The 121,161-nt window shown below is 38.8% G+C and overlaps 3 protein-coding genes and 1 non-coding gene across 11 annotated transcripts; 2 read left to right on the plus strand and 2 right to left on the minus strand.

Annotated features, from left to right (window-relative positions):
- Positions 1-7,023: 7,023 nt before the first annotated feature.
- Positions 7,024-7,130, minus strand: LOC129642460 (U6 spliceosomal RNA). The gene has a single exon (XR_008709730.1). It is a non-coding gene; the product is annotated as a U6 spliceosomal RNA (small nuclear RNA).
- Positions 7,131-37,382: 30,252 nt separating this feature from the next.
- PYROXD1 (pyridine nucleotide-disulphide oxidoreductase domain 1) lies at positions 37,383-64,867 on the plus strand. Of its 4 annotated transcripts, XM_055571644.1 has the most exons (13): positions 37,387-37,616; positions 40,326-40,406; positions 42,788-42,894; positions 44,960-45,079; positions 47,562-47,690; positions 51,364-51,437; positions 54,780-54,940; positions 55,652-55,764; positions 57,028-57,163; positions 58,038-58,150; positions 59,019-59,141; positions 61,047-61,184; positions 62,895-64,867. In XM_055571644.1, the coding sequence occupies exons 4-13, from the start codon at positions 45,008-45,010 to the stop codon at positions 63,141-63,143; spliced, it is 1,308 nt and encodes a 435-aa protein (XP_055427619.1). In that variant the 5' UTR covers positions 37,387-37,616; positions 40,326-40,406; positions 42,788-42,894; positions 44,960-45,007; the 3' UTR covers positions 63,144-64,867. The 4 variants fall into 4 exon arrangements, with proteins under 4 accessions (XP_055427610.1, XP_055427619.1, XP_055427594.1 ...); XM_055571619.1 differs by lacking the exon at positions 42,788-42,894; XM_055571629.1 differs by lacking the exon at positions 42,788-42,894 and having other exon boundaries at positions 37,388-37,616; positions 55,652-55,752.
- RECQL (RecQ like helicase) lies at positions 63,620-96,176 on the minus strand. Of its 5 annotated transcripts, XM_055571609.1 has the most exons (17): positions 96,043-96,143; positions 92,450-92,497; positions 92,082-92,219; positions 84,179-84,219; positions 83,606-83,803; positions 82,586-82,765; positions 79,598-79,704; positions 75,444-75,642; positions 73,429-73,595; positions 72,175-72,256; positions 70,952-71,100; positions 70,747-70,864; positions 70,088-70,226; positions 66,360-66,451; positions 65,035-65,254; positions 64,587-64,716; positions 63,620-63,988 (listed from the first exon to the last, which is right to left on the minus strand). In XM_055571609.1, the coding sequence occupies exons 6-17, from the start codon at positions 82,668-82,670 to the stop codon at positions 63,836-63,838; spliced, it is 1,641 nt and encodes a 546-aa protein (XP_055427584.1). In that variant the 5' UTR covers positions 82,671-82,765; positions 83,606-83,803; positions 84,179-84,219; positions 92,082-92,219; positions 92,450-92,497; positions 96,043-96,143; the 3' UTR covers positions 63,620-63,835. The 5 variants fall into 5 exon arrangements, with proteins under 5 accessions (XP_055427584.1, XP_055427576.1, XP_055427569.1 ...); XM_055571601.1 differs by lacking the exon at positions 84,179-84,219; XM_055571594.1 differs by lacking the exons at positions 84,179-84,219; positions 92,082-92,219 and having other exon boundaries at positions 96,043-96,176.
- Positions 96,177-96,245: 69 nt separating this feature from the next.
- Positions 96,246-111,585, plus strand: GOLT1B (golgi transport 1B). Its single transcript, XM_055571652.1, has 5 exons — positions 96,246-96,426; positions 106,257-106,348; positions 107,935-108,113; positions 108,834-108,915; positions 111,059-111,585. The coding sequence occupies exons 1-5, from the start codon at positions 96,402-96,404 to the stop codon at positions 111,095-111,097; spliced, it is 417 nt and encodes a 138-aa protein (XP_055427627.1). The 5' UTR covers positions 96,246-96,401; the 3' UTR covers positions 111,098-111,585.
- The last annotated feature ends 9,576 nt before the right edge of the window (positions 111,586-121,161 follow it).

The raw sequence follows: 121,161 nt of genomic DNA on the forward strand, positions 1-121,161 counted from the left end.
AATGTGTAATAGATACTGTTAGTGTTCACCAACATCCTCTTCTTCCTGAGCATACAAGGGCATATAGTTCTCAGCTCCCTCATATTCCGGTGGTGCCATGAGGTTCATTCTGGCCAACCAAATATTAGCAGAAATGATGTGTTTCACATCTAGGCTGACAATATGTTAAAAAATCTATGGGAAAATTTTCAGTCTTTCTCTTTCCTTTGCTACTGCAGTTCCTGATGAGGTGTCCCTCTAGCTGGGACTCTGAATGGCTTCATGGAGAAAAAGATTCCCTCTCATCTGTCTTGGACATGGAGTGCGACCAAGAAATAAACTTCTGTGACATTATCTACAGCCTACCAAAACACACACACACAATAACCAAAATCAATCAGTTAGGTAACCATCATGATACCTAACTACCCTGTTAATACTTCTCTCCTGACTCCACGATATCTAATAGTAGCAGAACCATTCTTCCACTGTAATTCAGCCTTGAATCTTCAAATTATCACCAACTGCTCTAAGTCCTTGTCCCACACATTCAAATTAGTCATCAAGACACAGATACTCTAAAGTACCTTCCTGTTACTAAGATATGTTCCTCCTTTCTTCTCCCAGTGCCAGTAATATAGCTCCAGTCCTCTTTACTGCAAGCCAGGACTCCTGCAACAGGCTGCTAAAATAGTTCTCCAACCTCCAATATTTACTGCTATTCTATACGTTGATACAGAACAAGTTCCAAATGCACATTTCTTACTGAATCAATCTTTCTATACAAAATTTTTCAAAGCCTTGTTATTATCTACAAAAATACATCAATTCCTTTTGCCTGACATTTAAGTCCTTTCACAAAATAACCCCTATCCTCTTTTTCAGCTTCTCCCCACATCATTTCATTTCCTATTCCTACGCTGAACCAAATTCTCTGGTTGCTTTAGTTGTTTCTCTTTAACTGATATCATCACATTTCCTCTTATTTCCCAGGCTCTGGCTCATTCCTCCATTCCCTCCAAATTGAACGACTATCCTGTGGTGCAACCTTTTGAAGTCCTTCAATAACAAGCTCAAGAATCTTTCATCATTACCCTGCTGCTGCTACTGCTGCTAAGTCGCTTCAGTCGTGTCCAACTCTGTGCGACCCCATTGACGGCAGCCCACCAGGCTCCCCCGTCCCTGGGATTCTCCAGGCAAGAACACTGGAGTGGGTTGCCATTTCCTTCTCCAATGCATGAAAGTGAAAAGTGAAAGTCGTGCAGTCATGTCCGACTCTTCGCGACGCCATGGACTGCAGCCTACCAGACTTCTGCGTCCATGGGATTTTCCAGGCAAGAGTACTGGAGTGGGGTGCCTGCCCTACTGAATATGATTTCCCCACTCACTGAGGTCTCCTCACACTGTGAATATTCAAAAGAAGTTTGATATTAGAGTATTATATTATTACTATTTTATTTTCATAAAATACTGTATGATAATTATATTATTGCTGTATTATTTGTGTGAACGACACAGTAATCTTCAATACTGCTAGGTTCCTAAGGACAAGAGACTGGAACTTAGTCATTTTCCATTCCACAAATTACTTCACAATCAAGAAGTTAAGCCTATCTACATAATCTGGAAAATTTGGACTACTTGAGCACTTCCCATATTCTGTTCTTGATATTGTGCTGGCATACAGCTAAACAACCCATCTTCTGAAAATAACTTGATATTTACCACCAACATCTTTTGGTTGACAACAAATCAAGCAACTGTGCTTTCTAAACATATCATAAAGATTATAGAAGAACACATTATATCCCAGTGGTGTTTTACCATGTAACTAAAAGTAATTGATAAATTGCTGTGAAATGTATCTTCATTAACAGGTTTTCTTGATTTGAAATACAAAACCATTTATGAAATGAATACCATCTCCAAATAAACTAAATATTGTACTCTACAATATTTAAATTCTATAGCATAATTATCAAAATAAAGATACTAAATTTTCATAATAAGTAGGATTAAATTCCATAAATAAAAGGTTTTCGGGGGGAATGAGATAGGAGCAAATGGTCATGTTTCTCACTTTATTGGAAGAACAGTGCTCTTGCATTGGAAAAATAATGTACGCTAGCATACATTCCTTCCCCTTGATTGATTTACAACGCAAGTTTAATTCATGAACAAATTTTATAAACAAAATTAAATCTTTGCCTATTGACAAAACTTTGAAAATTAATTTTTGATCTTTTTTGTGAAGACAAAGTGATATACATTGGTCAGTCATCTACATGCTGCTCTTTAATCTATACTTTTTGAGAAAGTTTCTGCTTTGAAACATCTATTAATAGAGCACAATAAGATATCAAAAACACAGTGAGTCACACTTCTGTGAATTTTCAACAGGACAAATAAAGACACAGAACACACCTGAAATTCATTTGCTATACTCAAACATGCCTTAATAATTAAACTTAAGAGTTATGGTCAAACAAGAGAGAAATGGATTAAGCATATTAAGTATATTTATCAATTTAGAAGCCAAACAGAAGCTTAGAGTTTACATATTGACAACCAAATGCTTTTCTGTGAAACAACTTGTGAGTGAGTTAAAATAGCTTTATCATTTGGCTTGCAATTAATATTCTTAAAGTTACAAAGATTTTCACACTCCATATTATCTGGAATTAGGAAAACTCTCAATAATTTCTTAGAAAATTAAATTATGCTGTGAGAGTTATTCACTTAGCAACTAATATTAATAGTTTTCTTTTTATACTTAGGGAGAAATCCTTTATTACACAGTGACTTTTTTCTGCTAAAGAAATCACTGAGTAACAAGATTCAGTGGAAAATTTCATTGTGCATTCAAGGTCTGTTCTACTTCTGGGCATCTTCTAATGGTTTGAGATACAGCTTTGCTGGGATGAAGTAAACAATGGTAGCTTCTTCAAAACTTGCAGTCAAATTCTTCACCTCTTCTTTATTGTATAAGAGGTGTCAATAGCACTCCTGATCATTTCAAATCTGCTGTTTCTTCTTGCGGCTTCCCTAATGGCTCAGGTCGTTAAGAATCTGCCTGTAATGCAGGAGACCCAGGTTCGATCCCTTTGTTGGGAAGAGTCCCTGGAGAAGAAAATTGCTACCCACTCCAGTATTCTTGCCTGGAGAATTCTATGGACAGATCTCCTTCAGAATGGACTGGTTGGATCTCCTTGCAGTCCAAGGGACTCTCAAGAGTCTTCTCCAACACCACAGTTCAAAAGCATCAATTCTTCAGCGCTCAGCCTTCTTCACAGTCCCACTCTCACATCCATACATGACCACGGGAAAAACCATAGCCTTGACTAGACGAACCTTTGTTGGCAAAGTAATGTCTCTGCTTTTGAATATGCTATCTAGGTTGGTCAAAACTTTCCTTCCAAGGAGGAAGTGTCTTTTAATTTCATGGCTGCAATCACCATCTGCAGTGATTTTGGAGCCCAGAAAAATAAAGTCTGACACTGTTTCCACTGTTTCCCCATCTATTTCCCATGAAGTGATGGGACCGGATGCCATGATCTTCGTTTTCTGAATGTTGAGCTTTAATCCAACGTTTCACTCTCCACTTTCACCTTCATCAAGAGGCTTTTTAGTTCCTCTTCACTTTCTGCCATAAAGGTGGTGTCATCTGCATATCTGAGGTGATTGATATTTCTCCCGGCAATCTTGATTGCAGCTTGTCCTTCTTCCAGTCCAGCATTTCTCATGATGTATTCTGCATATAAGTTAAATAAGAAGGGTGATAATATACAGCCTTGATGTACTCCTTTTCCTATTTGGAACCAGTCTGTTGTTCCATGTACAGTTCTAACTGTTGCTTCCTGACCTGCATACAGATTTCTCAAGAGGCAGGTCAGGTGGTCTGGTATTTCCATCTCTTTCAGAATTTTCCACAGTTTATTGTGATCCACACAGTCAAAGGCTTTAGCATAGTCAATAAAGCAGAAAGAGATGTTTTTCTGGAACTTTCTTTCTTTTTCCATGATCCAGCAGATGTTCGCAATTTGATCTCTGGTTCCTCTGCCTTTTCTAAAACCAGCTTGAACATCAGGAAGTTCACGGTTCACATATTGCTGAAGCCTGGCTTGGAGAATTTTGAGCATTACTTTACTAGCATGTGAGATGAGTGCAATTGTGCGGTAGTTTGAGAATTCTTTGGCATTGCCTTTCTTTGGGATTGGAATGAAAACGGACCTTTTCCAGTCCTGTGGCCACTGCTGAGTTTTCCAAATTTGCTGGCATATTGAGTGCAGCACTTTCACAGCATCATCTTTCAGGACCTGAAACAGCTCAACTGGAATTCCATCACCTCCACTAGCTTTGTTCGTAGTGATGCTTTCTAAGGCCCACTTGACTTCACATTCCCGGATGTCTGGCTCTAGGTCAGTGATCACACCATCGTGATTATCTGGGTTGTGAAGATCTTCTTTGTACAGTTCTTCTGTGTATTCTTGCCATCTCTTCTTAATATCTTCTGCTTCTATTAGGTCCATACCATTTCTGTCCTTTATCAAGCCCATCTTTGCATGAAATGTTCCCTTGGTATCTCTAATTTTCTTGAAGAGATCTCTAGTCTTTCCCATTCTGTTGTTTTCCTCTATTTCTTTGCATTGATCACTGAAGAAGGCTTTCTTATCTCTTCTTGCTGTTCTTTGGAACTCTGCATTCAGATGCTTATATCTTTCCTTTTCTCCTTTGCTTTTCACTTCCCTTCTTTCCACAGCTATTTGTAAGGCCTCCCCAGACAGCCATTTTGCTTTTTTGCATGTCTTTTCCATGGGGATGGTCTTGATCCCTGTCTCCTGTACAATGTCACGTACCTCATTCCATAGTTCATCAGGCACTCTATCAGATCTAGGCCCTTAAATCTATTTCTCACTTCCACTGTATAATCATAAGGGATTTGATTTATATGTCTTAGGAAAGATACTATATTTCTCCTGGGATGGGGTAGAAAATCTTTCTCTTTCTCAGAGGAGGGAAACTCCATTTTGCTGTTAGTTACCATGCTTTGGAAGATGAGAGATTTGTGTTTGTTCTATAGCAAAGCGACTTGGGCGAACCAAGCGACAGCCAGTAAGGGTGTATCCTAAATGTGTGTGTAGCCTGGAGTCATATCGACTTGCGTGACTACGATCAAGTTACCCTGGACTTCTGTCTCCTCTTGTGTGATATGAACAGAATAACTCAGAGATTGACTGCTGCTGCTACTTTATTTTTTTTTTTTCATTTTATTTTTTATTTTTTTTAATTTTATTTTATTTTTAAACTGTACAAAATTATATTAGTTTTGCCAAATATCAAAATGAATCTGCCACAGGTATACATGTGTTCCCCATCCTGAACCCTCCTCCCTCCTCCCTCCCCATACCATCCCTCTGGGTCGTCACAGTGCACCAGCCCCAAGCATCCAGTATCGTGCATCAAACCTGGACTGGCAACTTGTTTCATACATGATATTTTACATGTTTCAATGCAATTCTCCCAAATCTTCCCACCCTCTCCCTCTCCAACAGAGTCCATAAGACTGTTCTATACATCAGTGTCTCTTTTGCTGTCTCATACACGGGGTTATTGTTACCATCTTTCTAAATTCCATATATATGCATTAGTATACTGTATTGGTGTTTTTCTTTATGGCTTACTTCACTCTGTAGAATAGGCTCCAGTTTCATCCACCTCATTAGAACTGATTCAAAGGTATTCTTTTTAATGGCTGAGTAATACTCCATTGTGTATATGTACCACAGCTCTCTTATCCATTCATCTGCTGATGGACATCTAGGTTGCTTCCATGCCCTGGCTATTATAAACAGTGCTGCGATGAACATTGGGGTACACGTGTCTCTTTCCCTTCTGGTTTCCTCAGTGTGTATGCCCAGCAGTGGGATTGCTGGATCATAAGGCAGTTCTATTTCCAGTTTTTTAAGGAATCTCCACACTGTTCTCCATAGTGGCTGTACTAGTTTGCATTCCCACCAACAGTGTAAGAGGGTTCCCTTTTCTCCATACCCTCTCCAGCATTTATTGCTTGTAGACTTTTGGATCACAGCCATTCTGACTGGCGCTAAATGGTACCTCATAGTGGCTTTGATTTGCATTTCTCTGATAATGAGTGATGTTGAGCATCTTTTCATGTGTTTGTTAGCCATCTGTATGTCTTCTTTGGAGAGATGTCTATTTAGTTCTTTGGCCCATTTTTTGATTGGGTCATTTATTTTTCTGGAGTTGAGCTGTAGGAGTTGCTTGTATATTCTTGAGATTAGTTGTTTGTCAGTTGCTTCACTTGCTATTATTTTCTCCCATTCTGAAGGCTGCCTTTTCACCTTGCTAATAGTTTCCTTTGTTGTGCAGAAGCTTTTAAGGTTAATTAGGTCCCATTTGTTTATTTTTGCTTTTATTTCCAATTTTCTGGGAGGTGGGTCAGAGAAGATCCTGCTGTGATGTATGTCAGAGAGTGTTTTGCCAATGTTCTCCTCTAGGAGTTTTATACGTTTAGATCTTTAATCCATTTTGAGTTTATTTTTGTGTATGGTGTTAGAAAGTGTTCTAGTTTCATTCTTTTACAAGTGGTTGACCAGTTTTCCCAGTACCACTTGTTAAACAGATTGTCTTTAATCCATTGTATATTCTTGCCTCCTTTGTCAAAGATAAGGTGTCCATATGTGCGTGGATTTATCTCTGGGCTTTCTATTTTGTTCCATTGATCTATATTTCTGTCTTTGTGCCAGTACCATACTGTCTTGATAACTGTGGCTTTGTAGTAGAGCCTGAAGTCAGGTAGGTTGATTCCTCCAGTTCCATTCTTCTTTCTCAAGATAGCTATGGTTATTCGAGGTTTTTTGTATTTCCATACAAATTGTGAAATTATTTGTTCTAGCTCTGTGAAGAATACCATTGGTAGCTTAATAGGGGTTGCATTGAATCTATAGATTGCTTTGAGTAGTATACTCATTTTCACTATATTGATTCTTCCAATCCATGAACATGGTATATTTCTCCATCTAAGAAAATATGGAACGCTTCACAAATTTGCGTGTCATCCTTGAGCAGGGGCCATGCTAATCTTCTCTGTATCGTTCCAATTTTAGTATATGTGCTGCTGAAGCGAGCACTGCTGCTGCTACTTTAGTCTCTCAGTCATGTCCGACTCTTTGCGACCCCATGGACTGTAGCCCACCAGGCTCCTCTGTTCATGGGGATTCTCCAGCAAGAATACTGGAGTGGGTTGCCATGCCCCTCTCAAGGGGATCTTCCCAACCCAGGGATCAAATCCAGGTCTCCCACATTCAGGTGGATTCTTAACCATCTGAGCCACCAAAGAGATTAGCAGTGAGGAAGAAATGAGATTGTCTCAATGATGAGAATAGCAAAGACTTTGGCTGCAAATTTGCCCTATAATAAATGCTGGTTCCCCCTTTCCCCTTGTAAAGGAAGGTCCCTCTTTCTCCCTGTGATGTGTTTCCCACAGGGTCACCTTGCCACAGCACATTGCGTTGGATCACACTTTGGAAGAGGGTGGTATCTGCCCACTGCAGAGCTCAGGAAGGTGTTTGAGGTAGAAGTTAATATATTATCTTAATAATAGAGATTCTACCCTACCTTTGAATTCCCCTTTCTATTTTTTATCTCAGCTTGTACTTGGCAGGGTTCCAATAGTACCTATTAATTTCTGAGCCCCAGTGCCTTCCCATTTAGAGCTTCATTTATGGTAGTCTCACTATGTGCCAGATGCTGTTTTAAACTCATTCAAATTCATATGCATTTACTCCTCATAAAACCCTGTGAAATGAAGTTAGTTCCAATTATAAAATAAGCTGCAATGATGTAATGAACTGCACAGTGACTAAATAATAATATATTGCACATTTGAAAGTTGATAAGAGGGTAGACTTTAAAAGTTCTCATCACAAGAAAATAATGTGTAACCATATTTGGTGATGGATGTCAACTAGACTGATGGTGGTCATCTTTATCAATATCTACACAAATCAAATCATTACATTGTGAAAACCTGAAACCAATTTAATGTTATATGCTGATGATAGTTCAATAAAAATACTATTATTATCACTATCTTACAGATGAAGAAACTGAGGCTTTCTGACCTTGGGTAAATCATTTCACCTTCTTCTGCCTCAGTTTATACCAAATACAAACCAAGTCAACGGTGGAGCCAAGATATTAACCCAATTATTCAACATTCCATATGTTTGCTTAGTACCTCTTATGTGCCAGACACTCTTTGAAGTTTTGGGGATGCCTCAGTAAATCAGACTGACAAAATCCTCTGTCCTCATGGAATTTACTTGCTAATTTTAGGGGATGATAGTGTGTACCAAAAATGTACTCTTAGTCACTATGCTATAACACTTTCCCCAATCACAGGGATTTGTAAAAATCTCTCATCTTCCTTTCACAGCACTTTGAGGAAAATGAGAAATCAGGACAGAATTAGGAGGAAAAATAAGTTGCTGTTTTCTAAGTACCATCTACATGCACTTTATATATATTCTATTGTTAATCCTCATAAAACTCCATCAAGCAGGTATTGTTACACTATTAACTGACATAAACCAAGGAATAAAAAACAGGCTGATATAAAAATTTCATTCTGAATAAATAAGAATGACAAGGATTTCTTTGCCTTCTCATAACAAGCCACGTCTGTCAAAATAAAGGACAGCAGCTATAAAAGAAAATGAGCTGATTTGTCCAAGATCACACAGTTAATAACGGTCATTCTAAGACTGGGACTGAGGTTTATCAGACTCCGAAGCCCGGGCAATTTTGCCATATCATGTCCAAACAGAAATCTTTTTTTTCTTACTTCTACTGTAGTTTATTTTGTGTAGAACCCTGCCAAATCAGTTTGTCTTAGAACTGGACAAACAAGTCAGGCAAAAGAATAATGGGGCAAAAACTGTGTTCAGGATATAAAGATCTTGTTTGCTGTTGAAGATAACAATCTTTACCCAGTATCACATTTTTTCTTGCTTTATTTTGTTTTACAAGGTTTCAACTGAAAGTCTGAAAAATCTAATACACTTATCAAAATTTTTCAATGCTGAAAGATTGATCGAGGCATATCTTTATTCCCCTTCCCAAATCCACTTGAGATTCTCATACTGATCTTTTTTTTACCAAAGTAGAGTTGTGGGCTTCCCTCGTGGACAGTGGTAAAGAATCCACCTACCAGTGCTGGAAACAGGTTCAGGAAAATACCCTGGAAAAGGAAATGGCAACCCACTCCAGTATTCTTGCCTGGAGAATTCCATGGACAAAAGAGCCTGGCAGGCCATAGTCCATGGAGTTGCAAAAGAATCAGACATGAATGAGCAATTAAAACAATAATAGTTGGTGTACAATGTCATGTTAATTTCAGGTATAGAGCAAGTGATTCCGTTATACATAAATATATGTGTGTATATATATATATGTGTGTGTATATATATATATATATATGTATTCTTTTTCAGATTGTTTTTTTTTACAAAATATTGAGTATAGCTCCCTGGGCTATACAGTAGGTTCTTGTTGGTTACCAATTTTACATGTAGTAGTGTGAATATGTCGGAGAAGGCAATGGCACCCCACTCCAGTACTCTTGCCTGGAAAATCCCACGGATGGAGGAGCCTGGTAGGCTGCAATCCATGGGGTCGCTAAGAGTTGGGCATGACTAAGCGACTTCACTTTCACTTTTCACTTTCATGCATTGGAGAAGGAAATGGCAACCCACTCCAGTATTCTTGCCTGGAGAATCCCAGGGACAGAGGAGCCTAGTGGGCTGCCCTCTATGGAGTCGCACAGAGTTGGACACGACTGAAGCGACTTAGCAGCAGCAGCAGCAGTGTGTATATGTAAATCCCAACCTCCTAACATATTGCCTTTTCTATTGAGACTTTCATTTCTTTGTTCTGTATACATTTAAGAAAATTTTCTTTTATGGCTCAATGAAAATTCTACAAAGTGAATAAGCCCACTTCCAGTAGCCAGTCCATGAAGGTCCTTCCCATGGAACTTCAGGCTACATTTCACACCCCTCACTCGCTCACCTCCACACCTCGGCCCATACAGTTTGCTCACCTTGCAATATCCTCCCCTCACCCTGTTGGAGTTTACACCCAGGTTTTACTCAAATGCCACAATCTCCAAGGAACCTCTTTTTAAGTTACATAGACTTTTATCTGTATTACTCTTCTGATATCAGTTGATTGAAACATTCATTAAACACATGTCTATTAAGCTTGCATTGGTATTTGATACTCTTTTAGTGGCTAGAGTTTAGAGAATATCTTGAAGAAGTTTACAGATTTACCCTCTATTTTTGGTTATGCATGCATAGGCATTATTTTCTCATCTAGCCTGTAATATAGGACAAGGATGTGTGAGTTACCTTGGCAATACCCACAATCTTTGAATCCCAACTTTGCACATAACAGGCACTCAATCAGTTTTGGCTGAATCAATATATTCTATGAATAAAGCACAAGAAAATGAATGAGTGAACTTCAATGTAAAGTTCTGATATCACACAGTGATGAAGCTGATAGAGTATAACATCTTATAGTCTCTTTGTAAACTAAGAATAATAATTGTAGGGTTATACTAAAGATTAGGAAAGAAATACACGAAGTGTGGGGCATGTCTCTGGTGTTCAGTCAGTGGTAACTATTCCGGCCATGATAACTCTACACAAACAAAAAATGATATAATATTACATGGGTACTTTTGTTATTAATAACAAACCAGACCAGAGGATTGAAAAAGAGAGAGAAATGGGGGGAGCATAAAGGTGGCTAGCAAAAGTGAGCACAAAACAGTGTGGGAAAATGTTCAAAGAAACAAAAAGAGAACTAGGATAATGACAATAATCTGTCCAAATCCTAAACAGGATTTGTATCACGGGATACCTTTCCTGCTCCAATAACCAATGATGCAAAGGCATTTGTCCCACACCATGGCATCTAGAATTACAAAAACTTTGACAGGACTACACGAGATGCAGGTTCTGAAAATACCCCTCCTTCTTCCCTGTGGGAACATTCCTTGTTATTTAGAACAACAGTTATGCTCAGTAAGAAGTGTCACACAAATCCTATAAAGGAAATCTCAGACAGTGCAGAAACAGCACATCTGGTAGAGGTTGCCTGACTTGTAAGTGGATTAGAAGAGTGAGAGCAAATTCTGAAATGTCTAAAGGAATAGAATTTCAACAACTGGCAATGTTACCTCCTACCTAACAAATCATATATTGATGAATTCAATACTTTTAAAATTGAAATCATGGATAGGCATTATAAGAAGGAAAATTAATTTTATCAAAAACATTGTAGACAAATTTTTAAAAATCTTTCTTAAGCAACAAAAATTTACTGTATAGTACAGGGAACTGTATTCAGCATCTTATAATGACCTATAACGGAAAATTATCTAAAAAAACTACCAAAATATATATTTTCCATACACCTAAAACTAATGCAGTATTGTAAATCAATCACACTTCAATTTAAAAAGCTATCATGACCCTTTTTTTTAAAGCTGTATCTTTATTTTTTGGCCGTGCTTAGAGGCTTGTGGGATTGTATTTCCCCAATCGTATTTAACCCAGGCCCTCTGCAGAGAAAGCACAGAGTCCTAACAACTGGATCACCAAGGAATTCCTGTAACTGTCTTAATTAAAATTTGGAGATTTTTACATTAAAAAAAATCTCTTCTTCATCTTCAAGGGTATAATGCCCTGATTATCGTATAAATGTGTGAATATGGGGCAGAGGGAATAGTGTCAGCTTACATGAAGGCTAGGAAGCTGTGGTCCCAATTATAACTGTGATAATAGTAGATTCTGTGTGTGTGTGTGTGTGTGTGTGTGTGTGTTAATCTCTCAGTCGTGTCCGACTCTGTGACTGTAGCCCGCCAGGCTCCTCTGTCCATGGAATTCTCCAGGCAAGAATACTGGAGTGGGTTGCCATTCCCATTTCCAGGGGATCTTCCCACCCAGGGATCAAACCTGGGTGTCCCGGCAGATTCTTTACCATCTGAGCCACCAGAGAAGCCAAAAAAAAGTAGATTCTGACTTGTGATAATTCAGTGTCTTTATTGAACACATACCTCCACTTTTGAAATATGAATTATCTGAATAACAAGCAGGTTTCAAGAACTCATGTCCCAAATTAATCTCCCAAACTTCCTGCAACTTGAAATTCATTCTTTTGCATTTTAAAAACTTTTTAGTTCAAGAGTCTCTTATTAAAAGACAAATCCCTGTTGACAGGGAAATCTTTATCACTATTACTAATACCCTAGTTGAAGTCACATAACAGGAGCTGAGAGCAAAGGCCGAGAAATATGGAATGCGCTCCTGCAAACACAAAAAAATGATTAGGGAAGAAAGGAGGAGAGCTATAAGGAAAAGAAAAAGAAGGAGCAAGGAGGAAAAAGGCATAAAGGAGCCTTGATTACCAATTAAAATATCTGTGTTCGGGCTTTGGGGCCTACATACATTTGCAAACATTTCCCTGCAAACAGCTATGCCTGAACAATATTGAAAGTACCAGTTTTACTCTGGTTATGAAAATCCTAAATGTTAACCTGGGCCAACAAGGTAGAAAAGGCTAGCAGGACAAGAGAAAAGAACAAGACAATGGAAATCATTTGTTTCTCTGAACCTTCTTGAGACTTCCTCTGACAGGATTGCATCCTTAGGAACTCTCCGCTTCCAGAATCCCTCCTGCAGAAAGGACACTGGAAAATAAAAGAGGCTATGAAACAGAACCAAACCCTTTGAGTCCCAGGACAACTGGAGTTTTACTTGAAAGTTTCTGGAGCTTTATTTGAATTTAAGTTTAGGATTAATAACTGTCTGTACCAGGACAGATTGTCTAAATGTGTTCAAAAGTTATAATATTAAAAGTACAATTAAGCATTTAAAAAATTCCCAGTTGTGCTTTTGAAGAGTAAAATATCAACAAGATGCTGAAAACTACTATGGTAAGACTACCTGTATAGTGGGAAGGGCAGGGTTTTTAAAATCAGGCTGACTGACCTTTGCTAAAATCCTAGTTCCTTTTCAAAACATTATATATATTTCTTAACTTCTTTTAGCCTCAATTGCCTCATTTATATATGAAAATACATATACATGCATGTGTATATATATGTGTGTGTATGTGTGTGTCTTCTTGGCAGAGATATGAAGATAGATGATTCATGAAAAAGGCTCAGAATGTAATTACACCTGTCTCAGCCACATTTAACAAATATTACCTGTGATTATTATTCATTAAATTCTAGGATATGGCATTAACCAAAGCATGAGATATTAAAAAAAAAACAACTATACAACTTCGCTACTGCTACATGTGGCCCCATTTTGATTCTAAGACTTCTGAGTAAAAAGAAGAAAGAAATAAACCCATGTCAAGGCTTTAGGAGCGTCTAATAGCTACAACTGGGAAAATCTGCAAGTGTAGGATTAATTTTCTAGAGTGTATTCAAATATAGAAAAGACCCTTCTGTACTTAATCATTGTAAACACCATAATAGAACAATCTGATGCACAGAGGAGCCTGGTGGGCTACAGTCCATGGGGTCACCAAAGAGTTGGACACAATTTAGCGACTAAACGACAATGTATGCTTAAATGTGGCTGTCTTAAGACATGATGTGCCAAGGCTGTTTAAAATCTTTTAAATCTTATGTGTCTCTAGTACATGTTGTTCTTTTGTTATTTTTGAGTTTTTTAGGAGCTAAATCACCTAAAATGGATAAAGCACTGCTTTACCACCAGGAATGAGCTTGGGCTATGACCAGTAATCTGAGGCAAATTGTCTTCCCATCTGTAATACAGGAAGGCAATAGGATATAATATTTACCTCTCTGAAAATAGTTATAATCATTAGAGTTAATTTTATTATATGTTTCTATCCAGAAATTTGCCCCAGAAAAGCTTACATCTTAGTGTCACCTATACACTTTTCTTTCTAGCCTTTCCTAGGACTATATATTCAAAACTTAATTTACCCTTAAAATTATCCACAAATGTGAACATAATTTCCAGATACATTGAGACATTACTAGGCTAAGGTCCAATTTAGCAACTGATCAGAGTCCCTACCAGAAAACAGAAACTTCAAACAGAGTTTACCCTCTGCCCTCTTCCTTTCACATATAAACAACTTATTCTGCCACATAAATAAACAAAAGATAAAATAGTAGATTCAAAGATAGGTTCACTACTTGTGTATGTTTCTGACATTTCTAAATTTATTTATTCTGAATGAATATCTGAATTCACATCGGTAGTTCAACCAACTAGCCTCATCTAGCATGGGTTTTAACAAGATTTACAGCATAAAGAACAGGAGCTTAGAAACCACCAATGACATAAGCTTGCTGGTAAACACAGAGACAAAAGGAAGAAAGTGGATAGAAAAAGAAACCAGAGCTTTTTCAAAATGAAGTGCCTTGTATGGACTTTTCACAAATTGTTGTATTTCATATGCTGTTGGGCTTCCCTGATAGTTCAGTTAGTAATGAATCTGCCTGCAATGTGGGAAACCTGGGTTTGATCCCTGAGTTGGGAAGATCCCCTGGAGAAGGGAAAGGCTACCCACTCCAGTATTCTGGCTTGGTGAACTCCATGGACTATATAGTACATCGAGTCACAAAGAGTTGGACATGACTGAGCAACTTTCACTTTTCCCATTTTAGAATACAAATAAAAATTATACCATCTCACTAAAATCATTATATTATATTCTCATAAAAGTAGAGGAAATGACAGATTGTTGCTATCAAAAAGTTTCTAATTTGTGAAACCAAGATGTTGGTGAACCAAGCCAATGCAGAATTCAGTCTACGTTTTTTCATACTTGTCCTAATTGTCATTTACATCGTATATTTGGAATACTGAAGCAGCTGCTGTCAGCATTTGAGTTAATTCTAACACTGAAATCCAAGTGACCTGAATTTCTCTGAAGAGTCAGAAACTGCCAAGAAAACATTTTAATAAGTCTTGTTAGGCTTCCTAGATCGACTAAATAGGAGATATGCAAATCTCTTGCTGGGTCCTAAAAAGATTAGACTTCCACCTGGCATGTAACAAAATGATTGATGTAAAGTGCCAGTCTGAGAGCCTGACATGTTTCAGCTGCCTCTATTGCTAACAAAGTAACTGAAAAGTGAAGTTGTCAACCTTGATTTTCATCTTGTCCACATCCTGCCTCTAAGTATCTAGGAGACAAGAGATGCGGGTTTGATCCCTGGGTCCGGAAGATCCTCTGGAGAAGGAAATGGCAACCCATTTCAGTATTCTTACCTGGACCCCATGGACAGAGGAGGGTTCTGTGGGCTCGCAAAGAGTCTGACACAACTGAAGCAACTTGGCATGAGCAAGACATTTTCTACTTTCTATCCTCATTTCAAATACAGGACATGTAATTGTGTTTATTTATTGACTTATGAGAAGTAAATGGCTATTTTGAAGATTTAAAATTCTATACTCATTCCTGAAATCATCATAAACAGGTTGCTTCTGTTTTCTATCAGCTTCTTCCGGCCTCTCCCCATCCCCACACACCCCTCTCTTCCTCCCCAGAAGAACAAGCCTGCCTTTGTCTCCTGCAAAGTTGAAACTTGAAACTTGTAGGAGTTGGTGTTGGGGTGGGGGGGTGGTGGGTAGGGGCGGGTTGGTTAATGAAGCAGGAAATGTCATCCTTGCCTCCTTTGGCCAGGATTGATTTGAAATTGATGGCTCTCTGGTGGCCACTTTCAGAGGTCTTGGGCAATCCCACCCCTCATTCACCGTCTCTCACCTGCAGTGTCCTGGCGGGGTAAATGCACTTCCGCTAATTGATCAGGCACACTTTCTCCTTCAGATTTCGAGGAGCAGCATACACGTTTAGTCTCTTTCTACTGGGATCTCAGCATTGCTCCATATAATCCAGTCCAGATGTAAGACAGCCCCAGACTAGCTCTGGTTGACCCACGATTGACTGGGACGTCGCTCCTTTCTGAACGTAGCCCTCTCTTCTTTCCACCTCCTGGCAGGTGGATCCTCACACAACCTTTTAAACTTCTTCAGCAGGAGTTGGACACCAGTCCCTGTGTCATCCAAATTGCAGAGGACAGATAAACTACTCACAGCGAACTTCTTAAAGTCATGCCTGCTTGACAGGGCTTGAGTTTGAGAGAAAGACCGCCCCCACCATGCCCTGAAATCAAAAAGGATGGTAGGAAACTGCCATGGAGATACTAAAACCTTTGGTAACATTAGTCTGATTAGAACAGCACGTTCTGAGCCAAAAAACAAGCACACAGGTCACTGGTGCAAAACTGAGTTCATTACAACATCCAGTAAAACAGAAGATGTATATATGATAAATACATTAATAATAGTTCATCAGGAAAAAATAGAGCTTATTTAATGAATGATAGTGATACCATAATTGAATTGCTATCTGAAAAGAAAATAGACTGCTGCTGCTGCTGCTCCTAAGTCACTTCAGTTGTGTCCGACTCTGTGCGACCCCACAGACGGCAGCCCATAGACTGCTAGCCCTGTCTAAATATCATGTTTAAAATAAAAAGAGCAAAGGATGAAAGACTTCAATGTAAAAACATATATATAAATTTTTTTTTCAGTAGAAAAGTGCTAGAATTGGAAAAAAATTCTTCAAAAAGACCGAAGAAACTTTAAGAAACCATAATGGGAAAAGTTCTCAAAGTTGAATTCATCATAATACAAAGTAAACAAAGGCAAAAAAAATTACCATAAATAATGTTTGAAAACAGAGATGGAAGAAATGTTTAAAATATATATAAGAAGCAGGAGGTTATATCGCTAATGTGAAAAAAAAGAGCTTCTACAGATTGATTAAAAAATACAAGCATGGATATGGACTGAGGTTCATAAAAGAAGAAATGCAAATAAACAAAAAATGTATTAAAAGCAGTTTATAAAAGATGCTAAGTCTCACTAATAGACAAGGAAACACAATTCAAAACAACACAATACTCTCACTTTTTCATATAATAAGTTAACAAAATTTTAAAGAATTATAATATTCAACATAATGGGGTATAGAAACAGTAGGGTTGTGAATTACAGCACACATTGTTCTGTAATTTCAGTTTTGGAAATCTGTTCTATAGAAATAGACATATTTCAAAGAAAAAAAATAGGCCAAGAATGACTGAGACACATGTGCTGACCTAGAGGAATACCCGGAGTACAGTTTAAATGAATACAGTAGTAAGTCAAGTCATGTATCTAATGATGATCCTATTCCTGTGAATAAAAGTAGGGGAACACATGTATATAAATTCATGCAATTGTATTTGTTCTACATATTTTTGCATATAAAAAGATATTCACCAACTTGACTTTGTCTTTTTATACTTTTTTTGTGCTATTTGGCTTTAAAAAACTAACTTTCTCATTTTTGAATTTTGAAAGAAAATTCCAACAAAGTGTGCATGTGTGTGTGTACATCTGTGTAGTACACTGTAGTACAGACCACTAATACTCTAGGATTTCAGGGGAGGGAGACAGGTATACAGAAAACATATGGCTTGATCGAAACTTGAAGGATGAACTTGGAGGAACTGGATAAACAAAAGGGGGCTTTTCAGATGATAGAAAAAAGCAGGAAGGAAATATTATCTGGATCATTTAGACTCACTTCAAATATTCTAAACCACTAGTAACTATGTATTTGAAAAAAATCAATATAGTTCATGATTAAAAATCAACATCTGTATTTCCAGATTTGTCTGTGAACACGCAACAGTGCTACTATTACATGATCCTGCATTAAATAGAACTGGTGTCACTGTCAGGAAATTAAAGACAAATTAGAAAACCCAAGGAGTCTTATATTTCTCAGTGTTAAATCTACCCTTTATTTTTTGCAACCAGAAGTGATAAACTGCATCCCACAACAGCCCAAATAAATGAATTTCCTTTACCTTAGCATCCACCATCACCTTCATTCATTGCTGCCTCTATACTGTAAGATAATCAGACTTTTTAAAATTATATAATGAGTAACCAATATGAATTAACATCTGAATACATGTAAGCTGGAGCTTCTTGCTCTCCAGAGAATCAGAGCTGGAAATAAATCTCTGTTTACCTAAGTTTTAATCCTTTGGTAAAATTTCTTTTGCTCTGAAGGCTGCATGAAACAGATGAGAGAAAAGATTAGTCAACTGGAACCAGAGGCTCCTCCTTTCTGTTTTGTTTTGTTTTGTCTGAACAGTTAACCCTTACCTGGCCAGAGCTGACTACGACATCGTGTTCAGAGACTATAGAAAAACTCAGTTAAAATGTTCATATTACTTAACTAGCTGAACCTCTTTTCTGAGTTTTTTCTTCTGTGCCTGAAGAAGTTTTTTGTAAATCAAAGAATTACTTACTGATTTACTCATTCAGTAGGACTTCCCTGATAGCTCAGTTGGTAAAGAATCTGCCTGCAATGCAGGAGACCCCAGTTTGATTCCTGGGTTGGGAAGTTCCCCTGGAGAAGGGATAGGCTACCCACTCCAGTATTCTTGGGCTTCCTTGTGGCTCAGCTGGTAAAGAATCCACCTTCAATGCTGGAGGCCTGGGTTCGATCCCTGGGTTGGGAAGATCCCCTGGAGAAGGGAAAGGCTACCCACTCCAGTATTCTGTCCTGGACAATTCCATGGACTGTCCATGGGGTTGCAAAGAGTCAGACTTAACTGAGAAACTTTTGCTTTCACTTACTCATTCAGTAAAGTAAGACGCTAATATGCCAAGCATGAATTCAATTTCTTGTGTGACTGGAAAATGTAAGAAAAGATAATATCACAAACAGAAATAAACTTGAAGAACAGAGTTGTTTTAGGCAGGAACATTCATTTCTACTGGGTGCCACCACTATTTGGGTGGTGTTTTGAACTATTTGAACAGTTGACTGAGGTGAGAAAACCACTATTTACCAATTATTCTCATGATAACTTTCTACCTGGGCTTCCCAGGTGGCTCAGTGGTAAAGAATCCGCCTGCCAACTCAGGAGATGCAAGGGGCGAGTTCAATCCCTGAGTTAGGAAGATCCCCCGGAGAAAGAAATGGCAATCCACTCCAGTATTCTTGCGTAGAGAATCCTATGGACAGAGGAGCCTGGAGGGCTACAGTCCATGAGGTCATAAGAATCGGACACAACTGAGCAACTGAGCACACACACAACTTGCTTGCAGAATTGGATGAGTGAAATATTAGGGACAGTGTCAGGTGCTAAGGTGGTCTTATCCAAATGGAATTTGAGATGAAGTTTGAAGCATATTTGGACTGATATGTTAAAACAGGGAAACATAATACAAATGTATTGTGATGCTTAAAAGTGCCAGCTGGACCCAGCTCCAGCACTGATGAGTTGTGATCTTGAGCAAGTTCATTAGCCTCAGTTTTTTATCTATGCTATGGGATAATTATAGCACTAATCAGAAAGAATTGCTGAGATTATAGTTCTTTCTTTCAACAAACACTTGTTGAGTGCCTATTCTATGCCAAGGGCTTCCCTGGAGGCTCAGCAGTAAAGAATCGGCCTGCAATGCAGGAGACGAGAGTTCAATTCCTGGGTCGGGAACCTCCCCTAGAGGAGGGCATAGCAACCCACTCCAGTATTTTGCCTGGAAAATCCCATGGACAGAGGAGCTAGGGGGGGTACCGTCCATGGTGTTGCAAAGAGTCAGACAAAACTGAAGTGACTTAGCACACATTCTACGCCAAACGCTATTCTAGGTACTAAGGATATAATAATAAGCAAAGTAGTTTAAATTTCTACTTCGTTAATTCTGGCTAAAGGAAGGATGAAAATAAGAGAGTCAACATAGTAAGATTAAGAGGGACTCTTGGAACTTCTCTGGTTGTCTAGTGGTTAAGAATCCACCTTCTAATGCAAAGGATGTGGATTCGATCCCTGGTTGGGGAACTAAGATCCCACATACTGTGGGGAGCCCCTGTGCCAAAAGGAAGATCCCACATGTCACAACTAAGACGCAACGCAGCCAAAAAATATAATAAATGCATTTTTTAGAAAAACTCCACTGAAGGTGAGTTCACAATCCAAAACCGTTTGAAAAAAAACAAGCAGTTCACTGTGAGATTTTTTTTTTAAGACAAAAAAAAAAAAATTTATTCCTTGTAATGAGAACACTTAGGATTTACTCTCAACAACTTTCGTGTAACATCCAGTGTTAATCAGATGAGTCATGTTTAACCTTACCTCCCTAGAACTTATTTATCTTATAACTGGAAGTTTATACCTCGAACCACCTTCATCCAATTCCCCCTCCCCCCGACTCTGAACCATTTTGAGTTGATCGGTAACTCCTGTCAGCTCTGATTGTGCTCTTTAAAGCCACAAAACGACTCCAGTCTCTCTTGCAGCAGCTCTTTAAATATTGAAGAGAGCCATCTTGTCCTGTCGTCCCGTTTTCTCTCATTGTATTAAAACTTTGTACTTCCTTCAGCCCTGCCACAGCAGTGTGTCCGGTCTCTTGGACGTCTGGAGAGAAGCTTCGGTGGGTCAGTGATCACCCCGAGGCTGACCAGAAGGAGCGAGAGTTCCAGGAGTGCTGTGGTCAGAGCCTGGTGAGCCAGGGCTCCATCTCCTCAGGTCAGGAGGTTATAAATCAACATAGGTTCAGCAAACCTTTCTCACAAACCATCAGGTTCTCCGCCTCCTTTCTGGAACTCAGAGACACTCTGAACAGAAACAAACAGCTTTACTGAGATTTGGGGTGACAACTCAACTCTCAAACTGTTGAGCGGAATTGAAGTAAATCCTGTGCGATGACCGCCTCAGGCTGTATCCTCTGCTAAAGGCTCAGGAAGAAGGCAGAGGTAAGTAAGCTCTTACAACTGAGTCAGACAACCTGACCCTGAATATAGGAGCATGGCTTTACTTTCTTTCAAAGCCTGATAACTGGCCTTACTACCTTCAAAAACCTAATGACTTACCATTTTGAAAATAGCAGTCCAACTCTCCTTACTCTTGCCTTCCCCCAAGATTTTATTCTCCTGCTTTTTGTTTTGTTTTACCTCTAAACCCAACTTTTTTCCCCACCTACAACCTTGCATTTCCCAATTGCTTTTTGGCAGCACAAAGAGCAGATGATAGAAGAAATCCACAGATGGGTTAAGTACCTCCAAAAGGATCAAATATCTGAATGTTGAAAGATCTTGAGTTCAATAAGAGGGACTCTTTTCCTTTCACTAGACCTATTTAATAAATACATTTTAAAAGGTAGAAGATGTGTATATGTGTGTGTGTGAATACTCAACAACCAAATCAATTGCAACATTTTTTTTTCTACCCAAATACCATTTAGTAATTCTCAGATATTTCTTGTACTGCTCCTCAACCTCAGAAGGTGATATTTCTGCCACTGTTTCCAACCTGTTTAAGTAGTTTGAGGAAAGACGAACACAAAAATATCTGCCCACCTGCAGCTCTATGGACAAAAATCTGAGAACTGCTTTGAAAGTGAGAGGGGGTGGAGCAGGAAGTGCTCTGATCCTTCTGGTCACCTCCATTTCCAGAGTGTAAATGGAAATTCCAGCCTTTCCTTTCTCTTAAGAAGCCCCAAGTGGCAGGGTTGTTTCCTATTGTCTGATAATGATAGTTAATATTTATCGACTATTCCTTCTGTGCTAGGAGCCATTCCCAGAATAGAAGTGTATTAACTCATTTAGTTCTCTCAACAAATTCATCAGGTCGCTGGGACACATAGGCAAGCTTTAATGTCATCAAGATCAGATGGCTGGGAAACTGAAGAGGAGGGATTTAAAGCTGACTTCTGGCTGCTGAGTTCCAGCACCTCAGCTTCAGAATCACACACTGCACTAACTTTCAAGAGCTGACATTAAGTCAGTAAACAGGTGGGAAAGAGCATTACAATAATTTTGCAGAGATTTGTATATTCTGTTTCCTTCTTACGATGCAATATGTATACACTCTTAGAGTGTTCAAAGCCTTGGAGAACCATACTTCTGAAAACATATGAGTTTTTACATTTTAACTTTTATCCTATGAAAACATAATCCCATTGCCATTATTTACCAGTATCCCAAGACACTCTGCCTGAACCATCCCCTTCTCCAAACCCTTAGCCCATCTCCTATTTCTCCATCTTCTGGCAGGATCATCCAGAGGTTTTATGAAACAATTTAACAAGATAATTTCTACAAGGCATAAATGTCATTGTGCATGAATGCTCAATCATGTCTGACTCTCTGCAGCCCCATGAATTGTAACCCACCTGACTCCTCTATCCATGGGATTTCCCAGGCAACAATACTGGAGTGGGTTTCCATTCCCTCCTCCAGGGGATCTTTCCCACCCAGGGATCTAACCCCCATCTCCTGCATTTCCTGCATTGGGAGGCAGATTCCTTACCACAGAGCCACCTGGGAAGCCCTTTAAAAATAAATGTCATGAAGAGAAGCAAACAGTGTGGTATATATTTGGTGGGATTATCTGGGAAAGCCCTTGAGGAGATAATACTTGAGCTTAAATTCAGAGGTTTGGGGCACAATAAAGGACAGAAATGGTATGGACCTAACAAAAGCAGAAGATAATAAGAAGAGGTGGCAAGAATACAAAGAACTATACAAAAAAGATCTTCATGACCTAGATAATCATGATGGTATGATCACTCGCCTCGAGCCAGACATCCTGGAAAGAGAAGTCAAGTGAGTTTTAGGAAGCATCACTACAAAAAAAGCTAGTGGAGGTGATGGAATTCCAGTTGAGCTATTTCAAATCCTAAAAGATGATGCTGTGAAAGTGCTGCACTCAATATGTCAGCAAATTTGGAAAACTCAGCAGTGGCCACAGGACTGGAAAAGGTCAGTTTTGATTCCAATCCCAAAGAAAGGCAACACCAAAGAATGTTCAAACTACCACATGATTGCAGTCATTGCACACACTAGCAAAGTAATCCTCAAAATTCTCTAAGCCAGGCATCAACAGTATGTGAACTATGAACTTCCAGATGTTCAAGCTGGTTTTAGAAAAGGCAGAAGAACCAGAGATCAAATTACAAACATCCATTGGATCATAGAAAAAGCAAGAGAGTTCCAGAAAAACATCTACTTCTGTTTAATTGATTACACCAAAGCCGTTGACGGTGTGGATCACAATAAACTGTGGAAAATTCTTCAAGAGACAGGAATACCAAAAGACCTTACCTGCCTCCTGAGGAATCTGTATGCAGGTCAAAAAGCAACAGTTAGAACTGTACATGGAACAACAGACTGGTTCCAAACTAGAAAAGTAATATGTCAAGCCTGTATATTGCTACCCTGCTTATTTAACTTATATGCAGAATACATCATGTGAAATGCCAGGCTGGATGAAGCACAAGCTGGAATAAAGATTGCCAGGAGAAATGTCAATAACCTCAGATATGCAGGTGACACCACTCTTTTGGCAGAAAGTGAAGAGAAATTAAAGAGCCTCTTGATGAAAGTGAAAGAGGAGAATGAAAAAGTTAACTCAACACTCAGAAAGCTAAGATCATGGCATCTTGTTCCATCACTCCATGGCAAATAGATGGAGAAACAATGGAAACAGTAACAGACCTTATTTTCTTGGGCTCCAAAATCACTGCAGATGGCAACTGCAGCCTTGAAATTTAAAGACTCTTGCTCCTTGGAAGAAAAGCTATGACCAACCTAGATGCAAATTAAAAAGCAGAGACATTACTTTGCCAACAAAGGTCCATCTAGTCAAAGCTGTGGTTTTTCCAGTAGTCATGTATGAATGTGAGAGTTGAACTATAAAGAAAGCTGAGCGCCGAAGAATTGATGCTTTTGAACTGTGGTGTTGGAGAAGACTCTTGAGAGTCCCTTGGACTGCAAGGAGATCCAACCAGTCCATCCTAAAGGAAATCAGTCCTGAGTATTCATTGGAAGGACTGATGCTGAAGCTGAAACTACAATACTTTGGCCACCTGATGTGAAGAACTGACTTATTGGAAAAGACCCTGATGCTAGGGAAGATTGAAGGCAGGAGGTAGAAGGGGACAACAGAGGACTACGTGGTTGGATGCCATCACTGACTCAATGAACTTAAGTTTGAGCAAGCTCTGGGAGTTGGTGATGGACAGGGAAGTCTGGCATGCTGCAGTGCATGGGGTCTAAAAGAGTCAGACACACATGAGCGACGAAGCAAACTGACTGAAGTGACTTACACTGCCATGAGAGTGACTCATGTGATTCAGGGGCTCTCTCTCTGAGCCTGCTCATGTGTCTATTTACCCATAGTTAATAGATACCCATGCTACTGCTAAGTCACTTCAGTTGTGTCCGACTCTGTGCAACCCCATAGACGGCAGCCCACCAGGCTTCCCCGACCCTGGGATTCTCCAGGCAAGAACACTGGAGTGGGTTGCCATTTCCTTCTCCAATGTATGAAAGTGAAAAGTGAAACTGAAGTCACTCAGTTGTGTCAGACTCTTCGTGACCCCATGGACTGCAGCCTACCAGGCTCCTCCGTCCATGGGATTTTCCAGGCAAGAGTACTGGAGTGGGGTGCCATTATAGTTTCCTCTTAATAAATTACTTGCTTCACTACTTCCCTTCCTTGTGGAAATTCTTTTCTGCAAAGTCAAAGGGCCAGGGCCCTTGTCACTGACTACTGGTCTGAGGTTAGGATCTGGTGCTCTCACCACCAGGACCCAGACTCAATCTCTGAGTGGGAACCCAAGCCCAGCTCTAAGTCATTGCAGGCCAAGGCCATGGGAGATCATATCCATGTGTGGCTGGCATCCTTGGCTTTGCCAATAATTCTGAGATCAAAGTTGTGTCTTTGAGCTGTATGGTACAGAAGCTTCCCTCAGAATCTGTACATGCATCTTATGTCTCTTTAAATATCAAACACACTGTAAGTGTTCTTCTCATGCCATTGCACAAGTTCTTTCCTCACTGTGAGCTATGATGAGTCAGACATGGTCCCTCACAATTGTTTTCTGTGCTCTGTTTTGTTTTTTTTTTTAATGTGGAAAACTATCCTATTAGGGGAAAGGGTTTCTTTTTCTTAATGTGGGAAAAAATTTTTATTTTAGGGACCTCAGAAACAGAGAATTAGATTAATCACACTCATTGTTTCACAATTTGTTCTCATCATTGTCCACACATGGTATTTTCTTATTCATCAGATCATTTCAGATCAGTTGCTCAATCGTGTCCGACTCTTTGAGACCCCATGAATCACAGCACGCCAGGCCTCTCTGTCCATCACCTACTCCCGGAGTTCACTCAGACATGTCCATCGAGTCAGTGATGTTATCCAGCCATCTCATCCTCTGTCGTCCCCTTCTCCTCCTGCCCCCAATCCCTCCCAGCATCAGAGTCTTTGCCAGTGAGTCAACTCTTCCCATGAGGTGGCCAAAGTACTGGAGTTTCAGCTTTAGCATCATTCCTTCCAAAGAAATCCCAGGGCTGATCTCCTTCAGAATGGACTCGTTGGATCTCCTTGCAGTCCAAGGGACTCTCAAGAGTCTTCTCCAACACCACAGTTCAAAAGCATCAATTCTTCGGTGCTCAGCCTTCTTCACAGTCCAACTCTCACATCCATACGTGACCACGGGAAAAACCATAGCCTTGACTAGACGGACCTTTGTTGGCAAAGTAATGTCTCTGCTTTTGAATATGCTATCTAGGTTGCTCATAACTTTCCTTCCAAGGAGTAAGCGTCTTTTAATTTCATGGCTGCAATCACCATCTGCAGTGATTTTGGAGCCCAGAAAAATAAAGTCTGACACTGTTTCCACTGTTTCCCCATCTATTTCCCATGAAGTGGTGGGACCAGATGCCATGATCTTCATTTTCTGAATGTTGAGCTTTAAGCCAACTTTTTCACTCTTCTCTTTCACTTTCATGAAGAGGCTTTTTAGTTCCTCTTCACTTTCTGCCATAAGGGTGGCGTCATCTGCATATCTGAGGTGATTGAGATTTCTCCCAGCAATCTTGATTCCAGCTTGTGTTTCTTCCAGTCCAGCGTTTCTCATGATGTACTCTGCATATAAGTTAAATAAACAGGGTGACAATATACAGCCTTGACGAACTCCTTTTCCTATTTGGAACCAGTCCGTTGTTCCTCGTCCAGTTCTAACTGTTGCTTCCTGACCTGCATACAAATTTCTCAAGAGGCAGATCAGGTGGTCTGGTATTCCCATCTCTTTCAGAATTTTCCACAGTTTATTGTGATCCACACAGTCAAAGGCTTTGGCATAGTCAATAAAGCAGAAATAGATGCTTTTCTGGAACTCTCTTGCTTTTTCCATGATCCAGCAGATGTTGGCAATTTGATCTCTGGTTCCTCTGCCTTTTCTAAAACCAGCTTGAACATCAGGAAGTTCACGGTTCACATATTGCTGAAGCCTGGCTTGGAGAATTTTGAGCATTACTTTACTAGTGTGTGAGATGAGTGCAATTGTGCAGTAGTTTGAGCATTCTTTGGCATTGCCTTTCTTTGGGATTGGAATGAAAACGGACCTTTTCCAGTCCTGTGGCCACTGCTGAGTTTTCCAAATTTGCTGACATATTGAGTGCAGCACTTTCACAGCATCATCTTTTAGGATTTGAAATAGCTCAACTGGAATTCCATCACCTCCACTAGTTTGTTCATAGTGATGCTTTCTAAGGCCCACTTGACTTCACATTCCAGGATATCTGGCTCTAAGTCAGTGATCACACCATCGTGATTATCTGGGTCATGAAGATCTTTTTTGTACAGTTCTTCTGTGTATTCTTGCCATCTCTTCTTAATATCTTCTGCTTCGGATAGGTCCATACCATTTCTGTCCTTTATTGTGCCCATCTTTGCATGAAATGTTCCTTTGGTATCTCTGATTTTCTTGAAGAGATCCCTAGTCTTTCCCATTCTGTTGTTTTCCTCTATTTCTTTGCATTGATCACTGAAGAAGGCTTTCTTATCTCTTCTTGCTATTCTTTGGAACTCTGCATTCAGATGCTTATATCTTTCCTTTTCTCCTTTGCTTTTCGCTTCTCTTCTTTTCACACCTATTTGTAAGGCCTCCCCAGATAGCCATTTTGCTTTTTTGCATGTCTTTTCCATGGGGATGGTCTTGATCCCTGTCTCCTGTACAATGTCATGAACCTCATTCCATAGTTCATCAGGCACTCTATCTATCAGATCTAGTCCCTTAAATCTATTTCTCACTTCCACTATATAATCATAAGGGATTTTATTTAGGTCATACCTGAATGGTCTAGTGGTTTTCCCTACTTTCTTCAATTTAAGTCTGAATTTGGCAATAAGGAGTTTATGGTCTGAGCCACAGTCAGCTCCTGGTCTTGTTTTTGCTTATTCATAAGATCTAAAATAAACTACATCTAAACATGTGGTTTTCCCCCACCAACCTACTTCCTGTTTTATCCAACCCAAGGTAACCACCCACTTGAGTCTTGTTTTCATTGTGAATCTTTTATCATTCTGTTGCTTTCATTTTTGTATAATTTTGCATGTATGTATAATTCTGAAGAGTGTGTGCCTGCATGTACCCATGTAGGTGTTTAATTGTTCTAAACTATAAAGAGCTTCATGCTGTATGTAATTTGAGAGGACTCAAGGTTTTCACTTATTGCTATGATACATCAATTTTATTGCATACCATATGATCCAAGTTAATTTGTGTGTGTGTGTGTGCGCACACATGCGCATGCATGCATATGCTCAGTCATGGCCAATTCTTGCAACGGCATGAACTATAGGCCACCAGGCTCTTCTGTCCATGGAATTTTTCAGGCAAGAATACTGGAGTGGGTTGCCATTTCCTATTCCAGGGAATCTTCCCAATCCAGGTAGGGCAGAAATTTTTGTCTGTTTTATTCACCGATGTATCCAAGTAACTGGAATAATGTCTAACATGAAGGAGGTGTTCAGTAAATATTTGTTGAATGAATAAGTGTAACAAAAACTTTCAAATGACATTAGAATGGCCATACTGATTTGCATTTGCATAACCTAAAAAAGGCAGAGGAACCAGAGATCAAATTGCCAACATCCTCTGGATCATCCAAAAAGCAAGAGAGTTCCAGAAAAACATCTATTTCTGCTTTATTGACTATGCCAAGGCCTTTGACTGTGTGGATCACAATAACTGTGGAAAATTCTTCAAGAGATGGGAATACCAGACCACCTGACCTGCCTCTTGAGAAATCTGTATGCAGGTCAGGAAGCAACAGTTAGAACTGGACATGGAACAACAGAATGGTTCCAAATAGGAAAAGGAGTACGTCAAGGCTGTATATTGTCACCCTGTTTATTTAACTTATATGCAGAGTACATCATGAGAAACGCTGGACTGGAAGAAGCACAAGCTGGAATCAAGATTGCTGGGAGAAATATCAACAACCTCAGATATGCAGATACCACCCTTATGGCAGAAAGGGAAGAGGAACTAAAAAGTCTCTTGATAAAAGTGAAAGAGAAGAGTGAAAAAGTTGGCTTAAAGCTCAACATTCAGAAAACGAAGATGATGGCATCCAGTCCCATCACTTCATGGGAAATAGATGGGGAAACAGTGTCAGACTTTATTTTTCTGGGCTCCAAAATCACTGCAGATGGTGATTGCAGCCATTAAATTAAAAGATGTTTATTCCTTGGAAGGAAAGTTATGGCCAACCTAGATAGCATATTCAAAAGCAGAGACATTACTTTGCCAACAAAGGTCCATCTAGTCAAGGCTATGGTATTTCCAGTGGTCATGTATGGATGTGAGAGTTGGACTGTGAAGAAAGCTGAGCGCCGAAGAATTGATGCTTTTGAACTGTGGTGTTGGAGAAGACTCTTGAGAGTCCCTTGGACTGCAAGGAGATCCAACCAGTCAATCCTAAAGGAGATCAGTCCTGGGTGTTCATTGGAAGGACTGATGCTGAAGCTGAAACTCCAATCCTTGGCCACCTCATGGGAAGAGTTGACTCATTGGAAAAGACCCTGATGCTGGGAGGGATTGGGGGCAGGAGGAGAAGGGGACGACAGAAATGAGATGGCCAGATGGCATCACTAACTCAATGGACATGTATCTGAGTGAACTCCAGGAGTTGGTGATGGATAGGGAGGCCTGGTGTGCTGCAATTCATGGGGTCGCAAAGAGTCGGACATGACCGAGCAACTGAACTGAACTGAACCTATATGTACTTCTCTTAATTCATTTTATTATATTTTTCATTATAAAAGTAAACATGTTTTTTAGAGTACATTTGGGTAATTTTGATTAATACAAACTTCTGAAACTGAAGAAATATATTCAGATTCAGAAATTGACCACATTAAATCATTAAATCGAATCCATGATAATGGGAAGAATACAAAGCCACCACTTGGAAACCAGTTATATTTATATAGCTACCCCAATCAGATCTAGGCATAGAGATAAGCAGATAAACATCTAAAAATCGATATACAGGTATTAGGCTTCCTGTATAGGTGGTTTAGTGGTAAAGAATCTGCCAGCAATGAAGGAGTCAGAGGAGACTCAGGTTTGATCCCTGGGTTGGGAAGATGCCCTGGAAGGGCATGGCAACCCAGTCCAGTATTCTTGCCTGGAGAATCCCATGGACAGAGAAGTCTGGCAGGCTACAGTCCATAGGGTCGCAAAAAGTCAGAACAACTGAAGCAACTTAGCACTCATACAGATATTAGTTATAAGTTAATCTGTTCAGTGGCCTACTTCCTGTTCACTGTTAACCAGCCTCAGTGTGAATAGGATAGCAAATCATAATCTATGTCTGATAAAATATGTCACGCCCTCTCACAAAGTAAATTTATCAAAAAGATTTATTTAGACTCGATTTGCAGGAGTGATTACCAGTGTGGTCAGGAATGGCATATGGAAATCAGGCTGTCAGCAAGGCCCCCAAATTATAAATTACATCATGCCTACAGCAAAATTTTGGGGATAAATCACAGTGAGAAATGTCACAATAAATCAGTGCACTCCTTTGAACTAAAAGTCACTTATTTGATTTTGCAAATGTGAGACTCTGCACTTCCAATACAGTGGGTGTGTGAGTTTGATCCTTGGTTAGGGAACTAAGATCCCACATGCCTTGTGGCAAAAAAAAAAAAAAAAAAAAAAACCCACAAGATAGGATGTAACAGGAGTGAATCAAGTGTTTCTCCCCTAATGTACTTAAATAACAGAGAGCTAGGTTTAGGATTATATTCGGCAATAAGCACGAAAAACCAACAGTGACTTAAACATATAAAGACTTGTTTGTCTCAAGAAACAAGAGAGCTGAAAGTATGCAAGCCAGAGTTTAAAAAGTGGCTCAATAAAGCTTTTAGTGAAAGATATTTCCATCTGTTCCTTCCATATCATTAGCAAATATATCTTCATCTTCATACTTTTGATTTCATGGTTACAAAATGGCTTCTCTACCCCTAATCTCATAATCAGAGTCTGGAGTTTCCCAGATGGCTCAGTAGTAAAGAACTCGCCTGCAGTTCGGGGGACACAGGTGCAATACCTGGTTTGGGAAGATCCCCTAGAGGAGGAAATGGCAACCCGCTCCAGTATTAATGCCTGGAAAATCCCATGGATAGAGGAACCCAGCGGGCTACAGTCCACGGGGTCCCAAAGAGTTGGACATGACTGAGCACACGTGCACATCTTCCTGATGAAAAGCTTTTCCCTCCGTGAGTACCTTTCAAGACACAATGAGAACATTTTTTGGTGTTATACCAAAAAACAAAGTTGTTTTTTTTTTTTTTAATGTGGGTCATTTTTAAAGTCTTTGTTAAATCCGTTACAACATTGTTTCTGTTGTTTTTATGTTTTGGTCTTTTGGCTCCAAAGCATGTAGGATCTTAGCTCCTCAACCAGAATGGAACCTGCATCCCCTGCATTGGAAGGTGAAGTCTCAACCACTGCACTAGGAGGGAAGTCCCATAAAAATGTTTTACTCAGCTGTTCTTTCAACTGTCATCCACAAAAGAGACCTGGTCTGAACCAAAGTAAAAATTGGCTAACTTTCTTCTCCCAAGTCTAGACATGAGAATTTCTTTTTTACTTTTAGCTTGATGCCTTGGATAAGAACATTCAATGTGAATCAGTGCAGTTACAACATATGAATTTTATTAAAGATCATTTCGACAGCTAAAATTCTAAAGTTTCATAAAAACCTTCAAATAAGTTCACGACTAGAGAAATTTACTGAAACTTCATATAAATCTGCCTTCATTTAACGAATGGATAATGCAGTATTTGGAGTATTATTTAAATAACAAAGGTTTGTTTTTCTTTTCAAAACAGATAAAATTAAGAGATACAAACTTATTTCTAATTTCAGTATTTAATATTTACTGAAGTAAATTAGTCATTCACCTGAGAGCATAATTTAATATGTTTCTCTCATTTGGAGGGTAAAATATACTTTGCTTTCTTTATACCTTCATTTATTTTATGGGAAATACTAGTGATTTCAATAAACAAGTATAAATACAAAGCATTGTTTGTTTCTAGTCCCTTAATATAATAATTGGCTATGGAATGTATGTCATTATTTTTGAAAAAACAATCAGAATTTCTCTTATCTTCAATGTAGCTGATGTTAAAATGTTGCATTGCATGCTAAAATGGAAAACAATTAAGTAATAATTCCTTCAAGTGCTGTCCAGTAATTTTATATGTGAAAAGCATAGAAATTAAATAAATTATATGGAACTTAAGTAGAAACATTTTATTTAAAAATAGCATGAAAGCTATAAGGTTGAGTCCTAATAACATTTGTTATTTAGAGTACATGCAAAATATATGCAAATTGTGTTATAATACCATTTCACATTCTGAAAGACATCTTTTAGAAGTTTCAATCATGACTCAAAAAGTTTAAAAGACTAAAGAGAATTCCCAATTTTCTATAGTAGAAAAAAAGATATGGATAATAAGAAGGAATTTATATTTGACTCTGGAATTGCCTTGTGTGCTTATAATTTAAGAGTGTTTTCTAGCGATAAGGATTGAAATTGAAACTGAACCATGAGCTCCATCATATAGCCTGAGAAGAGCTTGGGAATTTTATAAACCAATTACAGAGAGTTGGAAATCAAAAGAGAAAGGCTACCTATTTTAGTAAAGAGCCTGACCTCACTTTCAATGTTGGGCTGTAGACAGCTATCGACAGCCATGCCTTACCTTTTCCCTTTCTGCCCTACAGAGAGGCAAGCTAGGGAAGTTGGGTGTGCACATCTTTGGCAATCGGAAGAATTTTTTATATGTTTTTTTTTTTTAATTGGATTTTTTTTTTAAATGTTATTTTGGTGTTTAGCAGTCCGATGGTTAAGGCTCTATAGCACTTCCACTGCAGAGGGCGATGTTCTACTCCTGGTCAGGGAACAAGATTCACAGCCAAAAAAAAAAGTCAGTTTCACTTGTTTATCTATGACATCAGTAATGTCTTTGCCGAATTGCATAGTAGTTTTTGAACACTGAAATAATATTTCTTCCTATCTTTGTGCTATTCACAATGTGCCACAAATGATCACTCAGAAACAATATTACTAAAATTTTCATTTAATGCATTATTAATACTTTTTCCACCACTTTCTTAAGTCCAAGCAATACAATAAAACAATGCCTGATTTACATCATTTGCCATTTTACAGGGTGTAGATCAACATGATATCACTGAACAAGTCATTGGGAAAAAGTGTGCAGTAGTACAACGTTATATGATATCTTCACCATATAGATAAAATAGAAATAACCTCAAGAGTAGATAATGATAAAATATTGATAATTAGGAAATAATGAGCTTTGAGTATTCATTACCTTTCTTTTCACATAGTTCATTTAATTATACATTTATATAATTTAGTATTTAACAACGGTCATGTTAACAATCAGTTTACACAATTCCTGAATTTTTAACAAGCAGCTCTCACAGGACAATGACCCCAACACACCACTGATTCATAGCTGTTCCAGTGAGATAAGGTCTTTCCTACCCTTCTGTTTGCCAACCTTCCAATTTTAAAGCAGCTTAAACACCACCCACTAAGTGGGAGAAGAGCTGGGTCAAGAAATCAAAAATAAACCCACTTTGACTGCCTGCAGCTAAGTGAAGCTTTAATTGGATGAGAGTCTGGAGTTTTGATGGGGCTGCCCCTATGGCTCAGCGGTAAAGAATCCGCCTGCAATGCAGAAGACACAAGAGATACAGGTTCCATCCCTGGGTTGGGAAGATCCCCTGGAGGAGAAAATGGCAACTCACTTCAGTATTCTTGCCTGGAAAAGCCCATGGACAGAGGAACCCAGCAAGCTACAGCCCATAGGGTCCCAAACAGTCCGACACGACTGAGCACACACGCACTAGAGTTTTGATAATAAGCAGCACTGGACTTCTGGACATTCAAGAATGATCAGAAAAGCTCTGAGGCCAGACAAGGATTTAATCTGAAGGATGAGAAAATATGTTCACAGGAAAAGTGGTGGGAAGACTTTTTCCTTTGCATGTTCTCTTGAAAGTTCAGCTTGTTCAATAAAACAAAAACAAGAGATTCTGAAAGAAAGATGAATCTGGTTTACACTCACCCTGGACTTGAGGACACTGGGGGAACCTCAAGAAGATATCCAAGAGCTTTTACAGATTTCATGTTTGACAATTCAGAGTAATAATATGATAAAAAGACATTTGAGAGTTAAAATATTTAAACTCAATGAAGTTAAGAATGTCAATAAAACTTTTGGTCAGAGATATAGACTGTTCAACCTCCCAAGAGCAGAGAACTTAACCAGTGATCCTACTGTGGTACCTACAGTGCTAGAAAGTTTAATAAGTTATCTCAACTATACTTTAAAACAACTCTGCAAAGTAGATCTTATGCCATACTTTGCCAACAAGTAAACTAAGGCTCAGATTCAAAAGTAACTCACTTAAGATCCCATAGCTAAGGAAATGCTAGATCCATATTTGATCTCAGGTCCTCTGATTCAAAAGCTGCTCATCATTACCTATGGCATGAAATTTCCTTGTTCTTTCCCAACATTCAGTCAGCTCAATAAATTTATCTAAAGCTCAGTCATGTCCGACTCTTTGTGACCCCATAGACTGCAGTCCACCAGACTCCTCTGTCCATGGAATTCTCCAGGCAAGAATACTGGAGTGGGTAGCCATTTTCTTCTCTAGGGGGTATTCCCCACCCAGGGATTGAACCCAGGTCTCCTGCACTGTAGGCAGATTCCTTATCCTTTGAACCACCAGGGAATCCTCTTATTTTAGACTTTTTTTTTTTTAATTAGTGTGGTGAAGAATGAGTAGCTAGGTTTTCACTTCAGTTCAATTCAGTTCAGTTGCTCAGTCGTGTCCAACTCTTTGTGACCCATGGACTGCAGCACACCAGGCCTACCTGTCCATCACCAAATCCCGGAATTTACTCAAACTCATGTCCATAGAGTCGGTGATGCCATCTAACCATCTCATCCTCTGTCATCCCCTTCTCCTCCTGCCTTCAATCTTTCCCAGCATCAGGGTTTTTTCCAATGAGCCAGTTCTTCGCATCAGTTGGCCAAAGCATTGGAGTTTCAGCTTCAGCATCAGTCCTTCCAATGAATATTCAGGACTGATTTCCTTTAGTATGGACTGGTTGGATCTCTTTGCAGTCCAAGGGACTCTCAAGAGTCTTCTCCAACACCACAGTTCAAAAGCATCAATTCTTCGGTGCTCAGCTTTCTTTATAGTCCAACTCTCACATCCATACATGACTACTGGAAAAACCATAGCTTTGACTATATGGACCTTTGTTGGCAAAGTAATGTCTCTGCTTTTTAATATTCTGTCTAGGTTGGTCATAAATTTTCTTCCAGGAAGCAAGTGTCCTTTAATTTCATGGCTGCAGTCACCATCTGCAGTGATTTTGGAGCCCCCAAATATAAAGGTTTTCACTTAATATGCTTTAAAAGTTAGAAATGACCCTTATGAAAATTTAATAAAGTAGTAGTAAGATAAACAGTGTTTTATTTCCTTCAGATTTTCAGATGAATCTTGACCTCCCCAGCTACTTTTTTCCCTTTTTTATCATCTCTTTCATTTCCCATGCTCACTGCTGCCCTGAAACTTTTTGTACTTCAGATATTTCCCACTTAGGTTGCCAGATTGTCCCTTTCAACCTGTTCAAATTCTAGTGGTTTCTTTAAGGTTCAGTATAAATCCTACCTACTCTATGAAGCTGTCCTTGTCTACTCCACAGCCCTCTATTCTTTTCTACCTTTAAGCACACACATTATTTAGCAACAAATTGGTATTTCTTTCTCTCCTCCAAACAGCCACCAAATTGGTGTGCCATTTACTCCTAAGCTTCCCAAAGAGAGCTAAAAAGGAGCTGACTGTCTTCTCGGCTCCTCTCCTACCCCTTGGCATTAAGCTTCCCTAATTTCTAAACCAGCTTTCTCAGCAGTTACCTTTTCCCCAACCTCTACATATTCCTGCTTTCTCTGAGGAATCCATGTTCCAAAGTTATCTATATCTTAATTTAACCCATTCCACACACAGAGAGCATTTTTGCCTTCATCAATCAACAATGACCAGAGACTATATCTATAGCTAGATTAGATCTATAAGGGTTTAAAGTACAATTTCTTCCTTCTTGAAATGCTTTGTTTAGTTGTCTAAGCTAGTAATAGGACTTAGAATCACTGAACTGCCTACAATTTGATTAAATCAAAGCACAATGATTAGAAGAGATACCAGTAAATATCTGTAACCACACACATTAGGTTTTCCTGTTTACATAGGTTGTTTATTTCCAGAGTTTAATGAATTAAAGGAGGATTGATAATTGCCAGTTTTGGAGTGAGCTGTTTAGAGAAATAGTTCTTTCTTAATATTATAATTTAATTCAACCCCCAAGGGAAGAATTATATGAGACAGCAAAGGTAATAGTAAATAGTATAACAATGTAAATAGTGAATACTATAATAATGTGAATATAGTAAAAGTAGTTTTAAAAAATTACATTGTGAATATTTAATTCAGCCTTTACACTTGGTATTTACTGAAAACTTGGGAAGAATGTTATTTTGCCAACATGATGACCAAGTCTATGTGCAAGCGTGCTAAGTCGCTTCAGTCTGCCACCCAGTGGACTGTAGCCCGCCAGTCTTCTCTCCATGGGATTCTCCAGGCAAGAATACTGGAGTGGGTTGCCCTGTCCTCCTCCAGGGGATCTTCCCAGTCTCTTCTGTCCCTGCATTGGCAGGTGGATTCTCTAACACTAGCGCCACCTGGGAAGCCCAGAGCAACTTTCTGCTGCTGCTGCTGCTGCTGCTGCTAAGTCGCTTCAGTCGTGTCCGACTCTGTGAGACCCCATAGACTGCAGCCTACCAGGCTACCCCGTCCCTGGGATTCTCCAGGCAAGAACACTGGAGTGGGTTGCCATTTCCTTCTCCAATACATGAACGTGAAAAGTCAAAGTGAAGTTGCTCAGTCGTGTCCGACCCTCAGCGACCCCATGGACTGCAGCCTTCCAGGCTCCTCCGTCTATGGAATTTTCCAAGCAAGAGTACTGGAGTGGGGTGCCATTGCCTTCTATATTAGGGGAAATACTTTCTGAGGTCAAAATTGTAAATGGAAATGACAACTTCTTAAAGAACAATTCAGTAGTGTTGTTTTTGTCTTAATCAACGTATGTACGAAGAATGTGATTCCAAAGTACACAATCTTAGCCTACTAGGGAAAGGAAAGCACTGTAGGGAAGCACTATATTCCTTTTACCAGGAAGAATTTAAGAACTGAAAAGTGAAAGTGAAGTCGCTCAGTTGTGTCCGACTCTTTGTGACCCGGTGGACTGTAGCCCACCAAGCTCCTCCGTCCATGGGATTCTCCAGGCAAGAATACTGGAGTGGGTTGCCATTTCTTTCTCCAGGGGATCTTCCCGACCCGGGGATCAAACCCAGGTCTCCCGCATTGCAGGAAGACGCTTTAACCTCGGAGCCATCAGAGAAGCCCACTTAAGAACTGAGGGTATACTTAACTTCTGGCAGGAAGGAACAGTGAGAACTTCAGAGCAGTTCATTTATTCGAGGAACGCTCTGACCCTCGAGAACACGGGTTCTCTTGGCAACCCATCTACTTTACTTTGGCTTTTGTTTTATCTTTATAAAATCTACATATAAATGGTACATTCAGCTGTGGTGACAGGAAGGCAAAGCCCTGCAATCGATGAGCTGCCTCTTGGCTTGGGCAAGAAACCACAGCCGATACGCGAAGAGACTAAATATGAGCTCCCCGGGCACCCGTAGCTCGACTTTTCAAAAAGTGCGAAAAAGCTAAGTGTGAATTCCCAGGTATCCGTAGCTCGGCTTCTTAAGAGCGCGGAGGGATTAAGTGTGAGTTCCCAGGCACCCGTAGCTCGGATTCTCAGGAGCATGCGCCGGAAGTGGGCGTCCTGAGCCGCTCCCTCTGCAGGGATGCAAACACTTCCGGCTTCCCATTGTAGTCCTCAAACCACTAAGAGTATGGAGGCTCCGTGCTCGCCCCCGACGGCGGGGAAGTTCGTGGTGGTCGGCGGTGGCATCGCGGGTGTCACCTGTGCGGAGCAGGTAAGGCGGGCGCGCAAGCGATTTCGTCTCTCCGAGACCCTGGAGGCGCTGGCGTTCGAGGCTCCTTCCCGCCCCCTTTCCCTAGTGTTTCTTCCAGGTTGCTTTCACAATTTCCCTTGTCCCTACCCACCCCTTCCGTCTCCTAGGTATTAGAGGCTCTATCTTGGCTCTCAGAGGATGTCCTTAGTACGTCGCAGGCTTCGCCTCCGGTGCAGGGACGAGGAATGGCGAGCAAGTCGTTAGGGGAAACCCAAAGCCGACTGAACCTGGCTGTGGTCCTGGTGATGCTAGAGCAGATGCGAGGAGAAGAGGGATGGGTTATGACTAGGAAGTACTTGGCCAGAAAATTCCCCCTTCCTTCTTAATGACCTGATTGAATCCAGCTTCCTCATATTGGCCCACGTCCTCAGTGCATCGTAACTAGATTATAAAGAAGTCCTTACATAAGTTTTGTATACTTTGGACTCCCAAGATAGAAGAGATGTCATCTCCAGTAATATCTTGTAAAACAGCCGACAAGGGCTTAAGTGAAGCGAGGTGATGCTTTTTTGATTTATAGTCGACAATCAGACAACATATATACCTATGGAATATTTACATGTATTTTACATGAATACATGTATTCCAAAAGGGTCTAGATTATTGTATTGGTAAAACGTAAATATAAGCAATCGTTGAAGTCATTAGAAATTAGGAAGTTTTTTCCCTTAACTTTTAGCCTTTGGATGTGTGTAGATTTCATTCATTCATCAAGTAAACACCTATAATCCAGATACTGTACTAAGGACTGATTAGACTGGTACTATCAGAGCATGGTGCCTCCTTTTTGGAGACTCAAAGCCTAGTGAGTAATGTAAATAAATAAGTAAATCATTTCATCAGTGTGTTCACTACCATAGGGGTGCCTGTGGAGTTGGTGAAGAGTGAATTAGGGAAGAAGTGTCCTTTCTCACAGGAGATGTCCCTTTGTCTTAGTACAGTCATATCTCATTTTATTGCCCTTTGATTTATTGTACTTCACATAAATAACTTGTTTACAAATTGAAGGACTTCAGCAGGCCTGTGGAGCAAGCCTTATTGGCACCCTTTTTCCAACAGCATTTGCTCATTTGTGTCTCTGTCCTATTTTGGTAACTACCACAATATTTCAAACTTCTAAATTATTACTCTATTTTTTATGGTGATCTTCGATCAGCGATTTTTGATGTTACTGTTGCAAAAAAGACTGCAAAAAGATTAACACTCACTGAAGGCTCAGCTGATGATTAGCATTTTTATCAGTAAAGTATTTTTTAATTAAGGTATGTACATTTTTTTACAACACTTTCAGAACACATTTTTATGCACACTTAGTATTGACAACAGTGTGTAGTATAAGCATAACTTTTATATGCACTAGGAAACCAGAATTCTCATGTGATTCGCTTTATTGCAGTCTTCACTTCATTGCAGTGGTCAGGACCCGAGCCCATAGTATCTGTTATGCCTGTATAGAGGAATGAGTAAGAGTTTACCAGGTAGACAAGCAAAGACAGATATTTCAGAGAGAGGTAGCAGTGTAATCTCAGGTGAAAAAGCATAGAACCTTCTGGAAGCAGCAAAACTTAAAGTATATGGTGCTTGGGGAAGATGACCAGAGATGAAGCAAGGAAGACTGGCAGGGACCTGATCATAAAGGATCTTTTAAGTCATGCTAAGAATTTAACAAAAACTTACAAGTAGTCAAATGATTGTGACCAATGGAGTAATATGATCAAATGAAAAAATTTTGAAAGATTATTAATTATAGTGTGTTTGGAGCAGAGGAATCTGGTCAATACGAGACTGGAAGGCCAACTCAGAGGTGATAGTAGTAGTATGATAATGGAAGCAGAAAGTGAGGAAATAAATTACAGAATATACATAGGAAAGCAGAGATTGATAATGTCAGATATAAAAAATTTAAGTAAGGTTGTACAAAAAAGAATAGTGGATGTGTAGGGGAATTGAACATGCTCAGTTGGGTTTTTTTGTTTTTGTTTTTGTTTTTTTTAAGGTTTTTACAATAACATTTATTTCTTAAAAGTTAACATGCATAACAGGAAACCAAAAAGCACAAGCAAAAAAACAAAGTCTTTCCTAATCACAAGCAGAGACAGATCAAGATAGATGGAGTTACAGAGCTGCAGGGGTTAAGAAAATCCTTTCAGGAAATTTAAAGTGAGCAAGAAAGAGGTTGTAGCTAAGGAAGATGATGAAACGTTGGCAGATTAAACCTCCGGATTTGAAAAGACTCTCAGAGTCTAGACTGGTTGGGCATTTGGAAGAGTAGGCATGCCAGAGCACTTGGGAAAGTTGCTTAAGTTTTAAGTGTTTTATTGGAAGTTTGCTGTGATTTCATTCAGCTTAAGTTATTAAATGAAGTTATTTTGCAATGAAGAGAAGTTGGTTTAACTGTTAATTAGGAAGGTGGTTCCTTCTCATCCTTTTCATGGTAATTGTTAAGAGTGTGGTGTAAATGTATGTTTCATTTTAATCAATATCAGAGTTGAACGCTTCTCACCATTACCCCATAAATATAGCCAAGACCCAGGATAATGGAGACCTTTAAAGGGAGAACAGTGAGTTTTTAGTTTCCTAAGTTAAGAACATTTAAATTGCATTATCTGTCTCACCCCTCTATGTACTAATACTTATTTATCATAATTTTCCTTTCTTTTTTTTAATAAGTTGGCAATTAATTTTCCATCAGAAGATATTCTCCTGATAACAGCTTCTCCTGTTATTAAAGCAGTTACAAATTTCAAGCAGGTAAGAACCATCATATAATTTTCTTAGTGTTAATTTTCAAAAACTGCAGTAACTCACACAGCAATTAGTGTAATTGTAGTATTTTAATTGTTTAACAAATACACTTTGGGTACTCATTTTCAAATCATAGCTCAAAGTTTAGAGTTGTTCACATGAAATACCAAAAGCACCTAGAATGCATTAAATTTCTGGTTGTCTCTCATCTTTTCCTCCCCACTCAGAAGTATGTTTCAGAAAGTTTCTCTTTTGAGGAAGGATGTTATGCACATCTACATATAAATGCTATTATACATGTATATCTTTATTATAAGTGTGTGTGTATCTACAGGTCAGAAGAACACTACCTCTGAGCCAGGTTTACACTTGCAGATAAGTAATGCTTCCGATGTGTAGTAAGCATCTCAGAACACTTTGTAGTTCCATGAATTTATTTTACACATAACATTATAATAGCAGTCTAAAGAGCATTTGGGTCATAGTATCATGGAAAAGGAGACGCCAAACATTTTTGATCTTGTACCTCATCTGTTAAAAACTTTTGCACTCATATCTTAATATTATAAACTACATACATGTAATGCCATAGTTCTGTATATTATAGGGCCTATGCAAAAAATAAATGAATAAAAGGTGAAAAACATAAATCTTTTCTTCCCATACTACAATGAAGACTACTCACATAGTCTTTGATTCAGTACAAGTTTTCCCTTATAACACTCTGATGATGGAATATATTTTTTTTTTTCCTTTTGGCATTTTGTATAGATTTAATCTTGAAATAAAAGTTAAATATTTGATCTTAGGGAGAAAAAGCAATCTACCCATCTCCCACAAATACACTTTTCCAATCTGGAAGTGTGTTTTCTAAAAGTTCTTAATAATATTGTCTCTCAGGGAAGAGATCAGTATACAGTTAACCTACCCCATTTTCATACATAAATCCCTAAGATTTACATAATCTCCTAAGACCAAGGGTAATTTAAGACCATATGTTGCACTTTATAACCTCCCTACAGGTAGGTAAGATATCTTAGTACTTAGGTATAGCCAAAAGAACTATGTATGAGATTGGGAGGACCAGAGAACAGATTAAACAGGCTTTTAATTTCTAAAAGAAAAAAGCATAAATTCAGTTATAGGCTACGAGTACATTCTTAGAGATGTATAGCTGAGTCTTCCAAGTACAAGTGTTGTACAGTAGAAAGAGAAAACTTGGGTTCTAGGCCTAGTGATTATTTACTGGCTGTGTGGCCTTGACAAATCTCTGTACCTGAGTTGCATCATTAGGATAATATCTTCCTTGCTTACTCAACAGGGTTGTGAGCTTAAGATGTACTAATATATGTGAAAGTGCATTGAAATAGCAAATGTCCTTTTTTTTTTAAGTGTATAGAAGTCAGAAATTGCATTCCTTTTATCACTTACTGAATACTTAGATTATTTATCATTGTGCTAGGCATCCAGGATATGGAAGTTAAAAGTATAGACCATACATCAATCAAAAAGTCACTAATGGTTATCAGTGTGGTTAGAAGAAAGAGTGGTAAAGAGGGACTTTGATAGTTATTCTATATTATGTATTATTTATTTGTTTAGTGTTAAGAGAACACATATTCATGATTTGTGTAATTTTTAAAGGAGAAGAGGAATTAATAGTAATTCACATTTATGGAGTACTTATTATGCTGTACTTCTAAATGTTTAAGTGTAGTAATGTATTTAATTCTTAACCCTGTGAAGTAGGTTGTTATCCCTGCATTACAGATGAGATAAATGTGTCACAGTGAGGTTTGGTCGGTTTCCAAGTATATTGTCAGGTTTGAATCCAGACACTTTGACTGTAGAGCCCACATGGTCAGTTTCTCAGAATGATTATTTTCTACTGGGGCAACAAATATGCAAGAAATAGTTATCATACAATTTGATCATTATCCTGATAGAGGCAAAAAAATGAGGTCATATACCAATATATTGATATCTATACATACTGAACTTTGTGAAAGAGCATCAAAGCCTACCTTTGGGAGTTAAGGAAGGCTTTACATAGGAAATTGCATTGAAATGAGATTTAAAGAATAAGAAGGTTTTACTGTGTTTGCAAGAGATCAAGTGGAGTTTCAATTAAGAGGAGTAGTCAGTTGTGTCAGATCCTATGGAATGGTCAGGTAAGATGATGGTTGGAAAGTGGTTATTTCTAGTATAGATCATTGGTGACTTTCAAAGAATTTATGCAATTTTGAGAAATTAATGGGAGGTAATTCTAAAATGACAGCATGAACTTTTCTCTACTGAAAAAGTTGGCTATGAAGGTAGAAAAGATTTAGAATGGCACAACAAGAGGACATGAGGTCTAGCATTAAGTTGAATTTTATTCTTTTAAGGTGGGAACTGCTTGAGCATGTTCACTTGTTGAGATTAAAAAACCAGTGGGGAAGCCTGAAGATGAAGGAAAGCAAAGAATATATAACAAGGAAGGAGCCCTGAGGAGGTGAGAGGTGATGGGATCTGGAGCACAGAGGAGTGGATTGACTTTGAAATAGTGGGAGTGGGTCAAGGAAAGTGGACATGAGCAAAGAAACATCTAAATAGTGGGAAAGTAGTCAGAGTTCTTTGTGGTCTCTGTGTGTTAGGTGATTTGCTGAGAATTAAGAGGATAGAGTAAGTTCAGGGAACATTAGAATGATGAGAGTTTGAAAAAGTCACTGAGGGACTGAAGTATGTTACTAAGATGTTATTGCACTTTTCACTATATTTGCATTGATGGTATAAAAGTAGTGGTAGCTACTTAACCCTGGTAGCCATTGTGTTCTTGACTGCCACACAGTTAGTGGGAAAAATAAAAGCCATTTTTTTAAAAATGTTACTTTGATTAAATCGTGACTCTTGAGTGGGCATATTTTTAATATTCTATGACATAATATGTATGCATAAAACATTTCTGCATATGAAGAGTACAACATTGTCTCAAGGAAAAGCAGTTGTATACTTGCTGAGTTGCAAGATGAACTAGCTACTATTTTCATGGAACATCGCTTTTACCTGAAAGAAAACTGACACCACTGTGGCCATTCATGTTTGGAAAATGAATGAAGTGAGCCTGTCACTTCAAGAAACCAGCCAATGGTATTTGTTGCCAGTATGACAAAATTAGAGCTTTCAAGCAAAAATTAGATTTTTTGGAAAACTCATTCTTCACTGTGAGCCTTATAGTACTTAGCCTTTTCTCATGAGATTGGTGATAATAATAATGTGATTTTTAAAAATATTTATTGATATGAAATGTGTCAATATTTGGAAGATCTCTGTAATTTTGAAAACCAGTATTATCTGATGTGTGAAATTACAAGATAGACTTGTAACTATCAAAGTGCAAGATAGACTAATGGATTTCACAGTCCCAATATGAAAAGTTCTTGACATAGTTTCAAATTCTACTTTGCATCTAATCTTTAAGAAACCATCACTTGTTGAGTTTTAGTGTAACATCAAGAAGAATGTACAGTTATCTGAAAGGGCTACATATCTGTGTGAGGCTAACTCTCTTCGTGTACTTCAACCAAAACAATGGTGCAGTGGTTTAAATGTAGAAGTGGTTTGAATGCAGAAGCAGATACCCAGCTAAATTCTACTAAACCAGACATGAAAGAGATTTGCAAAAATGTAAAACAGGGCTGCTTTCTCAGTTTGTTTTGTTTTTTTTTTTTTTTAAAAAAAATAGTTATTTTTCTTTAGAAGTGTATTGGATCTGTTATTGTTACTTTTAATTAAGAAATATTTAAAATTTTTCTCCGTTGCAATTTCTAATGCAACAGATATTGCTAGGTCTAACTCAAAAACACAAAAACTCATTGGGGTCCTCAATTGGTAAGCCTATAAAGAGGTCTTGAGACTAAAATGTTTGAGAACTGTTATAGCCAAGCAGCAGGATTTCCAGGCAGCATTTGAGGGCAAATACTAGTCTATAACATGTGTGGGTCTTCTGTAGCAGACTGGGTTTACAACTAGAGAATGGATGTAATTTGGTCTGTGGTTGGAAGTTTTCAGGGTAATTAATGGTTAAGGATAAGACAGCAAGAAAGTAAAGGATTTGGAAAAAAGATGAAATGATCCATAGTGGAGTCCTAGTGGGATAGGACAGAAGGTAAGTCCAAGAGGAGGCTGACAGTTTTGAAGAACAGGAAAGAAGAGTCCAAAGATTAGCTCACAGTAACGTTAGCTAGTAAATAGAAAGAGAAAGCTGCAAGGATAAAGAAATAGAGAAGCTGTTTGATTAAACTGTACAGAAGTAAGTAGTGCTAGCCTTCATTTTACAGGCCAGGAGACTAAGGCTCAGTGACTTCCTGACTTGCCCATGAGTGGCAGGACCAGTATTTGCATTTAGGTCTAAAGATATGGAGTCTAGCCTTCTTTCTACTGTGTATATTGCAGCTGGCAGACTTTCCTGTTTTATGAATGGGAAATAAATAGTGTCTAAAAAAGAAATGAAAGTATTTTATTGTTTAAAATTCTTAAAAAATTTAAGTATGCATTTTTATCTCTTTTGTCTCATATAGGTTTCTAAAGTATTGGAAGAATTTGATGTTGAAGAACAACCAAGTACCATGTTAGAAAATCGCTTTCCCAACATTAAGGTTATAGAATCTGGAGTAAAGCAACTAAAGAGCAAAGAGCATGTACGAGGACTTTTTCTTAATGACATTTGCTGTTGTTGAATCTTGGCGAGAGGGCTCGCCTGCCTTCCTTTGACCCCATCTGTTGCACCACCACCCAAGTCCCTGGCATGTAAATTTTAGTGACATTGATTCCTGTTAGTATTAGGAAAATGTACCCTATTTGTGAGTTTCTTAGGGATATATCATTAGTTTAGGTTAGCATTTTAGATTTTACATTTTAAATGAGCATTAACATTTGTATAGTGTTCACTGTGTTCTGGGCACTGCATTAAGTGTGGGGTACAGGAGCAGTAAGAGTAGAAACCTTCTCCCAGCAACTCTCAGTGTCATAGGGAGTACAGACATGCATATGTTTAATGTTGAAATATTATCAAAGCTCTGGTATTAGGTGTTTAGGAAGACCTCACAGAGTGAGTAATACTGAGCTATGTTTTAAAAAGGTAGGCGAAGTAACAGTTCTCCACTTGGGAAAGGACATTCCTGGAAGTGGAGACTGCGTGTTGAGAGACCCAAAGAGAGGAGAAGGGGCATGTGGAGAGAGAGAGGCTGTCAGAGGGGTTGGGATATGGGTAAGGAAAGGATATTGGCCAACTAGGCCAGAGAAGTGAGTAAATAGGATTGTGAAGAACTTTTTATGTCATGCTAATAAACCGAGTTCATTTTATCATCAGTGGATAAATAGTAAAGAAATTCTAAGTGGAAGAAGGGTTGATAAAATATTCTTCTAGGAAGATCTATCTGACAGTAGTGTCAAAGACAAACCAGGGTAGAACAAGTAGCTTGTAGCCAGTAACCAAATTAGAAGGTGGTTATAACAGTCTAAAATGATATAAGGCCCAAGCTAAGGCAGTCTCAAGAAAGCACCTTCTCAGTCTCAGATGTCAGGGAGTCTCAGTGTCATGCGATACACAGGATCTTCACATGAACTTCAGGCAGTAAGATGGGAAGCAGGGTTTGTAGTTGTTTCTCTGAAGCAGCTCAGGTTTGAGTTCTCCCTTAGGGAGAAGGTGTTATGTGTCATGTTTGAAACAAATAACTTGACAGGAAAAAATAAAGGTAAGAAAAGTACTGAGTTTTATGAGAAAATGTTTACAAATCTGAATCCAAACACCACAGTAATTTCCTAATATTTGTAATGGTAACACTTGTTCCATAAAACACCCATGTCAGTGAATCTGCACACTGAGGTAGGCTCAGAAGTATACAAATGAATTGTGAGGGAACTGACGTATTAGGGCACTTGAATGAGTCAGAGTGCCAAATGTGTCCTGTATAATATACATGTCTGCCTTCTGTGATCCATCCTTCATATTCTTTAGTGAGTTATAAATGATGTGTTTACCTTTTTGTCTCCAAAAATTTAACAGTAGTCAATGAAGAGGTTTTGTGTTTGTGTTTATAGTACCTAGGTCCAAATAATTTTTTAAATTTGGTCAGTGCCTATAACTTCTATTAAAATTGTAACCAGATTATCTAAAGGAAGACTTGTATAACATTTCTGTATGATTATACTCTGTTGGTTTACTGGTTTTATGTTGTATTTGTTATATAGCTGAAGAGTTAAAATGTGTAACATATTTCAGTGGGTATGTACTTTGCTATTTGCTAAATTTTATAAATCAAACACAAGGTACAAAGATTAACTCCTAAAAGCATTCCAGCAAAGTCTGACATCTCTCATAGTAGCACATGCTTATGTCTATCTGCTTTCTAAACGCTACTTTTACCCATTTAGTATTTAGTGGATACCCATTCAGTATTAAGAAACAAAAACCATGGATCTCTGATATGTATTTTTAGACTTATCTAAATTCACTAATTAAAAATTAATTAAAGCCAGTACATGCTAGGATTTAAGGTTAACATGCTTTTCACTTACAGAAAAATGTAATCTCCAAATAGCATGATGTTTGCTGGTAATGTGATTGTAATTTGTACTTGAGTATAAACACTTGTTCAGCACTTCTGAATTTTTAGATTCAGAAGCTATTGTTACCTCTTCTACCATTAACTATTCCTCTCCACCCATAACAGATATTAAGGTCTGATATGATTATAATCATCAGTCTACTTATAATGAATCCCTTTGAGATTCGAGTGTTTATCAAGGAAATGTTCATCAGAATGCTCAATTTAAAAATTTCTAAATGCTTAGTCTTTAAGGCCAACATACCTTTCCAGACATGAGATTCTCAAAGTTTTATCCAAAATTTTGTGGTAATGTACCTTTTTCCCCCCCCATGAGAACAGGACTAGTTTTCATCAGATTTCTTGGATGGTTCCTGGTTCCAAAGGGATTAGGAATCTCTGAGTTGTGGAACACATTCTTGTACTCAGTTAGCTTTGTCGTTGCTGTAGCAAAGTATTGAGTGCTTCCAAGAGGAAACCTTAATATGTTTTTTGCTTTTGCCTTATTGAATGTTTCATAATTGTGCTCATGTGTAAATGTTTCTCCTCTCTTCATTCCTGTACGGTTTTACAGTGCATTTTAACTGAAGACGGCCATCAGCATGTTTATAAGAAGCTCTGTCTGTGTGCTGGGGCAAAACCAAAATTGATATGTGAAGGAAACCCTTACGTGTTAGGAATCCGGGATACAGACAGTGCGCAGGTAACATCTGGGTCACGGGAAAGAAACATGAAGACTTCTTAGATGTTTTCTGCATTTGAATCTAAGTGCTATACTTATAATGTTAATTTCTAAACTGTAGCAGCAGAAGAAACTCTTCAGGACTCATAAACCAAAAAGTAGTATAATGTTCTAGTACTGCCAGTCTGAGTTTAGTTTTAGTTGATAATTTAGGGCTTCTCTGTGGCTCAGATGGTAAAGAACCCACCTTCAATACTGGAGACCTGGGATCAATCCCTGGGTCAGGAAGATCTCCTGGAGAAGAGAATGGTTACCCACTCCAGTATCCTTGCCTGGAGAATTCCATGGATAGAGGAGCCTGGCAGACTACAATCCATGGGATTGCAGAGTTAGACACTGAGCAACTAACAGTTAATAATTTATCTTGTTTTTTATTCATGTTCTTTCTCTTTATGTGTTGTCTCAGGTATAATGTCTATGCTGAAGGTTACAACTTACATTTAGTTCAGTGCAGTCCCTCAGTCATATCTGACTCTTTGCAACCCCATGGACTGCAGCATGCCAGGCTTACCTGTCCATCACCAACTCCCGGAGCTTACTCAGACTTATGTCCATTGAGTCAATGATGCCATCCAACTACCTCATCTTCTGTCGCCCCCTTTTCCTCTTGCCTTCAATCTTTCCCAGCATCAGGGTCTTTTCCAGGTTGTCAGTTCTTCGCATCAGGTGTCCAAAGTATTGGAGTTTCAGCATCAGTTCTTCCAGTGAATATTCAGGATTGATTTCCTTTAGGATTGACTGGTTGGATCTCTTTGCAGTCCAAAAGACTCTCAAGAGTCTTCTCCAACACCACAGTTACAAAGCATCAATTCTTTGGCACTCAGCTTTCTTTATAGTCCAATTCTCACATCCATACGTGACTACTAGAAAAACCATAGCTTTGACTAGACGGACCTTTATTGGCAAAGTAATGTCTCTGCTTTTGAATATGCTGTCTAAGTTGGTCATAGCTTGTCTTCCAAGGAGCAAGCATCTTTTAATTTCATGGCTGTAATCACCATCTGCAATGATTTTGGAGCCCAAAAAAATAGTCTGTCAATGTTTCCATTGTTTTTCCATCTATTTGCCATGAAGTGATGGGACCAGATGCCCTGATCTTAGTTTTCTGAATGTTGAGCTTTCAGCCAACTTTTTCACTCTTCTCTTTCACTTTCATCAAGAAGCTCTTTAGTTCTTCTTTGCTTTCTGCCATAAGATGACACGCTTTCTGGTGTCATCTGCATATCTGAGGTTATTGATATTTCTCCGGCAGTCTTGATTCCAGCTTGTGCTTCATCCAGCCTCGCATTTTGCATGGTGTACTCTGCATATAAGGTAAATAAGCACGGTGACAATATACAGCCTTGACATATTCCTTTCCTGATTTGGAACTGGTCTGTTCCATGTACAGTTCTAACTGTTGCTGCTTAACCTGCATACGGATTTCTCAGGAGACAAACCATACATTATTCTGCTCTGATTGGGAATATGTGATTTGCATCCTAAATGATGTAATGATCTTTTTCTCAAAAGGCAAAGCATGTCCAAAACTTATTTCTTAGCAAATAAATTAATATTCAGAAGATCTTTGTTATGCAGAATCCTAGAACTGAAAAAGATGCATGGTTTGTTCTGTTCAGGAACAGTGATAAACTATCCCAAAAAGGTGAAATTCTATCTTTAGAACCTTTTGCAACTTCTTTTGGTAATTTATTTCAGAATTAATTGATCCTTATTGCCAAGAACATCTTGATTCCAGTCACAATACTCCTGTCTTACCTCAAGCTCAGTGTTGTTCTGTCCTATGAGGTAGTAATTTTATATTTACATAATAAGATTTCACAGCATATTAAAAAGCAGAGACATTACTTTACCAGCAAAGGTCCATCTAGTCAAAGCTATGGTTTTTCCAGTGGTCATGTATGGATGTGAGAGTTGGACTATAAAGAAAGCTGAGTGCCAAAGAACTGATGCTTTTGAACTGTGGTGTTGGGAAAGACTCTTGAGAGTCCCTTGCATTGCAAGGAGATCCAACCAGTCAACCTTAGAGGAAATCAGTCCTGATTACTCATTGGAAGGACTGATGCTGAAGTTGAAACTCCAATACTTTGGCCACCTGATGTAAAGAACCGGCTCATTGGAAAAGACCCTGATGCTGGGAAAGATTGAAGGCAGGAGGAGAAGGGGACGACAGAGGATGAGATGGTTGGATGGCATCACCAACTCTATGGACATGAGTTTGGGTAAACTCCAGGAATTGGTGATGGACAGGGAGGCCTGATGTGCTGCAGTCCATGGGGTCACAGAGTCAGATACAACTGAGTGACTGAACTGAATAAGATTTCATCGTCTGTAAAATCGATAGCAACTTTTTTAAGCTTATTCTTAAATAGGAATTTTAGAGAATACTAGAAGAACTTGATTTTGTTCTTGTGAACATTTGAGGTTCATATTCATATTATTCATATTATGAAGGATTGAGTTCATAACTATGTTACGGCAGTCTTCTGTGTACATGAACTCATCAGTCCTCATGAAAATCCTGTGGCAGTCATTACTCCCACTCTACAGAGAGGAAACTGAGATGGGGGGACTAAGTAGAGCTAACTGCTTCAGCTGTTCAGCTGTCATCCTGAAGCAATGGGACTTTTCTCTACTTCGGAAAGTACCATAAGAATGATTTCTGGTCACTTTTTCTCCAAGCTCATTGTGATCTCTTTTGGTGGGGAATGGGAAATGGAGGCATCAATTAGCTGTTTTACAGTGGTGATAACATTTTAAAAACAAATACTAGATATTATTATGTGCCTGCTACTCCTAACAACTTTATCTCCATCATCTTGCTGCTGCTAAGTCGCTTCAGTCGTGTCCTTCTCTGTGCGACCCCATAGACAGCAGCCCACCAGGCTACCCCATCCCTGGGATTCTCCAGGCAAGAACACTGGAGTGGGTTGCCATTTCCTTCTCCAGTGCATGGAAGTGAAAAGTGAAAGTGAAGTTGCTCAGCAGTGTCTGACTCTTCAGGACCCCGTGGACTGCAGCCTACCAGGCTCCTCCATCCATGGGATTTTCCAGGCAAGAGTACCGGAGTGGAGTGCCATTGCCTTCTCCCCTCCATTATCTTACTTAATGCTTAAAAAACTTTGAGATATAGTCACTTCTTCATTTATAGTTGGGAGGACCTTAGGTGCAGAGAGGTTAAGCAGCTTGCCCAAGGCCACCCAGTTAGTAATTGCTGGAGCCAGGGACTCTACAGTCTGTGCTCTGAACCACTGTGCCACTGTTCTCCTCATATCTGTAAGTTCTTAGTGACTGCAGGGAAAGTGTTGACTGAGGGACTAGAAGGACAGGAAGAATCCTGTATCCAGGATGTAGCTCAGTGTCATGTTAGTAAATTGACTTGGTCCAGTAGTTGGGAATGTAGTAAGCTAAAGGCAGAGCCTCGTGCTGCATTTGAGTATAATGACATACAAGGCAAAGAAAGCTAGAAGAAGCGTTGCTATAAAGGCAATCTGGGGTGAAACATGGAGACAGCATTTATTATATTAATCGGGAGGGTACATCCTGGCAGAGAGGGAAAGAGATTATCGGTAAAGCCTCTTGCTTCAGGCATTGCCCATACTACAAAACACTTGTCGTTTTCTTTTTGGTACAGGAATTTCAGAAACAGCTTACTAAAGCTAAGAGAATAATGATCATAGGGAATGGTGGTATCGCACTCGAATTAGTGTAAGTACATGTTTTTTAATATTATGTAAGGATTGCTCTGTGATTCGTGTTATTATTGGTAGACGAGAAAATATCTTGTTGTCCTGAAAAAATCAAAAGATAAGGATACTTGTTTTTCATACATTTTCAAGGAGAAAATCCACTTTTTTTTTAGCTTTTATGAAATAATTCATAGTTGAGAAGGTAAATTTATGAAACATAAAGAGTTTCAGGAAAGCTTTTGGTCTCACTGATGACTGGTTAGATTTGACCCATGCATGTGTTCTTGTAAGCATGTACTATATTGAAAAACAATTTAAATATGTACACCTTTAGAGAGTCCTGCCCATAGTCCCCATAGCTATTTATTGCTTATACCCCATCCTGCTTCTCTCATTTACATTACCTGTCTGGCCATGAAACCCAAAGTGTTTGTGAGTTTCTGTTTCAAGATACGTGATACTCCCACGTAACTCTTGGTTTCTGGAAGTTTGGGGAATGTGAACACCTTAATATGAAATACTATCTTCTTAGTATGGTGTTTACAGTTTGAAAACCATTAAGCAGTATGCTGCTCTAGTCTCCAGAGCATTGATGCACTTTCTTTGTGATTTTATCTTTCCGCAGATGGCAGACATGGACTAGTCTAAATATTTTTCAGGCCAGAAAGTTGGGTCTGGCTACAAAGAGGACAAATTTATATCCAAATAAGGAATCTGCCAAAACCCTGTCATTGCTCTCTTTCATTTGTTCCAGCCCTGAGACTAGGTTTTTGCTGCCTCTTTTTGAGGATGGTGAATCTCAGTGGAAGCCTGTAAGAGTTCTTGGATTGCCTGAGTATGAGCACTGGCAGTCATTAATGTAATTATGAAGTTTGTGGCATTGTATGGAAAAATGCAGAGAAAAAACTAGAGTCAAGACCAAATGGGCCAGAAGAAGAAGGCATGGATTTATTGTAAGAGGGGCTTCAAATCCTTACATACACATGACAGATTTTTCTCTATCAGTTATCACCAAAAGTGGAACTTAATACTATTATATTATTAACATTGAAAAGCTTGCTCACATTCAAAAAGTTTCCAAGCCTCACAATATTTAATCCTATTCTTTATTTAGGTTGGAGTTTGAAGACCATATACTTGGATAATATTCATAATTTTATATTCAGTAAACTCTGATTGTTTAAGAAAGTGCCCATGTAGTGCTATTCTCTCGGTTTAGATTAACTGAATGATTAGGCTTTTTTGTCTTACTGAAAAATGACATGTCCAGACTCTGATGCTAATACTGATTTCTTCAGTATGCCTTCATTTCAGCTATTATCTCTGTTTCCAAATGTAGGTTATTCCTTTCTTTTTCAAGCAGACATAGTTTTTCATAATTTCACAAAATGTAATACTTCATTGTTGTCTGGTTTGTTTTTTTTTTAAGTGGTTTTAAAAATGAAAGCAGAATTTCCCCAAAGTGTGATGATACCTTCTTGCTTATGCATCTTTCTGAGGACATAGTTCATAGGATAAGAGGATTAGAGGGCATCCTGTGAGGTACAGCACATCCAGGAGTTATTTCTGGTGGTTACTTATGGCCCACTGGTCAAGCATCAGTATTTTAAGCTATACTGCTATGTGTTATGTTGCTATATTACTTTAAAATACCAAAAAAAAAATTGTGTATAAAATTGGAATATAAAAGTTATGTGTATTCTGCTTTCTGTTTATCAGCAATATTATATGATCTGAGCAGCATGAGATATAGAATGGTCTCCAGATAATCTGAAATTTAGTAACTATTAAGTACTCTGCTGGCATAAGAGAGGAGGAGAAATAAAGGCCCCCTGGAGAAGGCAAAGGGCTCCTTTACTGTACACCACAAAGCATGAGCATCAGGTGACCTGGAGTCAGATGCACTAAACATTCTTTCTTCTATCATCAGCTTATCTGTCAGTTAGCCTTGAAAAATCATGTAACCTAACTATATTATGTCACTCTGAGAAATAAAAGTGGTAACACTTTTTACCATAAATGGATGTTAAAAACCAGTGAAAGTAACACACTGATTACCATTGCAGTTTCAAATCAAATCCTAGTATAGTTAGGATGACCATATATCCTGTTTGTTCAGGATTGTCCCCATTCATTTGTACCAAAACACATATTAAGAGCAGATAAATTATAGTGAACTCCAGGGACTGTGTGGTGACTATTAAGAGAACCACATTCTGAGTGTCGAAACCTAGAGATAAAACTGCTAAAGCCCAGAAGCTCTTGCTACCTCATGAACGTTAATGGAAGGTGGTTTCTATATACCCTGGGCATCCTTTTTTCCTCTAAGATCCTTCATTTTCCTGTGACCTGGGTCTTTCTTTGGCTAGATGTCTTGGAAATTTCTTAGATGAAAGGAATTCATTGCAGGGTAATCCTTTCCTGTACAACAAATTAAGATTTTCATTGTAACTCTCATTCTTTTTTCTCTGTCCTTCCATAATGTGCTTTGAATACATATTGATAAAATATTTGTTCCCAAAGAAGTCAACTGTCTGAATATTGTAGCTATTTGTCATCCATCCTTCCATTACTGATTACATTGTAACTAGATAAACCAGGCATTGCTCACTCCTGGGAACCCTGGGGGACATGCATATAATAACTGTTTAGAAATTGAACACTTTTAGGTGATAGTCATTAAAAATTTTATATGCTATTCGGTGCGTATGTGTGCATGCTTTGTCGCTAAGTCGTGTGCAACTCTTTGTGACCATATGCATTATAGCCCGCCAGGAGAAGGCAATGGCACCCCACTCCAGTACTCTTGCCTGGAAAATCCCATGGATGGAGGAGCCTGGTAGGCTGCAGTCCATGGGGTCGCTACGAGTTGGACATGACTGAGTGACTTCACTTTCTCTTTTTCACTTTCATGCATTGGAGAAGGAAATGACAACCCACTCCCGTGTTCCTGCCTGGAGAATCCCAGGGACAGGGGAGCCTGGTGGGCTGCCATCTATGGGGTCACACAGAGTCAGACATGACTGAAGCGACTTAGCAACAGCAGCAGGCTCCTCTGTCTATGGGATGCTCTAGGCAAGAATACTGAATTGCCATTTCCTCCTCCAGAGAGTCAGTGTATATATTTGTCATGTATATGTTCTCTAAATAAACATGAAATTTCCCTTATAAATAAACTTTAATTTTCCCTACTTTAACTCTTATTACCCTGAAACGGTGTTATATTCTGCTTAATAGTCATTCTCAGTTTGCCTTAAAATATTTTCTTTACTCTTGCCCTAAGAGGTAGTTGTTATTTATCATACAAAGATTTCTTCTTCCACTTTGAAATTGCTCTAAGTAACTTCCATATTCCTTTTAGGTATGAAATTGAAGGCTGTGAAGTAATTTGGGTAATTAAAGATAAGGCAATTGGGAATACTTTCTTCGATGCAGGAGCAGCTGAATTCTTGACTTCAAAGCTCATTGATGAAAAACCAGAGGCTAAAATTGCACAAAAAAGAACCAGATATACAACTGAAGGTAAGTATGGTGTCTAGCTCATTCATTCACAGATGAGACTTTACTTTTTAACCATATAGAGAAAGGCTATAAGAAAATTTAGCAAAATATTTTGATAGGACTGTAGATAATACTTCTTTCTATTTCTTTATGTAACGTTTAAGATTATACACACACACATATATATGTAGGATATTTTTTTATGAAAAGTATGTATAACTAAAACTGCAAATTTAAAGTGAAGTAAATAAACCAGCCCATCTACATCTGTGCAGGCAGATGCTACAGTTCGACAACAGCTAAGTTTATAAAATGCAGTGAGTTTAAAAACAAATACAGTTTTTTAGTTTAAAAGAGCTTTTTTTTTCTTAAATGTTTGGCTTATAAAATTGAACAAGAATTTTGTAAGTTTGGGTCACACTAAAAATTGACAAATTTTTCAAAATTTAATGTCTGATTTTCTTACTCTTTATATTAACCAGTGATTATAACATCCATGAAGCACTCTTTATGTGTTTATACACAACACTCAATTGAAAGATTATCCATTTTGTAGCTGTGTATCACAAAAAATTAAAGTAATGAATAAAATAATATAGATAAGTTTAGTCCTGCTGTATGACTGTGTATATGAGAATTATTACATTACCTAAAAACTTCTGAATGCAAACATAATTCTCTGCCTGACAGTTTTTGTATCCTTTGGATTTTGAACTGAGTTTGTCTCTTCAGGACGGAAAAAGGAAGCACAAGCCAGAGCTAATGCTGGTAACGTAGGCAGTGCCTTGGGACCTGACTGGCACGAAGGGCTGGATCTTAAAGGAACAAAAGAGGTATGTTTTCAGGTACTGTTTAAACATATCTAAATTCAATTTTAAATTCTTGAACTGTTTGTTAAAGACTGGTTATTAAGCCTGTAGTCAAAGAATTGGCCAAGTCATTTTCCTTAAAATTCATGGTGTTAAGAATGGACTCCGGGGCCAGTTGGCCCATTTGAACTTTAGAGATAGATCTCCATACACACAGGCTTTAGTAAACACACCCATCCTATTTTAAATTAATCTTTTCTCAAAGGTCTCTTTGGATGCAGTCTATTCTAAAGGTTATTAGATAGATTCTAAATAAATTACACATTTAATATCCTAATTGCATAAGCAGATGAATTGCTCTTACTCATTTTATTTACTAGATGTTTTAGTTCTTTGTGGTTAAAGGCTATGTATGATATTTAAATATGTAAGAAATACATATACAGTCTTTATTACTGTATATGATTTCTTTTCAGCCTTCATTAGGTTGGAGTGGGCCTGGCTTCACAGTATATCAAATTTTGTGATGGAAATCACACAAAATTATTTATTCCTGCACCTTCAGGTCCTACAATTAGTGGTATTTTTAACTTGCAGCTTCAGTTTAGTTCAGTGAACATTAGTTGAGTATCTCCTACCTAAGTGGCACTTTACTAAGGTTCTGGAATATAACCATCGGGATATGTCAACTTACTTTTTAGTCCATAACAGTTATAATTTTAAAATATATACAGGGCTTCCCTGTGGCTCAGCAGTAAAGAATCTGCCTGCCAATGCAGGAGACACTGGTTCGATCCCTTATCCAGAAAGATCCCACATGCCGTGAAGCCACCAAGCCTGTGCTCTAAAGCCCAGGAGCCTCAACTACTGAGCCCACGTGCCGTTCAGCCCGTGCACCACAGCACGAGAAGCCTCTCTAATGAGAAGCCTGTGCCCTGCAACTAGAGGAGCCCCCTCTCACTGCAACTAGAGAAAAGCCTGTGCAGCGACAAAGACTGAGCACAGCCGAAAATAAATAAAAATGTATATACATGTAATTATTGATGAGGCTTCTATTAGAAAGTATGCCCTTTGTGCCACCTGCCAATTCAACTCTTGATCTCTAAATACTAAATGAGTTTCTGCTCACTCTTGCCATACACAAAATTAAGAGGCATGTTTGGGAGTTAAATGTGTTTTCACTTATACTGTAAGAATTTTTTTAAGTTTCTGTAAGGGTATTATAAATTTTTTCTTCATCATCAGTAACCCATCCTTCTTTCTGGAAATATTATGGTGACCAGTACTTCTTTATTTTAGTTTTCTCATAAAATTCACATTGAAACCATGTGTGAAGTAAAGAAAATTTACCTTCAGGAAGAATTTAGAATTTCTGAGAAAAAGTCCTTGACTTTTCCAAGAGACCATCATGATCAGTCAGTTACTACTGATAAAGGTAAGTGATGAAATAAGAAAAAATAATCACTTATTTAAAAAGAAGACAATTTTGCTTTATTGTTATATTTAAAAACTCCATACTTCCATATAAAATTTAAATGTGAAAAGATAAAACCGTAATAATGTAAATCATTTCATTTTCAGTACTTAACTCTTTGCAATTTCTAATAAATTAAATTTTATAGAGCTTAACATTTTATGCAGGGCTCATTGTTTGAGCATCATACCCCTGTGAGTGAATTAGAGTATCTTGTAGATCAAGACAAAAAATAAAAACTAAAAAGCTGATGCTCTTAGAGTTGAAGTGACATCCTCAAAATCAGACAGATTGAAATCTAGAAGTTGAAACTAAGGAACAGATCTCCTGAAATTCCTATTCTACATTCCCATGAGAACTACTCTATGAAATATATTCAACTAAACCTCATATGAGATACCCCATTGCTCTGAATTCTTTGAATTTTTTCATAGGAAAAGGGATTGTCTGAATGTCAATAATAAGGGAAAACTTTGAAAAATGAGTAGCCTACTTGGACTAAACTCTTGATGGAGTATAATTTATTAATAAAGATTTTTAAAGAAATAATTTATAAAGTGATTATCAATTTACTTTGTTAGAATTTGTGTCTAAATTTGAAGGAAAAATGTTTAGAATGCCTGCTATAGTTTCGTGATTATACCCAAAATAAGATGGAATTGGTCATATTAAAATTGTTTTAGCAAATGTACCTTGTAAATATTCTTGAGTTACTGTTTTAAAGTCACTTCTTGCCTCGTTCAATTTTTCTTTGTTTTACTCGTCATATTCACATAATGTTACAGGCTGTTGGTGGTGATTACACTTGAGAACAAATTTTTTTTTTTTTTTTAAGAGATATGGCCTGTATATGTGGAATTGACCAATGAAAAGATATATGGCTGTGATTTCATTGTCAGTGCTACAGGAGTTACACCAAATATAGAACCTTTTCTCTGTGGCAACAATGTAAGGTGAAAATTTTTGTCTCACTGTGAACATTGCTAATGTATTCATTATTTGTGAAGATCTCTAATTCTCAAGCATGAACATTGTTCATTTGAAGCATGGCACAGAACTGTAAATTGGCTGAAAACAATTTATATTCATGTCTTCATGTTCAGTATTTTTTTACTGTCAAATCCTTAAGCATTTAACATCCCAGCATTATTTAAGGTGACATAATGCATGCTCTGTTTATCTAAATGTTGGTAAGAAATGTTGGTAAGAGACTGACGTGTATGCTAAGTCACTTTAGTCCTGTCCAACTCTTTGCGACCCCATGGACTGTAGGCTGCCAGGCTTCTCTGTCCCTGTGATTCTCCAGGCAAGAATACTGGAGTGGATTGCCATGCCCTCCTCCTGGGGATCTTCCCGATCCAGGATAGAACCCGCTTCTCCTACATCTCCTGCATTGGCAGGCGGGTTCTTTGCCATTAGCGCCCCCTTGGAAGTGGGCCTCAGAGACTGACACTTCCTATGAATTCTGAAAAAGTGATTCTTTTAGAGAAACCAGTGTGTATTTTTTGCTTTTTAGCATTTGAAGTTTGTAGTAACTGAGGAATATTTTTGTAACTATGAATGGGGTGGTCATATGTTTATTGGCAATTTTTGATGTTCTAAGAATTTGAAGTTCCAAGAATGCTATGGGTTCATCTTTAGTTGGAATTTGACTGGCTGGAAATTCAGATTAGTTGTCTAAACTTGGCAGCTGTTTCACTTTGCTCACTAAAAGTCAGCATATCAACATGTAGAAATTTGACTTGTTCTTTTACTTCAGAACGAAAAAGTCGTTTCCTTTTCCTTACCCCACGTGCTTATGAGGAACATTGTTTAGTTTGATGTAGGAGAAGACGGTGGCCTGAAGGTGGATGACCACATGCACACGTCCCTCCCTGACATCTACGCCGCAGGTGATATTTGCACGGCCTCCTGGCATCCCAGCCCTGTCTGGCAGCAGGTAAGCCGGCATACCTGATCACAGGTGTTTATCAGAGAGTCCATCTGAAAATAAAGGAGCTGCCACAAGTAAATGCAGCTTTCTGGTTTTCCAGCTTTTCTACTTCAAGTGGGAAGCTATCAGAGGTTTTTTTTGGTCACAAAAACAACAAAACTCTAGAATTTTTCCCTTTTGGTAAGGTATTACATAGTGATGGAATAGACTGGGATGTCTTAATTTTAAAAAGAATTATTATGACTGTTACTTTTTCATGCTCAGATGCTTACCAGCAGTGTCCAGTAGAACTTTCTGTGATGACAGACACATTCTGTACTTTTGCAGTGTCCAGTCAGGTAGCCACCAGCCACCTGTCTACTAAGCACTTGAAATGTGGCTGTGACTGAGGAACTGAATTCTAATTTTACTTGTAATTAATTTAAATAGTTATGTAACTAGTGGCTACAATTTAGGACAGCACAGCTTTAGATTAAAAAAATAGCACACTGAGATTATAAACCATACATTGTTTCTGATTATCTGTTCCCTGTGGGAATTACTGAAAGGATGTTCCCGTGGTGAACAGCCTTCCTCAGCCTAACAACCCCTTCCACCTGGATCTAGATTTCCCCCTGCTGTCACAGTGTTGCCTGCCTCGTGATGGTGGGGCAGAAGTCCTAGAGGGAGATACCCAAGACAGTGGCCAAAGCTGGTGTTGTTTTAGAAAGAGGAGCATCAAAGGTAGATGTTACAGATAAAAGAACCAGTCAACACACTTATCTTGGTAATACTCCAATAAAAAACAAAAACCACTTACCTTGGTGAAAGACCAGTTCCACTGGTTGGGCTATTATTCATTCAGATTAACTGGGGTGTGAAGTAGTAGAAGAACTAGATGTATTTTAAGAATCAGCTTTATTATTTTTACATACATCAGAGATAGCATCAGCAAGAGGGTGATGTCAGCCCTATTTCTAAAATGCTTCAAACTAGCTTGCTTTCAGTTTTATCTACAATGACATCCTATGTCGTTTTTATGGCGTATCTGTCGCAAACTCAATTAGGAATTGGAGTTGCTGTTTTTGTTGTTAACATTTCAGCCCACTAAGGGTTAAAGCTGGGCTTCCCTGGTAGCTCAGCTGGTCAGGAATCTGCCTGCCATACAGGAGACCCCAGTTCAATTCCTGGGTCTGGAAGATACCCTGGAGAAGGGATAGGCTACCCACTCCAGTATTCTTGCCTGGAGAATCCCCATGGACAGAAGAGCCTGGCAGGCTACAGTCCATAGCATCAAAAAGAGTTGGACACGACTAAGTGACTAAGCACAGCACAGCAAAAGGGTTGAAGTCAGGGAATATGTAAATTACATCCTTCATGTGCCTCATACTCTAATACAGGAAAGAAAGGTCCTAAAATGGTGTTTCTTACTTTGAGTGACTCTAATAAACTCATCTCTTAATTTGCATAAGCAGTAATGGTTTCACATAGTCCAAGACACAAACTGAAGGAACTTGGAGGCTAAAATGCATTAGTAACAGTGCAGCAGTATAGTATCACAGGCCACTTCTGTTGGCCATTCTCTAGTTGTTACTGTGCTCTGTAAGCTGCCTTCTTACTTCACCAGACCTAACCTTGTTTAGAGAGGAGACTGAATTTTTAAAAAAAAAACTATCTTAAAGCTCATATCCATGCTTATGGTTATTTTTTGCACACAAAAAAACATTAGTTGCCACACATGAGGGGTAAGAATTATCAAATACCAGAAGCAGTTAGTTAGTGTGACAGTGATCCAGGCAGTTACCTAACAAGCTAGGTGTAACTGTTCTCGGGGACTGTCATACACTGTAAGGAATTGTACTAGGTTAAGGTGGTAACATTTTTCAAATAATGATAATGAAAAATTAAATTGCATGACCTTCTTTATTTCAGATGAGGCTGTGGACCCAGGCTAGACAGATGGGATGGTATGCAGCAAAGTGCATGGCCGCAGCTAGTGTAGGAGAGTCCATTGACATGGATTTCAGCTTTGAACTTTTCGCTCATGTAACAAAATTTTTTAACTATAAGGTAAGACAGATAGACAAATATTAACAGTACCTTTCCTGCTTGTTAGTCTTATAACTAATTACAGTCATTAATTTTCTCACGTGAATAAGAGCTTAATCTGGTTTTAATCACTGTACAAAAAATGACAGATTTCCTCATTTCTTACAAACCCATAACTGGTATTATTGCTGGAGGCTTCCCCGGTGGCTCAGAAGGTAAAGAATCTGCCTACAGTGCAGGAGACCTGTGTTCGATCCCTGGGTTGGGAAGATCCCCTGGAGAAGGGAATGGCAACCCGCTCCAGTATTCTTGCCTGAAGAATCCCATGGACAGAGGAGCCTGGCAGGCTACATACAGTCCACAGGGTCAGGCTTCCCTGGTGGCTCATACAGTAAAGAATCCGCCTGCAATGTGGGACACCTGGGCTCAATCCCTGGGTTGGGAAGATGCCCTGGAGGAGGAGGGCATGGCAACCCACTCCAGTATTCTTGCCTGGAGAACCCATGGAGACAGGAGCCTGGTGGGCTACAGTCCATGGGGTTGCAGAGAGTCGGACACAACTGAAGCAACTAAGCACGGTCCCTAGTCATCTGATAGTCAGACCTACCTTCTCACTGAACTCCTGTAGTTCAGGGGGAAAAAAATCTCTTCCAGATTTGTTCCCTGATGGTACATTTCTGAGTTTTATTTGAAATTCAGTCCTCTTTTGTGAAGGGAACTAACAGCTATTCATACACAAGAATGAGCAGGTACTACCCTCTACATATTATTTAACCTTCTTTACATCACTCTGGGGCAGGTTTTTTCCTCCTCATTTACTGACAAGGAGAAACATACACATACAAATATATACATAAATTTCAGAGATTCAACAATTTGCCCATGAAAGATCTAACTCAGTTTCTTATTCACCCTTTAAATCATGACTCCAGGCTGATGTAGTCCACGTCCTACATGTTTGTATATTCACTAGGTATTTTTAATGTTCATATACATTGTATGGTCGGAGAAGGCAGTGGCACCCCACTCCAGTACTTTTGCCTGGAAAATCCCATGGACAGAGAAGCTTGGTAGGCTGCAGTCCATGGGGTCGCTAGAGTCGGACACGACTGAGCGACTTCACTTTCACTTTTCACTTTCATGCACTGGAGAAGGCAATGGCAACCCACTCCAGTGTTCTTGCCTGGAGAATCCCAGGGTCGGGGAAGCCTGGTGGGCTGCCGTCTATGGGGTCACACAGAGTCGGACACGACTGAAGCGACTTAGCAGCAGCAGCAGCATACATTGTATGGTAGTGTCATCTGTAAATGCATACTGTACAAATGTTTTCTTTGGTTCCTTGTAAATGGCACTTTTTTAAAAATATTAATTTATTTATTTTAATTGGAGGTTAATTACTTTACAATATTGTATTGGTTTTGCCATACATCAACATGAATCCGCCACAGGTATACACATGTTCCCCATCCTGAACCCCTCTCCCTCCTCCCTCCCTGTACCATCCCTCTGGGTCGTCCCAGTGCACCAGCCCCAAGCAACCAGTATCATGCATCGAACTTGGACTGGCAATTCGTTTCATATATATTATGAAACATATATTATGTTTCATGGCACTTATAACAGTAAAATTTTGTGATTAGATTTCCCATTCTAGGAAAACACAAAATAACTGTGTATTTTGTTTCGTCTTAAGTACTCACTAAAATAAAATTTTTATATTTCTCTACATAGGTTGTATTACTGGGGAAATACAATGCACAGGGCTTGGGTTCAAACCATGAACTACTGCTGAGGTGTACCAAAGGGCAGGAGTACATCAAAGCCGTCCTGCAGAACGGGCGAATGATGGGCGCTGTCTTAATTGGTGACACTGACTTAGAAGAAACATTTGAAAATTTAATTTTAAACCAGATGAACCTTTCAGCATATGGAGAAGATCTGCTGGATCCAAATATTGATATAGAAGATTATTTTGACTAAAAAGGGCATTTCAAGAGCTATATCAGGTTCCAAATAAGATTTTAAAAGTCAGAGGATTACACAGATTTATGATGACCAGCTGAAGTTAAAATAATTTATTTATAGAGTTTTTTTTTTCTAACACAAAATTGACCACTAATTATGTAAAGATAAGTCTGAAGTATTCATTTCTGTGTTTTCAACTCAGAGACATTCATTTGTGATTTAGCTTTGAAACAAATTAGCTTGTTATCTACTTAACCAACAGTGTGGTGTCTAGTTAACATACCAGAGCCATTCTTTGACCGTGAAATGTCAAAGGCAGGCTGTGGTTTCAAGAAGCTTACCGCTGTAGCCTTTGTAAGCCAGTTGTGTGAAAAGAAAAATACAACTAGTTGTGACAAGGCATAAAGAACTTAACAAAGTTACATGAACTTAATCTCCTACGTATTTTACATTTAAAAGGTTTTACAATAAAGTTAATTTATTTTTCCTGTTTCATACTGTAAATTTATGCAATTCATGATCTCAAGACCTCAGAATGTCTCAAAATTCTCAAGTTTTCAATACTTCAGAGATAAATTCTGAAAATGTAGCTCCATATGTATAAAATATTAATGAAATTGTCTTAAAATTAAACTTCTGATTAACTACAAAACTTATAACATATCCATGCATAAGTTATTTTCTTGGAAAATTTAGAAACACTCATCTCATGCATTATCAATTTTTCTTTTCTTAGCCCCTGTATTCTTACAATCAGGTTGCTGAAGCATGTTTGCAGACCTCTTCAGGAAGTTACTTGGAGTTTTTTCTTCCCTCTTTTTATCAGTTCCTTCAGAATGACAGGTTTGAGGTGATTCAGTCTGCAAAACAACAAGACAAACACTGGTAAAAATTGAGCTATTTCATTTTCTCAGGAGATTAATATTGAGTCCTTCTATATTAATCAGCTCTTTTAAGTGTCCACTGGTCTTGTTTTTATTTTCAAATTTCTTCCAATATGAGCCCCATCTTGAATAGGAAGGGCTGTGCTATCAAGACCATAAAAAATACCTGACATGTCCTTGGACACACTGGTGCCTGCTGAGCTTTTGCAGGCTGGAGAGCAGTTAGTTTGTGACGGGTTTTCAACTGCTGCACAAGCTGACTTCTCAGCTAGCACTGACCACAAGTAGGTCATGAGAGCAGGGTGCATCGTAACATCAGACATTAAAACGGAGTCTTCACATTGCAAAAGGTTGGAAACCCCTAGTCTTTATTTAAAAACTAGTCTAAATTCTTCCACTTAACACCTCTGCAGAACACAAAAGTAGGTTTTATCTCTTCTATACCCAGATTCCAAGAACACTGACTTATCTCTTCTGAGTTCCACTGGACCCAGAAGAGAACAAGTTAAAGATAAGCAAGACACAGGCTTTAATGTCTTTTTCAAATAATTAAAGATTGAAAACTAGTAATCACCCTGAAACAGTTCTGCGTGGGCTTCTTTACTCTCATGGTAATAACGTGTGCCTCGTTGTTCAGAAGGTTAGCTTTAGGTCCTACTTTCAAATATGAAATGGTAGCATAAGCTGTAAAACTGTAGTCTTCTCTGCAGGAGACAAAGGCCAACAGTCAGGCTTTGAGAAGTTGCAGACAACAAACTGAAATTTATAAAAAATAAGTAAAATAATTTTAACTAACATTGATATGAAATAAAACTTTTAGTATAAAAATGCAATAAAGTATTGTACTTTTCTGCTGCTTTGACATATGATAATTAAAAGTTTGAACTTGTTTACTAGGTAAATTTTATAGTGTTTAAAAGTTCCTATGAAACAAGCACTAAACCATTTGTTCTGTTGCACTTATATAAAAATGAGACTCAGGAAAGACAGCATGCGAGGGCAAGAAATGGGTCTGTAGATACTTGAGATACTGCTGTATGAGAAAGTGTGCAATGATTTTCTCCAGGTCTTCACGAGGAAGTGTGGGAGGAGCAAGGCCTGCTACTCTCAATTTCGAGGCACCCTTTCCCATCCAGGAGTCGATTAGTTTTAGTGGCGTGAGCTTTTCATTCAGGTCCTCGGCCTGTTTCAGGATCTTAATAAGATCCCTGCAGTATGCAGTTACATTCTTTCTTTCAAATGCTGTAATGAAAGAGACATGGTTAAAGATGAATGAAATTTTGAAATTAGGGCAAAGATAGGCTGTCCTAAGTGGTTAGACTCGTTTAAAAAATAAGTCATCCAATGTGAGCCATCCTAAACACTGGTTTGTTCCTATGTTCTGAATTAAGACTTGCTCAAGTCTCTTTTCATTAGATTAAGCTATAGTCTCTCTAAGACACGAATTTAAATGATATACAAAAAATAATCTGTTTATTGGAAGGTCTTTGGAGATGCTCTCAGAACCAAAAGGTATCAGCCAGACATGATTATGACAAAGACTTAGAGGTGTTTACAGGAGGGTAAGTCTCTTCTACATATTTACCAGGTTTAGACTACCATATTTAGTCAGTCTGTTCTTCATTTCTTCATATTTAATGAAGCATGCTCATTAAGCAATATTCTGACAACCAGTGTGGCTTCCTAGGGACTCTAATTTCACAACAAGAATCTCCTGGACAGTTATTCCCATCTATTGACATGAGCACTCAGATGTATTTTTCAGACTCTTATTAATTTGGTCAGTATAAAACAGTCTAGTAAACACAAATAATTTTCTCTACCTGCAAAGTTAAAATTGTCGTGACCTTCCCCCACCAAGGCATCAGAACTCAGTAAGGAATGGGTTAGACTAGCTCATCAAACACTATGCATACGTAAATAATTTTTAAAAGTGAAAATACAGCACCAACACTACTAAACTAGTGTCTTACGAGTGATTGAGTATTATCTGGATCAAAAATGATACACTATAATCTCTATGTTGTACTAAATTTCTCTCTTCAGTCAGTGACTATAAAGTGTTAGAGATTATTATAAGACGTTAGCATTCTCATACATAAATAGTATTTCTAATCAGAGGGATTTTAAATGTTTCCCTTCATTTCTTAAAAATTTAACATCTCGGTGTAGCAATATAAAATACATGCATACACATAATAGCTTTTAAGTGTTACTACTCTCGAATCTGAGAAATTCTATTCACACCTTGCTGATTCTTTTAAATCCATTTTGAGAGTCTAATACTGCCCTCATGTAGTCCTAGTTATAAACATTAGCTTATAGAAATCTAAAAAGGACAACTCACACATCTCTTTACAGCAGTTATCACACATTTTGTTACATGCTTCTGGACTCCATACTTCATCAAAATGTTGAGCTATCAATACACGGCGACATCTGCAAACACATTAGAGATATGAATTATCCCTGTTTCAAAATACAGGGTTATATTCTGTTACTAGTTTCCTGTTGCTGCCATAACATTAACACAAACTTGGTGGCTTAAAACAACGCATATTTATAATCTTACATTTTTATAGGTTAGAAGGCTGACATGGGTCTCACTGGGTTAAAATCAATAAAAGCAAGGTGTTGACAGGGCTAGATTTCTCCGAGCGGTTCTAGGGAAGAATCTGTTTCCTTGCCCTTTCCAGACTCTAAAGACTGCCTGCACTCTTTGGCTCATGGCCCCCCTTCATCTATCTTCAAAGCTAACAATGGGTTAAGTTTTCACATCACTTTGACATCTTATTCCTCCTTCCACATTTAAGAACCCTTGTGATTATAGTGAGTCCACCCAAACAATTCAGGATTATCTCCCTATTTTAAGATCAGCTGACTACAACTTTAAATCCATTTGTAACTTTAACTCCCTTTTGCCATGTAAAGTAGCATACTCACAGGTTCCAGAGATTAAGATGTGGACATCTTTGGAAGACTACCACTATGCCCACCATATGTAATAGTTTTTTCCGTATGTTGTTAGTGTAAAAATAACTTCTATGCACTGGGAAACCAAAAGATTCGCATCACTAGCTTTATTACAATTTTCACTTTACTGCAGTGGTCTCAAACTGCAACTGCAATATCTCCAAGGTATACCTGTATTAGAGAATCCTCCTGAGAGCAAAGCAGTTTCCTGTACTTTATAGTATCATTTTGAGTCTAAGTCCCAAAATATGCTTCATGAGGGCCTATTGGATATCTAAGGACATTTTCATTTTCTCATTTTTTAAACTTACTGTAGCATTAATAGGAAAAAAATACCATTTTCTATCACTAATTACTGCTCACTTAAAAAATTTTGAGTCCTTATAATATGATGGGTAATAAGACTACAAAGATGACTAAGAGTAAAAATAGTAATTGTGAGGGAAGAATACAAATGCAAGATTGTTAAAATGCATTTGAAATTAAGATACCAAGTTACATCATCATGTATATAGAGAAATTGGTATATATAAACCTCATGGTAACCATAAACCAGAATTCTATTATAGAAACCCACACAATAAAGAAAAAGGAATTCAAACACTAAATTCATCAAACCACAAGAGTAAAAGAAGGAACAAAAAAGGTCTACAAAACCACCTCAAAACAATGAAATGGCAATAAGTACATACCTAATCAACAATTCCATTAACTTTAAATGGACTAAATGCTCCAACCAAAAGACATAAAGTGGCTGAATGGATACAAAATCAAGACCTGCATATATGCTGCCTACAAGAGACTCAGCTCTAAAGACACACATAGACTGAAAGTGAGTGGCTGGGGAAACATATTCCTTGCAAATGGAAATCATAAGAAAGCCAAGGTAGTAACACTCATGTCAGACAAAGAAAGTGAAAGTTGCACAATCATGTCTGACTCTCTGCAACTCCATGGACTATACAGTCCATGGAATTCTCCAGGCCAGAATACTGGAGTGGGTAGCCTTTCCCTTCTCCAGGGGATCTTCCCAACCCAGGGATCGAACCCAGGTCTCCAGCATTGCAGGCAGATTCTTTACCAACTGAGCTATAAGGGAAGCACCATATCAGACAAAATAAACTTTGAAACAAAGACTGTTTCAAGACACAAGAAGGACATTACATAATGATCAGGGGATCAATCCAAGAACATATAACTTTATATATATAGATATATATAGATATATATATACCTAACATAGAACCACCTAAATACATAAAACAAATATTAACAGACATAAAGGGAGAAACTGACTAACACAATAACAGCAAGGGTCTATAATATTCCATTTATATCAATAGATGACCGAGACAGAAAATCAATAAGGAAACACTGGCATTAAATGACACATTAGACCAGACTTGACATATATAGACCATTCTATTCAAAAATAGCAGAATATATTCTTTTCAAGTGCACAAGGAACATTAACATTCTCCAGGATAGATCACATGCTATGCCACAAAACAAGCCTTGGTAAAGTTAAGACAAGGAAATAATATCAAGCATCTTTTCCAACCACAACAGTATGAAACTAGAAATCAACTATAAGAAAAAACTGCAAAAAACTCAAAACATGCACAGGCGAAACCATAAACTACTAACCACCAATGAATCACTGAAGAAATCAAAGAACAATGCAAAAATACCTGGAGACAAAACAAAAACACAACAATTCAAAATCTAGGAATTTAGAAATAGAGTTCTAAGAGGGAAATTTATACCAACACAAGCTTACTTCAGGAAATAAGAAAAATCTCAAATAAACAAGCTAACCTTACACTTAAAGGAATTACAAAAAGAACAAACAAAAACAAGTTAGAAGAAGGAGTTAATAGAAGGAAGGAAAGAAACAAAGATCACAGCAGAATAAATCGAGAGTAAAAAAATAATGGTAAAGATCAATGAAACTAAGAGCTGGTTCTTGGCACAGAGTCTAAATCACTGGCCCACCAGGAAAGTCTCAAGATAAACAGAATTAATAAATCTTTATCCAGACCCATCAAGGAAAAAAGCCCAAGTCAGTTAAATCAAAAATGAAAAAGTTGCAACCTACACCAGAGAAATACGAAAGATCAAAGAGACTACTATGGACAAATATTTGCCAATAAAATGGATGACCTAGATGAAAAGGATGAATTCCTAGAAATGTACAATCTCCAAGACTGAACAAGGAAGAAATAAAAAATATGAACAGACCAATTACCAGTCATGAAACTGAATCAGTAATTTGAAAATTCCCAAGAAACAAAACTCCAAGAATAGATGGCTTCACAGGTGACTGCTACCAAACATTCAGAAAAAAGTTAACAGTTATCTTTCTTGAAGAAAGACAGAATAACTTTTTTCTTTTTCTCTTTTTAGACTTAAGATACTATATTTTTTATTGTTGTACAATTTTAAAGGTTACTTTCCATTTACAAGTATTACAAAATATTATCTATATTCCCTGTGTTGTACAATACATCCTTGAGCCTATCTTACACCCAAAAGTCTATACCTCCCACACTCCTACCTCCTCCCCCTGCTCTCATCACTGGTAACCACTAGTTTGTTCTCTGTATCTTAGAATGCTGCTACTGCTGCTGCTGCTGCTGCTAAGTCACTTCAGTCGTGTCCGACTCTGTGCGACCCCATAGACAGCAGCCCCCCAGGCTCCCCCGTCCCTGGGATTCTCCAGGCAAGAACACTGGAGTGGGTTGCCATTTCCTTCTCCAATGCATGAAAGTGAAAAGTGAAAGTGAAGTCGCTCAGTCGTGCCCAACTCTTCGCAACCCCATGGACTGCAGCCTACCAGGGTCCTCTGTCCATGGGATTTTCCAGGCAAGAGTACTGGAGTGGGATGCCATTGCCTTCTCCGTATCTTAGAATATATGTTCTTAAATCCAGGCATTCTGCAGGTTCATGTACTGGTTTCTACCCCTTCAGACATCTGCTTTTACTGATTTACACTTGATGTTTCACCAATGTATTTACTCACTTAAGTAAGGACCCAAGAAACGTCACATGCTTTCATGTTGTTTTTAATTGACATAAGTGACAAAAAAGTGTGTGGCTTACTTGTTTATGTTTTGACAGTAGGACACCATCTCATAAAGCTTTTGTTGTCCCACATTTTCCATCACCACCATTGAACTTATCCTGAATATATCTCCAAAGCCATAATACAAAATACAGTCTGCTTTCATGTCATCTCGACCTGCAGTGGGAAGCATCTTCAGATTGCATAGTTACTTTAAAAAGTCAAACATGCAAAAATAATAAATATAAAATCTGCTGGTGATATTTCAGTCTAAATATATCATATCTAGAAATTTCAGATAGAGATGTAAAAGTTAATTTGTAGCAGGTGTCCTCAGATTTTTTAAAATACGACTGAAGAGAACTATCAACAATCAGCTTTATTAGCTTAAAAACCTGTCCATAAATAATCCAGTTGTTCAAATTATAAACTTGAAACCACTAATTAAAAAACTCAGGAGACAAAGATGGATATCAAATTACCTTAGCAAATATAAGAAGAAATAATTCATTACATTCCAATAGAACATAAGGAAAATTTCTCCATAGGCAAATAAATATAAAACTTCAAAGGACTTTATTGTTTGTTATAAAAATACTAGCCAATAAAGAGTTAAAAATAGAGTAGTAATAAATATCACTTACAGTGTTTTTAAAGCTCTTTTAAAAACTTACTTCTGGGTATGAGTTATACATACCTGCTCGGCCACTCTCTTGGTAATAATTTTCCATAGATTTACTCATTGAATGATGAATAACAAACCTCACATCTGGCTTATCAATTCCCATACCAAATGCAACTGTTGCCACAACTACCTAAAATGTATTAACATTGTATATATTAATTAAGCTAAAATACATTTAAAGGTGAATTAGGTTTTGATTAAAGAGCTATTAGTTAACCTGAATTTCATTCGCTGACCATCTTCTATGAACCTTGGTCTTATCTTCTGGCTCCATATTGGCATGGTATGCACCTGCAGGAATCCCCAATTTCTGTAAACTAACTGTAACTTGCTCAGAGTCTTTCTGAGAAAAGCAATATATGATTCCTGCAATAAAGATGTCAAATGGTTAGATATATACAGCACACTCCTGGAAAATTTTTAACTCACACACTCAAGATACTGGTAATTACAATGCATGGGGAAAAAAAGAATTATGAAAAATTCCAAGGCCCTGAACACATACTGACTTTTCAGTATAACTCAAGATTTGATCAGCAACTTGCTCTAGAGCAGTAACGAGCCTGGAGCCACCAATTTAGGTTTCCATTATCTTAGTTCTCTCTCCAACTTTATCTTCCACTACACAGTATTTCTCAAACTGGTGCTTCATCCTCTAGAAGATGTAAACAAGTGTGCTGTGAAAAAAGAGTTCCATGCACAAATGAGTTTAGGAAGCACTGCATTGAACAAAATTAAACAGGGGTATCTATTTGCAAGGCTGGTTAGAAAGTCAAAGGTACTGAGATACCCTGTGACTCTGTGGGAAGAATAAATAACCTGCAGATTTTCTCAAACTTATTTGACCCTGGAACTCCTTTTACCCAGGGCACCCACTAATATCTCCTGGCAATCTACAGAATAGTTTTGAAATACAACTTTTATATCAATTCTTTGCTTTAGTAACACCTGTCTATGCATTAATCCTGGAACATGTTATACACAATCTCAACTCCATCTACACTCATTCAGCATTTACTTTTTATATTTCTTTACACAACTTTACACTACACTTAACTCATTCAGCATTTACTTTTTATATTTCTTTAATGTGTCCTTTATTATAAGAAAACTATATTTTATATCCCTATAGAACATCATTGCTTAGCCTTCAATCTTATACACAGTAGCTACTTAACTAAATATGTGCTATTGATAACATTATCATTAGGCCTATTCTAATACAATTAAGTGTAAATAAGCAAATCAGTTTCATGACTCTTACAATCTGTGTCATTAGCAAATGCCAACCCGATTTCTAAGACCACCAAGCAAATTAATTTTATCATGATATTTTTAAGTATGTTCTGCCATGCATTAATCTTTTTCCAGTGAACTGCTGTAGTATTTGTTACTTTTGTAAAGTGCTCAGTCTTTATAGGTGGTTTGTTTCTGTATTACCTGATTGCCCCTTGTACCTTCCATTAATGAGCTTTACAATGTCCTCAATAAAATCTTCAGTGTTTGAGGGCTTCTGCCGAACCTAAAAAAAGTTAACTTATTAAAAAGTAAATTAATAAGTGCCATTCGTGTGGTTATTTACTTACAACTTTCAAGGTGCCATTCTTTCTTGGACATGGTGTTTTCTCCTATCATTCTTTCATTCATTTCATCTGACCCTGTCACAACCCAGACTCTTCTTGATCCTTAATTTTTAATTCACCAGAGAAGAGGAGGCACAGCAGCAATGAATAACTTGTAAAGATGAAGACTTTATTTTCTGACCCTACTTTTGTAAAAACATAAACCATGGCACAAATAACTATTCAGTAAGAACTCAGAAAAATATTAAGTCTATCCTTGGAAATGGAAAGTAAAAACAGCTGTGAGGTTATTTAACTTTCCAGGTTATATACTAAATAAAATCTAAATAGGGAGTATTAGCAAATCTTTAAAGGTATAATAATTTTGCATTATTTCATAATTAATTTTATAGAGATGTCATTAGGGTCCTTGGTTATCTTTTTCATTTTTTTGGCTATGCCATGTCCCCTGAATTGGAAGCAGAGTCTTAACCACGGGACCATCAGGGAAGTCCCAGGCCCCTCAATCGATGCATACTTTCTCTCCATCCTTACACAAAACGTGTGTATGCAAATTTAACAAGGGAGTTTTTTCTACTTAACCAAGCAAAGGATTAAACAGCATAAGATATACGAATGAAGCATTCATGAATAAATCTGTTTATACTCATCCAATTTTTTAAAAACTTTTGAACATAACTATGACTCATGTAGGGAGAAGGCAATGGCAACCCACTCCAGTACTCTTGCCTGGAAAATCCCATGGATGGAGGGGCCTGGTGGGCTGCAGTCCATGGGGTCGCACAGAGTCGGACACAACTGAAGTGACTTAGCAGCAGCAGCAGCATGACTCATGTAAACAGACATAATGAAAAAGTAAACTTTGAAAAGACTCTGATGCTGGGAAAGATTGAGGGCAGGAGGAGAAGGGGACGACAGAGGATGAGATGGTTGGATGGCATCACAGACTCAATGGACATGAGTTTGTGTAGGCTCCAGGAGTTGGTGATGGACAGGGAGGCCTGGCATGCTGCATGGGGTTGCAAAGAGTCAGACACGACTGAGCGACTGAACTGAACTGAAACTCTCTGCTGAAATCCTTCACAAAATAAACTGACATAGAATTACATACCTCATAATAGAGATTTGGTCGATTAAAAGAAGCCGTGAAAGTAAAACATTTTTCAACACACAATATTTTCTGAGCATCCTTCAAAACGTGACTGGTCGCTGTTGCGGTCAGTCCAATTAGCGACGCATTAGGGAACTGCCGCTTCAAGATACCAAGAGCCTTATAATCTGGAAAAAAAAAAAAATACAGAGTAGCCCTCTTCCTATTCTTTCAGGAATTAAAAAAAGACCGATCTTTTAGGCAGATCATCAAGATCACTGTGAGTTTATTTCCACAGCCACCTGTATCTAATCTGCCACTGCAGCCTAGCCTTTGTGACAGATGGGCTTTACTCTGCTTTTATAACTGGTTCTTCAGAAACAAGCACTCTTGGCCACAGGTGGAATGCCCTGCAAAATGTCTCCAGGAAGCTAAGCACTGGTCTACACCTGCTGGACAGTGGATTCAAGAGATGGAGTGGAAGCAGCCACGGTGTTTGAATTATGGCAACGGATAAAAGATAAAAAGACCATTTGTCAAAACCCTTCTACCACAGACACCACCCAAGAGTGTTAAACTCAGACAAGAAAATGCTTGATTATTATAGAACCCACTTCAGGGAAACTGCTCTGGGCTCCTATTTATCCTATGCATCGAAATCACTAGCTATGTTGTCCTTGAGTACACCCTCAAGTAGTTCAACTATTTGAAGAAAAGTGAAGAACAAACGTTGAAGAAATGGCTCAATGTCAAGGTCAAAAAGGCTACTATAACAACAGGGAGGAGGAAGTTATCTGTTTGGAAAGTTATGAAAGCCCAGAGTCCAGAAATAAGCCCACATATATATAGTCAATAAATCGTCTACAAAGGAGCCAAGAATATATAATGGGGAAACAATAGTTTCTTCAATAAATGGTGTTGGGAACACTGGACAGATACATGCATAAAGAATAAAACTGGACCCTCATATGACACCATACACGAAAGTGAACTCTCAATGAATTACAGACTCGAATGTAAGATCTGGAACCATAAAACTCCTGGACAAAAACAAATGAGATAAGCTCCTTGACATCAGTCTTGGCAATGATTTCTTGAATCTGAGGCCAATAGCAAAAACAAAATGAAAAAAACAGGTGGGGTTGCTTCAAACTAAAATGCTTCTGTCCAGCAAAGGAAGCCATTAACATAATGAAAGGCAACCCAGGGAATGGGAAAAACATCTGCAAATCACGTATCTGATAAGAGGTTAGCTAATACACAAAATTGATAAAGAACTCATACAGCTCAACAGCAAAAAAAAAAAATTTGATTTTCAGATTTCTTTCCATAGAACAAGTTTGAGCAATCTGTTTTAGGCTAAGACTGTAGGATTATGCTGGTGGAGCAAAGAATAAGGTTACTAAAGTATACCACAGAACTATAACATTGAGGAGTTCATTGGGTGTAGATCCTGAAGTGAGTGCTGAAGATACCTAAAATGACGACTAAAAGAGACAACTTTGAAGCAGAAGCAAATTCCTCAACAGATATGAAGGAGAATCCAGAAATCAGTAAATCTTTATGGCTAAAGATGACAAAGTACAATATATACACATTTCAAAAGATAAAGGCAACTGGACTAATAAGCACTACTGTGGTGGGTTTGGATTAAAGAGATTAAAGATTCTGCCTCGGCTCCTCTTGTATTAAGGCAAGAAAAAAATAAGTAATGACTACCTAAGAGGATAATTTTAATGGAAGCAAGGATTTGCATCATGTAAAGCTGAATAAGAAAAGAGTCCCTAGCATCACAGAGTTTTCTAGGTAGAATATACATGTGTGTGTGCACTCTGTCATGTCTGACTCTTTGTGACTCCATAAACTGTAGCTCACCAGGCTCCACTGTCCACGGCATTCTCTAGGCAAGAATACTAAGTGGGTTGCCATGCCCTCCTCCAGGGATCCTCCCAACCCAGGGATCGAACCCGTGTCTCCTGCATTGGCAGGTGGGTTCTTTACCACTGCACCACCTGAGAAGCCCAGAACATACATACCAGGTCTGAAATCGTGCCCCCACTGACTACAGCAATGAACTTCATCTACAGCAATTCGGGTAAATCTCCTTGCTTCATAGGCTTTTTCTAGTCTTGACATAAACATTTTGCTTTTTGCAATTTTCTCTGGAGTCACATAAATTAGTTTTAGCTTGGAGTTTTTATTTACCATTTCAGCATGAACCCATTTCACATGCTCCTATTGAAAGGAAATATAGACACAATGATAGAACTAAGCCAGCAGAATGCAATACTCAGTGGTAAATGAAGATGCTCATTACTCAGAAGCAACAGCCTTGGGATACTATAGCAGCAGATGCTTACCTCATTAAAATTAAAATGATGTCCCAGTACTGAGCTTCATGGTAGCTGTGCTAATAGCATTTTAGTTATTTATTTACATTCAGACAGTTGATAAAAGAATCATCAATCTCATTTGACAAAAAAGAGAACACAAAAACGAATATGAAGACACTCCAAAAAGCATTTACTCCATGAAGGCATAATTCTAAATTTTTCACAATAAATGCCAAAATGTAAGCTAAATGCAGTAAGTATGGTGATAAAGACAGGTTTTATTCATTTTAATGTTATATTTGAAATCATTTCATAGATCTCATAGATCTGATTTCATAGAACAAAATTTATTCTTGATTAGATACTTTAATGATGTTATCAAATCTATTCATAATCTATTTAGGTTTTACAAAGTATCTGATTCCTTATATCAAGATTTTATAATTATGAATAATTAAAATGAGATTCTACATATTATGTATTATATATAATAAGAATACATCTTAAGAGGTAACAGCTATTTGGTTCTTAGTCCTGTTGTTTTCCATAATATTTAGTACATTGGATGTTGTATTTTTCCTTCTAATCTAATTAAGGATCAAAAGAAGTGGTGAATGTGATAGAAATAGAAACTCAAAATGCCTTCGTCATCCCAAGAAAGCAGTTTGTTAACTCCTCGAGATATTCCTAGTTTTGTTAAGAAATGGTGAAGTGTATTAAATATTTCAATTGGTCTATATGTCCCAGAAATTTTAGAGGAGCAAACATCTGAGCTATTGCCTGAGAAAAGGATGCTTAGTCACTCAGTCATGTCCAACTCTTTTCGATCCCTGTGGACTCTAGCCCGCCAGGATCCTCTGTCCATGGGATTTCCCAGGCAAGAATACTAGAGCGGGTTGCCATTTCCTCCTCCGGCGGATCTTCCCAAACCCAGTGGTGGAACCCCATGTCTCCTACATTGGCAGACAGATTCTTTACCACTGAGCCACCTACAATATGAACTGCATGGGTGCACTTACATGCAGATTTTTTTCAGTAGTAAAGACTACAGTACCACATGACCCACAGCTAGTTGAATCCCTGAATGTGGAAGGCTGACTGTAAGTTAAGCGCAGACTTTTGACTGTGTGGCCAGTTAGGGCCCCTAACCCTCACACTGTTCAAGGGTCAACTGTACTTTCCATTATTATTACTCTGTTTTTCAATTTTAAAAAAGTGCAGTATGAGAAGACAATGTTCTCCATAGATTCATTTTGTTGAGCTAGAAAGCACTTAAAATGACACAAGAGTTTAAATAAATTAAAACTATTTGGGAAAGACTAGAAGAACCAGAACTTCTTCAAGACGTGGCTGATTTCAGGTTTGGGAAGAAATACACAAAATAAGCATGACGTATCTTAGAAAAGAAACCAAAGACTCAAAAGCTAGGGGTTAGACGTAGGGGCCAAATTAAATAGACTCTCACTACCCAAACATGGGACTACTTCAACATTAAAAAAAAGAAGAATAACCACGGATGGAAAGACATCAACCATAGGTTTAAAATGATACTTGAAAAAAAAAAAAAAATGAATTTATTGACCACCTTTGGAGGATGCTGGAAAACCAACTCTTTCCATAATACTTGACATTTCATTTCCATAATGAAAACTGGTAAAGAAAGGGAAAGAACTTTCAATCGTCAAAGAATAAATAAGGAAAGGTCCTTTTCTACAGAAAAAGTCTAGCTAATTTAAGAAGTGAGAGTTAGAAATCATTTTATAACCCCCTAATTAAATAATGGTCTAAGGTTGGCAATTATTATCAGCAGTTGTAGCCTGCCAGGCTCCTCTGTCCATGGAATTCTCCCGGCAAGAATACTGGTGTGGATAGCCATTCCCTTCTCCAGGGGATATTCCCAAGCCAGGGATTGAACTGGGGTCTGCTGCACTGCAGGCAGATTCTTTACCATCTGAGCCATCAGGGAAGTCCCCAAAAAAGAGAAAGAACTTTCAATCTGCAAAGAGTTAGGGGAAAAGTTCTTTTTTACAGGAAAAATCTAGCTAATTTAAGAAGTGAGAATTAGAAATCACCATCTTATAACCCCATAATTAAATAACACTCTAAGGTAGGCAATTATTATCAGTAGCTACTAAAAGCCATTAAATGAAAAGCTGATCGAGAACTTGATAATTATAGAGCAGGCAGACATAAGGTGACCCCACTGATCAAACTAACATCACACACAAAAAAATAATAACCAGGTGTTAAATACCTCCTGAGTGATACCAGGAGTAAGTATACTCTTACAGAAAAAAAAAAAAAAAAAAAAAGCCCAAATTCAGTCAACTTTTAGACTAAAAGTAACAAGTGGAACAACATCACAAGGATACAATCAGGAAGACACGGAATATAGGAAACTTAAGGACCAAGAAAAAAAAAACAAAAAACAAAAACCTAAACGGTAATTTCACAGGAAACAAACAAGAAATAAAGGGAACCTATGGACATATCAACCAATACAGCATAATGCGTGAATCTGGACCATGATTTTAAACAGATAATAACATTTGATGAGACAGAAATCTGAGTATTTTTATTTAATGGTTTTAAAGAACTAATACTAAATTTTTGGATGTGATAATGGCATTTAGTTATATTTTTTAGTTATTTTTTTTTTTAATGTTAGAGATATATACTGAAGAAGTTACAACTGAAATGGTATGATGTCTGGGACTTGTCTCAACCAAATAAACCAAGGGTGGGCAGGGAGGGAAATTGGGAGTATACAGATGAAAAAAAACTAGCCATATGTTGATAACCATTAAAGCTACTTAACAGTTTTTATACTGCTCTATTTTTGTATATTTTAAAAATTTTTAATAATATGCTTTTTAAAAAAGAACACCTGGGAAATGCTTTATTGTACAGATAAAGGTAAGAGAGTCCTTTTCCAAACAAGAAATTCCACAAGGTTGGGTATCTTGTTTCTAATTCATTTTTTGTATTTAATTATATCCCATAATCAGAAATTCTTCCTCACTGTTTTAGAATGGATACTATGAAACAAGTCAGCAAACTTCCTGTAAAGTGCTAGACAGAAAACATTAGGTTTTGCAGCCCATATCACAACTACTCAACTCTGTCCTCATGTGTGAAAACAATCAGAGGCTACACATAAAAGAACCAGCATGGTTCCGTTCCAATAAAACTTTATTTATGGTCACTGAAATCTGAATCTCATATAATTTTCACACTTAACAAAATTTCACACTTTTAATTTTCACACTTCACTATTCTTTTGATTTTATTTTTTTGCCATGCCATACGGCATGCAGGGTCTTGGCACTGTTTCCTCATCTATTTGCCATGAAGCGATGGGACCAGATGCATGATCTTAGTTTTCTGGGTGTTGAGTTTTAAGCCATCTTTTTCACTCTCCTCTTTCACTTTCATCAAGAGGCTCTTTAGTTCTTTGCTTTCTGCCATAAGGGTGATGTCATCTGCATATCTGAGGTTATTGATATTTTCCCCTGCGATCTTGATTCCAGCTTGTGCTTCATCCAGCCCAGCGTTTCCCAAACCAGGGATCAAAACTGTGCCTTCTGCAGTGGAAGTGTAGAGTCTTAACCACTGGGACTGCCAAGAAAATTACACTGCTGATTTTTTTGTAACCATTTAAAACTATAGACTAATCTGAGCTCACACACCATACAAAATAAGCAGTGGGCTAGCCTGATCTATGAGTGGTGATTTTAGATTCCAACATAAAGTTACCAGTTTTTTCTTTTATAAGCAACTCAATTGTAGCTAAGGTTCCTACTTCACTGAAGAGTATAAATTAAAAATAAAATACAATAAAAGCCACAGGAGCATACCTTAGAACTAGAAGCATTTAACATGGTAGCTGAAATTCCTAATTGTTTCAAAACCATTAACTGGTCTTCCATAAGGGAGATCAGTGGGCAAATCACAAGGGTAAAACCTAAAAAAGAAAGAAATCCACCTTAAATTTCATACCACCACCAGAGTAAGTTTCAATTATTTACCTTCTTTACTGTAACTTGAGAAATCTGTATGCAGGTCAGGAAGGAACAGTTAGAACTAGACATGGAACAACAGGAGTTGTTCAAAATAGGAAAAGGAGTACATCAAGGCTGTTTATTGTTACCCTGCTTATTTAACTTATATGCAGAGTACATCATGGGAAACGCTGGGCTGGATGAAGCACAAGCTGGAATCAAGATCGCAGGGGAAAATATCAATAACCTCAGATATGCAGATGACATCACCCTTATGGCAGAAAGCAAAGAACTAAAGAGCCTCTTGATGAAAGTGAAAGAGGAGAGTGAAAAAGATGGCTTAAAACTCAACACCCAGAAAACTAAGATCATGCATCTGGTCCCATCGCTTCATGGCAAATAGATGAGGAAACAGTGTCAGACTTTATTTTGGGGGGCTCCAAAATCACTGCAGATGGTGATTGCCGCCATGAAATTAAAAGATGCTTGCCCCTTGGAAGAAAAGTTGTGACCAACCTAGACAGCATATTAAAAAGCAGAGACATTACTTTGCCAACAAAGGTCCATCTAGTCAAAGCTATGGTTTTTCCAGTAGTCATGTATGGATGTGAGAGTTGGGACTATAAAGAAAGCTGAGAGCTGAAGAACTGATGCTTTTGAACTGTGAGATTGGAGAAGACTCTTGAGAGTCTCTTTGACTGCAAGGAAATCCAACCAATCCATCTTGAAAGAAATCAGTCCTGAATATTCATTGGAAGGACTAATGTTGAAGCTGAAATTCCAATACTTTGGCCACCTGATGCAAAGAACTGACTCACTGGAAAAGATCCTGATGCTGGGAAAGACTGAAGGCAGGAGGAAAAGGGTGAGATGGTTGGAGGGCATCGCTGACTCAATGGACATGAGTTTGGGTAAACTCTGGGAGTTGGTGATGGACAGGGAGGCCTGGCATGCTGTAGTCCATGGGGTTGCAAAGAGTTGGACATGACTGAGAGACTGAATTGAACTGACTGTAACTTGTGGCCCTGCCCGCCAATTCAGACTGATTTTCAAAGCAGCTTTAGCAATATACCACCTATTTCTTACCTTCATTATTACAGAAAGTAAATATGAATAAATGATAAGCCAAATAGACTTATCATTTATTGACAATAGACAAATAGATAAGATTATATATAGAAAACTCTCACCTTATCTAGTCCTATAAAAACGTGGAGAGATATCATTTTGAACTTACTATCATACTTGACAATCAGTATTGGTAACCTCAGTAAAATTACATAAATCAAGTCATATACTATCAGGTTACATCAGGAAAAAGTTATTCCGAAGCTTTCCAAATGTGTTGTACAGAAGAAACTAACACAACAATGTAAAGCAATTATACTCCAATAAAAAGAAACAATGAAAAAAGTTCTATGATAAACTACAACAGAAAAGAATATTAAAAAAGGATGTGTGTGTGTGTGTGTATATATATATATAAAAGTGAATCACTTTGCTGTACAGTGGAAAATAACAACACTGTAAATCACTATACTTCACTAAAAAAAAAGCTTTCCAGGGACTTCCCTGGTGGTCCAGTGGTTAAGACTGTGCTGCCAATGCAGGGGCCCCAGGTCCAACCCCTGGTCAGGGCAATGGAACCCATATGCCACAACTAATGATCCTGCCTGCTGCAACTAAAAAACAAACAAACAAAAAAAACCCCACATACTGCAGCTAAGACCAGCACAGCCAAATAAATAAATAATTTTCTTTAAAAAAAAAAAAGCTTTCCAAAGCAAACATAGCACCTTGTATCATCCAGAATGATACATGAGTACCCGTCCACTTACTGCACAAGATTAATTCAGTCTGAGCAGAAATCAGTTAACAGTTTCTTGACTGACTCAAGTTCTGGTAATAAATCCCCTTTCTGTGAGAACTGAAATTGTTCACAGCTAAGAGAGCTATTTAGATTGCCAAAATCTTGCAGTCTTAGGTTTCCATAGTTTGTTCCTTAAAACAACTTGGGGCAGAGAGCAGACCAGTTTAAAAAACATATTCAGATTAAGACATTATCATGGATTTCACCCTCTCAACTAGTCCTCTCTGCTGTATTCTCACTTTCTCCCTCTTTACTGGCACCTTCTCATTGTATTTAAATATGGTCAGTTCAGTTCAGTCATGTCAGACTCTTTGCGACCCCATGGACTGCAGCATGCCAGGCTTCCTTGTCCATCACCAACTTCTGGAGCTTGCTCAAACTCATGTCTATCGAGTCAGTGATGCCATCCAACCATCTCATCTTCTGTCATCCCCTTCTTCTCCCACCTTCAATATTTCCCAGCATCAGGGTCTTTTCAAATGAGTCAGCTCTTCCCATCAGGTGGCCAAAGGTTGGAGTTTCAGCTTTAGCATCAGTCCTTCCAATGAATATTCAGGACTGATTTCCTTCAGGATTGACTGGTCTGATTCCTTTTCTAGGGCTTTTTCTCCTACAACGTGCTTTTCAAGGATGTTTCAGGAATCAAATAAAAGAATGAACTACTTTCAGTCTTTAACATATCCTCTGTAAGTGAACACTTAAATATCTATTTGTGCATGCACTCAGTTGTGTCCTACTCTGTACAACCCCATGGACTATAGCCCTCCAGGCTCCTCTGTCCGTGGAATTTTCCAGGCAAGAATACTGGAGTGGGTTGCCAGTTCCTTCTCCATTAAATGTCTGTTAGTGGAGAGACAAACAAAAAATGCACTTGATTTTGGCAAATACACTATAGAGATATTTTTTTAAGACTTAAAAATATATTCATAGAAATGATGTTCTTCACCTTAAAATTAATGTTTATTAATACCCACCATCTGAACACAATGCCGGTAACTGGTAACATAAGCTCTTTCCCCCTCCTGTAGGCATAACGAGAAATACCTCCTTTCCAGACATTGTGACGTTAATAGTTTCTAGCTGAAGTGGCCTGAACTTCTGCAGTTTAAAGACATTTTGTAGAACATCTTTAACTTTACCAGACCATGGAAAATCTAGAAAGAGAATAACAAGTAGAACTATTTAAGATTATAATGAGACACAAATGTGAATGGCTGCTTCTATAATAGAGAAGAATCAGATCTATATATATAAGACTTTTAATACTAGGGATAATTTAATGTTTATAATAATAATTTTGAGATCCGTTTAACTCACGAAGCTAAGCAAACCAAATTTAATGATATATCAAAAGAAAAAGTATATCAGAATAAAATGACAACATTTGCCAGTGAGAAATAAACTACAGAGGAGAAAGGAGCAAGGTCAGGTACTTGATAAATAGTCTGAGTGTTGGTCAGGGAATTCACAGTATCAGAAACCTCAAATACCATGAACCAAAGTTAACAATTATATGGACTTTTGGTGTCAATATCTTGTTTAAAAAGTGGACAACAAAGCCCAGAAAGCACTGCAATTCTGTCAAGAGTTACAGTATTCTAAATTAATGATAAACAAGATGTTTGGCAAGATCCTCAATCAAGGAAGATTTACTCACTAGGGCAGGGGAATGAACTAGACTTTGACGAGGAGTTTGAATTTTTTTCTTGTTTAATTTCTCATTACAACCAAGAAAATTGAGTTAAATAAATATCTTTCTCCAAGCAAATATGTTTCCAATATGTCGGAAACATATTTGGTCTGAATAATAAAGGCTTTCATTTTAAAAGGACGTGGGTAAAGGCTGGTCTGCCTACTAATTCCCTTGCCACCTAAGGATGGCCAGTTTCACTTCTAAACTACTGAAAAGCACTGACCCAGACACAACAATTCAACTCCAGTTCAAAGAAACGAGAGGAAACAAAACTTGCAAAGAAAAAAAAAAGAGAGCAAACCTTCTTTATTCCAAGAGGCAGGTGAAGAATCACATTCACTGCTCTCCCCAGCATCGGAATCCTCTAAACACAGCTTTATTCTCTTAGTTAGTACGTTTTTTTTCTGAATGAGCTCCTGCTGTCTTTCCAGGAGTTCCTGGATTTGAATGTCTACTGCATGTAGCTCACTCGTTATAGAATCCAGTTCCTCACTCAGAGCTACAAGGGAAGAAAAAAGATACGATGACCAGACAGAATTAATCACAATTTCAGGTTTCCTTATGATTGATTTTCTTGGTATTCCTCACTATCAACTGTATAAACTTAGAGTAGTCTAGAAGAGTGGTTAAGTGCATGTTTTGGAGCCGCCCAGACAGGAGGTATATCTTAGGCCTTCCTCTCACTGGCTGAGCGACCTCAGGCTAAGTACCTTATACTTAACTGAGCCTCAAAATCCCTATCTGTAAAGTGGGGATAATACCTAGCTTTCACAGTATTGCTATAAAAAATTAAATGAGACAGAATTTTGAAAGTTCTTAACACAGTACCTGGTACACAATTAAGCATTTAATAAAAAACAAGTATTAATTTTACCATGGTGTGCTTCCCTGGTGGCTCAGGAGTAAAGAATCCACCTGCCAATGCAAGAGACATGGGTTCAAGCCCTGGGTTGGGCAAATCCCCTAGAAACGGAAACAGCAAACCACTCTAGTATTCTTGCCTGGATAGAGGAGCCTGGTGGACTACAGTCCATATGGTCACAGAAGAGTCAGACATAACGGAGCGACTAAACAATAACAAAAATCATGTTGGAGGCAAGTGGTCCAACAATCTTCTAAATCACTTCAGTAAAATGACTAGACTTTAAAGCAAGAGGAAGTTATCTAAAAGTAATCCCCTAACTACTTAGCTATCATTTACAAAAACATTTGTATTTGGGTTCATACTGTGACGTGGTAAGGAGCTGGTGATTATAAACAAGATGACATATCAGTAAAAAGAGAAATCAAATGTGCTACTAAAATTGGCATTACAAGGGCAGCATGATAATTTATAAAGAAGCCTTAACATATGTTACTAGACGATCCAAATATTAAAGTCAAAATGAGATTTCCTTTTACATCAGTGGAAACTAGAAAATTTTACAGACATCCTTGCTGCTTTCTAAAACATCTGCCTGCTTTAATCAAAGTCCAGTTTTAATGTCTTCCCATGAGATAAAATCTTATGGTTATGATTTAAAATAGGATGCTCTAGTGTTTCTGTATTGTATCAACTGCTTGTGTGATCCAGGTTTAGGGCTGGCCACCAGTGACGTCTGTCTGAGATTTGGAAGGTGGAAATGAAACAGCAGCCAGGTTTACAGTCGACATAAGGTCGGGCGCTGCTGCAGCTCTCCTTGTGGCCGATGTGCTGGCTCACCCTGGCCGACAGGGGGCAAAAGTCAGTTCCTCTTGTGCTCAGTCATGTCTGACTCTGTCACCCCATGGCTCCTCTCCATTCTCCAGGCAAGAATCCTGGAGTAGGCTGTCATTCCCTTCTCCAGGGGATCTCCCCCAACCCAGGAACTGAAGCTGGGTCACTTGCACTGCAGGCAGACTCTTGACAGTCTGCGCCACCAGGGAAGCCCAACAATACACAATAGTGAATGAAGCCAAATTTATTGGTGTGGATTCAATAAGAAATTCTGAATTTAGTACACTAAATATAGTGGCCAGGAGTGGCTCTAATTCTTTACTTAGCCGATCCCAAAGATGAGTATCAGAAAGTTGGGATGGAATGACACAGCGGTAGGTGCCAATGAAATGGAAAGGCTAGAACTTTCTGGGTATACACTAAAGGAGAGGAACTCGGAGCTTAGGGAGATGGGAGTGCTAGGGTGGTTGATCATCCACTCTCCTGCGATCCCCCAGGAGGATCCAGGAGACCCTCCTTTTCCCAAGCCTGTAAGAAATGCATTCATGAGGGGAATGAATCCCTGAAGAGGTCTGGGTTGGCTGTTCTCTGTAAGCCAGGAATGACCATGGGAAGTACTGCCTTTCAACTAGACAACCTGAATCATTGAGAATGATGATTTCTAAGACACAGGGGCTAATTGTCAGCAATTCAATTCATGACCAAAGGAAAGGCAGATGTGGTTGCCAAAATGGGCAACAGAAAGTGAAAGTGTTAGTCGCTCAGTCATTTCCTATTCTTTGTGACCCGATGGAGCCTGCCAGGCTCCTCTGTCCATGGGATTTCCCAGGCAAGAATATTGGAGTGGGTTGCCATTCACTTCTCCAAAGAATCCTTCCAATCTGGAGATGGAATCCAGGTCTCCTGTACTGCAGGCAGATTCATTACCATCTGAGCCACCAGAGAAACCCAAAGGGCAATAACCAGAAGAGTAACAATTAGAACAGTCTGACTTAAAGACATCTTTGGCACTGGCTAGGTGATCATGAAGTCTGAAATAGAAATAGATTACATGATCTGTACAGGCATTATACAAAGGCCTGAATCTGGTGAACCCATGTCTGATTTGAATTACCACAAAAGAATCATAGTCCTTCAACCAGTGCCCAGAAATGAGCCAATTTATAGATCCAAAGCTCCTTATGTAAAGTAGAGGTTGGGGCTCTTTGAAAAAGGACCCTTATATACAGCTAAAACTTCATGCAATAAATCTTTCCACTATCCTTCTCCAGAGAAACTTCAGGTAATTATGTACTTGGAAAAGGAAAATAACTTCTCAGAAGTTCCTGGACAGCAACTGTAATCTGACAATTCCTGGAGAACTATAATGCCATGGTGACCCACCAGTTAGAGTATGGACTGAACTTGGGCAAAACAGATGATCAATGCCGTTCTGCTCAGGCGCATCACGCAAGGAGCTAGGAGGTCTACTCTGTGCTTACCTCCCCAGCTCCAGCAGGTACAATTAGAACAGATACCCTCAGGTGGCGCTAGTGGTAAAGAACTCGCCTGCCAGTGCAGGAGACACAGAAGTGTTCCAACAGGTTCCATCCCTGGGTGGTGAAGAATTCCTTGGAGGAGGGCATGGCAACCCAATTCACTATTCCTGCCTGGAGAATCCCAGGGACTGATGAGCCTGGCCGCCTACAGTCCATAGGGTCGCAAAGAGTCAGAGATGACTGAGGCAACTTAGCATGCGTGCATTCAGCAACTGGCTGGTTTCCTGACCTAAGAGTAAGGACTATTATGGTAGGAAGGACCAAGTGGAAGGCAGTAACAAGAGTGCTTACTACCAGAACAGTGAATAGTGCTGTTCCTCACACAGCCAGGACTCATGGGCCTGGGAAACAGGGTTGGAAACATGGCTCCTATTACCCTTAGTGATCCACTAGTGAAATGTTTGCTTCCCATCCCTGAAACTTTGGACTCTGCTAGTCTAGAGGTTGCCCAGTTAGAACTGCTTCTACCAGGGGAAAAAGCAATGGTTCCATTTAACTGTAAGTTGATTACCACTTGGCCAGTTTGGGTTCCCATGGCCAGGAAACCAAAAGGCAAAGAAAGGGGTTACTGGCCTGGCTGGGGCAAATGATCCTGACTATTAAAGGAAACTGGACTGCTACGACACTGCAGAGGTGAGGAGCAGTGTGTCTCGAGTGTGGGGGATCCTCCAGGGCAGTGGTCCCCAACCTTTCTGGTACCAGGGACCGGTTTCATGGAAGACAGTTTTTCCAAGGACCAGGGTGGGATGGGGGAGGGTATGGTTTCAGGATGATTCAGTGTATTACATTTACTGTGCATATTATTTCTGTTATTATTACATCAGCTCCACCTCAGATAATCAGGTATTAGATCCCAGAGCAGATAACCCCTGCTCTAGGGTTATCTTTTGGTATTCCCACATCCCCTGCTTAGAATTAATGGAAAACCACAAAAACCCATTACAAGCAAACTGCTAAGGCAAATCCCACCAGGCAAGGCCCCATGACCAGGTGAGCTGTTTGCTGAGAACAAAGGGATACGGAAAGTTGAAAAGGCAGTTATAAAATAATAGGTATAACCACATGATCAGGTGAGACCCAAGAACTGGAATAGCTATTAAGCATTTCTCCTTTATTTTGACATTCCTGTAGAAGCCAAGTTTGGATTTCTCTTGTTGATGGTTAGTTAGTTGATGAATGGATGGATAGACTGACCTTCTGGCTCCCATTCCCCTAAATCCTAAAATAATAGGTGTTAATAGTCACTAACTTTGTATCTCAGGATTTAAGTTAGAAGATTATCATGGAGAATGTGATTGAGCAAGAAGAGGAATGAGCATCATCCAAAGATGAATAAAGAGAATTCCTGTCCTCTTCAGGGGAGAGGATCAGCATACATTTGTTTGGACAAGAGAGAGCTGTGTCAACTTGGGGAGCCAGAGCTTTAGAAGGTGGAAGTGAAGCAGTAGCTATATTTTCCATATTTAAGAAGGGCAGTGCAAGATCAGGTCTGGTGACCTCTCCGGCATGGGGCAGCAGCTGGGCCCGTGATTCTAGCTGCTGCTAGATATCCTTGGGAAAACAGAGGTGCCTGCAGTTCCTCTGGATCCTGTTGGTTCTCCTCCTTGGGCTTCTCTGAACACTCAGCCAGATTGTGTGCGACTCAACAGGGAAGGACGCCAGCATTTTGACAGGTGCTGCCTCACCTAAACTGGAGGCTTTGAGGCAACCAGAGACTGGTCCAGGCTCTGGTGAGATTCATCTTCACAGGCAGCATTCTGTTTGGGCAATCCCCTTGGCAGAAGCATCTTCTCTTCCTATCTACTGGCACCACTGATGCCAGGCCCACCAACAGACACAAAGAAAGAGCCTAAACACTTCCCAAATTCCCACCAAGAATTCCTACAGTCAATCCCTCTTATCACTCACAGTGCTTCTGCTTCTTTCATTGAATCCCACCTAACAGAGATAATGTCAACCTATGCTACAAAGTCAGTATCACTGCACCCTGGACAAAGTCCTGATTGACTCAGAATATAAGAAAGTAGAGCTAGTTGTAAAAAATCAGGGTCTTTTAATATTTTTGTTCAAAACTATAACCATCTCTAATGCCAGCTTGGACAACACATGACCTGTATGATGAGAGATGAGATTGAAAAGGGAAGGATTTCAATCATTCATCATGAAGAGGGCTTATTACTATATCTCAAGAGCACACAGCATCGAGCAGGGATCCTGCTCCTAAGCTTACAGCTGAAACAAGGGAGGTACCATTCTTCAGAAGCAGGACAGTTTCTAGCGATCTCCCATACTGAAGGCCACAGTGAAAAGGAAGTGATTTACCACTTCCTTTGGGAACCACCAAATCCAACTCAACAAACTATCTGAAGGCAATTTCAGAGGCATTTCAAATACAGGTCGACAAGTGGGTAGAACAATAGAAGAGGTGGGTTATTTGAACAGGGTAAAATATTCTAAAAGCAATGATTTAAAGTAATCATCTCTTCTTAAATAAAATTGATCTATGGCATTATTTGGTTATTTTAAAATCATATCCCAGGGACTTCCCTGGTCATCCACAACAAGTTGAGAGTTTGCCTGCCAATGCAGGGCACACAGGTTTGATCCCTGGTCTGGGAAAATTCCACACACCTCAGGGTAACTAAGCCCATGCGCCACAACTACCGAGCCCACGCTCCAGGGCCTGGGAGCCGCAGCAAGAGAAGCCACCACAATGAGAAGACCGCATATCACAATGAAGAGTAGCCCCTGCTGGCCACAACTGGAGAAAGCCCTTGTGCAGCAGTGAAGACCCAGTGCAGCCATAAATAAATAAATAAACAACTTTTAAAACATCATATCCTACTGAGAAAGAGTAAAGTCTTACTAAACAGAATAACTCACTGATATGATCCAAAAATAACTATTTCAACTGAGGTAAGGTTTGGTTCGGTTCAGTTCAGTTCAGTCGCTCAGTTGTGTCCAACTCTTTGCGACCCCGTGGACTGCAGCACGCCAGGCTTCCCTGTCCATCACCAACTCCCGGAGTCCACCCAAACCCATGTCCATCGAGTCGGTGATGCCATCCAACCATCTCATCCTCTGTCATCCCCTTCTCCTCCTGCCCTCAATCTTTCCCAGAATCAGGGTCTTTTCAAATGAGTCAGTTCTTCACATCAGGTAGCCAAAGTATTGGAGTTTCAGCTTCAACATCAGTCCTTCCAATGAACTGATCTCCTTTAGGATGGACTGGTTGGATCTCCTTGCAGTCCAAGAGACTCTCAAGAGTCTTCTCCAACACCACAGTTCAAAAGCATCAATTCTTTGGCACTCAGCTTTCTTTATAGTCCAACTCTCACATCCATACATGACTACTGGAAAAACCATAGCCTTGACTAGATGGACTTTTGTTGGCAAAGTAATGTCGCTGCTTTTTAATATGCTGTCTAGGTTGGTCATAACTTTCCTTCCAAGGAGTAAGTGTCTTTTAATTTCACGGCTGCAGTCACCATCTACAGTAAGGTTTAGTAACATCTGTGAAACCCACACTTTTGTCTCTTAGTGAAGAATACCTGGGTTAGCATTTAATATAACTTCAATTGTTATCATTTATTATTAGCCCTTAGGCTATTAGTATGAATCATTAAGCGGTGAGAGATGAAGACAAAATCTATGTCACTATTTTTTTCACATTTATATTTAAATAAATTGTAAAGTTTTGGGGTGTGGAGAGGAGGATTCCATACTTAAGAAAACCATTCCTATAAAGTTTGTTAAGAACCTAGACTTGTTACTCCACAGTCAGTGCTAAGGTCATATTTACTATATCCTACAAAGAACAGGAAAATAACCATAGAATAAGTTCCTCCCTCTTACCATCCACCTCTTAACTGAATAAACAGCAAAACTTTACTAATAAGCACAAAAGAATCTGGTCAAGTTTATAAAAACAAACAATGTGAGGAAATACATCAAAATACCAAGAGTAGCTGCCTGGAAAAGGTAAAACAGATGTCTTTCTTTTATATTTTAAAAATATTTCAAATAATACCACTTTGGAACTTATCTTAAAGAAATAATCAAAGAAGTACACAAACCTTTTGATTCAAAGATGTCCAATACAACTTTTTTTATATTTTAAAAGTAAAGACAACCTAAAAGTTCAAAACCAACACTCAAAGTGTTAATTCTTCAATGCTACTATAAAACAACAAAATACAGAGCAGTATTAAAAACAATATCGACAACATAAAATTTACAGTATGTCTATATTCTTTATCTACATTTTGTTTTTAAGAATCACATTACCAAACATTATGTAAAAAATATGAAAATTTTTGTTGAAAATAATACATCTAAATGGTACAGTATTAATTTGAGTAGTAACATTATTAGTGATTTATACTTTCTACTTTATAATTTTCTTAGGTTCCTAAAACACTATCAAAAAACATATCAGTCCTTGGAACTTTTATGTATTGCATGGTGGGAATGTAAAATTGTGTAGCCACTATGGAAAACAGTATGGTAGTTCCTCAAAAAATTAAACACAGAAATGTTATCCAGCAATTTCACTTGTAGGTATGGTGGTGGTTTAGTCACTAAGTCATGTCCGACTCTTGCGACCCCATGGACTGTAGCCTGCCAGGGTCCTCTGTCCATGTGATTCTCCTGGTAAGAATACTGGAGTGGGTTGCCATTTCCCTCTACAGGGGATCTTCCCGACTCAGAAATAGAACCTGGGTTTCCTGCACAGCAGGAGAATTCTTTACCGACTGAGCTATGAGGGAAGCCCACTTGCAGGTATATACACCCAAAAACTGGAAGCAGAGGCTCAAACAGATGTTTGTACACTGATGTTTGTAGCTGCATTATTCATAGAAGCTGAAAAGGGAAATAATTCAAATGTCCCCTGACAAACAAGTGGATAAACAGAAGGTGGTATATCCATACAGTGGAATATTACTTAGCCTTAAAAAGATACATGGTACCCAACAGATGAACCTCAAAGACAACACAAAAGGACAAATATTGTATGATTCCACTTCTATGCTGCTGCTGCTGCTGCTAAGTCGCTTCAGTCATGTCCAACTCTGTGCGACCCCACAGACGGCAGCCCACCAGGCTCCCCCGTCCCTGGGATTCTCCAGGCAAGAACACTGGAGTGGGTTGCCATTTCCTTCTCCAGTGCATAAAAGTGAAAAGTGAAAGTGAAGTCGCTCGGTCGTGTCTGACTCTTAGCGACCCCATGGACTGCGGCCTACTAGGCTCCTCCATCCATGGGATTTTCCAGGCAAGAGTACTGGAGTGGGGTGCCATTGCCTTCTCCACTTCTATGAGGTACCTAGAAAGGTCAAAGTCCCAGACAGAAAGCAGAATGATGTTACCAGGGGCTGCAGGGAAGTGGGGGGAGTGGAAGTTATTGTTCACTGGGTACACTGTTGCATTGACCATCTTTGACTCAAGAGCTTTATGTACTTCTTCCACTATTTCCTTAAGGTAAGTTCCTAAGTGGTGCTATTTAAAATACTTTTAATGTATAAAAGAAAGACATCCATGTTTACCTTTTCCAGGCACCTAGTCTTGGCATTCAGTGGGGAGTGATGAAAAGTTCTGGAGATGGATACTGGCAACGGTTGAACACAATGCAGATGCACATAACGCCAGGCATGCAATGCTCTTGATTGTCTGCTTAAAAGTAGCTAAATGATGTTTAAATATATTTTACAACAATAAAAAGAAATATGGAAAAATACCTATAATCAGAATTATTAAGACAAATATTTTCTAAATTTATTTTTATTTATTCCTACTAAAACTTTTTTTAAAAGTAGTTTAAGACTCACAGTAAAACTGAGGGGTAGGGACAGAGAAAAACACACAGTTAGAAAGAGAACAGAATGAACCACAAAATGGAATAATCTCTACTAACCTGAAATGGATGCCATTGTGAAGTTGAACTGGAAAGCCAAATTTCTGCCTAAAAGTGAAAGAAAAATCAGAGCAACATTTTTTTAAAAAACAATACTGTTGATAATGCTCAATATAATCTGTCATTACTGAGCACAAAAAATGTTAGAAAGTAAATTATATACTGCAGTGACCTTTCAACAATACTACATGGTTCTTCCCACTCTACTGTTCATGGAGAATTCTCTAGATTTCAGAGAAGTAACCAAAGTCACACAAATATAACAACAAGTATGACACCAAAAATAGTTAACAAACACCCAGCAAATACTTAGTGAAGTTGCAAAAAAAGAGCAAAGTGTAGAGGTTAAACAGCTTTACCATTACATTATTGTGTGTGATTTTAGCAAACTTAAAACAATCTGTTCCTCTCAGCCACTTCCCCTATCTGTAAAATTGGGATGGTGGAACCTATTTTACAAATAGCAAGTTGGATAGATTAAAATATCCCAGATGAAGCAAAACCCGTTAACAAAGTAAATTATTCATTTAACGTTTTACTGAATATTTGCTCTACAGGGTTACAATTTAGGCTCAGTTTTAAAAGAGGAATTGGTATTCCATGGAGGGATGAGATTTCGGATGGAGAGAACACAAAGAGTTCAGAAATGGGGAAAAAACTGGTTTGTATTAAGAAATATTTCTGAATGGTTAAAACTTAAGAGTACACACAAGCAAGTGAAAGGAGGTGTGAGTCTGGAGGGTAGGAACTTTATTTAGCTTATCCATAATCTCCAAGAACACCTTTTCCAACTCTGAAATGGACAACCAACATTTTCTGAAACTAAGTCAGTGTTCTCCGAAGGTAGCTTCAGCAGCACCCTACCCTTACTCAAATTGCTCACGCTATGCCCTGCCTCATGTAGAATTCTAAAGCCACCACTAGGCTGGAAAAATAGGTAGGGTCTTCTGTGACTTGCTAAGAAGCTTGAAAGAGTCACAACACTAAAAGATATTTAAGTAGAGGAGTAAACCAAGGACTTCTAATTCTTTATTTATATGAACATGCCTTCACCATTTCATGGAAATATAATTCTCCTTCTCTGGACTGCAGGGCTTCCCTGGTGGCTCAGAGGTTAAAGCGTCTGCCTCCAATGCAGGAGACCTGGGTTTGATCCCTGGGTCGGGAAGATCCCCTGGAGAAGAAAATGGTAACCCACTCCAGTATTTTTGCCTGGAGAATCCCATGGACGGAGAAGCCTGGTAGGCTATAGTCACAAAGAGTCGGACACGACTGAGCGATTTCACCTTCACCTTCCTTCACCTGGAGTGTAAGATTCTCCAGCAGGGTAGAGATTGAGTCACTTCACCTCTGTATCCCCGTAGCCTAGTAAAATGCCTTGCATATAGTGAAGGCTCAGGGTGGCACTAGTGCCAATACAGGAGATGTAAGAGATACAGATTCAATCCCTGGGTCGGGAAGATCCCCAGGAGGACAGCATGGCAACCCACTCCAGTACTCTTGCCTGGAGAATCCCATGGACAGAGAAGCCTGATGGGCTATGGTCCATAGGTCACAAAGACTTGGACACAACTGAAGGAGATCAGCCCTGGGCGTTCTTTGGAAGGAATGATGCTAAAGCTGAAACTCCAGTACTTTGACCACCTCATGCAAAGAGTTGACTCATTGGAAAAGACTCTGATGCTGGGAGGGATTGGGGGCAGGAGGAAAAGGGGACGACAGAGGATGAGATGGCTGGATGGCATCACCGACTCGATGGACGTGAGTTTGAGTGAACTCTGGGAGTTGGTGATGGACAGGGAGGCCTGGTGTGCTGCGATTCATGGGGTCGCAAAGAGTTGGACACGACTGAGTGACTGAACTGAACTGAAGGGACTTAGCATCCAGGCACACAGGTTTGCTGAGATTGAAAGCAGAAGCTTTCTCCACTCTTATGAAAGAATGTAGTCTACAACTCTACAACCATTTCCCCCCACTATTTTAAACAACTCCTTTGATTATATCATTTTTAAAAAACTGCTTATAAACTCCATCCCCAAATGATGTGATTTAATAGCAAAACCTAGCTGAATGTAAAATATGTTCAAAAATTAATGAGCTATGTATAGCAGGTCTGTCAGAAGTATACCTAGACATTGTTTAAAATCCAAAACAAAGGGAGATCAGCCTTGAAAATTCCCTGGGCAGACAAAACCAACAGAGCCATACAAACAAAGCTTAATTTAGCTTATTTTGAAAGACTAACTTGACCTGGGGCACTTGGCCTTTCTGCCTCTGGAAATCAGAAGCAAAACTCCCACTGTCCCAAGATTGCTAAGAGGTAACCACTAACCAATTCTGCATCTTTTAAGAAAATGTTAATATAACCAATCAGTGTGAAGAATAAACAGTCAATGCCCTCTTACTCAGAGAAGGCAAGGGCACCCCACTCCAGTACTCTTGCCTGGAAAATCCCATGGGCGGAAGAGCCTGGTAGGCTGCAGTCCATGGGGTCGCTGAGGGTCCGACACGACTGAGCGACTTCACTTTCACTTTTCACTTTCATGCATTGGAGAAGGAAATGGCAACCCACTCCAGTGTTCTTGCCTGGAGAATCCCAGGGATGAGGGAGCCTGGTGGGCTGCCGTCTATGGGGTCGCACAGAGTCGGACACGACTTAAGTGACTTAGCAACAGCAGCAGCCCTCTTACTAAACAAGCTGCTTTGTATTAACTATATAGCCCTGAGCCTAATTTCATGTTTCGATTTGAGTGCTCTTGGTTGGCAAACTGTCTTTTTGGTGTATACACAATGAACCTTTACTAATTACTACTTCCATGATTCAGTGGTTTTACTTCTGCTATATCTGAACTTTTGATAGCAACCTTCGGAAATACTTTACAAGGTCTCATGTCAGTCATGCACGCCTGACATCAAGTGTTGCTGTTGTTCAGTCGCCCAATCTTATCTGACTCTTTGCGATCCTATGGACTGCAGCACGCCAGGCCTCCTTGTCCCTCACCATCTCCCAGAGTTTGCCCAAGTTCATTGGTGATGCCGTCCAGTCATCTCATCCTCTGAAGCCCTCTTCTACTGCCCTCAATCTTTCCCGGCATCAGGGACTTGACACCAAATACCAGAGGCTAAATCTCACACACACACACACACACACACCCCTCTTTCCGCCACCTGGGTTTAGATGCAACAGCAATGTAATAAAACCCTCCGTCACGTTTAGGCGTCCCCTCTGGCTTTTCCCAATAAACAGTGGTTGCAAATAAAAGGCTTTGGTGACCGAGTCTCCTGCCTGGAAAAAGCTGGTGATAAAGAGACCGACCCGCAGTGGAACGTGCCCCTAAAGGCCCGAGTTCCATTAGAACTGGGCGATGATGGAGAGTTCCATTAGAGGGGCGAGGATCCCTGTTTCTCCCTCACCAACGTATTGGTGGAAGGAAGTGAGCCGGCCTTCCCCATCTGCCAGGAAAAGGAATGTTAGCTCTTTCATAGAGGTAACAGGGGTTACCCCAGAACCTCTCCCCGGTGAAGTTAAGAAAAACATTCCCCCTCCTCGATCTCCGACCCCAAGACCCCCCTGACTCAGGTCTACTACTTACCCGTTTCAGTCGCACTCCAATAAAAACTTCCCGCCACCAGGCTTTCCTTTCTCTCCAGCCGGGGGCACTCACCCTTCCGGGTCGGTCCTCTCAACCAATTGCAGGTACTACCCTTGTCTTAATGGTCAAGGGGTGTGGCCACCATGTGCGTCACTGAACAAGACCAGATATTATTGGTTGATGTTGGGAGCAGGTCTAGCCAATAGGAAGCGGGTTTGAACCTAGGGTGGGGGCGGCTGCGTGTTTCCGGAAGACGTGGCGGCTCTCGCCTGGGCTGCTTCCCGGCTTCATTCTCTCCACTTCGCTCCACACCCAGGGCGCTCCGAGGTGCTGTTGCCGCCGCCCTCACCTCTGCAGCCATGATCTCGTTAACGGACACACAGAGTAAGCACCTGCCCCGAGGCCCCGCCTCAAGCCCCGCACACACCTTCCTCAGTCTGGGTCTCGCCCGCCTTCCCCTCCGCTTGCCCGGGTCAATGAATGAAGCTCCGCGATGGGGGCGGTGGCCTGCAATACTCAGCTAGGACTGCGGGACCCTGGAGGGCTTCCTGGAGGAGCCGGGTGCTGGACTTGCGGCTGCGGACCTGGCGGGAGGGGAGAGTCAGTGGGGTCTGGGGAGACGCCCGAGCTAGGGAGGGGGAGCTTTCGCCGAGCGCGCGGGGGTCGCGCCGCTCTCACTCTCAGGAAGATGGTCGCTTTGTTCCTGCGGGCGGCCGCGAGAGAAAGTTTGATGCGCGATGCCAGCGGCCCACTCTTGGGGATATTTTTGCACTTGACATACTTGGGGTCCTCTACAAGTTACTGCTGGTGGTTTGGAGGCCGTGTTTTAAATGTCATCCATGATAGGCTCTTTTTGGAAATGTGCTTACGCTTAAATATTTTGAGTATTTGCTTTTTGCCACCACTGGAAGCAACCTTTTAAAAATCCCTTGAAATAGCTTCACTTTTCTACCGGCTGCTGTCTTCCCAATCGTAAACTTTGTGTTCAGTTAAACGACTTCTTTCGTTAATATTGTATGTTGTGCTTTGTGGTATGTTTTATTATTTTAGCATCTTTCTGTCTGCCACTGAGTTCTCCAGCCTATCTTATCTCTAAGATTGATATTGCTGTCTGTTTTCTTTCAATATAAAATTTCCCTTTCAATATAAAATATAAAAGGGGTAGTTTTCTACCCCTTTTTGTCAGTGTTAATAATTTTGTATTTACGTATCTGCCACCCCTGTGCTTCCTGTCTTTTGATGGTAGTGATAGTCTTTTTAATCTCACTTTATTTTATCTGCCATGCCTTTTTTTTATTCTGTATAACTTAATTGAATTTTAAAGATTTTTAAGAATTTAACAGTCTTGGAATAAAAAATAGAACTTCCTTTAAAGATGGCTTTTTTTTTTTCTTTCTTTCTTTTTTTAAATTTTATTTTATTTTTAAACTTTACAATACTGTATCGGTTTTGCCAAATATCGAAATGAATCTGCCACAGGTATACATGTGTTCCCCACCCTGAACCCTCCTCCCTCTTCCCTCCCCATACCATCCCTCTGGGTCGTCCCAGTGCACCAGCCCCAAGCATCCAGTATTGTGCATTGAACCTGGACTGGCGACTAGTTTCATGTATTATATTATACATGTTTCAATGCCATTCTCCCAAATCTTCCCACCCTCTCCCCCTCCCACAGAGTCCATAAGACTGTTCTATACATCAGTGTCTCTTTTGCTGTCTCGTATACAGGGTTATTGTTACCATCTTTCTAAATTCCATATATATGCGTTAGTATACTGTATTGGTGTTTTTCTTTCTGGCTTACTTCACTCTGTATAATAGGCTCCAGTTTGATCCACCTCATTAGAACTGATTCAAATGTATTCTTTTTTTTTTTTTTTTGAGGTACTTTATTTTTTTTTTTTTTTTTTTTTAAACTTTACAAAATTGTATTAGTTTTGCCAAATATCAAAATGAATCCGCCACAGGTATACATGTGTTCCCCATCCTGAACCCTCCTCCCTCCTCCCTCCCCATACCATCCCTCTGGGTCATCTCAGTGCACTAGCCCCAAGCATCCAGTATCGTGCATTGAACCTGGACTGGCAACTCATTTCATACATGATATTTTCAAATGTATTCTTTTTAATGGCTGAGTAATACTCCACTGTGTATATGTACCATAGCTTTCTCATCCATTCATCTGCTGATGGACATCCAGGTTGCTTCCATGTCCTGGCTATTATAAATAGTGCTGCGATGAACATTGGGGTACACGTGTCTCTTTCCCTTCTGGTTTCCTCAGTGTGTATGCCCAGCAGTGGGATTGCTGGATCATAAGGCAGTTCTATTTCCAGTTTTTTAAGGAATCTCTACACTGTTCTCCATAGTGGCTGTACTAGTTTGCATTCCCACCAACAGTGTAAGAGGGTTCCCTTTTCTCCACACCCTCTCCAGCAAAAAAATGGCTTATTTTAAAGTGAAGTCGTAAGGTTTGGATTCAAGTCTTGACTAAGTTGAACTTCACCAAGCTGCTTATAACTCCTGCACACACTGCCACCCCAGGAAGGGTCCCTCCCTTCCTCAGATTGAACTGGGTCTGCACCTTGAGTGCCCATTTTGGTGTATCTGTTCTGATCAGAGAAAATACAGTGTCCTTTTCTGTTTCTAGGTTTTTGTGTTTGAGTTGGTTTTTTGTTTTGGTTTGGTTTGGTTTAGTGTTATAATAAAACTACCGATTATATAAAAGCATCTCATATCAGTTTACCATGTGCTTTCGTGTAAAATGTTTTCTTTAGTTCTAAGAGCCTTGTAAAGCAAAGAAGAATATATCTCTTGTATAAATTAAAGAAGGCTCAAAAGAAATCCAGTGTATAATCATGAGGAAAGCGAGAGAAACAAGATTTGATCCCAGGTCTGCAGGCTCAAAAATCTTTGTTCTTTTCACTGTATCCTGCTAGCATCTAAGAAGACTTGATGTTAAGTTTATTTGAAATCTATCTTAGAGGGATGAAATTTTCCCATAGCAAAAAATAGTTTCAACAGTAGATATTTATTCTTTAGAATTATGCATTGATTTTTTGAGAGATTGGGTAGAATATTCAGAGCCTATTTTTGTTATGAGGCAGAACTCTGGTCCTCTTGACTGAAACCCAGAATTTAGCAGAATACTATACATAAATTGCTAGAATTTATTTCTAATAGTACTACTAATTACTCAGAGGAGGTACTTGATCTTTACGTAGTTTTCCTATCTGTTAATACTCCTGTCTGAGTCTGTGATTATTACATATATATATTATTTACTTACCCTGGGCATATAGATTCTCCTAATTTACATCCTTCCAAAAACCAGAATGAGGGGGTTGGGTTGGAATATGGGCAGAATAGGCAGCATTCTCCTCACTTCATTACAGTGATGAAGAGGAGGAAATTAAACTCTTTGCTGCTCATTTGCTGAATGTTTTAAATAGATAATGGATGAGAATACAAAATGATTAGTGGACCAAAAGCTCTTCGGATTTCAACTGGTGTTTGTGTGTGTGTTCAACTGTAGGAGTTGGCCATCATTCAAGTGACTTACCAAGATTATTCTGGGATCCCGATTCTGGGAGACAGTGATCAAGTACTGGTCATAGTAAAAAAGCAATTCATGACTTTTTAAGGGAATTCTGTAATCCCTTCGAGTACCCCGCCCCCAAAAAAACCCACAAAATTTATTGAGGAGGCTGGAGTGGGGCAGTTGCCGTGCTACCTCTAAAGCTTTACTTCATTATGTCACATTGCCTAAATTCTACCATGATGTTGAGTTGAGTTTTTATTATAACATTTTCTCTTTTTGAAAGGGCATAGACAGCGCTGCCTTGAAATGTCTTAAATAAGAAATCAAAGTGCTTAAGGTGATTGTCATTGGACTAAGAATATCTCTCCTTGTCAAATTTCTACAGTAAGCTTTTGATTTTAGATAAATTACTTTTATTAGATTTTTTAATCAGATTGTGCTTTAAAAATACACATGCCTGTGTGCATGTGCACATGCACGCATGCACGTGTGCAAGAAGAATGAAGCTTTAATAACGCACAAGAGAATACGTTTATTTTCAGTCAGTTCAGTTGCTCAGTCGTGTCCGACTCCTTGCGACCCCATGGACTGCAGCACACCAGGCTTCCCTGTCCATCACCAACTCTGAGAGCTTACTCAAACTCATGTCCATTGAGTCAGTGATGCCATCCAACCATCTCATCCTCTGTCGTCCCCTTCTCCTCCTGCATTCAATCTTTCCCAGCATCAGGGTCTTTTCAGATGAGTCACTTCTTCTCATGATATGGCCAAAGGATTGGACTTTCAGCTTCAGCATCAGTCCTTCCAATGACTATTCAACTGATTTCCTTTAGGATTGACTGGTTGGATCTCCTTGCAGTCCAAGGGACTCTTGAGAGTCTTCTCCAGCATCACAGTTCAAAAGCATCAGTTCTCTGGCACTCAGCTTTTTTTAGTCCAACTCCCACATCCATGCATGACTACTGGAAAAACCATACCTTTGACTAGATGGACCTTTGTTGGCAAAGTAATATCTCTGCTTTTTAATATGCTATCTAGTTGGGTCATAACTTTTCTTCCAAGGAGCAAGCGTCTTTTAATTTCATGGGTGCAGTCACCATCTACAGTGATTTTGGAGCCCAAGAAAATAAAGTCTGTAATTATTTCCATTGTTTCCCCATCTATTTGCCATGAAATGTTGGGACCAGATGCCATGATCTTAATTTTCTGAATGTTGAGCTTTAAGCCAACTTTTTCATTATCCTCTTTCACTTTCATCAAGAGGCTCTTTAGTTCCTCTTCACTTTTCCTTTTTTTTTTTTTAATTTTACATAATTGTATTAGTTTTGCCAAATATCAAAATGAATCCGCCACAAGTATACATGTGTTCCCCATCCAGAACCCTCCTCCCTCCTCCCTCCCCATACCATCCCTCTGGGTCGTCCCAGTGCACCAGCCCCAAGCATCCAGTATCGTGCATCAAACCTGGACTGGCAACTCGTTTCATACATGATATTTTACATGATTCAATGCCATTCTCCCAAATCTTCCCACCCTCTCCCTCTCCCACAGAGTCCATAAGACTGTTCTATACATCAGTGTCTCTTTTGCTGTCTCGTACACAGGGTTATTGTTACCATCTTTCTAAATTCCATATATATGCGTTAGTATACTGTATTGGTGTTTCTACCATAAGGGTGGTGTCATCTGCATATCTGAGGTTACTGATATTCCTCCCAGCAATCTTGATTCCAGCTTGTGCTTTATCCAGTCCAGTGTTTCTCATGATGTACTCTGCATATAAGTTAAATAAGCAGGGTGACAATATACAGCCTTGACATACTCCTTTTCTGATTTGGAACCAGTCTATTGTTCCATGTCCAGTTCTAACTGTTGCTTCTTGACCTGCATACGGATTTCTCAGGAGGCAGGTCAGGTAATCTGGTATTCCCATCCCATGTGGGCAACTTAAGACTCAGATTAGTAACTCATCCTTAATCACAGAAACGGCAGATGTGTGTGTATGGAGGGGGACGGGTGTTAGGTGGGAGGGGAGTGGTGTGGGGTTTGGATAGAATTCAAATCTAGTCTTGAGGCTCCACAGTTTATAACTTGGGAACTGAAACATTCCACTGCTTTACCCAGTGCAGTCCAGCAAGAGAGAGTTGCCTCTAACATTTTTGCCAAAACACTAGCAGGTTATTGCCAAATAGTCGCTGATGTGAATGGGTCAAAAGGCTCAAACTGGCCTCGCTGTTCCATTTTCTCCCCTCCAGTTCTTCCCTAAGCCTATGTATTCACAAGCCCTCTGGTTATTCAACCCTACTTGGAGCTGCCCTCTCACCATCAGAATCAAACCCAGTAAAATAAACATGCTGTTCATGCTGAACAGCGAGGCCAGTTTGAGTCTTTTGACACATTCAAATTAGGGACTATGTGGCAATAACCTGCTGGTGTTTCGGCAAAAATGTTAGCGGCAACCCTCTCTTGCTGGACTGTACTGGGTAAAGCAGTGGAATGTTTCGGTTCCCGTGATATAGTTATAAGCTGTGGAGCCTCAAGACTAGATTTGAATTCTAGCCAAACCCCACACACTCCCCTCCCACTCAGCACCCGTCCCCCTCCACACACACCCATATTTGCCGATTCTGTGATCAAGGATGAGTTACTAATCTGAGTCTTAAGTTGCCCACATGAAACATGGAGCCAGTAATACTTTTTAACCCCCCAGTTTTGCCAAAGGAATTAGGACATTTGTTTAGACATCTCATGGCTCAGACAGTAAAGCGTCTGTCTGCAATGCAGGATCAATCCCTGGGTCGGGAAGATCCCCTGGAGAAGGAAATGGCAGCCCACTCCAGGACTCTTGCCTGGAAAATCCCATGGATGGAGGAGCCTGGGAGGCTACAGTCCATGGGGTCTCAAAGAGTCGGACACGACTGAGCAATGTCACTTTCACTTTCATTCATTAAATGTAAAACCATATATATTGTCTTTCTTTTTCACTGTAGTTTTTAATAACATAACTGACATTATGTTAGTAACAAGCTGATTATATTAAACTTAAATCACCTAAAGATGTTTCTCCCAGAAGTTCAGCATACCCCAATACCCTAGAGTTTCATTTAATCTGATGTATTTAACTGGGGGGAGGGGGATCCTTTGGGAAGCAGTATGGCATGATGGTTAAGCACAGGGACTTTGGATTTGAATAGACCTGAGTTCAAATGCTTAACCAGGTGTGTGACTTTGGGCAAATGAAGTCAGTTCTCTAAACCTCAGTTTCCTCCATCTCTAAGATGCTATAATGATACCTACCTTGCAATATTACTGGGAGAATTAAGTTCTATAAGAGATGTGAAGCACTTCATAATGGCCAATTCATTGTAAATTCTCAGCATATAGTATGTTTATTGCCATATAATTTACTTTCTGAAGAAACATTTCAACATGTCTATGTTATCATTAGGACTTGTTAAAAAAAATAGAAATGGGTTGTATTTAAGTAACTGTGAACTTCCTGATGTTCAAGCTGGTTTTAGAAAAGGCAGAGGAACCAGAGATCAAATTGCCAACATCCGCTGGATCATGGAAAAAGCAAGAGAGTTCCAGAAAAACATCTATTTCTGCTTTATTGACTATGCCAAAACCTTTGTGTGGATCACAATAAACTGTGGAAAATTCTGAAAGAGATGGGAATACCAGACCACCTGACCTGCCTCTTGAGAAATTTGTATGCAGGTCAGGAAGCAACAGTTAGAACTGGACATGGAACAACAGACTGGTTCCAAATAGGAAAAGGAGTACTTCAAGGCTGTATATTGTCACCCTGTTTATTTAACTTATATGCAGAGTACATCATGAGAAACGCTGGACTGGAAGAAGCACAAGCTGGAATCAAGATTGCCGGGAGAAATATCAATAACCTCAGATATGCAGATGACACCACCCTTATGGCAGAAAGTGAAGAGGAACTCAAAAGCCTCTTGATGAAAGTGAAAGTAGAGAGTGAAAAAGTTGGCTTAAAGCTCACCATTCAGAAAACGAAGATCATGTCATCTGGTCCCATCACTTCATGGGAAATAGATGGGGAAACAGTGTCAGACTTGATTTTTCTGGGCTCCAGAATCACTGCAGATGGTGACTTCAGCCATAAAATTAAAAGACACTTACTCCTTGGAAGGAAAGTTATGACCAACCTAGATAGCATATTCAAAAGTAGAAACATTCCTTTGCCAGCAAAGGTTGGTCTAGTCAAGGCTATGGTTTTTCCAGTGGTCATGCATGGATGTGAGAGTTGGACTGTGAAGAAGGCTGAGCGCCGAAGAATTGATGCTTTTGAACTGTGGTGTTGGAGAAGACTCTTGAGAGTCCCTTGGACTGCAAGGAGATCCAACCAGTCCATTCTGAAGGAGATCAGCCCTGGGATTGCTTTGGAAGGAATGATGCTAAAGCTGAAACTCCAGTACCTTGGCCACCTCATGGGAAGAGTTGACTCATTGGAAAAGACTCTGATGCTGGGAGGGATTGGGGGCAAGAGGACAAGGGGACGACAGAGGATGAGATGGCTGGATGGCATCACTGACTCGATGGACGTGCGTCTGGGTGAACTCCGGGAGTTGGTGATGGACAGAGAGGCCTGGCATGCTGCGATTCATGGAGTCGCAAAGAGTCGGACACGACTGAACTGAACTGAACTAAGTAACCCAGCTGCCAGTGATTAAATCTTAACTGCTAGTTATTTAACGTATTGTTACTTGTTCATTTGTCCATATTTTTCTCTCAGAAATTATGTCTGACATCTGAATAGTTATTTTGGTAAGTTCTCCTGAAGCATTTAAGCATGAAAGTATCAGCCTCCAACTTTCATGAGAATTTATGTCCATGGTATACACTTTGCAGTGTATTTATGGACAGGTACTTTGCTGACAAAGGTCCATATAGTCAAAGCTATGATTTTTCCAGTAGTCTTGTATGGATGTGAGAGTTGGACCATAAAGAAAGCTGAGTGGCACCGAAGAATTGATGCTTTCCAAATGTGGTGTTGGAGAAGACTCTTGAGAGTCCCTTGGACTGTAAGTAGATCAAACCAGTCAGTCCTAAAGGAAATCAGTGCTGAATATTCACTGAAAGGACTGATGCTGAAGCTTCAATACTTTGGCCACCTGATGCTAAGAGCCAGCTCATTGGAAAAGACCCTGATGCTGGGAAAGATTGAAGCCTGGAGGAAAACAGGGACGACAGAGGATGAGATGGTTGGATGGCATCACCGACTCGATGGACATGAGTTTGAGTAAGCTCTGGGAGTTGATGGTGGACAGGGAAGCCTGGTGTGCTGCAGTCCACAGGGTCACAAAGAGTCGGACACAACTGAGTGACTGAACTGGACTGAATCTGAATTCTTTTAGTCTAACTCTCAGAGAAAAAGGTAGCTGGAATGGGAGGCAGTCATTAACTGTAAATTAAAGTGAAGGATGTTGAAGAAGACACGTAAATTTTTAACTCATTGGAACATTTTACATGGCTTAAATTTTTAAGGAGCTGTGACTTAGATTTTAGCTTGCTGGAGCTGAGGTAACAGATCAGAAATCACTACTGCGTATATAAAATTGTATTTCCCAAAATATGGCAGTTTCAGTTCAGATCCATTATTTTCTACAGGTAGTGCTGCTAGGTAAAGTAAGGATTGGTGACTGTTTTCCTGCAAGCAAAACTAAAATGAGCAAGGAAGTAATTACATGGATTGTGCTTTGTAACATTAACAGATTAGTACAACTGTAACCATAAAAAGTTGAGACTCTTTAGAAGTACAGATAAGTCTAGGGAATGTAAAGGCAATAAAATTGTTAGTTTTATATAAAGAGTAAGCAGAGCCTTAAAAGCTTATACTTTCCACTACTCTATACTCAGTACCTAGAACAATTGCCAACATCTAGGAGTTGATCAACAATTTTTTGTTTCTGAGTGAAGAAGTAAAGACCCAGAGTGTTAATATTAGGTAAAACAGTGTTGGAGAGATGGTTTTAGGACTCAGACTAAATGTGTGAATAGGTGCATAGTTGAGAGAGACTTACAGTAGATAAATGCATAATAAACCATCAGGAAATCAAAGTGATGCCTCACCTTCTGAATATTAACTTTTAGAGGAGACAGCTACTTGATTCTCAAAATCTCTCGTGTTGCCATTGTGAGAAGCAGCGCATAATAGAGTGAAGTCTGTTGTACTGACGTCCTGTAGCATTTCTGGTAGGTTAAGCATTTTAAGAAGAAACTGCAGGTATTGTGCATATAAATACTAGTCCTGGAACATAAAAGGAGAAGAGGGGACAAAGTAAAAGTAAACCCATATACTTATGTCTGAAGCCAGAAGGTTTCTTGGGAGGAAAAAAATACATAACCAAAGGTTTAGAATCCTGATTCATCTTTCTCTATTATGGGTATGTTTGTGAGAAGTCCTCTGTTTCGTATAAGGAGCAGAAATTCTTAACTCATTTTAAATTTGAGAGTAATTTTCTGATGTTAATTTAATTTGTTATAGTTCATAAAGAACGTCATCATAAGTTAAGTTAACCTGCAGTGTTGGGACCCATGTTTCCTTATCAGTCAAAAGACAAACTAAATCTTTCCTAGTTTACAGGAATCTGAATGTAACTTTACTTTTGCTCTACCCTTAACTGTATGACTTATGTTGCAGAAATTGGAATGGGATTAACAGGATTTGGAGTGTTCTTCCTATTCTTTGGAATGATCCTCTTTTTTGACAAAGCACTACTGGCTATTGGAAATGTGAGTGTTTCAACATATATTTTAACTACATTCATAATGAAATTTTAACTTAATACAAATGAATTATTGCCAGCTGTAAAACTGGGGGAAGATAATTCACTGTTACTCATATGAAGATTCCTGTTACATTTTCTGTTTCCATCAGGAATGAAACTTGCAAGCTTACTGTTTAAATAAAAGGTAAACACTTAATGAGGTTTTCTAATCCCATAACTGCTTGGTTAAATATTTTGGTATGTGATTTACAATAGAGTAAAATCAAGACTACCTCTGAGTAGTTCGAAGTAGATGACTTCAAAGCCCCATGTCTTGGTAAATTTGTTAATGTTGTTTTGACTTGAAATACCTGAGATTTAAAATTCACTTCAATAGCATAAGATGAAGAGTTTTTTAAAACCACTTCAACCTTTAAAATATATACCTCTATTAATAATTGGCTTGCTAAGAAAGGTGTGTATATTGTTTATTTGGAATGTATACTCTCTTTTCTATGGTGAAGGCTGTGCAAGAGCCCTAGAAATTAGTAACCCTCTTTAAAAAAGTGTTAGTTGCTCAGTCATGTCTGACTCTTAGTGCCCCCGTGGACTGTAGCCAGGGTCCTCTGTCCATGGATTTCTCCAGGCAAGACTACTGGAGTTGATTGCCATGCCCTCCTCCAGGGGATCTTCCCAACCCAGAGATTTACCGTCTGAGCCCCCAGGGAAGCCCAGTAACCCTCCTAAGAGGGCCGTAAAGTCATTGAGTAAGGATGGAATAGTTTGAAGTGTATATTAACATTGGGCTTTCAATTGGACACTGGAAAATATAAAGGATAACAAAATTGTTCAGAATTAATGTTTTAATAAACAATAACATCAACAGCGTTGGCATCTCAGAATGTGAAACTTAAACATTAGGCTTAATAAATATTTGTGTGAAATATTTTTCACCAAAGTACAGTAATGAAGAAAGGCAAGTGTTTGGCAATAAAACCTGGGAGAAAACAAATTTTTAGTTGACCACCATCTCTTGTCCGTTGTCTGAAAACATACAGAATATATTTGAGAAGGCACAGCTGTATTTCATATCAGCTGCTCCCAGACTTCTGGAATTAATAAAACTAGGATCTTCCTCCTGGGTTTGTGTGATTTCTTCTACTACCAAATGGGCCATGTCAGATTTTCGCCCATCTGTAGGAACTGCTGTCGGTCCTGATAAAAGTTTTCAGAACCGGGAGTCCCTTCAGTTGATATTTTACAGGCACCTACTCTCTTTCACCTTGCGACTCATCTTGTTAATTGACAAAGCTTTCGCCATCTAGCTAAACCTGGGGAAAGCACCGCAGGTGCAGACACCCGTGGGCAATGCCTCATTTGTCTTGCTTCTCTTCATCTGATCACAACAGAAGAGGGCTGAGCAGAGAGGGATGTAACTACCACTTTAACATGGTTCTGCCTCTTGAGTGCATCGGTGGCCTTCTCTGGCCAATTGGCCATGTTAAAACGCACATGTCTTAAACATTTATCGAATTTAGCTTTGACCTTCCTTTTCAAGCATAAACAATGCATTTAACTGCTTAACTATGTTGAATTTTCCTTCTCTTGCAGGTTTTATTTGTGGCTGGCTTGGCTTTTGTAATTGGTTTAGAAAGAACATTCAGATTCTTCTTCCAGAAACATAAAATGAAAGCTACAGGATTTTTCCTGGGTGGTGTGTTTGTGGTCCTGATTGGTTGGCCTTTGATAGGCATGATCTTTGAAATTTATGGATTCTTTCTCTTGTTCAGGTAAGTCAACTATTTTATTCTTTCAGTAAACCATTATGTCAGATAATTATTACAGAAACCCAGATGTGTTTATCAAGTGCAGATGATTGCTTGTGTCAGGGTATAAATTAACTTGTAAAGCATTTTCAATGCTATAAAATTTACTTTGGTGGCATCTCAAGGCACTCTGTCTCTGTTTGCTGTTTTCATCAACCAACCAGTGATAGATCAATCCAGCATTTTAACGTGTAGAACCTGATACTGCACAGTTATTGCCACTTGATGATGCTTTCTTTAGTGTGTGCAGATGTTAAAAAATTTTGGACCAAATACATTATGGGAGGTTTTGATCATTTAATATTTTATGAATGCCACTTACCAAGTAAATAATAGTTTGCAATGTGAGAAAACACTTTTAAGTACGGTTGATTAAATTATTTATTCAAGAAAGGTATATCAAGTGCCAAATCTGCTTTAAGGAATCTCTCATTTCTGATCCATGAAATAGACTGTAAAGGAACTGGTGGGATATAGTAGTAATGTGGTTATAGATGTGCATGCAGAGTGTTACAGAGCACAACTAAAGAAGGGATCACATCCAGGGAGAGGGAAGAAATGGTAACTGAATTTTGAAGTTGCTTAAAAGTTCAAAATTTTAACAAAATTTCTTTTTATGTGGCTAACAGTGGATTTTGGTGATAGAGAATCTGTTTGTTCTAAGACCTTTTCCCCCTCTCCCAGGGGCTTCTTTCCTGTGGTTGTTGGCTTTATTAGAAGAGTGCCAGTCCTTGGATCACTCTTGAACTTACCTGGAATTAGATCGGTAAGTAATCCTATATTTAGCAACATATTTTTTTCAACCATTAAAATAAGTGCTCTCTGGGAGAAAGAATGGTTTGGGAGTTTGGGGTTAGCAGATGTAAACTATTATATTTGAAATGGATAAACAAGATCCTGCTGTATAGCACAGAGAGCTATATTCAGCATCCTGTGATAAATCATCACAGAAAAGAATATAAAAAAGAATATACGTATATATATGTATAACTGAATCACTTTGCTTTTACAGCAGAAATTAACACAATGTTGTAAATCAACTACAATTTTTAAATTGTTTAAATAAAATAAAAATTTTAAAGATAAATAATTGTTCTCTGATGCTTTTTTTAGAAATTTGAGGAATTGATAACATGATTGATATGTTTTTATTATGATATAAACAGTTGCATCACATAAATTGTGGTTACAATGAATAACAGAATATAATCATTACTAAACCTATAAAACCTGAAATTTGGTTTCACTGTATCCACATTTAATGTTGTTTTCCTTTTTTCATGTGACTTGGATTGCTATGCTACCTTTCTCTTTGAGAGTTCAAAGCACCTTTCAATTAACTTTTATAAGAGCTCTAATTTTAGAAGCAATAATATAAAAGAACACCATTATTTCTTACAAATAGGTTCTCTCTTAGACTGTATCACCAAATGGAGTGTGTTGAAACAATTAAATAAAGCATTGTGATACTGAGAGTCAGATGATAAAATTCTGTTTCCAGCTCTGTCCACAGTTAGAACAGTCTTGTCAAATCTGTATCTCCAGGGCAGGCCATCAACTTCTTACAGATGTTTGCAGATTTGCATAGATGCTTCTAGAGATACTCCATAGCATGTATTGAATTCTCAAAGAGCTAAAGGATGGCTTTCCCACCAAGGAATAGGTACCACTGTAAGCCTGATCTCATTTCAGTTTTAGAGTCAGAACCTCACAGCTCAGATAACCTAGATATTTGAAGTCACCTTTAGAGAGAAAATGTGCTTTCTCTCCACCTGAATTTGTCATAAAATTCTAATGAATCCATGAGTGCCAGTCACTTATTTGCAATAATATAAAATGTTGGGACCTAGGCTTATAGGGGTATATCCTGATTTCATTTGCATTAATCCCCAAACTCATACAATAGTCACTGTTGTTTATACTTAGAATGTCTTTTGAATGTACTAAAACTTCTAGTTATATAGAGTTGTACTTATTAATCATGTCCCTAATTTAAGGATTCTTCAGTATTTGCATAAATGAACATTCAGTGCTATAAATTTTGTTTTCTACTATTGCTTCATTAAAATAAATAAGCATTTCTTAATATTATTATTTTTTTATTATTAAGTAAAAGTATGAATAGTGACATAAAACAAGGGGTTAAATGATTGCTACATTTTGATAGTATTGTAGCCACTTGGGTTATGTAACTTAATATCTTCACTAATTAATTTGTTTCAACATGTGTTTGCATCACCATCTGGAATGCTGAAGAAAGCCCAATTGCTTTATATTTGGGGTGGAGTAATCAAGTAAATAACCACTTACATTACTGTGTGTTAAAACTTATGTTCTGTAATTATCGATTTATGCTTGCATCATTAAGTCTCTTTTTAATGTCATTGCCACTTTCAGTCTGAAGTCCAGAATACACATTTAAAGTATTTTTAGTCAATAGCTGTTGTTAATTATTGAACTTAATGGAGCTAAATCTGTTTGTTCAAAGACTACATAGGCCCAGAAGAGATCCACAATAATGGTCAGTTGAAATAATATTATTGGGTTCATTAATGCATGAATGGCTGACATTTCAGCTTTTTTTTTTTTTTAATTTTTCTTTTGTTAAGCTAGAAGCGTTAACTTCATTTTATCCAGTTTTTTTAATTCATTGTGTTGCATTTCTCGTGTTGCACTTTTAAAGTCATATGTATAACATGTCATGCAAAAACTTGTAGAAAAAAAATTTTTTATATACATTTATGTGTCAGAAGATGGTGAGTAGTACTGGATTAATCATTGTCAGTCATACCTTAAATTTCCACAAATCTTACAAAGCTGGGTTTTTAAATCAACATTTAAAGTGTTGATGTGATATTTTTAAGTGCTCTAGGCTTTCTTTTAACTCTCTGTTTTTCTTCTCCTTGCAGTTTGTAGATAAAGTCGGAGAAAGCAACAATATGGTATAACAACCATTGAATTGAAGACTCATTTAAAATATTGTATTATTTATAAAACCCTTTGAAGAATATTCAGCACAAAATTAAATTACCTGAAATAGCTTGTAATGTTCTTTACAGAAGTTTAAAACGTATAGCCTGCAAAGTACCAACAACAGTTAACAAAGAAGCGATGAAAACAGGCTTCTAACCAAGTCATCTAAGAGGTCAGCAAGCAAACCGAAGGAGGTGAAATCTATGTTATATGCATATTGAAACTTTTAAAGGCCATTTTTATAATTTTTCCACAATGTGCAAAACACAGCCATCCTTAGAGGACTGTAATCCCTATTTCTTTCCTTCTTATGTTCAAGATGCAAGCATATCCATAGGCATTTGCTTTTTAGAAGTGTCCACTGCAATGGCAAAAATATTTCCAGTTGCACTGTGTCTCTGAAAATGATGCATGAGTTAGATTGGATTATGTCATTTTAATCTATTAAAACCAGGAAAACCCAGTGTTGATGTATGAATCCCTTTTTTTTTTTTTTTTTTTTGGTAAGAATATGGTTAAAATAAAACTTTCATGGTTCTTCTGAATCTTAATATTTTAAAACCAGATGAAAATCCGACCTAGATATTCTTTGTTGTAATGTTGCAAAGGTCATTCTTTACTAGCTTACAGTTTCTAAGTTACAGCTCACTCAGCACTTTTTCCTTCAGCAACACACTCTGGAAATCCTGATATTCCTTGGGACTCTCATCTGAGCGTCTGTATCTTTCATGACACATGAGCATTTAACAGAAAGCCATCTCGGCCATGAAACAGTCTGTTACAAAGCTTGTTTCACTAAATGGTTTGTTCTTTAAGATACTAAGTGATACAACCCAAGTGAGATTTTTCCATGTCATGATCCAGTTTTTCCTTTTATTTTTTTTTAATTTTAGCAGTGGTTTATTATTTTGCTTTTCATACATTGGAATAACTACTGGTAATTTTTACTTCAAATGTAACATGTTATAAGGTTAAGTTTACAGCTGTTTTTTAAAGGGCTATTCACAGAAGCCAATTTTTCCCTTATTTTCAGCTTTTTCCTAATATAAAAATCAGTATGCATAATGTGTGTTTCATACACTCGCTCTTCATCTTGAATTCGTGGAGAGAATATCTGAGTTCACACGCAAAAGTTACTTTACCGCAATTAAACTGGCTATAGTTCTGAAAAACATGACACTACAAAAATGATGTGTTGTTTTCTCCCTGTTGCTGCTCGATGCGCAGTAGGTAGGAAGCTGTGGGTGTTTCCTCAGTAGTAGTTTTCCAGGGAGGCACCCTTTTGTAGAGGTAGGAAGCCATTTCAAGAGTCATAGTACTATTTGTTTTACTACTAATGATTGTACTATTTGCTCATTTTTTTTTAACAGTTGCAAAGCTTTTTAATACATAAAATCATAATTGAAATTTGTGATTTTTATTTAGAAACATGTCTACAAGATACATTATTGCCTATGTTACTAGTAGTTAAGTCTCTTGATGCACAGGGAAGTCCTATCCTTGCTCATCTAAAGAAAGAACGACTTGGTAGATAGTCCTAACGGTTCAGCCTTGTGGATTACTGTCTTTTCGGTACTGGCATTCGACTTATGATACAATCTGTGAACATAGATGATATTGACGAAATGAGACTCCTACCTCAATAGTTCATGGAATGATAAGAAACCTTTTGTTGTCTAATGTTCTTCAAAAAAGTACTATCCTCACTTGGAGAGTGTCAAATATCTATATACTTGCCATATAAGTTGCCCTGTGGGACTCTGTTATACATATTTTTGACTGACCCATATTATTAACAGTGGCTAGATAAGTCTACCTTTTTTAGAGCAAGAACAGTATCTGTTAATGTAAGGAGCATCTGTATTATTTAACTCCTTTGTAGACATGAATTTCTATCAAAATGTTCTTTGCACTGTAGCAGAGATCTCTTTTCTGAAACAATCTTGTTTCAGAAAACATTATTAGACAGAAGTGTATAAAGGATGTGATAATCTCCCAATAAGAATGAGAGGCTTGGAGCAGTTTTCAGTTTTATCAAATGTGAGTTTGGGACTGCTTGGCAGCATTGTATGTTTCTTAGAACCATTGATGAGGCTCTACTTTTAAACATAACTTGTTTTCTGACAGAAAACACTGTACATCATGTTGTTTCTTCCTTTCCAAAATTAGTCTTCTGTCTGACAAAAAAAAAAAAAAAAAAAGCATTAGTTATTGCTACAAAGGTGGAAGAAAAGGTCTAATACTACTTAGCCTTAAGTGTTTCTGGCATTGTTCAAATCTATTTTCTGTAACAGAAACCTATTTGGAATGTTTTTCTTTTCCCCTTATACATTGTAATTCCTGGAATACTGCTGCTTTTAAAAGTCCCACAGATTATATGATCTAACAATTGAATATTGTAAATACACTTGTCTTACTTCTCAATAAAAGGGTACTTTTCTATTAATTGGTGGTTGTCTCAACTTGGGCTGCTAAAACAAAATTCCACAGACCAACTTACACAACAGATGTTAGTTCTGATTGTTCTGGATTCTGGAAAGTCCAAAATGAAGATTCTGGCAGATTCAGTTCCTGGAGGGCCCTCTTTCTAGCTTGCAGACAACTGCCTTCTTACTATGTCCTCACATGACATAGAAAAAGAGAATGAGCTCTCATCTCTCTTCTAATAAGGACACTAATCCCTTCATGAGGCATCCCATCTTGGTCACCTCATCTAAACTGAACTACCTCCCCATGGCCCACCCCCAGTGCCAGCATATTGGCGGTTGAGTTTTCAACGTATAAGTTTGAAGGGAACAAAACTTCAATCCATAACAATGGTCAGATGTATTTTTATTATGAAATTCTAAAAATTGAGCATTGTACAATAACCCAACTTGTGTTTTAAATTGATGGGAAAACAGTGGAAACAGTGTCAGACTTTATTTTGGGGGGCTCCAAAATCACTGCACATGGTGATTGCAGCCATGAAATTAAAAGACGCTTACTCCTTGGAAGGAAAGTTATGACCAACCTAGATAGCATATTCAAAAGCAGAGACATTACTTTGCCATCAAAGGTCCATCTAGCCAAGGCTATGGTTTTTCCTGTGGTCATGTATGGATGTGAGAGTTGGACTGTGAAGAAAGCTGAGTGCCAAAGAATTGATGCTTTTGAACTGTGGTGTTGGAGAAGACTCTTGAGAGTCCCTTGGACTGCAATAAGATCCAACCAGTCCATTCTAAAGGAGATCAGTCCTGGGTGTTCTTTGGAAGAAGTGATGCTAAAGCTGAAACTCCAGTACTTTGGCCACCTCATGCGAAGAGTTGACTCATTGGAAAAGACTGATGCTGGGAGGGATTGGGGGCAGGAGGAGAAGGGGACGACAGGATGAGATGGCTGGATGGCATTACCAACTCAACGGACGTGAGTTTGAGTGAACTCCAGGAGTTGGTGATGGACAGGGAGGCCTGGCATGCTGCAATTCATGGGGTCACAAAGAGTCGGACATGACTGAGTGACTGAACTGAACTGAACTGAATATGCAATTTTCTTTTTTATAGAAGGATCATCACATCTTTCATTTCCAAATTGTTTAATTATAATCAGAAATAGGCTTCAGGTAAAACAAAGTGAGCAGTGAATTTAGAAATTAGTGGAGGAATGCTTAATTTTTTTCTCAGCATGGAAGGAATATATAATATTTAAGTATTCATGACGTAAACTCACTTAATGTCAGCAGTGTTTTGATCATAAACTTTAGTAAGGCCAAAAGCCACTGGACAAACCTATCAGTTAAGGTACACAATAAGTGTGTTGCGTCCAATCATTGAACCACAAATCTTGACTATTGTCTGTTGAACTGCAAGTCTTGAATCCATTATTAAATATCCAGTACGTCTTTCTAGTAGTGAAGGACAGGGAGACCTGATGTCCAAGGGGTCACAAAGGGTCAGACACAACTTAAGGACTAAACAACATCTTTCTAACCTTTTCCTCTGGGCTAAAAGGTTCCAACCTCTGTGTTTCTGCTTCTTGTATCCATGTAGGAGGTTGGACATAGCATCTGCCCCAGATCCTTCAACTGACACTTTTCCATGGCCTTACCTTTACCAAGACCTGTTAAAAGGTCACCTCTATTTGACTAGGCCAAAACAGCTGGCCCTTCCATGTCCTCTCCTAGACCGTTCCACTTGTTTTGTATGTATATGGTTTTGGGAAAGATTCTTGAGCTTCAAAGCTTAAGTAAAGGTAAAGCCATTGGCCAATGAGTGGGGAGTTTTATTTTGGATAGTGGGCCTTCTCAGTGCCCTAAATCTCCTAAAGCTGGTAGCTCTTTGGGGAGTTAACTTCTTCCACCCCTTTATGAGACAACTGGCCTATGGAGTTGACTGGCCTTCACAGAGAATAAAGCCAAAACAAAGTAGGAATTAAACCAGTGACCTCAACATCCAGTACCAAAATCCTCTATTCTTTCATCAGAGATAATTTCTATCTTTGAGTATCTTAATAGCCATATTGTCCAGGTAATCTTTCCCAAGATAGGAGCTGTTTGAAAAAGACAAACATCATATGTGATTTCTAAAAAAAAAAAAAAATTGATACAAATAACTTAATAAAGAAATAGACTCACAGACATTGAAAACAAACTTACAGTTACCAAAGTGGATGGAGTGGGGGAAAGGTAGATAAATGAAGAATTTCAGATTAAAAAATACACACTACTATATATATAATAGATAACAAAGACCTACTGTAGACAACAGGGAACTATATTCAGGGAATTATATTCAACTATATTTTGAAATAACCTATAATGGAAAAGAATCTGAGAAAGGTTATATATATATGTTAGTTTGCTGTGCATCTGAAGGGCTTCTCTGGTGGCTCAGACAGTTAAGAATCTGCCTGTAGTACAGGAGACGTAATAGACACTAGTTCGATCCTTGGGTCAGGAAAACCCCCTGGAGAAGCCTGGAGAATTTCCTGAAACTAATATAACCTGCACCCGAAACTAATATAACATTGTAAATAAACTATACTTCAATTTTTAAAATGCATAAATTAAACAATTTGTTTCTAAAGGTAGGTGCTGTTGTGTGTGTGAACACAGTAATCACGGATCTTGTGAGAATGCAGTTTAAACTTTGACAGTGTTGTTTAAGTTGGGCCTGGGCACCCTGAAGTCGACTGGAAGAATTCAGATAACATCAGTGATATGAACAAAATTATCTGCATTAAATATGCCTTTTAAAAAAGTTGCAGAGAGGAAAACAAGTATCACATATTTATGTATATGCAATCTAGAAAAAATGGTACAGGTGAACCTATTTGCAGGGCAGGAAGAAAGACCAGACGTTAAGAAGAAACATGTGGACAGAGGCATATGGAGGAAGGGGACGGTGAGACAAAATGGGAGATGGGGATTGACATACGTAGACCACCGTGGGTAAAAAATAGATAGCTGGCGGGAACCTGACGCACAGCATAGGGAGCTCAGCTCAGTGCTTGTGATGACAGAGGGGATGGAATGCGGGGGGGCGGGGGTGTGTGTGAGAGAGAGGGAACTTCAAGAGGAGGGGGATATGTGAATACACACAGTTGATTCTTCTTGTACAGCAGAAACTAACACAATATTGTAAAGCAATTACACTCCAATTTTTTTTTTTTTTTTAAATGAAGGAAAAATAGGTTTCGGATCCAATTTGTCCAATAGCCACTGCCAGGTCATCATGTCAGCAGAATAAAAGGTAATGTTTTTGTATGTCAACTGTTTTGTAATCAAATAAGTAACTTCTTTTTTAGCCCATTTCTAGGTTTAGACCTGTAAAACTCTTTAACTTTTGTGATTTAACAAAAACATTTGATTGGGAGTCAATGCCTTTTTAGAACAAACTTACCTTCTCGCATGTTACTTTTGATAAGACTAGAATATTGATAACATGTCAAAGCCATTCTCCTCACTTGTGTGTATTATGCTGAAAATGGCAGCTTTGACGTAAAACATCTGCTTATGAATTCATTAGCGAACCTGTTATAGACAAAGCACATTAATTTATTTTTTCTTAAAATCATAATTTCAAAACACAGTTTGATTGGCAATTTATTTTCCTGTCCCTCTTTCTAGAACCTTTGTGTGTGTTTGGTATGGAAAGGGGAAAAAAGACATTTTAGTTGTTTATTGATGAATGATCAGTCATTTCAGTCATGGCCGACTCCTTGCGACCCTATGGACTGTAGCCTGTCAGGCTCCTTCTGTCTATGGGATTCTTCAGGCAAGAATACTGGAGTGGCAGTGGGTTGCTGTGCTCTCCTCCAGGGGATCTTCCCAACCCAGGGATCAAATCCGCATCTCCTGCGACTCCTGCATTGCAGGTGGATTCTTTACCTGTTAAACCAGCAGGGAAGCCCAGTTGCTTGTTCAGTTCAGTTCAGTCACTCAGTTGTGTCCGACTCTTTGCGACCACATGAATCGCAGCACCCCAGGCCTCCCTGTCCATCACCAACTCCTGGAGTTCACTCAAACTCACGTCCATCGAGTCGGTGATGCCATCCAGCCATCTCATCCTCTGTCATCCCCTTCTACTCCGTTGCTTGTTAGGATAACCTAATAACTGGGTTTCAGTTATGAGTTCTTTTAAAATATAGTCTTCTTTTCTCTATTGCTTTTTCTTTGGAACTTGCTACAATCCCTTGAAATTAATTTATGAAATCCTAAAACCTAATCTTTAATGTTAAGATTTTTCTCTAGATATGGTGGTAATCTTTAGTCCTTAGTTTTTATCTTCCTCCTCTCCTAAACAGTAGAAAATACTACATTCATGGTTCTGGCTCTTTCTTGCTTTAATTATTCTTTAAAGGGAGTAACTATTTCTTAAGTTTCTACCTACAAACTCCTTTATATATTTCATTCTCATTTACTAACAAAATCTCCTTTCTGCATATGACTATCAAGTCCAAATGTCAGATGCCCAAACCTCAATCTCTCTTGCAGAAGTATTTACAGGTAGATAGCATCACCCATCAGAGAAGGCAATGGCAACCCACTCCAGTGTTCTTGCCTGGAGAATCCCAGGGACAAGGGAGCCTGGTGGGCTGCCATCTATGGGGTCGCACAGAGTCAGACACAACTGTAGTGACTTGGCAGCAACAGCAGCAGCAGCACCCATCAAGCTTCAATCCCAAGAAAAACTCATCTGTTCCTTCTCCCTACGCCCTGATATTTCTATTGCTAGCCATTCTCCCCAGAGAAGGCAATGGCACCCCCACTCCAGTACTCTTGCCTGGAAAATCCCATGGACTGAGGAGCCTGGTGGGCTGCAGTCCATGGGGTCACTGAGGGTCAGACATGACTGAAGTGACTTAGCAGCAGCCATTCTCCCAGTCATGCAGACTTTAAGTTTTCAAGTTTTTTAGTTTGTGTTATCACTTTTTATATCATCTAAGATTTACTACTCAAAATGTCCAAGGGTCAGAATAGGATCTATCAGCATCACTTGGGAGTTTATTAGAAATGCAGATTCTCAGGCCCCATCCCATCTGTACTGAATCAGAACAGACATTTTAATGAGATTCCCAGAGGATTCAAAAACACATTAATAAATACCTGCAGAGCACTACTCTAACATTTAGAAGAAAGAGATCATCTCTCTCATCCATGGTACCTTAGCACATGGTGGCCACTCTGATCCTTGTTCACTGTCTGCCTGTGTGTATAACTATTTCAACTAAAGAAAGTCTTGCTGAAAGTGAAAGAGGAGAGTGAAAAAGCTGGCTTAAAACTCAACATTCAAAAAACTAAGATCATGGCATCTGGTCTCATCACTTCATGGCAAATAGATGGCAAACATTGGAAACAGTGACAGACTTTATTTTCTTGGGCTCCAAAATCACTGCAGATGGTGACTGCAGCCATGAAATCAAAAGACACTTGCTCCTTGGAAGAAAAGGTATGACCAACCTAGACAGCATATTAAAAAGCAGAAATATTACTTTGTCGACAAAGGTCTGTCTAATCAAAGGTATGGTTTTTCCAGTAGTCATGTATGGATGTGAGAGTTGGACCATAAAGAAAGCTGAGTGCCAAAGAATTGATACTTTTGAACTGTGGTGTTGGAGAAGACTCTTGAGAGTCCCTCGGACTGCAAGGAGATCAAACCAGTCAATCCTAAAGGAAATCAGTCCTGAGTATTCATTGGAAGGACTGATGCTGAAGCTGAAACTCCAATACTTTGGCCACCTGATGCGAAGAACGGACTTATTGGAAAAGACCCTTATGCTGGGAAAGACTGAAGGCAGGAGGAGAAGGGGACGACAGAAGAGATAGTTGGATGGCATCACTGACTCGATGGACATGTGTTTGAGCAAGCTCTGGGAATTGGTGATGGACTGGGAAGCCTGGCATGCTGCAGTCCATGGGGTTGCAAAGAGTCGGACACGACTGAGTGACTGAACTGAACTGTACATATTTGGGTCATAGCCCTCTTGCCTTCTCCAAATTCCTTTTTGCAGTTCTCTTCCATATCATCAATTTTTCCTTCTCTGCCGATCATCTCCATCAGCATACAGGTTCTGCAAATGGTCATCAAAAGAAACCAACAAACCTGGTTGATTTAAGCAAAAGAGGACTTTCTTAAAAGGACACTGCAGGTGGATCACTACCTCCTCAGCACTGCATGCAGGAATCTGTCACTAGCATTGTAGCCAGTATTGCCCACACAAACTTGAGCATCCTACAACCACTGCTACACCAGAAAGTGCTTCTCCCACTCCCCACTTATTCCCTCCCAGCTCCAGTCTCCATCTAAGTGGGCACATCTGATTGGTGAAGCCTGTATCATGCCCACACTCTACCTGATAGGGAGACTGGGAAGGAGTATCTGACATGTTCAGCATCTACAATAGACGGAGAACACTGCCTCCCACCAAAAGTCATAATTTATAGTTTAGGGAATTTCAGAAATTTCCTTCAATTAAAAGGATTCAGATGTTATTGAAAGGTTAAAAAAAAAAATTCCATTTCTACCACACTCATTTATCTTTTTTCAAAGTTTATTTTTTCCTTTCCCCCTTTTGGTGAAATTAAAAAAGGTTGTCCACACTGGTCTTTATTTCCTCATATCCTATTCTACCCAATCTAGCATTGTTCTTCAAAAGCCATCATATTCCCAAATCCAGCAGACACTTCTCAGCTCACACAGTTTAACCTTGCAGTGTTATTGGATATTCTCCCAGCTCCCATGATCTTATGGTCTCTTGGAATTTCACTTTTTTCCAATTGCTTCAGCTCAGCTTCCTTTGCTGACTTTCCCTCTGCTCAATCTCTGTATATTTGTTTTCAGAGCTCTATCTCTTCCTCTCTAACTCCATTCACTCCCTAAGCATTCTTTCAATTTCAATTTTTTCCTGGCTTAAAATTCTCAAATCTGATAATTCTTGCCTTTAGAAAAAAATCTACAGACCTGTTTGCTGAGCTCTAGAGTTTTGCATCTGCAACTGCTTACTTTGTACTTCTCCATGTATGTCTAATACATATTTTAATTTTAATATGTCCAAAGAAAATTCTTAATTTCCCTCTCTAAGTTGGTTCCTTATGAAGTCCCTCCAATTAGGGCTTTATCATTCATCTGGTGTTGAAGCCAAAAATCTCAGAATCATCCTTGATTTATTTTTCTTAAACTCTCATATCCCATTTATCTACAAGTCCATATTTTCTACCGCCCAAATTCATTACAGCTCTCCATTCCCTACAAGCACTCCCCTAGTCTAAGCCATCATCATCTTTTGCTTATTCCCAAATTGACATTTGAATTGGCCCATTTCTTCCTCTCCATCCTCAATTCATAGCACCCTCTCCAGACCCCCACACAACTTTGCTCCATTGATCACCTTCCTGTTCTTCAAACAAGCCAAGCTCTTTGCCATCCCAAGATTTTGCATTTTTCTTCTGCCTAGAATGTCAGCAATACTAAATCCATGCCAGCTTATCCCATTCTGACTCCACCTTATCCTTCCAGATCCCTTTTGATTTTTACCTTCCCTAAACTAGCAGAAACTTGTC

This window comes from Bubalus kerabau, chromosome 1 (assembly GCF_029407905.1).
Source record: "Bubalus kerabau isolate K-KA32 ecotype Philippines breed swamp buffalo chromosome 1, PCC_UOA_SB_1v2, whole genome shotgun sequence".
Lineage (NCBI taxonomy): Eukaryota > Metazoa > Chordata > Mammalia > Artiodactyla > Bovidae > Bubalus > Bubalus kerabau.

Bases quoted from the DNA above. Each gene is read 5' to 3' on its own strand.
- PYROXD1 (XM_055571619.1), top strand. From the start codon at position 37,485: ATGCAAACACTTCCGGCTTCCCATTGTAGTCCTCAAACCACTAAGAGT. The intron at 40,407-44,959 runs GTAAGAACCATC...TGTCTCATATAG, and splicing joins CAGTTACAAATTTCAAGCAG to GTTTCTAAAGTATTGGAAGA. The intron at 47,691-51,363 runs GTAACATCTGGG...TTTTTGGTACAG, and splicing joins GGGATACAGACAGTGCGCAG to GAATTTCAGAAACAGCTTAC.
- RECQL (XM_055571594.1), bottom strand. The intron at 71,101-72,174 runs GTAATACAGAAA...TCTTTATTGCAG, and splicing joins AAGGTACAAGGGGCAATCAG to GAATCATATATTGCTTTTCT. The intron at 70,227-70,746 runs GTATGTATAACT...TTCCCACTGCAG, and splicing joins CCAAGAGAGTGGCCGAGCAG to GTCGAGATGACATGAAAGCA.
- GOLT1B (XM_055571652.1), top strand. From the start codon at position 96,402: ATGATCTCGTTAACGGACACACAGA. The intron at 108,114-108,833 runs GTAAGTCAACTA...CCCCTCTCCCAG, and splicing joins GGATTCTTTCTCTTGTTCAG to GGGCTTCTTTCCTGTGGTTG. The intron at 108,916-111,058 runs GTAAGTAATCCT...TTCTCCTTGCAG, and splicing joins ACTTACCTGGAATTAGATCG to TTTGTAGATAAAGTCGGAGA.